At 36.7% G+C, this 130,265-nt stretch overlaps 1 protein-coding gene across 1 annotated transcript; it reads left to right on the forward strand.

Annotated features, from left to right (window-relative positions):
* Positions 1 to 22,823: 22,823 nt before the first annotated feature.
* On the forward strand, positions 22,824 to 108,611 carry LOC148949392 (ras-related protein Rap-2b-like). The gene is made up of 5 exons (XM_089092947.1): positions 22,824 to 22,859; positions 39,768 to 39,945; positions 46,332 to 46,589; positions 79,939 to 80,133; positions 108,381 to 108,611. Exons 2-5 carry the CDS (start codon positions 39,787 to 39,789, stop codon positions 108,552 to 108,554), a joined length of 786 nt encoding a protein of 261 aa, XP_088949073.1. The 5' UTR covers positions 22,824 to 22,859; positions 39,768 to 39,786; the 3' UTR covers positions 108,555 to 108,611.
* The last annotated feature ends 21,654 nt before the right edge of the window (positions 108,612 to 130,265 follow it).

Below are 130,265 nucleotides of genomic sequence, written 5' to 3' on the forward strand. Positions count from 1 at the left end.
AATCTAAGGTAAAACTTAAGACAAGTAGAAATAAAATCCTATACTTATTGAAGCTTAAAACAAATCTAAATTACCATCAATGAATAAAAGACACCCAAATAGATAATGCTACAGATGAATAAATGAATCCTAAAACAAACAGAAATTAAAGATAAAATAAAACTAAAAACAAGCAGAAAATATAAAATCAGGAGCAAGGTAAACGCCCTCAAACCTTACAAAGGCCTATGTGTCATTTGTACCTTTACTTTTCGTTCTAATTGTATATACCTGTCTTAGATTTTCCATGGCTCTTTACTTTTCTTGAAAAATCTAATTAATCAGTTGAAACGATCGGAAATCAATGCAAAAAATGTTTTCTGACATAAGTTTTCAGAGAATAGTAAAGAACTATATTAAAACCTAGAACGAGCTAAAATAAAATGACATAGTAGTACAAACTTGAAACGAACAGAAATTAATATAGATTAATAGGCGAAGCTACAATGAATAGAAATTAAAATGAATAATTTCATCAAGAACAAAACAGCAGATACCAATATGGATGAATAAATATAACCTAAACCGACCAGAAATAAAAAAAGAATCAAGTCAAACGGAGAAGGAACAGAAATTACAACAGCCATGAATGAAGCTTCCGTTCCCCTAAACTTGTTTAAGGCCAGAGCGTCAATGGCACCTTACTATAACATAATATACTTTAAGGAGCAATAATATTGAAAAATACAAAAGTTTTGGGACGTCCAGAAATTAAAATCGGTATATTTTTATCAATTAATCTAGTTTCAGTAGTGAATAAAATTAACCCATTTTTCCCCTTTTCAACGCAATACTTCAAAACATCAACTATTAAATCATTTATAGATTAAACCATATAAAACATTACCTCACCAGACTAAACTGATTGCCTCAAAAATTGCAAAAGTTCATCTTAAATTTTTTATTTAGACATTAATTATCTATAGACCTATATGTTTTAATCAAGTATAGTTAATAAAAAATTCCGACACGTCGTCCTTTAAAACAGTAGAAATAAATTAAAAGTCACAAATGTAATATTTTTTTTCATAAACGTAATAAAAGAGATACTTTTTCTTCCCCGTACTTTCGATTGTTATAATGATTTTCGTCTCATTTTGTTGTTGATACTTTGAAAGGAAATTGCACTGTCCGAAATATATTATTATGTATATTTATATATAATTATCATATATTGGATAATTATTATGTATTATTTCCTTATTATATATATATTATCTCAATAAAGCGTAATACTCTTTTAGAGGATTTTAGGGGGTGGGGTGGTAAATAGCTCCAATGTTATTTCATTGTTTTGTGGTTAATAACGCTGTAAAAAAAAACGCACTACTCGAAACAGAGATTGTTCTCAGTAAAACAACACATTACACTCTGGTCTACGGCCTTTAATCCTATCCTTATTATGATTGAATTCTTAAGCATTTTAATTTTGACTTACTTATTCATTCTTGAGTCCTGTTCACTTTAGGTTAAAATTTTCTGCAATAGCAGTATCTATTATTTGGTGTGTTGGAAGACCAGGAAATTCAAAAATGACAATGTGAAGCCACAGCATTGAAATCCCGCGGAGTTTACCAGTAGCGGGTTTGAATAAAAGAAAATTAAATAGTATATGTCCTAGAGGGGTAATTTGTCAGCTCTGGGAAAAATAAGAAAACATTTAGGGAGGGTAAGAGTGATGGATGCTCCTCATGGGTGTAGGCAGCATATTGTCTAGGGGGGGGGCAGTCGATAGTGTGATGGAGGACCTTTTATTAACTGCTTTTCCAACTATTTGCTTTTTCAGCCATATCTAATGTAAATTTGAAGGTCTAGGGGGGGCAGCTGCCCCCAGCCACCCCTTCCCTACGCCCATGATGCTCCTTACTCATGTTCCATGCTGGAGAAGGTGAGGATCTGCTTCACTTTATGGCCCTTTAACAATAATCTCAGCTTTTTTAAAAATTCGAGAATTCTTTATTTGACTATAAAAAGCCTTCAAATTTTAAAGAATCTTGACAAATTTTTAATTTTCTCACCTCTGTGATTTCTAATTTTCAAATTTCGATAACTAAACCTTTAGCATTTCAGGAATCTCCGCTTTTTTCTTTTTTTTCTGGGTAAATTCTTATTCTTTTCATACTTTTTTAATCCTTTTATCCTCGACATTTTTTTTAAATTTTGTTAAGAAATTCATACTTTTTATATTTTTGTCCAGGAATTCGAATATTCTCCATTTTTGTCGAGCAAATTCACATTTTTCTCAGTTTTTTTTTAAGCTAATTTGCATGTTTTTATCTCCTGTCAAGAGTTTTTGCTTTAATTTTTGTCGAGAAAATTCACGCTTTTTTTTTAAAATATATTAAATAGCCAAAATTTTGCCTTTTCGTTGTCAAGTTTTCACCGCCAGCAGGCTAAGTTTATAAGCATATTAAGTAAAAAAAAAACAAGTTTTTTCAACCGAAAGTTAGGAGCAACATTAAAACTCAAAACAAACAGAAATTATGCCGTATATAAAAGAGTTGCCACCCTCCTCTATACCTTGTTCTTCACACTAAAGTTTTTGCACTTTTAAAAAAGTTTCCTATTCCAATTGAAAGGCACTTGTGTTCCAGGAGTCGTTCTTGAAAAATTGAGACGAATTGTCAAATTTTAGCGTAAAGAGCAAAATTTTGAGAAGGGGGCAGCCCCTTCATATAGGGAATTGTTTTTGTTCTTTTTGAGTTTTAATGTTGCTCCCTACTTTCCCTTGAGAAAACTTGTTTTTTATTTAATTTCTGATCATGTTTCAAATAATGCCAATAAATCTGGCCCATCCTCTATGAAACATTTCCTCCCCTCACGGGAACCTCCTCCGTGAAAAGTTCCTCCCACGTAAGATACATCCCCATGATCATAAAATCCCTCCAGACAATTCCATCCTCACTGAAAATACCCCTCCCCCTGTGAAATTTCTTGAGGATGATTCAGTCTGAAAAATTCTCCTTAGCATAATTTTATTGGAAAAGATTTTATTTTCTAATAGTTTTTCCAATTATTCCGGGAATGCCCCCTTCCGTGTAAATTTTTTTCCGGAAATCCAAACTCGCTGAAAATTTGACGTTTGAAAAAAAAATCAAAAATTTTACTCGCTGAAAAACAATTTTTTTGGTGGGTGCTCTTCCAAAAAGTTGGGTAGTTTGGTAGTTTTGACTAGATTGCGTTGAATGTCGTAACTAGTCTAATCTTTAACTAACTGTTTAATCTAGCAACTAACACTTTCCAAAATAGTTGACTAAAGCTATTGGCTACATTAATCCCTTAATAGCTCTTTTGCAAGGGTTGGTCTCTTTTTTCGGCAGATGACAGAACTATTGAGGTATTCCTCCGGTGAGATCAACCAACTTACTAAGGACACTTGAAAATGACGTTGATAATAAACGCAAGGACTATACGCTAGATCACATCCAGAGTCGTGTTGAAATGCTTTCCATTCCTGGCGCTGAGCTTCTCTCATCTTTTTTTACGAATTTCATATTTTGTCATCTGTGAAAGGCTGCAGTATTGTTGTCTACCACCCACTGTCTTAGGCTATTTATTTCGTTTCTCTGTGTCCTTTTGCTTTCAATGAATTTTCGTCGTGTTTCCGCTGGCCAAATGCTTGTCTTATCAGAAGCGTTTATAAATGATACATTGATTATTTTCCCAAACACATTCTTGTTACTATTCCAAAATTCTCGTTTCATTCTATCCACTTTCTCTTCTTGAAATACATACTTCTTTGTCTTCAACGGTTTTTATACTCTTTTCTTCGACTTTTACACATGTAATAACACAAATTTCCTCTCTTCATGTGAACAATATCTCAGCAACTCCAATGCTTACATTAACCCTGACTTTTCTTTCTACGCAGCCATCATCAAAACCATTCAACTTCTATAATTGCTTCTGAACTATTGTAATACCTACTTCATACAAGCTATCATTTAATACCTTTTGAATCTTTTGTTTATCCTTCATTATCCTGGACTGAATTTTCCAGCATGACTGGACTCTTCGAGCTATCCCCAAGATATTACACATGAAGAGAAGTCTAAACCTGTCCAAAACTCATCTTCTCACAGCTTTACTTTGACTTTCAACCTCAATCGGTTGAAATTTGCTCAGTTTACCTAAAAACTCATCTGTAATATTTTGGGGATAGCATGGAATACAGTCAGGGGTGTTGGGTTATAACAAAGGCATATAGAGGCATATGAAGAAATACTAGTAGATAGCAGGAAAAGTTCTTAGTCTAGCCAAGTCAAAGTATTTGTGTGATAGATGTTGTTTCAGCGAGTACTGGAATGAGTGAAAAGGACTAGGTTTTGAAGTAAGGCTAGTTGCAAAAAATGTAAAAGAGCAGATAGAGCCATAGAACAGCCAATAGAGCAGAAAACTCAAAAGTGGCTGAATCAGAAGTCATCCTTGGTATCCCTGGAGCTATAAAGGCTGGCTAAGGAGCCCTGGAGAGAAGAAGTTTATTTCAAAGCGGGTATAAGTAGGGAGAATGTAAGACAAATAATTTAGATTCCTTGTAATTTTTCGGATATTGGTGAGAGGAGGGAACACATTAAAAATTACAGTAATATAAATAATTCTTATCAGTATCCTATGTATACATAGAGATGAGAAAGACTTTGCCGATTGTATTAGTGCATGTTAAGAGTTTTTGTATTCGAGTAGGGAAGTGTTTTGAAAGTTTTTTGGATCGGTGGATTGGTTAAAAAAAATTTAATACGTACGAATTCTGATTATTTTAATCGGCTGGATAAATTTGTCAGTGGGAATGTGGCACATAACGAAAATTTTTCGATAAATTGTGGGTAGATTGAGGTTAGTGCGGTTCTAATATTATTATGTTTATTGATATGTTTTATCATATATGCGAGACTCTATGTTATTATATGCGCTATTATTTTGGCATTACATGTATTTTATTATGTTTTTTTTCTTAATTTTGTTATTGTTATGTTATTGTATTAGTATGCGTTATTGTTATATGAGTCAGTAGCTCCACTGCTCGATGTGTGTTAAGTTCCGTTCAGGTTAACAGTCCAAATTTACATGGAAGATCAGAGAGAGTACCATCTTACGCCCTCTCATCTCCTTCCCCTAGACACAGAAATTGAAGTTTCCTTGAGCCACCTATCCACAATACTCTGAATGCTTTGAATCAGTCTCCTCAAATTATATTGTCATTTGTGATAGTCATGATAGTCATTTTGTTTAAAATAGTCAAAAGGTCCAAAATATATGTTAGCGGCAACAACGAGACCTCCCAGACCCCCCAGAGCAAGAACCATAAATTATGCAAGTTGAATATTGTTTATACATAGATTTTGTAAAGAGTGATATGGCTTCAGGATATTGCCCCCCCCCCGGGTCACTTCGAATGGAAGGAGTTGCTGCAAAAACTTGGGAAGAGGCTCATTCAATCACCTACTGTAATTTCTCGTGCCTTTTTAAGAGTCAAAAGTTATTGAAATGCGACAAACCCCCCTACCATGTTCTTTTTTAGCTGCCCTCCTTCTAAGAACATCCGATCAAAGTTTAAGATAGCCGTTTTGTTCGAACTAGTCGGAAGCTCCAATAACTATCCCTCTGATAACATGATTACCCGCATCCCGTGGGATAAGGGCTCTATATTACGTAAGATAGAGCCATTAAACAGCTTTCTATCATTTTCCAGTACCGAGCTAGCTGAGGAGGAAAAAAACGGAAAAAAATCACTCTTTACGCCAAAGTTTGAATCTGCCACACAACTTTATTTTTTTAAACAATAAAAACTTTAGCGTACAGAGCGAGGTATTGAGGAGAGGACAGCCCCTTTCAAAAGGAATAATTTCTGTTCGTTTTAAGTTTTAATGTCGTTCCTTACTTTCAGTTAAAAAATCTGTTTTTTTTTATTTAATTGTTTTTCAAGTCGACATATTTTCTTTGATTTTCAAGCCAAAAGATTGCAAGTTTCCTATATATAGTAGGAAAATAGCCTCCTATATAGGAGGCTATTTTATTTCTTACTAGGGGACGTGATCGTCGGTTAGTCGGTTGCTAGCTACCGCTGCAACCCGGATAGTAAAAATGTTGATTTTATTTTAAATATTTTTTTTTGGTAATTACAAAAGCACGAAGATGTGAAACATTCCTGATGTTAATAACATAAGCTACTACAGTTTTATATAAAAATGCAGTTTTTAGTAAATAAAATATTTTATCAAAAAAGGTTTTTAATTACAAAAGCTTTTAACCACATCAATTTCCTTTAAAATGAGACATTAAACAACTCTCTACGATGTTCAAATGCTAAGCCATCTGAGGAGAAAAAGAACGAAAAAAAAAAGAAAAAAAGATCTCATTTATACAGAATATCGTGGTTTCAGCCACTTTTCTTGATTTTCATATTCCCTTGTTGTTCAAGCCAAGAGACGGTAAGTTTCCTATATAGGGATTTCGGACAAGGCAATTCTAATAATGTACGTTTTGTTTTGATCTGACTCTATTCTTACGGGTTTCGGGCTATTATATTTTTTAATAATGGACGTGATCGTCTCTTACTATGTTGCTAGCTACCGTTGTAACCCGGATTGCTAGCTACCGCTGTAACCCTGAAATATGTTTTTTTTTATTGGGAAAGGAAGGGGGGGGGGGTCAAGTTTGATCCCGCGTCTCTAAAAAGACTACACAAATTAATATGGAATTTTCATGGAGTGTTGAGGGGGATGTTGAACTAAATTAAAACACGCTATGGGTATGCAGAATGTCAAAAGGTCATGTCTCAGGAACGGCCTTGGGTATTAAGTCGGAATTTTCATGGAATGACGAGGAGGATGGTCAATTGAATGTCATTGGAAAACGATATGTCTTTTGAACATTAAGTTTTTTCTTTCCCAAAACATCAACAACAACAGAAAAAAAAGAGTCGCTATAATCACCCAGATTACTGCAAAGACCTCCTAAATCAGACTGATTGCTTAATATACAATGATAGTCATTCCTGAAAGTCTCAGCAATTTCGGATTTAATAATGTTGTGAGACAAATATGTTTAAAGCATATTTTGATTCCAATAAAGTGCAAATGACGCTCTGACCTTTTGAAGTCTTAGGGGGAGTTAAAAAAATGCTCCTTTTGCCCCTGCTAGTTGCAATTTCTGATAGTATCGTTTTAATAGTGATTTTGTGCAGTAACATTTGTTCGTTTTAGACTTGAACATCTGTTCGTCTTTGGTTTAGTATGGCTCTCTGTTTTCTCTGATAAATTTCTGTTCTGTCTCTGGTCATGTTCGATAAACAACACATACATTCTGTCCCTACCACTTTTTGGTAATAAATTCACTGCACTCTGAGTCTAATCTTCATGGTAAATTTCACTAAATTTCATGAGGAATACATTTGGTTGTGGTGGTAGCATGGTTTAAAGTTTCAGAAGTCAGGGACTCCCCAGCCTATGAAGACTTTAAGCCTGCTGGTACCTAGACTGTAATAGCCATCAATCTTAAATTTCTTTAGGAAAGTTGTTGTGGATATAGGTACTTTTTTTTTTTTTTTTTTTTACCAAAGTTCAAGTGAAACTCGGCCGTATTTAATTTTTGCAATGTTATGGTGAAGAGAAAAAACTTTCCAAAATTGAATGATAATTTGATTTATTTTTAGTGAAGCATAACAGACACGCTGGCCTTTACAGATATGAGGTAATGGAAATCCCAGTCTTAATCCTGGCAATTCATATAAACTGTAGGTTTAAATTGGCTATATTCGTTTATGATAACTTATTCTTCGCTGTAAGTTTAACTTACTATATGTCTTTATTTCTTCTCATTTAGAATTTCAACTGCTCTTAACCTAGAAGAAAAAAAACAACTTTCGTTTGGAAAAAAAAACTTTTTAAATTCATTATAAACAGGAAATTTGGAGTTTCCTCGTGGCTCTTCATGTGGTTGGTCAATATTTTTATTTGATATACTTTTACAGCCAGTCCACGTACCTCCCCTGAAACTTTGATTTAAAGTAAACACGAAAATACAGCGAATGTGTCGTTCTAAACTTCAAAAGGAACGGATCTTCATGAAACGATCCAGTTCCTTTGGAGATTAAATTTTACTAAATCAGGAACATATCTTGTAAATATGTTTACAAAACACAGACTTTGAGAAGCTCAGCACAGAAGAACATTGATCAAAATAAAATGTGTAAAAATTTCCGACCCGCTTCCTGAAAGATTAAATTAAAAAAACAAGTTTTTTAAACTGAAAGTAAGGAGCGACATTAAAACTTTTAAAACGAACAGAAATTATTCCGTATATGAAAGTGGCTGCCCCCTCCTCAACGCCTCGCTTTTTAAGCTAAAGTATGACTCTGTCTCACAACTTTATTTTTTAAAACAATAAAAAACTTTAGCTTAAAGAGCGAGGCGTGGAGGAGGGGACAGCCCCTTTCATATACGGAATAATTTCTGTTCGTTTTAAGTTTTAATGTCGCTCCTTACTTTCAGTTTAAAAAACTTGTTTTTTTTATTTAATTTTTGATCGTTTTTGAATAAATGAAGTTTTTGATCTTGGCTCACCGTACATGAATAATTAAAACAAAATTTTCATATTAATTTACTTTTATTTAGTTAAATGGCTTTCTCGAAACTTGTGTAATTTTATTTACGAACGTTTTTATTAGTAATAAATATACGTAACCTACGAATTAACTTACGTAACGAACTTCTATATTCATATATTTTTAATTTGTTTATTAGGGGGTTCGCCCTCTAGTCAATACCTTACTCTATAAGCGAAAGTTTGAATTTTGTTCCAATTCTTTCAAAATGACCGCTTAATCACAAAGGCCGTTAATTCGAATAAATAGCTCTTATTAAATTACAAAAAAATCTTTGGCTTAAAGAGCAAGGTATTGACTACGGGGTTAACCCAGTCATATATGTAATATTTTCTGTTCGTTTAAAGTTTCGATGTTGCTGCTATTGCAGTTGAAATACTTTTTTTTTTTATATTAAATTTCTGATCTTTTTTTAAATAATGCTGGAAAGCCCGGCGTCCCCTTCATAGCAATGTCCCTTCCCCCATGAAAACTTCCTTAATGGAAAGATCCTCCCACATAAACCCCGACCCACCCCCTTCCCCCACTACCAGGAAAAATCTCCCCTGAAAACGTCTGTATACTTCCAAATAACCAATGCTATATGTTAACAGTGGGTAAAATTAATAAATTTCAGCCCTCCCCCCCGGAACGTCGGGGGATTAAGTAATCCTAAAAGACATACTTATTATATTTTCGACCATGCTGAACAAAATGGCTATCTCAAAACTTTGATTGGGTGACTTTGAAAAAAATGAGCGTGGGAGGGGGCCTGGTTGCCCTCCATTTTTGGTCACTTAAAAAGGGCACTAGAACTTTTAATTTCCGTTCGAAATAGTCCTCCCACGATATTCTAGGACCACTGGGTCGATACGATCACCCCTGGGGAAAAAAAAACAAAAAAACAAACAAACAAACAAACAAACAAATAAACCTGCATCCATGATCTTTCTTCTGGCAAAAATGGACAATTCCACATTTTTGTAGATAGGAGCTTGACACCTCTACAGAAGGGTTCTCTAAAACTCTGAATATGATGGTGTGAATTTCATTAAGTTTCTATTGATTTTGGAGGGTCTTTCCCCCATTTTTTTAAAATCAGCCAAATTTTCTCAGGCACTTAACTTTTGATGGGTAAGATTAATGTTGATGAAACTTATATATTTGAAATCAGAATTAAAATCTGATTCTTTTGATGTATCTATTGGTATCAAAATCCCGTTTTTTAGAGTTTCGGTTACCATTGAGCCGGGTCGCTCCTTACTTACAGTTCGTTACCACGAACTGTTTGAAATGTTATGAGTATGTTATCGGAGACTGTAACAAAAGTTTGTAACTAAAGGTATGTCTGATTCATTGACAGAGTGTTTTAATTTGTATTTTCTGGTAAAATTGGCTATCAAACGAATACTGACATAAAAGAAAAGCCAGATTTGCGTTGTTTGGGCAAAAGAAGTGTTGAAAGTGTTACATCAACATTTGGTCGGTTTTACCTTAAAGAGTATAGTGTCTCTTTGCCACCGGTTACAAGTAAGTTTTTGACCCTTAAAAACGAATTATATGTCTTGTAAAACGGATACATTTAAATTGGAATATGAAATTATCACACATTCTTTAAAATGGTCTTAAAAGACGTCGTTTCTGCTTGACACGAGCTATTTCTCTATTTCCCTACATTATATCAATGTCGCTATGACTGAAATGAATATGTATGTATATGATGTATTACATCGTCAAAAACATAAAATATAATCCGATCTCTGATATTTTTTTTAGAACAACTGAGTATATCAGAGGGAGCGCAGTAGCGCTGCCTATGCATTGGGCGAAATGTCTTCCCTGTATTATTTCTAATATTTGTTTTTTACCAGTCCACTTCATATGGAAGGTTTGGCCGTAAAAACTGCAGAGGGGGCTCATTACGATCAGAAATTGCTCTTCAGAAGAGTGGAACGGGATGAGAAGGCAACTAACCCCCCTCACAATCCCTTTTTAGCTACCCCCATAGCCCCCAAACATAGGCGATCAAATTGTGAGATAGTCATCCTGAACAATATACTCAAAAGGTTCAAAAATTATGTTACCGTTAATGACGAGCCCCTCCCCCTCTCAGAGCCCCTACAGCAAGGTCTATAAATTATGCAAGTGAATATTGTATATATATTTTAAGAGAATGATATGGTTTCAGGGTATTTTTTCCCCCCTCCTACTTCGAATGGAAGAAATTGTCGCATAAACTTCGGAGGATGCTCATTCAATTTTAAATAGAAATTTTTTATGTCTTTTAAAGAGGCAAAAGTCATTGGAGGGCAACCAGTCCCCCTCCCACGCTATTTGTAAGCTGTCTCCCCCCTTAGGACATCCGATCAGAATTTTAAGAAGCCGTTTTGTACAAACTATTGGGAAGCTCCAATAATTGTGCCTCCTATAACATGACTCCCCACAGCCCTCGGGGCAACTGCTCCAAGTTATACAAGTTGCTCATTGCTTATATATAGGTTTTGTTATTGGGAAAGGGGGATCCTCCGTCTCCGTAAAAGCTAAATTTATTAAGATAAAATTTCCATGGAATGCGGGGGGGGGGGGTGGATGGGAATGAGAATGGGAGAAGGATCTGAATTAAAGCACGCTATGTGCATGCAGGTTGTGATACGAGCATATTTCAGGATCGGCTTAAGGTATCAAGTTGGGACTTTCAGGGGATGACGAGAGGAATATAAAATTATATGCCATTTGTATTTCATTGAAAACGGTATGTATTTCTACCAGTGTGTTTTTTTCTTTCTAAAAACATTAACAATGAAAACAAAAAAAGAAAGAAAAAAAAGTCGCTATAATCACCAAGATTACTGAGACGATTTTACTAAATTATTCTGATTGTTAAATATACCATAATATTCATTTGTCAAAGCAAGTTTATATCTTGAATAATCTTATGAGGGAAAAATATTTGAAACATATTATATCTCTAATAAAGCGCAAATGACGCTCTGATCTTTAGAACTCTTAGGGAGCCGTAAACCTGGTCCTGTTAGTGGTAATTTCTAATGCTTGTCGTTTTAATAACGATTTTTTATAGTGATTTTTGGTTGTATTAGGCTAGAATTTCTGTTTGTCTTCGGTATAAGGTGGCTTTTTACTTTCCCTGATAAACTTCTGTTCTGTCCCTAGTCATTGTCGGTAAACAGTACATAAGTTCTTCTCTAACACTTTGTGGTAAAAAAAAATACTACATTCTAAATTTCATGGTTAATAGGACACACATTTCTTCTTTGATCCAAGTAGTATGGGGTCAATCTATTCCAGAAGGCCCATAGCAGATTCCCATAGGATTTCTAGAAGCCCCTGATTTCTGGAAGGCCGATAGGATGATTTCAGCAACACAGGTGGCAAGATTTCCAAAATACCCATGAATCCTACGACATGCCCTGGTTTCCTGTGACACACACCTATGAATTCTGCAACACCCGTGATTTCCGTGACGCCATGGGAGACAAGCCTCCCAAGATTCCTTTGAAAAGCCCTGGTTTCCTGTGACACACACCCCTAGATTCTGCAACACCCGGGACTTCCATGACCTCATGGAGGACACACCCCTATTTTAAAATGATCAGATGCTATACAGGATGACGCAATCGTGCGTGACTCAACAGGTCTTATATAATAGGGAATTTCAACCTACGTAATTGGAGTTGGGACTCATGATTGACCTAGCGGATTTCACGGAGATGACTTAATGACGGTGCACACGTGGGTATTATGTACTGACGGCGCACACATGGGTCTTACGTAATGACAGCGCCAAGCAGAGGAATTTTATTAAGACAGTATTCTTCACGACGTTTTCTAAGAAACTTCAACTTTTTCTTAAGAAATTTTTCTTCAAGACGTTTCAAATTTTTTTTTTTACTAAGACCTTTTTTTCTTCAAGACATTTCGAGATTTTATTTTTCTTTCAATGCATTTTTTCTCAAAGGATCATTATATTCTAATGATTTTTGTCTTCATTAGGACTCGAAAGACCAATTTCCATTCTATAGAACTGTGCCTTACTCAACTCGTCCATGAAACCCTTTCCAATATTCTATCCCGAGGAATATATTATAGGAAATAACCAATTCTAAACAATAAGAGCCCTATTTTTCGTGCATACTAGAATGATGATAACGTCTTTCCTACGGATACAATAAATGACCCGCAGACGGGGAAAATCAATTACTAGAGATTGCACCTGTTCATTAAATAATGCTTTTTAGGGAGTGACACCTGTTAATATTGCGGGTTGCTCTTAATTTATTTTGTTGTAATAAAGGTGAAAGAGGGGCTAAAAGACGCTTAAATGTTGTAAACGTTCACGTATTGAGCATTTGTCCTGGAACAAGGAATCTAAAAAGACATAGACCATTGTAAGTACAAAATTTATTAATAAATTTTTTTTTACAAGCATCATCAAAACACAGAAAAAAGCAGTTAAAAACACAACAAACAAAAAAACATGCGTGAATTAGAGAAAAAGGGGACTCTTATAAGTCATTTACAGAGGGAGAGGTTGATATTAAAGCTAAATTTAAGCCATATTAAGAGCTATTAACGAAAATACCACGTTTCTTTAAAACAAGACTATGAATATAGTCTTAATATTCACCCACCGCTACAATATGCGCATTTGAATACTATTATCTCATCACATTATACATAATATCGTTAGAAGTGATTATTTTAGGTCTTATTGAGAGCTTTTAATGAAAAACCCCTCATCGGATGCCATTCCTATCATAATAACCTCCAAAACACCTTACACGACCAAGGCATTACGAGCCTGTTCCCTGCCATCAAACAGAATATCCCCCTCATCATCCTCTAGGAAATTTTCCTTCTTTTTCCCTAAAAAAATAAGGTTATAAATTTAAATTAAACACTGTTTTTTGTTTGAACAGGAGAAACTTTCCACTTCATTGCTAGAATCTGATACTTCATGGTAATTCACGCCATAGAGAGTTTAAAACATTTCTTTAAAAAGCCTACTCCTTATTTCTACTGGTTTTACAAAAATTGGCAGCATGATGACTCCCTGCGACTCCCGTCTTCAAAATTCTAAGCGTTTTTCTTACGCTTGAATACCCCCAATGGATATATTTTCTATAGCTATTATTCCCTGACTATTCCCAACCTATGCCACACTATTACTACTCTGCGGCACCCTCTGACCTCACCTCCTCCCCCCCCCCCCCTCCTAGGACATTTTCAGACGTTTCTGGTTAAAAATTACGAGATACAATAATATTCATTCCTGAGAGTCTCAACACTTTCGGATTTAATAATGTTTTAAGGCAAAAATGTTTAAAGCATATTTTGCTTCCAATAAAGTTCTAATGACGCTCTGACCTTTTGAAGTATTAGGGGGACTTAAAAAAATGCTCCTTTGGCCCCTGCTAGTCGCAATTTCTGATAGTGTCGTTTTAATAGCGATTTTTGTAAAGTAATATTTGTTCGTTTTAGACTTGAATCTCTCTTCGTCTTTGGTTTAATATGGCTCTCTGTTTTCTCTGATAAATTTCTGTTCTGTCTCTGGTCATGTTCGGTAAACAGCACATACGTTCTGTCCCTAACACTTTTTGGTAAGAAATTCACTGCACTCTGATTCTAAACATCATGGTAAATTTCACTAAAATTCATGGGGAATACATTTGATTTTGGTGGTAGCAGGGTTTAAAGTTTCAGAAGTCAGGGACTCCCCAGTCTATGAAGACTTTAAGCCTGCTGGATTTAAGCCTCCATAGATTCAAGTTTTCGCAATCTAAGCCTATCACGATTCTCCTCAAAACCCCTAACACCACCATTGCATTACGCGCCTACTTCAGAGCATGATACTTCAAGCAATTCACGGCATAGTGTCACACTATCAATGCTCTTTGACACCCTCTTCAATCCGGTGATTCAAGTTTTCGCAAGACAAACCTATCAAGATGCTCCAAAAAACAAATCACACCACCACACAATTACGTGCCTGCCCCCTTCCATCCGTGTGGAACCCCCCTCATCACCCCTTGGACTTAGCCATTGGAGGACCCTAGCAACAAATTCAACTGGGACCCAAGCTTCCAATTCAACTGGATCCCTAGCGAGCAATTCCTATGGGGTCCCCTAACCACCAGGGGACCCTAGCAGCCACTTTAACCGGAACCTAAGCATCCAATTCAATCGGGTGCTCACGAGAATTTCAAACGAAGCCCCCTCCCCTAACCTAACCGTCGGAAGACCCTAGAAACTAATTCAACCGGGGCCAAAGCATTCAATTCAATCGAGGCCCCCTAGCGAGCAATTTCAACGGAGGGTTCTAATTTAAGCACTGGGTGGCCCCAGCAGCCAATTCAAGCGGGATCCAAGCATCCAATGCAACTGGGGTCCCTAGCGAGAAATTCCAACGAAGGGAGCCCCGAACTAACCATCGGAGGACCCTAGCAAACAATTCAACCAAGGCCCAAGCGTTTTTCATAGAAATTGTAGCATGCTGATTTTTATTAATGGAACTTGTCAGATGTTAATTTTTTGTTCATTAAACTTGTTGCATGCTGATTTTTCTCTTCGTGAATTTTGTACATTGATTTTTTCTCCTCGCAAAACTGATTTTATTCATTGAACTTGTTGCATTCTGACATTTGTTCGTGGAACTTGTTGCATGCTGATTTTTCTCTTCGTGAAACTTTTCTCCTCATGAAACTGATTTTCTTCACTGAACTTATTGTGTTCTGATTTATGTTCGTGGAACTTGTTACCTGCTGATTTTTGCTCGTGGAACATTTTGCATGCTGATTTTTGTCCGTGAAACATGTTACATGTTGTTTTTTTTCTTCGTGAAACTTGTGCATTGATTTTTCTCCTCTCAAAACTAATTTTGTTCATGGAACTTGTAGCGCACTGATTTTTCATTATGAAACTTTTTGTCCGTGAAACTTGTTGAATGTTTTTTTTTACTCTTCGTGAAATTTGTACATTGATTTTTCTCCTCATGAAACTGATTTCGTTCATAGAACTTGTTGCCTGCTGTTTTTTTTCGTGGAACTTTTTGCATGCCGATTGTTGTACGCGATACTTTATGCATATTGTTTTTTTTCTTCGTAAAATTTGCACATTGATTTTGTTTCTCCTCGCGAAACTGATTTTGTTCATGGAACTTGCTGCTTGCTTATTTTTGTTCGTGGAACTTTTTGAGTGCTGATTTTTGTTCGTGAAACTTGTTACATGTGGATTTTTCTCTTCGTGAAACTCGTACATTAATTCTTCGTGAAATTCGTGAAACTGGCTTCGATCACGAAACTTTTTGCTGCTGAATTTTGTTCGTGGAATTTGTTGCGTGCTTATTTTTTATTCGTGAAACTTGTTATATATTGTTTTTTATCTTCGTGAAACATGTACATTAATTTTTCTCATAGTGATACTTATTTTATTCGTACAACTTGTCGCTTGATGAATTTTATTCGTTAAACTAGCTGCGTGCTGATTTTTGTTCGTGCACCTTCATTCATGTTGATTTTTCTCTTCGCGAAACTTGTACATTGATTTTTCTCCTCGTAAAACTGATTTTGTTCAAAGAACTTGTTGCGTGCTGATTTTTGTTCATGGAACATGTTGCATACTGGTTTTTTGTTCGTGAAACTTGTTGCGTGCGGATTTTTCTCTTCGTGAAACTTGTACATTGATTTTTTTTCTCTTCGTGAAACTGATTTGGTTCATGGAGCTTGGTGTGTGCTGATTTTTTGTTCGTGAAACTTGTTGAATTTTGATTTATCTCCTCGAGAAACTGATTTGTTTTCTAGGAACTTGTTGCATACTGATTTTTTAATCCTGGAACTTTCTGCATGCTTATTATTGTCCAATGAAACTTGTTACATGTTTATTTTTCTCTTCGTGAAACTTGTACATTGATTTTTCTACTCCTGAAACTGGTTTTCTTCATGGAGCTTGTCGCGTGCTGTTTTGTTTTCGTTGAACTTGTTGCATGCTAATTTTTGTCCATAAAACATGTTACACGTTGATTTTTCTCTTCGTGGAACTTGTACATTGATTTTTTCCCCTCATAAAACTGATTTTGTTCATGGAACATGTTGCGAGCTATTTTATGTTCGCGGAACTTAATGATTGCTGATTTTTACTCAGAAAACATGTCGCATGTTGAATTTTTCTCTTCGTGAAACTCGTACATTGATTTTTTGCCTCGTGAAACTGATTTTACTCATGGAACTTATTGCTTTCTATTTTTTTTTTCTTTATGGAGGTATTGCGTGCTGATTTTTTTGATCGTAAAACTTGGCGCTTGTTGATTTTTCTCTTGGCAAAACTCATGCATGGATGGGTCTCCTCGTGAAAGTGATTTTAATCATGGAACTTATTGCAGGCATATTTTTCTTCGTGGAACTTTTTGCATGCTGATTTTCGGTCTTGAAACTTGTTGTATATTGATTTTTCCACTAGTGAAACTCGTACATTGATTTTTTTTTCTCCTGATGAAACTGATTTTGTACAAGAAAATTATTGAATGCTGATTTTTGTTCGTGGATTATCTTGAATGCTGATTTTTTGTTCGTGAAACATGTTACAATTGATTTTTCTCTTCGTGAAAAAATGTACATTGATTTTTCTCCTCGTGAAACTGAGTTTCTTCATGAAACTTGTTCCATGCTTATTTTTGTTCATGAAACTTGTCACATGTTCAATTTTTCTTCGTGAAACTTATACATTGATTTTTCTCATCGTAAAAGTTATACAGTTTGCTCGTGGAACTTGTAGCATGATGATTTTTGGCCGTGAGATATTTTGCATGTTGTTTTTTCTCTTTGTGAAACTTGTACATTGATTTTTCTCCTCGCGAAACTGATTTTCTTAATAGAACTTATTGTGTACTGATTTTTGTTCTTGAAACATAATTTATCATGATATGCTAGTTATTTAACTTAACCTTCACAGACTAAGTTAGGTTAGGTTAGATGTCATGTCACCCAATCAGCATACAACAAGTTCCACGAACAAAAATCAGCACGCAACAAATTCCATAGACAAGATTAGTTTCACGATGAGAATAATCAATACACAAGTTTCAAAAAAATCAGCGCGCAACAAGTTCCATGAACAAAATTAGTTTTGAGAGGAGAAAAATCAATGTACGAGTTTCACGAAGAAAAAAAAAATCAACATATAACAAGTTTCACGGACAAAAACCAGAATGCAAAAAGTTCTACGAGCAAAATACAGCAGGCAACACGTACCATGAACAAAATCAGTTTTAAGAGGAGGAAAAATCAATGTACGAGTTTCACGAAGAAAAAATCAACATGCAACGAGTTTCACGAACAAAAATCAGCACTCAACAAGCTCCACGAGCAAAAGTCAGCACACAACAAGTTCCATGAAGGAAATCATTTTCATGAGGGGAAAAAGTTTCACGAAGAGAAAAATCCGCATGCAACAAGTTCCACGAACAAAAATTTAGAATGCAACAAGTTAGATGAATAAAATCAGTTTTGCGAGGAGAAAAAATCAATGTACAAAATTCACGAAGAGAAAAATCAGCATGCGGCAATTTTCACGAACAGAACTCAGCATGCTACAAGTTCCATGAAGAATGCTCGGGCCTCGATTGAATTGCTTACTAGGGTTCTCCGATGGTTAGGTTAGGGTCCCCTCCGTTGGAATTGCTCACTAGGGGGCCCCGGTTGAATTGGATACTTGGGTCCCGGTTGAATTGGTTGCTTGGCTCCTCCAGTGGTGAGGTTAGGGGAGCCTCTTTGGAAAAGCTTGCTAGGGACCCCGGTTGAATTGAATGCTTGGGTCCCGCTTGAATTGGCTGCTAGGGCTCCCCGGTGGTTAGAGTAGGACCCTCCACTGGAATTGCTCACTAGGAGGCCCCCGATTGCATTGGATGCTTGGGTCCCGGTTTAATTAGTTGCTAGGGTCCTTCGGCGGTTAGGTTAGGGGGCCTCGTTGGGAATGCTCACTAGGGCCCGGTTGAATTGAATGGTTTAGCCCTGGCTGAATAGGATGCTTGGGCCCTGGTTAATTTGGTTGCTAGGGTCCTCCGATGACTAGGTTAGGGGTCCAGGGGAAAATGTTAAAAATTTCCTTGGGGTTGATGAGGGAGTGCCACGTTGATGACAGGGGGAAGGCATGTAACGCCGTAGTGCTATAATATGTTTTGTGGAGGATCGTGATAGGCTTGTCTTGCGAAAACTTGAAACACCGGATTGAATGCGTAATTTTTAACAAGAAATCTCTAAAACATGTCTTTTGAGTGATGATTGATGTCAGAGGGTGCCACAGAGCAGTAATAGTGTGGCACTGTGGCGTGAGTTGCTTGGAGTATCACGCTCTAGCAATGAAATGCCGAGTCCTGCTCTTCAAATAAAAAATAACAGTGTTTAATCTAGAATCTTAAGCTTATTTTTGTAGGGAAAAAGATGAAAATTTCCTAGGGGTGATGTGGGGGATGCCACGTTGATGACAGAGAAGCAAGCGGGTAATGCTGTAATGGTGTGAGGTGTTTTGAGGGGTATCATGATAGACTTGGCCTGCGAAAAATTGAATCACCGGATGGAATTTGTAATTTTTAACAAGAAATGTCTGAAAATGCCCAGGGGGTGAGGAGGTGATGCCAGAGGGTACCAAAGAGCCGGAATAGTGTGACACTGTGCCGTAAATTGCTTAGAGTATCACGTTCTAGCAATGAAATGCCGAGTCTCACTGTTCAAATAAACAAAAAAACAGTGTTTAATTTAGATTCACAAGCTTAATCTCGGAAGGAAAAGGTTGAAAATGTCCAAAGGGGGATCATGAGTGGGTGTGCCATCTAGATGACAGAGGGGGCATGCGCGTAATGCCGTGGTGATGCGAGGTGTTTTGAGGAGCATCGTAATCAGGGCTTCCACTTTTCGATTTCAATTCTCCCTATTTTCATACCAATTTTCCCTAAAATTCCTCTTGTTTAGGTCTAATTTCTCCCTATTTTTCTCCCTAGAAAAAAAGGATATTTTGCACTAGATTTCCGACGAATTTACACGAAACAAACAGTGGAGCATCTAATTATTATTTTTTACTTCAGATAATGATAACATATAACATCTTTTACACTTCAAATAGGTGTCATCTCCAGCACTTCATCGCACATAGCGTTTGCCTTGGTCTTGAAGCCAGCGACAGCTTTCGGTATGCTGACAGTTGATGAAGTTTTATCTTCGTTTTTCAACCAGTAATTGACTCGAATAAGTGAGACTAGGGTGACATTATCGAGACTATTTCGGATGTCTGTTTTGATCAATTTCAGGAGGATGAACAAACGTTCAGCTGGAACGTTGCTAAAAGGTAACGAGAAGATCAGCGATATGCACTTCCGCAGTTCCGGGTGCCTGATTTCGCCACTACGAGTCTTCAGACCAAGTATCTTCTTCCAGTACTGCTCACCTGACAGGTCTTCAACTTGGGCATCTCCCAAATGAAGTTCAATGACATCAGTCATTGCTTGTGACCTCCATTCTACGTCCGTATTCTGGAGCGAAGCCTTTTCTGTTAGAATAGGAAATCTTACAAATAGTGGCCTTAGAGATTTTGGCTTCAAATTTCTTGCATTCCTTGGTTCAACTAAAGCCAAAATGTCATAAATTTTGTCTTCAAACTTGAACTGGTCTTTGATCTGCTTGATTAGGACAATATAGTATTTTCGACACGACTGGTAAAAGAGATCAATATTATCACTCGGGTCTTGAGCATCTTCAAGTTCTTGCATGGAATTGGTTGCAGCTATTACCACAGATGTCTGGTTTAAATGCAAGTACTCACTTGAAAGGTAAGGATTAAGTTAGATAAAAGAACCAACACAGCAAATATAGTCCAGTTTCATGAAGTTAGACGCAACATCATTCACAAGTTTGCTGACACTTGCCTTTAGGGAGTGGAGAAGTGGGAGCTCGGATTGAAAAACTGTATTGAATTCGTTGGAGAGGCCAAGAGAGTAGTCCATGAATTCAAGGTATGGCTTAGTCAACTTGCTTTGTAATGTCGACAAGATAAGGTCATTTGTTGCAGTTGGGTCGTCAAACGTGGTTTCCTCGAAATAGTGAATAAAAGCAACCCGTTGCTCAATAAGCCTCTTTACGCAGGCCTGAAGGGATAACCAACGGGTCTGTCCCGGAGCAAGAATTCGGTGTGCTTTGCATCAAAAGAACTCCTGAAATTCGGCATACTTATCTCGCCTGGAAGCGCTTCTGGAAAAGTGGGCATAGATATTTCGCGCCAAGTCTTCTAGTGTCTTGGGAAGTGACAAGCGTGCATAGGATGAACATAAGTGAATAAGATGGCATGAGCATTTCACGTTCAGGATGTGGGGCACAATGGCTTTCATAAGTGTTGAAGCAGATCTGTTGGCTCCAAACATGATGTTAGTTGTATCTGCACAAAATCCAACAATATTTTGCCAGGGAATTGAGTTTTTTTCAATGACTTGTTTGATGCAGTTAGTCAGACCCTCAGCCAATCCATCATTACACTTAACCCTGTCCAATACTTCAACATGAAGTTTTAGATCTTTCTCGCTAAAAAATACTACAATGATAGCTAGCTGCTTATCAACAGTACAATCAGTGGTTTCGTCAATTATCACAGAGAAAAAAGTGGTTTTGAGCAATTTAACTAAATGGTTCTGCAGCACCAACGAAAAATTCTGTCACAAAATATTTGTAGCTTTCTGTTTACCCAAAGTGACCCCTGCCAGAGCCTGGTCTTTTGGAAATAATTTTCTTAGGAGAGGGATCAAGCTGTCTGCAAGACGTAATGGCAGATTATATTCTGCCTAAAATATGCAGATGCGCAGTTCAATTTCTTTGGAATTAATGCCTACAGTCAGAAGTTTTTCAATGCTGCCACTACCAGACTTTGTCTCAATTTCATTGCTTGCTTTTATGTGCTGCTTGGTCAGAGCATGCTTGGTCAACTCTGATTTCCCACAATACACATACTTCAAACAGAACTTACAGTATGGTACATAAGTCTTCTTCTTTGACCTATTTGACACTCTTTTCTCTATCCAATTTTTTAACATTGGTAACTGAAGCCACTTGTGAACAAATTTTTGCTCATATGTTGTTTTTGGAAATTCTGACCTGAACCCTGCTTTTTTTGGGGGGGGGGGGGAGTGGCCCGGTGGTGATCTTCAGGAACAACATAATCTTCACCATCAATTCGTTTTTCAGGACTAGACACAATTTGAAGATTATATTCCTCTGAGTCAGTACACTGGCTTTCAGACGAACTTTGCATGTCTATAATCCCAAGAAAAAAGTATTTTATTAGTGATCAAAACCAGTCTATTTCTATAATTACTTGTACAAGGATAAAAAATAACTAGATCATGCTAAACTATGCTCATGGGCATTAACGTACATATCCTCAATTAACTTAAATTACCTCACGTATAATTTGGGTTTGCAGTATGGAGGACCGAAAATTTGCAATGGGTGCATTGCAAAAGTTTGCAAAATCAAAACGAAGTATGCCTAGCTTGATAAATGATAATCTTCAGATTTGGAATGCCACTTTAAATGGAAAAAGGAATTTGTGACCCAATTCTTCACTAGAAGAGCTTTGCTTTGATGTCCTCTAACCTAGGAGGGACCAACCCAAGTAAAAACAACACAAAAGAAGTTTTTCTCTAAACCTAGCTTAACAAAATACTTTAATTTGGTACTTTCACATTGCTGCAGTCCGAGGCAAAACAGCAGATTTTACATGATTCCAGATGGCAAGTGGCAGGCAGTGGACATGAACAAAAGACTAGACTAAATATTATTGTTTTATTTTTATCAGATTAAAAATAAGGGTACTCAGAGCTAGTTTGAACAGAATGTAGGGTCCTTTATAGACAGTATGGTCTGTAAATTTTGTCTGAAAAAAGCCACAGTTTGCACCAGCACCAGCATCTGTCCCTAACTTTGGGCACAGAAGTCACATGCTGTATAGGAGGGTGACCTTAGGTTAGCGTCGTTCAGGACCGTACTTGTTAGAAACAAGTCTTTCGACTTCCGTAAATGTTTTGTGTACTTGCTTCTGCGATCAGAACATAGCTGGAGTCTAGGTCTATCTATTGGCATGTCATTTCCTGCCTTGGTTTTTGAGCTAAGCAATCGAGAGTTCCATTTTGTGTCAGGACGAAACATCACTGCCTGCCATTTATCAAGTTGAAAATTGTATTTTCATGGTTTGAATCATATTTTCTTATTTCCTAATTAAATTGAAGCCCTTCTGACCTGTTTAAAATTACTGCAGTCACAAAATTAATAAGAATATCCATTTTTTGTAGCATAATTACTTTTTCTTTTTTACTCCTAAAGAGGTCAGATGTTCTCTAACTGGAGTGCACAATCATAGAAGGGAATTTATAACACTGAAAGAAAATTTTAGCATTGAAAAATTACAGTTGTTGCCCTTTCACCCATCGACCTAGGTCACCTCCCTGTATCCTGCCTGTATCAACATCCACTTTGGTGCTAATGTTAATAATCTTTGAGACAGATATCACAGGTAACACATACTGATGTTGGTGTAAACTCTGACTTTTTGCAGACAAAATTCTGTGATCTCCACTGTTTTACAGATTAAGGACCAGATTTATTTCCACAGTTTTAACACAATTATAGCATAGGTCCACTCAGGCCACTCAGGATTCTTTCAATCTGCTGGTGACCTCTTTTTCCCACGGTCATGTGGAAATCCGCAGGGGACCATCCAAATAGAGCAGCAGCTGCCTCTGTAAAAAACAGCTCATCATGGAACATATTTATTGGTGACCCCACTCCGGTCCAGCTCAGGTCAATGCAAGACCCCACTCAGGGTTACCTACATATGACAATATAGAAAAAATTGTCTTTATATCTGAGCAATAGAAAATTGTCATTTACTCTTAGAAAGAATGTAGTATAAAGTCAAACAGAAGACAATATCTTGCTTTCTCCTATTACGTAGAATCATAAAACGTCGTACAGATGACTTGATGCCTCATTCTTTTATAGAGCAAACATAAATAAAGTCATACAAATGACTTTTTATACCTCATGCTATTATAGAGCCAGCAAAAATAAAGCCATACAAATGACTTTTTATATATCTCACTATTATTGAGAAAACATGAATAAAGTCATACAGATGACTTTTTATATCTTACACTATTATAGAGCAAACATGAATAAAGTAATGCAGATGACATTTTATACCTTGTACTATTATATAGCAAACATGAACAAGTCCTACAGACAACTTGGTATTTTTATGTTAAATGCACTCTTTTATATACGTCAAACTGGAGATACAACAGAAAATCCATTTTGTATGGGTTAATTAAAGACACTGTTATGCAGTAATTAATGCGTAGCGTGTTTTCCAGTGTGTTGGCAATATTTAAACTGTTGTTTTGGGGGGTTTAGGGGGAGAAAAAGGTACCTAGGTTAGGTCACATATTTAATATATGCTATGCTTTACAAATGACTTTTTATACTTTGTATGTTTGTAATTATATATTTCTATTTCTAGAGAAATGATAGAAAGTCTTCTGTATGACTTTTTAATCATCAAATTATTGTTAAGAAGTACAAATAAAGTTATACAAAAGACATTTTGGTTTTCTTATTTAATATATGATCCACTAAAATTTCATACAGAAGAAATTATATTACCCCACTGATACATAGAGAAAACAACAAAAAGTCATTTGTAAGACTTTATTTCTGTTTGCTCTATAATAGCAGCAGGTGTAAAAAGTCATCTGTATGACTTTATTATAGTAGAATGATACATTAAAAAGTCCACTCACTCAGGATTCTTTCAATCTGCTGGTGACCTCTTTTTCCCGTGGTCATGTGCAAATCCACAGGGGACCATCCAAATGGAGCACCAGCTGCCTTTGTAAAAAAACAGTGCTAAAATTCTACTTTAGCTACTTTTGACTATCTTGGAAAGGGGTTAGGTTAAGAAAATGAAACTTTCAGGGATGGGTCTACAGGCTAAAGTATGTCCTGGGAAGATACTTTGAAGTATCCACCTCCACTCCTTCTCCCTCTACAGGGTCCTGACCTGTGATGACCTTTCAAAATATGTGAGTTATAAAAGTTAAACCTTGCAAAATAGATTTTCTACTTAAATGAAGCACAACAAAATTGTTTTCAGCTTCACAACTTTGCTCAATCCCAATTTAGCCTATAAGGTTTTAAAGATATGCAAATACATTTCCTAAATTTCAGAAATAAACTATTTATATGTCTTAAAATTCTGCTCAAATGACTGAAATTGCATTTTCAGAGCTAAAACCAGAGAGAAATAAACTGATAACTGAAAATTAAGGTAAAATCTTGTTTTGTCAAAATTTCAATGGGTATAGACCTGTCATGTAGGCAAATTTCATGACCCTTTAGAGGGAGAAGCAGTGGAGGTAGGTACTTGAGAATACCTTCCCTGGACATACTTTAACCTGTAGACCCATCCCTGAAAGTTTGATTTTCCTAATCTAACCCCTTTCCAAAATAGCCAAAAGTAGCTAAAGTAGAATTTTACCAAAACAGCTCATCATAGAACACATTCACTGGTGACCCCACTCCGGTCCAGCTCAGGTCAATGCAAGACCCCACTCAGCTCAAAAGTGAATGAATTACATGAGCTGTTTTTTACAAAGGCAGCTGGTGCTCTATTTGGACAGTCCCCTGCGGATTTTCAGATGAACACAGGAGAAAGAGATCACCACCAGATTGAAAGAATCCCTAATGGTAAGTGCATAGGCATAGGTTGCATGCTCCTATTCTACAATTGCTGCATAGCCTAACCAATACTCCCTTATGTCAGCAGTTAATAACAATCAAAGACAGTGCTTAAAAATAATCTAAATACTATGCTACCTAAACTACTAAATACCTAATGAGTAATGAATGTCATTTCACGCTTTTAGCTTTGATATAGAATGTACGAGCCATCTATGTTATTTCCAGAGTGTATGTGCCTGATTTTGCTTGTTTGCTGTTAATGGGATAAAGCTATTGCACTACTTTGAGGTTGTTTTCATATTGATTTGTACCCTTTAATAGACAAATTTATAGTTAAGTTAAATTGTGTGATATCCTCCAATCCCTAGAATAGGTCTCTCTCTTCGGACATCCTCACCAGCGCCTTCTTTTTTCTTAAGTTGACTGGGGTGTCATCTATAACGGCAATTTCCCCTATATCATTAAGTTGCATCTGATTTTCTACTGGGAACAAGCAGAAGAGGGGAAGGAACCCTCGTAAGCGTCGTATTGTGCCCGCCGGTATTTAGCTACCCGCAAATTGCGGTGAATAGGTGAGGGGTTCTTACACTTCCCTTGTTCCTGGGTGATTTCAGTACCTGGAATTTGATTACTGGATTGCGATTTGCCTGATGACGTGAAGGTGCGATGGCGACGCTTGTACGAAATGCTGTGCTGAACTTTATGTATCGCTCGATGCAAACGGGAATCAAAATAGATCAAATTGTTAAAAGAGCCGTGGAGTTTTTCTCTCATACGGACATATTAAACGCGAAAGAAAAGTTGATCTCTATCGGGAGCGAACTGGGATATGATTACGTATTCCGGAAAATTGCCAACGACAACGATAATATTGTTGAAATGACCAAGAAATTGTCCCAATATGCCAAAGACAAGAAATCATTACCACAATTTGTTATTGTGGATCCCCAGGAAGTTCCCACATGTCCAGACGAAATCAGTGCTTGCATTCGAGTCAAAGTTAATGAACTGTGTCGACGCATCGATTTTGGATTATACTCGATATCCGGAAAAATCAAGCTAGCTACAGATATGTTCTCCGATCAATTAAGTAAAGTGTCTGAACAGTGTGCTGTTATCTCCGACACTATGTCCCTAGCCCCTCCTTCTCTTAAACCACAAGTGACTCAACGGAAGCCTCTTTACTCAGTAGTGGTTTAAAATATGCCACCTGATCTCAACTCGCCGCAGGCTAGGCAAAAGTTCATAAGCAAGCTGTGCCCAAGTGGGATTTATTCGGACACTCTTACTCTAAAGCGTAGCAACAATGACTGGAAAATCCTTGTAAAGTCACGGGATTCAGCAACACAACTAGCCCAGGCCATGAGTAGTAAGCAAATTGACACCCAAGTGAGAGTGCCTCAATTTGTAGGTATTGTAAAGCGGATTCCTAGTTTTCTAGATGAAAACGAGCTAAGCCGAGTAGCTAGAGTCTTCAAATTATACTACCCGAGTCGTGCTGATCCGGACAATGCTATTCCCAATCCCCTTAAAATCTATCTTGAGCTATTCAGGGTTGAGGAGTTCTGTTTCCTGCCCCAGCGCTGCCTTAAATGTCACAGTGTTGGTCATATCGCTGCCAACTGCAACCAACAAGAAAAGTGCTCACACTGTGGCGGCACTGTTCAGATGTCTTCAAGAGTTAGCCCGTGTAAAAAGCCCCAAATGTGTGTAAATTGTAGCTCAAAAAAGCACAATTGCCACCACGCCTCATGCCCATTTAATCAAGCACAGCCGTCTATGCCTCCTGTATCTTAATGGGCTGCAAGGTGTACTTTTGGAATATGAATGGTAAAGTGCTGGAAAAATTGCCATTTCTTAGTGATCTATCCACGAAATATGACCTTATTTGCCTCCAAGAACATTTTCTCACGGAAGCCAGTGTCAACTTTCAGGGTCAACTTGCTAAAATTTTCTTCAGATCATCATTATATTATACAGCCAGCACTCAAATTCAGCAACCACGGACATCCTTCAGGAGGGCTTGCTATAATCTCCAAATCTGTTCCCCTCCCCCCTGCCTGTCTCCTGCAAAGTGAACACTTCCAGCTTATTAAGTGTGGGGATTTCATTGTAGCCAATCTTTACTGCCTACTAATTACAATAATATTGTTTCGGAGCAAAAGTTTGCTATCGCTTGCAAGAAACTCGGAAAGAAAGTACTAAGGGAGGGTTTACCATTAGTGATTTTGGGGGACTTTAACTGTAACGTTGAAGACAGTAGCAACTCTCGTGCCCAAGTGCTTCTAAGTTCACTTCCTAATCGATCCAAGCTAGCCATGAAAAACAAGCAATATTTTTTTATAAGTGTCTCTCAGGTTGTGTCTAACATCGATCACGCTATTAGTTTTAACGTTGAGCTACCTACCGTACAGGTAGGACTTGACAGAATATACTCAGATCATCTGGCCCTGTCTGTCACTATAACATGTACTGTGAATACGTACCCGCCGAAACCTAAACCGAAGCTCGTGAGTGACTGGAAAAAGGTCTCCTGCCCTTTATTCCAACAAAGGTGTGACAAAGTCCTCGGAAAAATGAAGGTCCCTTTTCATCTGCTCCAGTGGAATGCTGACTTACCTGATTGTGAAATAAGACTGCAATTGAACCTAAACTTTGCTGAAATATGCAACGCTTTAAAAACAGCTGAAAGCTCAGCTGTTTCGAGTGTTGAATTGCGCCGTATATCTTGAGTAAAAGGATGGGCCCAAAATTCTAATATGGTGAATGCAAAGGCTGTGGCCAAGTTTTGGCTGCAAATTTGGCATGAATGTGACAGGACTAAAAGTGGTGCAGTCAATCAAATTCATATTTTTACTAGATAGAAATTTTCAAAAGAACTGCGTAGACATAGCAGTGCTTTACAACTTGAAACAGTGTCGAAAATTATGGATAATCCTAATCTGATTTGGAATTTGCGTGCAAAGCCTGCTCAGTATAATAATCCGACTGCCAGTGAGATTGGTGAGAAAGTTTGGGTTGATTATTTTAGTGCGGAATTTGCAGCCCCAGATGAGTCGAAAAACTAAATGTTTTGTGAGCAACTAAGTCCCCTCCTTACAAAAGAGTTAAATTATTTTGTTGTGAATAGTAGTCACATCCGGGAAGTGTGCAAAAAATTAAAGAAGAAATCGTCAAGTGGTGCTGATAAAATACGTGCACATCATCTATTGAATGGTAGTCCCCTTTTATTTGAACATCTTGCAATTGCTTACCAGATTATTATGACGCATGGTGTTGTACAATATTTATTTTGCTTAGGATCCATAACGCCTATACTGAAAAAATGAACACCCGCAACAGAACCTTCTTCGTATAGACCGATAACAATATCCTCTGTTTTTTTCAGGCTTTTTGAAGTGTTAATAATAGGTGACATTAGGAAGTGTTGCAAGGTCCCTCCCCACCAGTTTGGTTTACAATCAGGAATGGGATGTACTCACGCATTACATGTTGCAGCAACTATTCCGTTCGATGTGTACATTTCTAATGAATCACCGGCTATTGGCGAATATGACGCACGCCGCGCTTTTGACTCGGGCATACATGCGCAGATAATGCTAGAATTACGGAAAAATGGTGTCGACCCAGCTATTGTTCGACCTCTTTATGATCTGTATCGCCAATTAAATGTGTGTTTATGCATTCCTAATGCAGAACCCACTAGGAAAATCCATGTAAAAAAAGGTATAAAACAGGGTGCGATTTCTTCACCAGATTTGTTTAATAATAGTATTTAGTCATTAAGTCACTACAAGCTGTATTCTAAAAGGAATAGATATGACCTTAGTTGGTTTTGCGGATGACATCTTGAATTTTTCTCGGCAAATAACTTCCCTAGAAAGTAATTCTAATATCCTGTCATCTCAGTATGGTGATATTGGCCTTAGTTTTAATGTATCAAAATCGGAAGTAATGCTGTTTAATTGGAATAAATCTGTTCTACCTCACATTCAACTAGGATCTCTGTCTATTGAGCCTGTAAAGTCACTAGTATACTTGGGACTGCCCATCGGTGACACACTGTCATCTATCCGTTCGCTAATCATCACACATATAGAGCGTAAAATTAGAACTGTGAATGGGGCCACAATTTCTTCGAAGAGAAATCTTAATAGGTTTTCACTGGCTAGAATTTATAATGGTGCCGTGCAGCCACATATATTATATATAACATCATTTTAGAAACTTCTGCGTAATGAAGATAAATTTAAAATCCGCAGAATTTTCTTCAGATATTTGAAGATTTTACTGCAAGTTCCATTGAGAACGAGTAATCCGTACCTGATCCGGCAATATGAAGTAACTGATCCATTTTCTGCAGTTAATCAGTTGCTTGATAAGTATTGTGCTAAGTTGGAGGGTAGCAGCCATCCTTGGCTACCTCTACTCTCGTCACTTTGATTGATGTGTATGTGTATTTGCTTTGTCTGAACCATTAACTGTATGTTTTTTTTTCTCTCTCTTTTCTGTTGTTGTTTTTCCATCAATTTCTGTATTTATGATGGGTTTAAAAAATAAATTCAAAAATTCAATTTGTTTGAAATTTCACGCTGATTTTCACGACATAAGGCAGAGTTGGGACAAAAGAATTTTCAAGAAGACCGAGCATATGCAATCTGTGAGAATATTTCAGCCTTCACTTTAAAAAACCTAACTTTCCCTGAATATCCCTAAGAACCCTTAATTTACCTCATATTCCCCTTAATCCCTAGATTGAAAATAAGTGTCCCTAAAAGAAGTGATTTTCCCCTAAAATAGGGATTTTCCCCTAGAAGTGGAAGCCCTGATCGTAATGGACTCTACCTACGAAAACTTGAAAAAATGGATTGAATGCGTAATTTTAAACAGATATGTCTGAGGGGGGGAATATCCTAGGAGGGGGGGGGAAGATGATGATGTGATGTCAAGGGGTAACCGCGGAGCATTAATAGTGTAGCATAGGTTGTCAATTGTCTGGTGTCAATTGACGGGTGTCGCAGGGTGTCATCATGCAGCCAATTTTTATAAAACCAGTTAAAATAGGGAGTAGGCTCGTTCAAGAAATGTTTCAAATCCTCTGTGACGTGAATCGCCTTGGAGTATCATGTTCTAGCAATAAAATGGCAAGTTTCCGCTGTTCAAATAAAAAACAGTGTTTAATTTGGATTTATAGCCTTATTTTCGGAGGGAAAAAGGATGAAAACGTCCTAGGGGGTGATGAGGGGAATGCCATGTTGGATGGCAGGGGGCAGGCACGCAAAGCCGTGGTGGTATGGGGTGTTTTGGAGATTTATTATGATAGGGGTGGCTTCCGGTGAGGGAGTTTTTCATTAAAAGCTCTCAATAGAACCTAAAAAATTACCTATACCGATATTATGGGTAATGTGATGAGAAAATATTACTCAAATAAGCATACTATCACGGCGGGTGAATATTCATAGTCATTTCTAAAAGAAGGGGGTATTTTCGTTAATATCTCTTAATATGGCTTAAATTTTGCTTTAACATCTACCCCTCCCTCTATAAATGATTGTTAGGAGTCCCATCTTTATCTAATTCACGCATGTTTTAGTTTTTTTTCGTTTGTCGTGTTTTCAACCTTTTTTTCTGTGTTTTTTCTAATGATTGTAAATTTGTTTTTATTAATAAGTTTTGTATTTACAATGATGTGTGTCTTTTTAGATACCTTGGTCCAGGAATAATGTTCAATATGTGAACGTTTACACTATTTAAGCGTCTTGTATCCTCCCTTTCGTCTTTATTACTAAAAAAAAACATTAAGAGCAACCCGCAATGTTATCTGTTATCACTCCCTAAAAAGCATTACTAAATGAACAGGTGCAATTTCTCGTAAATGATTTTCTCCGTCTGTGTGTCAGTTATTGTACCCGTAGGAACACGCTATCATCATTCTAGTATGCACAAAAATAGGGTTCTTAATGTATAGAATTGGTTATTTCCTATAATGTATTCCTAAGAAAAGAATATTGGAAAGCGTTTCATAGACGAGTTGATTAAGGCACAGTTCTATTGGATGGAAATTGGTCTTTCGAGTCCTAACGAAGACAAAAATCGGCTGATATAATGATCCTTTGAGAAAAAAAAAATGCATTGAAAGAAAAATAAATTCTTGAAACGTCTTGCAGAAAAAATGTCTTAGAAAAAACCTCTTGAAACCTCTTGAAGAAAAATGTCTTAAGAAACGTCTTGAAGTGTCTTAGAAAACGTCTTGAAAAAAAATGTCTTAAAAAATTCCTCTGCTTGGCACTTTCATTGCGTAAGACCTATGTGTAAGCTGTCACTACACAATACCCACGTGTGTGCTATCATTAAGTTATTTCCGACTAATCCACTAAGTCACGCATGAGTCCCAACTACAATTACAAAGGTTAAAATTCCCTATGATGTAAGACCTGTTAGTCATACACGATTGCGTCATCCTGTATTATATCTGACCATTTTAAAACAGGAGTATGTTTTCCATAGCCTCACGGGAATCCCGGGTGTTACAGAATCGGGAGGGGGGGTGTTACAGGAAACCAGGGCATGTCGTATGAATCCTGGGTATTGTAGGAATCTTGCCACCTGTATTGCTGAAACCATCCTATGGACCTTCCAGAAACCAGGGGCTTCTAAAAATCCTATGGGATTCTGCTATGGGCTTCTGGAATACATCGACCCCATACTACTGATCCATTTTGATCAACACAGTGTATGATCCATGTCCACTCCCTCTGGTCAACAGGGCCCAAATTGAGGCACTTGAACCCACTCCTCTCCACTCCATTTTCCAAATCTGTAAAAATTAACGTGTCGTACTCAGCGTTACTAAAACTTTGAGATTAACTATACCGACTTTTTAACCAACATTGGGCAATAAGATTTAATTTGATGCCATCTGAAATGTATTTAAAAAATTCTCATTTGAGTGGCTTTGTGACACTCATGGGAGCTTTGTTTAATTCATTTTACTGAGAGCCAAAAAGAATTTTAGGGAAAAGCCTGAATAAAAAAACTTATAGCAGCAATCCTATAACCTCACAAAAGATGGCATCTTATGCAACTTTCAACTTAGCAGAATAGCAGCCCAAAGCAGGCATCTTTAGATGATAAATTGAGGAAAATTTATGAAACTGTTCCCAAGGGTGGTTGGTGTTGTTATTTTTTTCTTTGGAAAGTCTTAAAAAGTCTGGGTACTCAGGCTAATAGCTGATATAATAGAAAGATCTATCCCAACGCATCAAAAACTCATTATTTCTATTAAAACGAGCCGAAAGCATGTTTCTGAAGCTCCAAAATATCCCTGCGGTCACACAACAAAGTATAAAAAAATAACCAAGGCTACATATTAGCAATTTGTTATGAAAGACCCACATCTCTGCAAAGTAATTTGATTGCCAACTGATGCAGAATTTTATAATTAGACCTTCCACATTTCAAGAACAATAGTTTTTTTTCAAAAATAATAGTTTTTATGTCAATTTTTAACAATGAAACTTTCTACTGCCAAAATATTAAAAAACTATATATTTCCTTCCTTCTAACGGACTTATAGTTTCAAATTTTAGTAAACGAACCATTCACGTTTCAAGATTCTCAGCTTTTTTCTAAGAATTCCAGAATTCTTATTTCAATTTTTCACCGCAAAACACTTGGCGTTCCATAATTTAAAAAAAAATTTGCCTTTTGTTCTTCTAACGATTTTGAATTGTCATATTTTTACAACCAAACCTTTCAGAATTTCAGAATGTTCACTTTTTCCAAAATTCCAATTTTGAACACAAAACACTTGCCAATTCAACAATTTCAGCATATTTTGCATTTTGTCCTTTCTACCCCTGTGAATTTTCATTTTTTTTGAAATAGCTAAACCCTTCAAATTTCAAGTTAATTGTACAAAAATTGGCAAAATACAAAATTCCTTAAATAAAAGTTGAAAAAAAAGAAATTTCTTCAGTAAAAGTTGGAAAACTCGAAGTTACTCAAACAAAACTTAAAAAGGCCAAATTGCTTGAATAAAATTTGAAAATGGGGAAAACTTCAGGACCAAGAATATAAAAACAAGAAATTACATGAAAAAAATAAGAAAAATTAAATTATTCAAAAAAAAGAATTGAAAAAGTAATAAACTCAACAAAATTAAAAACATGTTTATTTGCTAGACAAAAATTTGAAATCTCTGAATTTTCTCGGCAAAAACTAAAATTCATTGAATTTCCTTGGTATAGATTAAAAATAGTAAACATTTTCCCATCTAGAAACAATACAATTCAAAACTTTGCGACCAAAATTATCTGTGATTTCACTCAACAAAATTGAAAATCTGTTTATTTCCTAGGAAAAAATTGTAAATAAGCGAAATCTTTACAATAAAAAACAAAAAAAGCAAAACAAACTCGCAAAAATTGAAAACCTCTGAAATCTTTACGACAAAAAAAAATGAAGATCCGTAAGTGTCCTCGACAAAAATTTAAAATCTTTGCAAGCCCTACAGCAAAAATTGAAAATCTGTGAATTTTTTTCGACAAAAATTGAAAATATTTCGACAGAACTCGAAAAATTGTAAATATTAGAACTTTTCCAACAATAATTGAAAACATGCAAAATAAATTAGCAAAAAAATTAAAGTCTGAGAAGCAGCTCTACAAAAAAAAAAAAAAAAAATAAACTCAACAAAAAATGAAATTTAAGAAAATTCAAAGGTTAATTTAACCAGGGTTAGGGTTAATTTAACCAACATTTTCAATTTTTGAGAGGTAATTCAGATATTTAAGTTTCCGATGTAAAGACTTCAAATACTTTAAACTACTCTAGAGGAATTTCAAGGATATTGAGTTTTTTGTCGTAAAGATCTCAAAGATTTTCTATTTTTTCGAGTTTACTTTTGTTATTGGTTTTCTTCAATTTTTGTTGCAAATATTTGACAGATTTTTTATTTTTGTCTAGGAAATTCAATTTTCGATTTTAATTTTGTTGTAAATATTTCGAACATCTAATTTTTTTTTGTAGAGTACATTCACAAAATTTCAGGTCTTTTCAGCATATTTCATAGATTTCCCAATTTTTCGCAAAATTTTTTTTATTTTTGTCGAAGAAATTCACCGATTTCCGATTTTTGTCGAGCGAAATTACAGATTTTCAATGTTTTTTAAAAAGTTATAAAATAAGTTGTTTTTAGATGGCAAAATCTTTGCCATTTTCGGTTTTTTCGTACAAATTTCGCTGGTATTCAATTTTTGTCGAAAAATACTCAGAAATTTTAATTTTTCGTTGAAGGAAAATACAGATTTTCAATTTTGTAGAGCGCCTTTCGTTTTCCAATTTTTTCTTCCACTAAATTTGTTTTCAATTTTTGATCATGCACTTTCTTCTTTTCTAATTTCTTATCCTAAAGGTTTAACAATTTTCATTTTTTCTTCTAATTTGGTCTTTTCAAATTTTGCCTTAGTAATTTTGACTTTTAAAAATTTTGTTTAAGCAATTTTCGTCTTTTTCAATTTTGTTAAGTAATTTCGTCTTTTCAATTTTGGTCCGAAAATTTTTGCTATTTCTCTTTTTATTTGAGGAATTTGGTCTCTTTAGGATTAAATAATAAGAACGTCACAATTATGTAAATTTGAGAATTCAATTGGTTAGAAGGAAGATAATGTGAAATATCTTAAAATCCTTGAATTGGGAGGTGTTATGCTGTCAAAAATCGACATAGGAATTATGAAAGTTTGAAAAAAGGTGTGGTTCTTGAAATGTTAAAGGCTTAGTTATACAAGCCTGAATATTCATAAGAGTTAGAATGAAGAAAATTAGAAATTCGACGAGATTCTTGAATCAGGAAATGATTTGTCGTCAAAAAACGGCATAAGAATTGTGGAATTAAAAAAAATCTGACTCTTGAAATTTGAAAGGTTTAGTTACACAATTTAAAAATTGAATGTCGCTAGAAGGAAGCTATGTTAAATTTACTGTAATTCACGTATTGAAAAGTGTTTTGTTGTCAAAAATTAATGTAAGAATTGTGAGATTTAAAAAAAAAACCAAAGTTTTTGAAATTTGGCAGTTAAATCATCAAAATATGAATCTTCAAGGTCAGTAGAAGGAAGAAAATTTTTAATTTGTTAATAATTTTGAGATGGGAAGGATTTTATTGTCAAAAATTGACATAGGAAATCTGGAATTCTGAAAAACTGTCATTGTTGATATGTGAAAGCATTAGCTAAAGGAACCTGAAAATTCAAAAGTTTAGAAGGAAAAAAAATGAGAAATTCCCAGAAACTCATGAAATAAGAAAGGTTTTGTCGATAAAAATCGACACAAGAATTGAAGAATTGGGGATTTTCTTGTGATTCTTGGAATGTGAAAGTAACACGATAAAAATTTAAAATTTCTGAAATCTTTACGACAAAAACTGAAAATCCGTAAAAATCTTCGACAAAATTGAATAAAATCTGACTCAGGTTTAGTTATAAAATCTGAAAATTCAAAGTTGTTAGAAGATAGAAATATAAAATTTATTCAAATTCATGTGCTGAGAAGTGTTTTGTTGTCAAAAGTTGATATAAGAATTGTGAGATATAAAAAAACAGAAGTTTTTGAAATTTGAAAGTTAAATAATCAAAATCTGAATCTTTAAGGTCATTAGAAAGAATAAAATTTGAAATTTGTTAATAATTTTGAGATGGGGAGTTTTTTATTGTCAAAAATTGACATAGGAACTCTGGAATTTTGAAAAACTGCCATTCTTGATATGTGAAAGGATTAGCTAAAGAAACCCAAAAATTCAAAAGGTTAGAGGGAAAAAAAATCCGAAAATCACCAAAAATTATGAAATAAGAAGAATTTTGTTGACAAAAATCGACACAAGAATTGGGGAATTTTAAATTGCCAAGAGTAGGGGAATTGGGAATTTTTGTTGTGATCCGTGGAATGTGAGTGTGACACGACAAAAATTTAAAATCTCTGAAATCTTTACGACAAAAACTGGAAATCCGTAAATATATTCGACAAAATTGAATAAAATCTGACTCAGGTTCAATCATAAAATCTGAAAATTCAAAGCTGTTACAAGAAAGAAATGTAAAACTTATTAAAATTCATGTGTTGAGAAGTGTTTTGTTATTAATTGAAAAAAGATTGCCGGATTAAAAAAAGCTGAAATTTTTGTAATTTAAAAGGTTAAACTATAAAAATCTGAAAGTTTAAGCTCATTAGAAGGAGAAAATTTTGAAATTTGTTGAAATTTTTGAGTTGGAAAAGTTTTTATTGTCGAAAATAGACATAGGAGCTCTGGAATTTTGAAAAACTGTGATTCTTGAAACATAGAAAGTTTAACTAAAGAAATCTGAAAATACAGAAGGTTAGAAGGAAGAAAATGCAAAATTCACTAAAATTCATGAATTGGGATGGGTTTTGTTGACAAAAATTGACGTAGGAATTGAAGAATTGTAAACAAAAGCTATGATTCCTGGAATATGAAAGATTTAGTTATTAAAAATATAAAAATGCCAAGGTCTGGAAGAAATAAAATGCAAAACACGGTAGCCATAATATTTTAGAATAGGGGAGTGTTTCTTGTTAAAGTAGACATGATAACTGTTTAATTTAAAAAAAAATCTGATATCCTTTAGATATAAAAAGGTTTAGTTTTTAAAATATGAAAATTCAAAGTCGCTCGATGGAATAATACGCGAAATCTGTTAAAATCATGAATTGGGAAGTGTTTTATTTTCAATAACTGAAAAAAGAATCGTTGAATTTTGAAAAAATCTGAAATTCATGAAAGGGGGAAGTTTAAATACGACAGTATGAAAATTTAAGGTCGTTAGAAAGAAAACACAAAGTTTGTTAACATTCTTTGAAACTAGAAGTGTTTGTTGTCAAAATTGAACTATGAAATCTGAAAGAGTGTCTCAAAGAGTGTCTGCGAAGAATGCAATTATTAAAATCAGGAATCAGATGACATAGCTCTAACTTATTTAATGCTGTTTCGTTTTGGTTTGAGTGAATGAATGTTTTTCTTTTATTTCTCAGTTATTCGATAGTATCCGTCGATGGCGGTTCAATTTTGAATTTCTTTGCAAATCACGGATATTGGTGAATGACTCACTTTTATTGTTGTTAGGTATTTGGTTTTAATTCTAAAAATTTTTTGTCTTTTATTGATTTTTATTCATCTTTTAATTTTTTTTTCACATTTAAATTGACTTTCCGCGTTTTATTTGTTGGTTTGTTCTTCGGCCCTCGCATTGATTATTTTTTTTCGTCTCGCGCTGAAGAACAGATGCGTTCGTCCCGTCGAAATATTCGCTTTGTTGTGTTTTTTCAGTATTTTCAGTTGCCCTTTAAAAGCCCCATTTTTGTTCGTTTTTCTTTCTTTATTAGAAATCTGAAAAAAAAAAAATAAAAACCTGTTCCCCTCCCTCCCGCTCAACACTTCTAAAGGACGTGATTGAAAATGATTAGTATTTTGAACAGTGTGGTTTTTATTTATTAAAACATCAGCAACAACACTAAAAAAGAAAGAATAAAAATCACCAGAATAACTAAGACTACTGAAAAGGACTAATGAAAGTGGATATATTGCTTATAAAAAATGTTATTCAGTCTTAGAAGTCTCGAGAATTTCCAATTTACTAATAAACGATCCGCAATTAAATAAATTGTTTTAAAAAAAAAATAGTTCTTCAAAGAAAAGTAAAGGATTGCATTTAACCAAACTACCAGAGATAAAGGCATACAATAATTCAAAAGATTTTTAGAGACCAGATCATCATTTGCACTTTACCCAAAATAAAGATAAGTTTTATTTTGGGTAAAGTGCAAATGATGATCTGGTCTCTAAAAATCTTAGGGTGCATTATCCCTACTCTTGTTTATGGTAATTTATATTTGAATCAAGTTTGACTCGATTATTCATAACCGTATCTGCTTGTTTTGGGTCTAATTTATTCACTGGTAGTAATTTCTGTTCGTTTTAATTTTGAATTATTGTATGCCTTTATCTCTGGTAGTTTGGTTAAATGCAATCCTTTACTTTTCTTTGAAGAACTATTTTTTTTTTTAAAACAATTTATTTAATTGCGGATCGTTTATTTGACATTGTTTTGATTATTGGATAATAAAAGGAATACAAATAAAAGAATATTTTGGTTTTACTGCTAAAGAATTTATAATTTTGGCTTGCTTTTGGAAGTTTTGACAAAATTTTTAAACAAATATTAGTAATTATTTTACTATAGAAGTTAAGGTGGATAGAGAGGGGGAATACCAGACCTATGTAAGTGGATCAGAAATTTGTGTTTCCTGATCGAGGTTCCCTTGGTTCTAGAATTTTATTGAGGTGGCAAATATTTAAGGGGTTAAGGGGAACCGAGTAGGAAAATAAAGCATGGAAGGGTTTGTCCTCCAATTTCTTTTGACTCTTGAAAAGGGCACTAAAACTTGCAATTCCTAATCGAACGAGCTCTCTCCAAAGTTTTAATAATTGTCCTTTTCATACGAAGTGGTCTGTGGAAGAAATACTCGGAAGCCACTTTACTCTCAACCTAGGTAGCGCAACTAGCTCCACGTGGCTTAAGCTAAAATCTGACAATTAATCTCTGAAGTGAAAACATTAAATATTTTCCTACAGTTACCACCCAGTGAAAGTAAATTCATTAAGACTTAGAGAAACTAAATTTAAAATTTTTCGGTACTCCTATGTTAACCGTACTCTTTTATATACTGCTAGTTTGGTTAATGCTAATGAAATAAAATAAAATAGGATGAATATATAATAGTTTAGAAACAAATTTAGGCTATATATTTGCACAATAGGGGGGGGGGGGTAAAACAAATACATTGTATTACCCAATAGCGGCGTTTTTAATTAACCCGTCAAAAACAGGTTTTTGGTGAATGGTTTCCATTGCAGTATATAAAAGAGTACGTTTAACATAGGAGTACCAATTTTTCTAAAGAAAATTAAAGATGGATATTAAAGTCCGAAAAAAAGCAGAAATAGTCAAATAGCCAGTTTTAACGATCAAAAATCATTATTTATCAATAAATGAAACGTAAATTAAAATCAATCTAAAAAAAAACATAAATTAACATTAAAAGGGATTGGGCTCTCGCTCCCCCGAACCCCTCAAAAGGTTAAAGTATCCTTCGTGCTCTACTGAAAACTAAGAAAGTGTACTTCAAAAATCACCAATTAACGTTTTAAAAGCTTTACTTATCCATTAGTTATCGCTATATTAAAATAAAATTTAAGTTAAAAAAAAAATTAATGAGCATCATATTTAACATACAGGGAAAATAGAAATATGATGAAAAATAAATAATGCATTTGTCCACAATTCCAGGTTCATAGCAGTGAAAAAAATGCCTAAAGGCCGAAGATTCAGCTTGCAGCCATGTTTATTACGGAGTCCAGGAGATGGATGTAATAGTTGCCTAGAAGCAAATCCTTCGCCAAGTACAGCAGATCTTATGGGTTCTATAATCACAGATTCTCAAATCCCACCCAAGAAACATTACAAAGTAAGATAAACACGCTAAACCAACTTTTTAGTGTCAAAATTGATAAATATGCAAATTTTTTTAAGCAATTCACTGCCCTTCACTTATGTTTAAAAAAAATCTTTTAAATTGCATTTATGTTATTCTGTTTTCCACGTAAGTAAGGTCTTTTGGTTTCTCCCATAAATTAGAAAATATATCCTGAATTATGAAGATTAACCCTTACTTTCAACATTTCTGCTTTACTGGAGACAGAAATTGATGTTGATTTTTTTTTTTTGGATATACCCATAGGATTTAATTTCATGCCAAGAAAAAGGTGGTACAGATATGTTTTATTAAATGGTGTAGACATTATAAGAGAAGGATAACCTTAAGGCTGGAAAAATAAATAAAGAGAAAAGACGAAAAAAATGTCCACATCGAGATTTGGAGCTACATCCTCACAAAATCGAGTTTCTGGGAGGCTAGAATGTAACCGACCCGGCTTAAATGGACTAAAGAATGACAATGACTACTACGAATACTAAAAACTCTTTGCAGCACAAATCTACTCTGAGGCCAACACAGCCATGCACAGTCTGCCTCCATCCCAATTTATAGAAAACCTCCCTCTTTACAGAAAATTTTCCAATTTGTATTGAGCCCTTGCTTATGGCTTCCCCCACCCTATTCGGGAACGATTTGCTCTTCGTTTGCCCCTTGACGACTGGCCAAAAAGAACGATCTTTGGCAATCTGTACTCCTTCGTCCCTAGAATGTGCCCTAGCCATCTCAACCTTTCTATCATTATAGACCTAGAATGCGTGATAGAACCACCTTTTCGTACAGCTTACTGTTTGAAATATGGTCAATCAGACGGGTTTCGAAAAGAATCCTTAGACAATTCCAATATACAGCATATAACAAATCCTTTTCCGTCTTTTGGAGCACCCAAGTTCCAGAGCCATAGTTGATCATTGCAAAATCTAATGTTCTTATCTTGATCCTCAGACATAAACTTCCAGCCTTTTTTCAATTTTGAAAAAACTACCCTGGGCCTGGGCTGTTCTACTTTTAAAATCTTCAGTAAATCTACCATCATTAATAATAATGCTTCATAGTCAAATGAAGCTATCCACCCTATTGATCTTCTCTTTATCCGGCATCATCTTTTCATCTTGACTTCATCATTTTCCTTCGACTTTGTTTTCTTAACATTAGTTTTAAAACCTATTCTGACGCACTAAACTTTCAAAATTTCCGAAAATGTGTTAGTTTGATAACATTTCCGTCTAGGATAATTAAATCATCAGCATAACTTAAGTCTAGGATAGTTTTGCTTTCCCATTTGATTTCATCTCTCATAGTATTTTTCGTGCTGCTTAAGACAAAGTTCATCAAAATAGTTCATACAAATTGGACAAAATAAAAAATTTTATTAAAATTTCGTGACCAAAAAAAAAGTTGTATTAGCATTCTGTTAGGACTAAACTAGTTGTTTCAAACCTTCGGGGAACTAAAAAACTTGCTGTATTAAAATTTAGTCAGTAAAAACTAGTTGCGTTAAAACTTAGCGAACAGAAAATGTTTTACTACAGTTTAATGAACAAAGAAAATAAGATGCATTAAAATGGATGAACGCAGCAAAAAAATTATTAAACTTTTGAACAAAATGAAGTTGCATTAAAATTTAGCTAGCACCTGAGCTGGGAAATTTTTGGCCATGAGTATTCTCAAACAAGGAAACATAATCAAAGAGAGTATTAATCAAATAAAGTGAATCCTTCAGGTGACAAAATATGAGAAAAAGCAATTTAACTAGAATAAGGGCGCCGGCAGAAAATTTTTGAGGGGGGGGGGCAGACGCCAAAATAGCAGTGGTGGTTGGAAAATGTTTCTCTATACAGCTAATATGTTACCGTCTCATATCTACCAGCAAAGAGGTGGAAAAGTCAAGGCAGGTCATCATTAGTCATGCCAGGAAATTTCTTTGGGGTGGCAAGTACTGCTAGGAACTTAGTTTTCAGCAATTTTCAATGGTAATATTTTTCTTTTTCTATTTATATGAAGTACTTCAATGTATTTAAAAATTAAATAAAAAAACAAGTTTTTTCAACTGAAAGTAAGAAGCAACGTTAAAACTTAAAACGAACAGAGATTATTACGTATATGAGGGAGTTCGCCCCCTAGTCAATGTCTTGCTCTTTACGCTAAAGTTCGAATTTTGTTCGAATCACAAACCCCTGAATCACAAATGCGGTTTGATTAGAATAGATAGCTCTTTTGATAGTACTAAAAAAAAAACTACCAACATTAAAAAAAAAACAACATTAAAAACCAACAAAAAAAAGAACATTAAAAAACCAACATTGAAAGTACCAACATTACACACACATGTTGATTTACACATTTTAAAAGCAATTGACCTGGGACTTATGGGACCGGTACCTCAAATTATATCTTGGTTAGGCCTGGGTATGATTTGGAAAACAATCAGAAATTAAATAAAAAAAGAGCTTTTAAACTGAAATCGAGGAACAGATTTTAAACTTTCTCCTTACTTTAGTTGAAAAACCTTTTCTATTTGTTTAATTACATTTCATTCAACTGTAAAGTTTTATGAATACAATACTTTTGGTAATACTGTTTGGATTTTGATGGGTAATCAAACAGTTCGTGGTAATGAACTGTAACTTACTTAAAGTGACCTGGCTCAATAGTAACCAAAACTCTATAAAAAATGATTTTGATACCAATAGATATATCAAAAGAATTGGCTGATTATGCTCATTCCCAATATAATAGTTTCATTAAGTTTACTCTTACCCATCAAAAGCCAAGAGTCTAAGAAAATTTTGTCTGATTTTAGGAAAATATGGGAGAGACCCCCTTGAAGTCATATAGTTTTAATGTAAATCACACCATCAGATTCAGCGTATCAAAGAATCCTACTGTAGGTTTTTTAAGCTCACATATGCAAAAATGTGGAATTTTGTAATTTTTACCAGAAGAAAAATCACAGATGCGTGTTTATTTGTTTTTTTTCGTCTAGTTTTTTTTTTCACAGGGTTGATCGTATCGACCAGTGGGCCTAGAAAGTCGGGATAGGGTTCATTCTAATGGTAATGAAAAGTACTTGTGTCCTTTTTCAGTGACCAAAAAATGAACTGCAACTAGGCCCCCTCCCACGTCACTTTTTTCCCAAAATCGTGCAATCAAAATTTTGAGATAGCGTTTTTTTCTTTCAGCATAGTTGAAAGGCCCTATAACTATGTCTTTGGAGATAAAATGACTCCCTACAGGCCCTGGGGAAAGGTATTAAAGTTATAAGACTTGCCTTTTGTTTTATTTGCTATTGGGAAGTATGCATACATTTTTTGGGTGAAGGGGGGAGGAAGAATTTTCTGCTGGGAGAATTTTCAATAAAGAGGATGGTTTCCAGGGGGTAAAATTTTCAGAAGAATTTTTACACTGGGTGAATTTGCGAGAATTCATATACGAACTTTCTTTATATGTCTTGCTTTCTCTTTACCGATTCAATTTTACGCGTGGACATGTTAGCTTAAGGGTAATTGTCCGAGGTAAAGTTTTGCCAAGATTGAATTGTCCAGAGGATATTTCTACAGGGAGAGGGATTTTTCCGTGGAGGTGGAGCCAGGTATCCTGGCGTTATTTAAAGTTTTTTCAACTGAAAGTAAGGAGCAAAATTAAAACTTAAAACGAACAGCAACTATTACGCATATGAGGGGGGTTTCCCCCTCTTCAACCTCTCGCTCTTTGTGCTAAAATTTAAATTTTGTCCCAATTCTTTAAAAACGATTCCTAAAACAAAAGGGTCTTTTAATTAGAACAATAAATAACTTTTTTTAAAGTGCTGAAAAACTGTAGCTTGAAGAGCAAGGTGTTGAGGAGGGGGGACCCCCCCATCATATATGTAATAATTTCTGTTTGTTTTAAGTTTTAATATTGTTCCTTACTTTCAGTTGAAACAACTTGTTTTATTTTCTTTATTTAATGAAGCCTAGAGACAAACAATTTTTGAGACAGGCAAAGAAAAAAGTATATCAATTAAAGTAAAAGTATTTAAAAATGAAAAAAGTAAGTAGCTACAAAAAATACACAAAACAATAGCCTACTTACAAACCTAAGATATAAGCTTGTAACATTAAGTTCTGTTGAGCAATGCCGAAGCGTTGGACGGATATTTCTTAACAATATTGACAGTTTTGAACTTGGTTATCAAACACCAAAATATCCAGGCTAATGCCTTCAGACTCAGTGTTTATAAAAAGTAACGCATTATCAAAGTAATACATTAAAACTAATATTAATAAAAAAAAAAATAATTTTAGTCCAATATTTTAAATTAAATTTTAAATGCCAAAAGCCAGCATATTTGACACCTTTATGCTTCATAACTGTAAAAAAAAAATCCTTTTCAATGTGACAAATAGATAAATTCAATCACACCTAAAAAAAAATGATAATAAAACACAAAAAACGCATTCGTTCAGGGGGAAAATACCGAAGAAAAAATTCTTCATACGTTCAGAGGAAACATTTCTGATTATAGTGGCTTCATACATCAGCTCTTGGGTACTCCTGCGATGCAAGCAAAAGTTGACGGCATATTCTTACCGAAATTGCCTCTTATTAAGTTGTTTTTTATAATTATACGAATTTCCTTGGGTTCTAACAACTTCACTAATTACTAATAAACAAATACATATTTAAGATCACCATAAAAAGCTGATTCTTTGGCTGAATGTTATCAATAGTTAGGCTCTTATATTTTCGTTATTGACAGGAATCGTTATTTACTTACCATTGATTACTATGAAGATTTTTTTTTTGCTCCAACCAAATCATAGAAAAATTGTTTGTGGGAAACTGGTTAGGGGTTACTCAGTCACAAATTAGAACTTATATTTTCCTTATTATGGGTCAAAATCTATTGGCAGGCAGCCAACAATGGGGCAGCAAACATTTTCTCCATGGTTTTTCCCTATTCTGCTCTCAAGACCCCCTGCCCCCCCCCCATTGCCGGCGCCCATGAACTAAAATGTATTATCTAGGTAGTTCGAATTCACTGGAAGCATCCCACGATATTATCTATTCACTGGAATTAATAGTGTAAATTAAAACTATATCCATCAAGCAGTCACTACAAGCGAAATAACGAGTTCTGTAAGTAGTTCCATTAACCATAACTGTCTTATAATAATGTTAATCCGGTTGCATGAGTATTGTAAGTTACATGGATCTGTAAGATCCATGCAACCTATTGATAACACTAATCACTTCGAATAAAGCAGATAAATTACCTAAAGCACAATAAATCACCGGCAAGGTAAGGATATATTTTGGGGGCGACAGATTGCAAAGGATGAACCAAATGATATCATCTGAATAATTAGCAGGACAAATTAGTAAAACTGCTATCTGGACTACTCACCTGTTGATTTGACAGACAACGAATATAGATGAGATGAAAAGAAGAATATTGGTAAGATGAAAAGCTAAAATATAGCCTTTCACTTGTCGCAAATAACAGTATATCCTACATCTTATTTAATTATAACTTTTTCTATAAGTGGCTCAATTAGTCAAAGGTTCCCTATGAAAATAATAAACAAGTAAAATAAATTCTATAAATTATTCAAACTTGTGAGATGTATTCTCTGATTTCATCAATGATCTCGAGTTAAGTAGGTAATTTATATTACAAATAAAAAAAGTATGTGATTGCTTGATCTACTGAAATGCTGGCTTAGAAATGCCTGGAACAGGACAACTAACCTAGGAAGGTATTCATCAAGTATGAAACATATAGTCTTCACAAAAAATTCTTACGGGGATTGAAATGAATCATGGTATATTAGTATGGCAGAAGCAGGTATATTTCCTAAAACAATTTTTCTTGGTCAACCTGAAGCATTCATTTTGTTTTGGTTAAGGGGTAGGTTTGTACTATATTCTTTTGGCATTTCGGCCCCCTTGCTTCGTTTATGAACCTTCATATGCTAGAATTTAGGGGAAATCTGAGAAAATGAATTAATCATATCTTGCATTTACAAGACCTTAGTATGAGCTCTTGTATGTGTGGATAAATTAAAACTATGTGAAAATCTTTTGTTGCAAATTTTACGACAGTCAAACTGTGATCTTAAGAATCTGAATAATATACTAATTTAATTACTTATACTGGTTATAACTGCTTCTCCGTCAGAGGAAACTCAATCTTTGTTCAATTGTTTGCTGATGTACACTGTAAAGTATACGAGTATTCAAAAAGAGAAAGAAAAAAGAAGTTCAACTTTAATATTCACGTATTTGTAAACTATTAATTACAAATAAACTACTTTTACTGCTGGATAAGTATGGAAAAGCTGAAAAGGCCTTTAATCATCGATCAATATTTTCAGGTTGTTATCATGGGAGCAGCTAATGTAGGAAAGACATCTTTAGTATCTCAGTTTTTATATGATACATTCACAACACGTTATAAAAGAACAATAGAAGAGTATCATAGAGCGGATTATGAAATATTTGGTATCCCTTTGACACTGGATATTTTGGATACTTCTGGATCATACGAATTTCCAGCCATGCGGCAACTGTCAATAAGTAATTCTGATGCCTTTGTTCTCACATATTCCTTGGATGACGTGGAATCTTTTAAGGTTTGTATCATTTTATTGAGAAAATTTAACAAAATAAAAGAGTGTTCTCGGTAGTAATAAAAAGGTGTAATTAATAAAGTAAAAATAAGAAAGAAAAAGATTTGAAGACGTGACTCCTTGAAGGGAATTCAATAAATTAAAAGTTAAATCTTTAACTATTTTGTTGAGCCATCTGGAAAGGAATGATTCCTTACTTTTAATTGAGGATACGGAAACAGTTACGTATTCAAATCCAGCTGTGAAAAGGGTGCTTTATAGCTTCACAATTAAGGTTAACAGAGGGAAAAAAAAATACCGTTTGTCTGACAAATAATTGGAGGTCCTACAGCACGCCACATGCCTTCACTAAGATAAATTGCCCCTACCATGTCCTTCTTCGCAAAAACAAAAGCAAAAAAACAACACTGAAAACTTCAAAATTTACGACTCTTCTTTTTCGTCTTACTGGTATTGGGTTCATCTTAGTATCTTCTTCAAGATTTGCAGATTACCGTGGCAACTTGGTAACGGCATCATCTGGTCGAAGATAAACTATTTTCCTTAGTAACTCAAGTAATGGTGCCATTCAAATAAAGTAAATACACAACCACCCCACAGGCATGCCTTTCCAAAAACTAACCTGACAAGTATGTGTCCAATAAGAGATACCATGCATACTCCTGCCATTTACCCGTGCCCCCGCCATTTAAACATTTGCCTCTCACTTACTTGGACTATCTGTCTTGGCTTTTCTCTAGCCATGTCTTGACGCAACCTACTGCAAAACTCTTGATAACTTCAATTAACCTGTCACACTTGAGATTTTTGGAGATGTATTCAGGAGATGCAGTAGATAATAATGATCCCCCTATTGGGTGGAAGGACGGTTGGAAATGGCCCACCGTTTCGAGAAAGGTACCAACGACCCACAAAAGCTCAGGGGAATCAGGTTTAGACTATTTGCCACTTGCTAAAGCCTCTCAGAAATAATGGTCCTCGCGATAGTAGAGGTCTAACTGAATAGAAATCCCTAGTAAAATAAAAATTAATGGGTTTATCAATGGGTACTTAGTCTTTTAATGATATAAACCTTAAAACACAATTGATGAAAAAGCGTCCTCAGCCGCTCAATTTTACATTTGAAAGTAAAGAAGATTGGGGTCCTGATAACTATGATGGCACTAGGCATCGTACAGAATTGGCTTGACTAGCTTCTTAGCCTCCATCGGTGAAAACAATTAAACTTCAAATCTGGATCATAGCCCCTTGAAACATTTATAAGTAGCATTGGCCACTAGTACTTAGCATCGCAGGAATGATGGGGTAAAGGGGTATGGGCATGGGCGTAGGCAGCATATTGTCTAGGGGGGGGGGGCAGTCGATAGTGTGATGGAGGGCTTTTTATCAACTTCTTTGCCAACCATCTCCTTTTTCAACCATATCTAATGTAAATTTGAAGGTCTAGGGGGGCCGCGGGCCCCCCCCCCCTGCCCCCCTCCCTACGCCCATGGGTATGGGAGTAGTATTCTATTACGGAATTCTACAATCCTGTTACTTTTGACTTAATTTTAATGATGGATTACCTGTTAGCACACTGAATTCTAAGGTCTTGTAATTTAGAGCCTTTTTTTCAATATATATTACATCATAAGATTTGGTAAGCATTCTTGCTTAGAGATTCCTGTTCCCTGACTCAAGAATATAAGCAATAATACTTGGTTTAGTTTTTTGCGGTAGAGAAGGCTTCTTATGAGGGGTAAAAGGGCAATTATACTTATTTTATCTTGTTGAAAGTACTTTATTGACAATTGAAATGAATGGTTTTACACTATTGGAGGTTAATGAAATGAACAGTGATGATATGAAGACAAGAGTCCCCAATATGGTAGTGAGAATTTCAAAGGATTGTCGACTAACTTCTGAGTTGGAAAAAATAATTGGTAGATATGTGATATCGTTGAGCAGACTAAAGATTGAGGAACACATATATGTTGCTGCCTAGGTGAAACCAGTGCCTTGAGGGCTTTGAGGGGGTTGTCATCCTCAAAGACCTAATTTACAGAACTTAACACTACGTTGAATAAAATGGCTATCTCAAAATTTTGATTGGATGTGTTTGGGGAAATGGTGGGCGTGAGAGGGGGGTTAGTTACCCTCCAATCACTTTCGACTATTAAAAAGGGCACTAGCCCTTTGAATTTCCAATCGAATGAGCCTTTTTTTTAGTTTCTACGACTACTCCTTCTATAAAAGCCTTATATGTCCCCAGGGCATAATTTACAACCCTTACCCTGAAGGCTGTGGGGGTGTTTCCTTCTCAAACAAATAATTTCTATCTGGAAATCAACTACGCTGAACAAAATGGCTATCTCAAAATTTTGATTAGATGTGTTTTAGGAAATGGTGGGCGTGAAAGGGTTGTTAGTTGCCATCCAATCACTTTCGACTATTAAAAAGGGCACAAGCCACTCCAATTTCCAATTAAATGAGCCCTTTTCAAAGTTTCTACGACAACTTCTTCGATACGAAGTGCCCAGCTCTAAAGAAAAAAAAATACATTGTGCCAACATCGTTCTTATATGCCCTCAGGGCATAACTTAAAAACCTTGCCCCGAGGGTTGTGGGTGATTGTCCTCCTCAAAAAGATAATTTCTATCTGGAAATCAACTACGCTGAACAAAATGGCTATTTCAAAATTTTCATTGGATGTGTTTCGGAAAATAGTGGGCGTGGAAAGGGTGTTAGTTGCCTTCCAATCACTTTCGACTGTTAAAAAGGGCACAAGCCACTCCAATTTCCAATTGAATGAGCTTTTTTCGCAGTTTCTACCACAACTTCTTTGATACGAAGTGCCCTGGTCTAAAGGGGAAAAAAAATGATACATTGTGCCAACATCGTTCTTATATGCCCTCAGGGCATAACTTAAAACCCTTGCCCCGAGGGTAGTTGGGGATTGTCCTCCTCAAAAACATATTTTCTATTTGGAAATCAACTACGCTGAACAAAATGGCTATCTAAAAATTTTGATTATATTTGTTTGGGGGAATGATGGGCGTGGGGGGGGGGGGGCTAGTTGCCTTCCAATCACGTTCGACTATCGAAAAGGGCACTAACCCTTTGAATTTCCAGTTGAATGAGCCTTTCTTGAAGTTTCTACGACAACGCCTTCTATGAAAACCTTATATGCCCCCAGAGTATAACTTACAATCCTTGCCCAAAGGCTTCGGGGGAGTGTCCTCCTCAAAACATATTTTCTATCTGGAAATCAACTATGCTAAACAAAATGGCTATTTCAAAATTTTCATTGGATTTGTTTCGGGAAGTGTTGGGCGTGGAAGTTGCCTTCCAATCACTTTCGACTATTAAAAAGGGCACAAGCCACTCCAATTTCTAATTGAATGAGCTTTTTTCACAGTTTCTATGACAACTTCTTTGATACGAAGTGCCCTGCTCTAAAGGGAAAAACAAAATAATACATTGTGCCAACATCGTTCTTATATGCCCTCAGGGCATAACTTAAAACCCTAGCCCCGGGGGTTGTGGGGGATTATCCTCCTCAAAAAGATATTTTCTATCTGGAAATCAACTACGCTGAAAAAATTAGCTATCTCAAAATTTTGATTGGATGTGTTTGGGGGAATAATGGGCGTTGGGGGGGGGGGGATTGTTTCCCTCCAATCACTTTTGACTATTAAAAACGGCACTATCCCTTTGAATTTCCAATCGAATGAGGTTTTTTTAAGTTTCTACGACAATGTCTTCTATAAAAACTTATATGCCCCCAGGGCATAACCTACAACCCTTGCCCTGAAGGCTGTGGGGGAGTGTCTTCCTCAAAAACATAATTTCTATCTGGAAATCAACTACGCTGAACAAAATGGGTATGTCAAAATTTTGATTGGATGTGTTAGTTGCCTTCCAATCACTTTCGACTATTAAAAAGGCACGAGCCATTCCAATTTCCAATTGCATGAGCTCTTTTCGAAGTTTTTACGACAACTTCTTCGATACGATGTGCCCTGCTCTAAAGGAAGAAAATAATAAATGATACATTGTGCCAACATCGTTCTTATATGCCCTCAGGGCATAACTTGAAACCCTTGCCCCGAGAGATGTGGAAGAGTGTCCTTCTCAAAACATATTTTCTATCTGGAAATTAACTACGCTGTACAAAATGGCTGTCTCAAAATTTTGATTGGATTTGTTTTGGGAATGATGGGCGGGGGGGGGGGCTTGTTGCACTCCAATTACTTTTGACTATTACAAAGGCACTAGCCCTTTGAATTTCCAATCGAATGAGTATTTTCTATCTGGAAATCAACTACGCTGAACAAAATGGCTATCTCAAAATTTTTATTTGATGTGTTTGGGACAATGATGGGCGTTAGGGGGGGGGCTAGTTGCACTCCAATTACTTTTGATTATTAAAAAAGGCGCTAGCCACTCTAATTTCCAATCGAATGAGCCCTTTTCGAAGTTTCTACGACAACTCCTTCGATACCAAGTGCCCGGGTATGGAGAAAAAACAAAACAAAAAACATTGTGCCCACATCGTTCTTTACTTAGGCAGCGCTATCGCGCTGTCTATGATTGCTTGTTCGATTGATTTGAACTGTATCACCGACAGAGAGTTTGCTTTTAATTCCACTTTCATTGCTAAAAGAAGAATATTGTTTGAGAAAAATGTCAAGTGTAATGTCACCATTATGAACTTCAAGAGGAATAAGATTGGAAAGAGAGCGATGAGGACGTTGATTGTACACATTTATTATTTTATCCAAATAATGAATAAATATGGCAGTATGTTTGAGTTTGCAATATCTGGATATGAGAAGGCGAATGTTTCTAATCAATCGTTAAACCAATGCAGCATTGATTGAACCATGACTATGATAAAACTCTGTACCATATTTCAAAAGAGTTTTGTTTACACATGGACTGACAAATTCACTTCCTCGATCTGTCTGAATTTTACTATAGGAATTTTGGCCAAGTATTGTTTCTAGAGCAATTGTAATGTCCTCCCCTCGCTTAGATTTAAATGGAATTGAATAGGAGTAGCGACTCATAATAATAGTCGCAAATATAATGTACTTATAGGGTTTATTGTATTGTCGCTGCGTCTCAGCCAGAGTCATAAGATTAGCTTGCTTGATTTGCAGTGGGTAGAAGGTCTTTGTTTTTTGAAATTGATTACCGCAAAGTCTACCATTTCGATGAAGAGTATAGACCGATTCATGTTGAAGATATTTTTCGCTACACTCTGTTGGACATTAGAGGCATGAGCAAGTGTACTAGGGTCACTAATACTTCTTTTCTCATCATTATTTGCATAGATACGTTTCAGAGTTTTATCCATTTTGCTTCTAAACGTGTACTTCCTCTTCCACTACCCATTTGCATACTAACACTGGCGGCGGTGGAAAGATATTTTCTCCTACCCTTTAAAGTTGAATCATCATCACTGTTGTAGATTGATTTGGGTGTACTTATTGGCATTAGCGTTTTAAAATAATCCTTTACAGTATTGTCATCATCATCATAATCATCATTTACTGGTATAAATTTCTTTAAAATGTTTCTGTTAAACACAAGTGCTTTGGGAAAGTTCGATGTGTTTAAATATTTCATAAGATTTGTGTCAAGGGGTACAGTTTTCTTGTGATTTGAGACAAAATCAGTTATTAGATCAATGAGATTGTAAGTGCTGCTACCTAGTGTGATTTACTTACCTGTTGCATCAATTTGAATATCACTGCTTTCATTCAAATAATTTAAGAATCGTCTACCTCGCTCCCGATAGGAAACTGGTAATAAATCTAATATTTTCTATATGTCCGATAGTAATGGTGCTGCTGCTGACACAGATGAAGTACTTGCCTCTTGTGTCTCATCAACAACACTCACAACACTGATGGGTTTAATTTGATACGGTTTTGGTTTATCAACACGACGAAGCACTATTTGAAAAATCAGATATTTCTGATCATCAGGTATACTATTGTCATTAAGGAAATCTGTGAGATTACCCTCAAAAGTATACAGTGGAGATAGAGCCTCATGAATTATAGTCAATTTACATGGTTTATTCGTATTTTCTTCTTATGATGATGATGATGGAAGAAGAAGACTGCTAACAAGACCGACAATTATTGGAAATAAAACTTCGAATAAGCCTTCCCCCGCCTGAATTAAATGTTTTCTTTTCCAGTTTTGACTGGTTTTTCTTTTGGACAGTGCAGGAACAATGGACTGATGCTCTTCAGTCTGCTTCTTAATAGCATCTGTTAAATTACAATTGCTGCTGTTAAAGTTAAACGCAGTTCGGAATTTAGCTTAATAAATTCTTGATCTACATTGTTCAGTTTGGCCTTCCTAAATCGTGGTTTTGATCTACTCAAAACAGAGAGCAAGTATCTATTGTGATATAACTTCTTCAACGTCATAGTTTCAACTAATATCTTTTCACAGACGGATATACAATTATTTCATGATCAAAAATATAACTAACAACACATAGTTCTTCTGCTGTATTTTGATTAATGTTAATTACAATGTATTCATATGGTTTATTTGATGCCTGATTGTAAGCTGAAAACAGGGATTTGGGTTGACCCGGATAAATTTGTTTGTTGAAAGTTATGAGGGAGTTTGAGTCACGAACAACTTTTTACACAATGTAATGAGTACAGTTCAACGCAAGAGTTTGCATACATTTACTCTGATGAAAGAGGTTGTGTTGGAAAATGGCGACGGAAATATTTTCATGATGAGATCGTACTGTGAACAATTGAATTATTTCCTTAGACCATTGCTCTATCGAAACGGCAAAATCATCAATAATAAACCAAGAATTTGGTTCTAATGAGTTGAATACAGAATGCAATCCTTTGATGAATTGAACTTGAGGTTAAATTGCCTTTATTCGATCATAGAACTCTTGCCAAACACTATAGATGTAGTATGTATTTTTTATTGACGTTTGATGTTGTTTTCCCACACATTGATGGCCCACCGAGAAAATCTCTGAATGGTTTGATGAACTTATACATAATCTAAGAATCTCTGTTTTTTTTGCATGCAGTCCTATTCAATGAACATCAGTAACTGAGTTAAAATCCAATTGTTTATTATATTAAATATATTTATATACAATTTTTTTTAACAACAATAAAAAAAACTTGTGCATACAAAAAAAACTCTTTAAATAAAATATACATTATACAACAACAATAACAACAATTTGTATATATATATATACACACAAAACAAAGTACACATAATACAAAAAAAATCTGCTCTAAGACACTAAAAGATGCCGGCAGCATCTTCGAGCAATAATTCGAACAATAATTCAAGCATATGTTTCGGGATCTGTCACAACATCACAACGACTGCTATGGCGACCACCTTCGCACATTTAACCAAAGGCCAAATTTAAAATGAGTTTATAGATTTCTTTTTCGAACTTTGTTTTCACTTCAGGACATTTCTTGACAAAAGTGTCAACAAGTGTTTTTAAATAAGGCTTTTGACTAAATTGTAGGGCTCTATGAATCTTTGTGACATTGAAACTGTTGTCACACATCCATTTTAACGCACAGGATGTACGACAATATATTTCTTCGGCAGGAGGTTGGCAACAAGTTTTTGTTTTGAAGGTGTCCAATGCATTCGCTGCTCCTCGACCAAACGTCTGTAGCGAGGACTCAAAGAGTCCCTATACACAGGTATATTAATGCTTGGAAAAACAAAATCCTTTACCGAATCGTGAAGCTTCGGTGGTATCTCCCCATCCATTTCAAAAAACCTCCATCTAGCCCATAATCTGAGGCTTGAGGGTCATTGAGCCATTAATAATCACCGCAGAGTAGAGAGCAGTGAGACATAGCCGAGGTGTATAGGGTATTCACAAAAAGGAAGACTGCATCTGACTTTTCCCACGTCTTCACTCCAGTTGGGTCAGTTTCCAAGATACGGTCTCTATGAAAAATGTACCCACCTATCATTGACCTCGATAACTCTCATTGACTCTCAATAAACAAGTTTTGATCAATGTCGGTGATGAGTCCGATGTTTTCCCCTCTAATCTTTAGGATGAGCTCCATTACCAAACAAGGAGAAGAAAAATAACACTATATCAAGACTGAATTCTTCATAAATTTTTTCCTTATTTCACGCAGAATGTCCAACAGAGTGAACAAATCACACGACAAATACAACTTGCAGTAGTCAAACCCATTTTTACACCCTTCCTCTGCCCACACTTTTCTGGCAAAGCTGTATTCATCAGGAGTAAAACTACGATCGTGCAGACTGTCGTAAAATGACTCAATTGAGGGAATAGTCTCCTCGGTGAATCTCGACATGGAAATATAATGATCATAAGGGCACACGCCCTTGACCGTTAACAAATCATACAAATCATTTGGAAATTGTTGCTTGAAAAGGGGGAAAGCGTTTCAGCCATCATCGTATTTCTGCACTTAAATGAATCCAATCATAGATTTGGGAAAAAGGCTGAAGGAATATAAAGGTCGAATTTCATTCGCATACTCAATGTCGTCTTCAACATATTTCCACATAAATTCCAAAACAAGCAACTTTTCCGCTGATTTAGGTATTATTTTGTAGGAAAAACTGTCTACCACCCATGCATTATCTATAGCTCAATTTCTTTGAAGTTGTGCCATTGCTGGTAGAACATACTTTAGATCGTAGTTAAAATTGTGTATATAAACTGGAAGATAGAGCTGCTGTTGAGTTTTTAAATTTCATATATTATTGGCCCACCCCTCCCCAAAAGATATTTTTACCCGTTGAATTGGCATCAATATGGTGATTAAGATCTTGAACAGCTTCTTTCTTGGCAAGAGCACCTTTATAAACCCAACAAACTGTCCCCTTTTCTAGGGCACGTTGGTCCTTATCTGATAATGAAATCGGGTAGTTGACGTTGACGCAATTATGGAATGGATTTACTTGCTTTTTTTCATTAGCGCCCTAGTAATTTCTCTGTGCACCCTTCTCATACATAGTCTCAAAAAACTCTTCCAACTGCATTCTGTTATCGGAATTTCGTCGGACATGGGCATAGGAACAAGCTAAAAGTTTGTATTCCTTGACTATATGTGGCCTTGGTGGTTCAGGGACCTCCAACAGTGTCGCTTCACAATCCAAAGCTACTTAATCAGTCTGTATAAGGGAATTTTGGAAAATTTAAAATTATAAAGTAGCTTTGTCTTCTGCCAGCATTTCTAACCTTTGATTGCCATGAATCTTACAATGTTTCATATGATATTTGAGTGTAATTTCGGTTTAAAATGGGGAAACACACATGGGGCAACAGTAACTTTCCCCTTTTTTACGCCTTGAGATAAGAATTGACTGATTGCAGTAATGGGAAAGAAATAACCGTATGAGTTTCCTGCTTTGGGGGTCCATGGACGATCCAAATCCAATTTTGTCCATTATCTACCAACTGAATGAATATAAGACCCCTTTTTATTTGGTTTCTTCCCCCCATCCTTTTTAATTTTCCTTAAATAAAGGTCTTGATATGGGGGCTGTAAAATGTGTAGGGTAGGCCAAGAGGATCGGAAAATTCTATACAAGGAAATCCGATTGTGCGCCGCAGGATTTGTATTTTGACATACGTGGACCTGTATTAAACACATTGATTATTTGATTGGTATTTATGGTGCCAAGTCCAATAGAACACTGCCGTTGGGGTTGATTACCCAGTAGTTTTCAAACTGACTTAATGAGATTAGCGTATTGCCCTCTGTCCATTGCTCGGCAAAGGTGAACTCTGAAGGTACAGTGACTGTTCGTTCGTATCTTAGGTGCCCAACAACTCCACTGCTGTTGTACCCTGAGTTTTTCAAAACATTGAAACAGTTACTCAATTTTTGAATGGCTGTTCAATTCGATCTAGGGATCGCATTGTCAAGTCATGCAGGATTTCTTTGGATTTACAAAAGGGCAGATTGTAGAGTGAGTTTTGTTCACTTCACACACAAAATGGGAAAGTCCAAATAGTTCAAATTTGTGTGGGGAGGCGATTCATGATCCTCCGGCACTGGTGCTTTTTCCAAAGGCCAATGCAAGTTCTGAAAAAATTTCACAATTCATAAATTAAAATCCAGTGTAGGTGTGTGAACATCTGGCATTATTTCGTTGGATGGTGATTGTATGAGGGGCGAGCAGTTTGATATTGTTTCCACTGACCCTCATTTGTTCAATTGTCGAGGCAACAAAACTCATAACCTGTTGTTTTTGAACGTTGATTTTTGCCGAAGTGAGAGTGACTGATACGTCAGGTGCGTCTGCAAGTACTCTTCGTGAAATGAAATTCAAGTGGGCGAGAATTAATTTTATATTCCCGTAACATTTGGCGGTAACCAGTGGGATATAATTAAGATGTCATAATTTATTTTTCCAACCAATTGAAATAATATTTTTAAAACCAATTGCTAGTTGATGAGGTTTTCAATGCAATCACAGTGGCACTTGATTCTATTTTCATTGTATAATTTTTAAATTGAAGGAGCGAATGGCCATTACTTTCGCCCTAGGGATAAAATTACTCTAAACACAAATACTGTAAATACGCATTTCGAGATTGTTCTTTACATTATGTGTCGACAACCCCTTGCAAATTTTGTTTTGTTTCTTTACCGTGTGTTTTACACAGTACACCTCCGGCCATGCAAGCATATCGTTGGAAATTAAGTCGCTTCTCGTTTCTGATTTGGTGCCTGGTATTTCAGCATCTTAGTATAAACCCTCTTGTCCAAACTCGTATGGTCCTTCCAGGAACTAATGTGTTCAACACTGAACAAATCATGAATTATATTGTCAAATTTCAATTTTAATAATAGGGGTTCTTTCTCCATACAGTAAACTGGAACTTGTCCCTGCCCCAGCTATTCGAGCCTGCATACATTGAAATAACTTCCAACATAATAAAGTTTCCAAAATAGGACTCCCTGTGACAATATTTTTATTTAAGGCAATATTTTTTTTTAAAGGATCATATTCGATTCTATAATGGTAAATAAAGTGAAATTCTGATAAGAAATAATTAGAGCATATTCTTTTAAATTAGTAGCAACGTCACAACAGCTGCAATTACGAACAATTTCGCACATTTTACCAAAGGCAGGGTTCAAAATGAGTTTTAAGATTTCTTTTTCAACCTTTGTTTATGTTTCCAAACTTTTTTGACACAAGTGTTAAAAAACATTTTTAAATAGGGTATTGGGGTAAATTGAATGCTTCTTCGAATTTTTGTAACTTTGAAACCATTCCGAAATATTTCAAAAATAGCTAAAAGGTACCAAGTTGAAAAAAATTAAAATGAATGTGCAGTGTCTGGTTAATATACATATGCTAATATTTATTCCTTAAAATTTTAATAAATTTTTGCTCTCTTAAAGTTATAAGAGTGAAAACATTTAAAAGAATTGTTTCAGTGAAGTACAAATAATATTCTGGCTTTCAGAAAGCACAGGGGTTTTGAACACAACTCATATTAATGTCTGCTCGTTTTGAGTTTGACTCTGTTATTTATTTTAATTTTTGGTCATTTTGGGTTTCATTTATTTATTCATACTGATTTGTGGTAGTTGTATGCTTGATAGATTATTTCATTCTATTTTTTTTCATTTTTGGTTTAATGGAGTTCTTTACTTAAAAAACAATATTTTGTGGAATTTTTTTTTAAATTAATTTCTGTGTGTGTTTTATATTGACATAGTCTTTTTCAGGAAAAAAATTAATTGTTTGAATCTTTCCTGTTTTACTTTAAGAATTTATAATTTGGCGTGCAATTTATATGCTGGAGAAACTTTTTCAGCAATTCTTAACAACATATACTCTTTTGAAAATCATGACACAAATAGTGGTGTTTAATTTAGTCATATACATCCTTTAGGTGACCTGATAAATAAAAGTTAATACCATTACTAAAACATTATATCTATGGTCTTTCAGAGCCTCGATACAATTACACTCTTTTGATTTAGTAAAATTTTAAAAGACGAAGTAGTAATAGAAGTAGCCCCGAAAATTTGAACTTACTACCTTCGGGCGTTCTTGGTATATTGCTGAGATGTCTTATTGTCAACCAGTATACTATCAGTGTGTGTTTTGATTTAATTTTGATGCAACATTTAGTTTTAAGCATAATGGGCAAATTACATAGTTGTGGGGTTTAACCTACCCAATAAACCTAGAGATATAGTTACTAGACCATTCAGCTATGCTGAACAAAATGGCTGTCTTAAAGGTTTGATTGGAAGTGTCTGTATAATTGTTAGCTAAAGAGGAAGGCTGATTGCCCTCCAATCATTTCTGACTCTTAAAAGGGCACAATAAATTCTAATTTTTATCAACTTAGCTTCTTTAAAATATCAATGATATTACTAGTTACGATAGAGCTTCGCTGCCTATGTCCTTATATGACCTTTTAATACCTGCATTCATATAAGTTTTTTGTTTAACTGAAACTCCTCATAAGCGTTCCCTAAAGGTTTCAACTTAATGCCATTAGTATTATTAGTTAAAGTAACCGTAGAAGCAGCATTAAATGAATAAGCACAGCGTCTTCTGGCTAGCTCAAAATCCACAACCTATGAAGGTTTTAAGGTGAAATTTCAGGGAATATTTATGTTTTACGGATGACAACCTGCCATCCGTATGCAGGTTGTCAAAAGGACTTATGAGCAATATCTTAGAACAGTTTTGTGCGTGAAATTAAAACATAAACGCTTGTTATGGGGGATGTTGAACTAACCAAAAGACAATATTTGCATTATAATACTAATGCTTCTAATCCTACAACTACTGCTACTGTTACTATTACTACTATTAACTGTACTCCTACTGCTACTACTATATTTACGGGTGCTACAACTACAACTAATAAACCTAAGTGTATTAAGGCGAAAACTTGGGCAATATTGTAACTGTATTGAAATAAATCAAAACACACTATGCCCATATAGGTTGTCAGGAGGACGTATCAGCAATGATTCAGGACCGGTCGATGGTATTAAGTTAAAAATTTTATCATGTGTAGAAGGCGATGTTGAAAAAAAGGTGCTATATGAATTTTGCTACTAATGCTATTACTGCTACTACAACTATTACTACGCATAATTACTGAACCTTTCAACAATACTGAAAAAATAGATTTCTCAAAACTGTGCTTGGATATTTCTTATGGGAAATTATGGGCGTGGGGGGGGGGTTCTCTCAAATCACGTTGACTCTTAAAAATGGTAGTATAACTTCCAATTTAAAATCAAATGAGACCCATCTGAATTTAATAAGACCACCCATTCCATAAAAACCTTATATGCCCTCAGGGCATAGCTTAAAGCCCTTGCCCTAGGGCTCTGGGGGTTGTGCCAACCCTGGAAGCATTGTTATATGTTCTTTGGTCTATTTTAAACAACATTGCCATCGCAAACTTTCAATCAAATGCGTTTGGTGAAAAGAGGGGGTAGGTGGGTGGGTGGGGGGGGGGCTACTTGACCTCATCCTCTATTGACTCTTAAAAGGGAACTAGAGCTTCCAATTTCAACCAAATGATCCACCTGTAAAGTTTATACAACCATCCCTTCCATAAGAACCTTAAATGCCCCAGGGGCATAACTTGCAACCCTCACTCTCAGGTTCTGGTGGTTTGTATCAACCTCAAAAGCCTTGTTATATGATATTTGGATTATTTTGAATAAAAGGACTGTCTCAAAATATCTATTGGATACATCTCAGGAAAACACGATGTGTTTGTGTGTGGAGGGAGGGTTGGGGTAGCTGTGCTTTGATTACTTTGACTCTTAAAAAGGGCACTAGAACTCATGATTACCAAAACAATGAGTCCCCTCAAAAGTATATTCGACCACCCTTTTTATGAGAACATTACATGCCCCAAGGGAATAACTTACAACCCTTTTCTTGAGAGCTGTAGGGGGGGGGGGGTGTCTTCGTCACATACATAATTTCCGAAACGTTCAACTACGATAAATAAAACTATTATTTCCAAATTTTGATAGGAATTGTTAAGGCAAATGCTGAGCATGGAGGGTGGGGGGCTTCCAATTTCAAATCAAATAAGCCCTATCTGATTTTTATACGACCGTTCATTCAATAAAAACCTTATATGCCCTCATAAAATGGCTTATAACCCTATACCCAAGGTGCTGGGGGGTTGTGTCATCCCTAGAGACATTATTATATGTTCTTTGAACTATTTTCAAAAAATCGCTATCTCGTAATTTCAATCAGATGTTTTTGGTGAAAGGAGGGGTTGTAGATTAGGGGGGGGGAGAGCTAAATGCCGTCCATCAGTGTTGACGCTTAAAAAGGAACTAGAACTTCCAATTTCCAACCAAATGAACCTCTTCTAAAGTAAGACAAGCATCCCTTCCATAGAAACCTTAAATACCCTTGTGCACAACTTACAACCCTTGCGCCTAATCTCTGGAATTTGTTTCAACCCTAAAAGCCTCGTTATATGATATTTAGACTACTTTGAATAGAATGGTTATCTCAAAACTTTTATTAGAGGCATTTCGGGACAATAAGACGTGTGTGTGTGTGGGGGGGGGGGGGGTAACTGCACTCTGATCACTTTGACTCTTAAAAAGTGCACTAGAGAGTGTACTAACCAATCCAAGGAGCCCTTTCCGAAGTTTATATGGCAACACACTCTATTAAAACCTTATATTCCCCCAGGGCGTAACTTACAACCCTTACCCTGAGGGCTAGGGGGATTTTTTATCCTCAGAGGCATAATTTCCATACCTTTCAAACACGTTTCACAAAATGGCTATCTCAAAATTTTTATTGGAAGTGTTTGGGGAAATGATGGGCGTGGGGGGTCATTTTCCCTCTGTTCACTTTTATTAATATAAAAGGTCCTAATCCTCTCAATTTCAAATCGAATGAGCCCTTTTTGAAGCTTCTACTACAAAACTTTCTGTAAAAACCTAACATGCCCCATGGGCATAACCTATGAAACTTGTCCTGAAGGCTATGGGGTTGTCATCCTCAAAGATCATTCAATTACATCGAAAAATATGTTATATCAAAATATTGATCGGAAATGTTTGAGGAAATGATGGGCGTGGCGGGGGGGGGGGGGGGTTGATTATCTCTCCGACCGCTTTTGACTATTAATGAGCGTACTAGCCCTCTCAATTCTCAATTGAATGGGCCATTTTGGAAGTTTCTACAACAACACCTTCTACAAAAGCCTTATATGCCCCCAGGGCATAACTTACAACCTTTGCCTTGGTGGTTATGGGGGGTTTGTTATCCTCAAAGACGTATTTTCCGCCCCTTTGATTGGATGTGTTCGGGGAAATGGTGGACGTCAGAGAAGGTTCACTTTCCCTCCAATACCTTTAGACTATTAAAAAGGAACTATCCCTTTTAGTTTCAAATTGAAAGTGCCCTTTTTGAACTTTTTACGACAACGCTTTCTATAAAAAGCTTACATGCCCCCAGGGCACAACTTCCAACCCTTGCCCTGAGGGCTTTGGGAGAGTGTCATCCTCAAAGACATAATTTCCAGAACTTTAAACTACGTTGAACAAAATGGCTATCTCAAGTTTTAATTGGATGTGTTTGAGGCAATGGTAGGCATGAGAGGGGGGTTAGTTGCCTTCAATCACTATCGACTATTAAAAAGGGCACTATTCCTTTCAATTTCCAATCGAATGAGCCCTTTCTAAGTTTCTACGACAACACTTTCTATAAAAACCTTATATGCCCCAAGTACATGACTTAAAACCATTGCCCTAAGGGCTGTGTGGGGGGGGGAGGTATGTCATCCTTGAAAGCCTAATTTCCAGAACTTTCAATTATGTTGAACAAAATGGATATTTCAAAATGTTAATTGAATGTGTTTGGGAAAATGGTGGGCGTGAGAGGGGGGTCAGTTGCTCTCCAATCACTTTCGACTATTCAAAAGGACACTAGCCCTTTGTATTTCCAATCGAATGAGCCCTTTTTCAATTTTCTACGACAACACTTTCTATAAAACCTTATATGCCTCCAGGGCATAACTTACAACCCTTGCCCTGAGGGGTGTGGGGGGCTGTCATCCTAAAACACATAGTTTCCAGGACTTTCAACTACATTGAACAAAATGACTATCTCAGATTTTGGTTGGATGCGTTTGGGGAAATGGTGGGCGTGAGAGGGGGGTTAGTTGCTCTTCCATCACTTTCGACTATTAAAAAAGGCACTATCTTTTTTAATTTCCAATCAAATGAGCCCTTTTTGAAGTTTCTACGTTAACACTTTCTATAAAAACCTTATATGCGCCCAGGGCATAACTTACAACCTTTGCCCTGAGGACTTTGGGGTGAGTGTCATCTTCAAAGACACAATTTCTGGACCCTTCAACTACGTTAAACAAAATGGGTATCTCAGATTTTGGTTGGATGCGTTTGGAGAAATGGTGGTTGAGAGAGGGAGTTAGTTGCCCTTCAATGACTTTCAACTATTAAAAAGGGCACTAGCCCATTCAGTTTCCAATCGAATGAGCCCTTTTTGAAGTTTCTTCGACAATGCTTTCAATAAAAAACCTTATATGCCCCCAGGGTATAACTGACAACCCTTGCCCTGAGGGCTTTGGGGAGGTGTCATCTTCAAAGACATAATTTATGGACCTTTCAACTACGTTGAACATAATGTCTGTCTCAAAATTTTGATTGGTTGTGTTTGGGGCAATGGTGGGCGTAAGAGGGGGTTTAGTTGCCCTCCAATCAGTTTTGACTATTAAAAAGGGTACTAGCCCTTTCAATTTCCAATCGAATGAGCCCTTTTTGAAGTTTCTACGACAATGCTTTCTATAAACACCTTATATGACCCCAGGGTATTACTTACAACGCTCGCCCTAAGGGCTCAGAGGGGGTTATTATCCTCAAAGACCTAGTTTCCAGAACTTTCAACTACGTTGAACAAAATGGCTATCTAAAAATTTTGATTGAATGTGTTTGGGGAAATGGTGGGCGTGAGCGCGGGGTTAGTTGCCCTCCAATCACTTTCGACTATTAAAAAGAGAATAGCCCTTTCAATTTCTAATTAGTAAGAATGACCTATCGACTCCCATTGCTCACTACTGCTGCCCCTGCAATTGAGGGGGCATGTTTCTAACCATATAGACAATGTATTGATCCACAAAGGGGAACTAAATTTCTGAGAACTTGATTTGCATAATCGAGGGGAATTATTGATTTACGAAAGGGGAATAAAGAAACAAATATGGCTTCTTTGATCTTAGGTCTGAGGGATAAACGCTCTTTAGGTCAGAGAGAAAAATTAATATTCTATTTTTAAATATGGCTTCATTGATCTTTAGTGTCAGGAATTAGAAATGACATCACTTGTTATCTTGGAATTATGCGGGAGTCTAAAGAGATAGAAATTATATTTTTAAACACGGCTTCACTGATCTTTAAGTCAGAGAGATAAATTGATATTCTAACGAAACCTTAATAGTGTAGCTAGGAACATTTTTGAGATGAAGAGATTAACGCGGGAAAGGGTTTCCTAGAAATTTCAAATGTTACAGCTCAGGTATGCCAAAACAAAAGGAACACGCATAAATTACGTTTAGGGATTATTTGGGTGAAACCATTTTGAGTCATTTTAGAAGATGATTTAACCGGAACCGTTTGAGGTATTTTAGAAGATGATTTTAGAAGATGATTTAGAAGATGATTTAAGGGTGTAACTCTGTGGTCGTTATAATACACAAGTTCTATTTCAACAGTGTTGTGATGTCCTTTACCCCAACCCCAAAGGGCCCCCCCTCCAACCCCAATGGCCCCCCGAGCCCCCAAACGGCCCCCAGGACCCCAAATGCCACCCGGCACCCCAAGTGCCCCGGGCCCCCATATTTTTATAAATACTTTTGAATAAATTTTTCTGCATGTCTGGGTTGGTGTTTCCAAGTCCAAGAATTTGTCTTTGTTGGTATGCATATCTAAAGTTCCTGTCTTTGTCTGTTTGCAAGTCTGATTCTATCTGTTTGCATGTCTTGGTTGGTGTTTGCAAGTCTAAGTATTTTTCTTTGTTGCTTTGTATATCTAAAGTGCCTGTCTTTCGCTGTTTACATGTCTGATTCTATTTGTTTGCATGTCTGGGTTGGTGTTTGCACGTCCATGTATTTGTCTTTGTTGCTTTGTATATCTAAAGTGTCTGTCTTTCTCTGTTTGCATGTCTGATTCTATTTTTTTACATGTCTGGGTTGGTGTTTACATGTCCAAGTATTTGTCTTTGTTGCTTTGTATATCTAAAGTGCCTATCTTTCTCTGTTTGCATGTCTGATTCTATTTATTTGCATGTCTGGGTTGGTGTTTGCAAGTCCAAGTATTTGTCTTTGATGCTTTGTATATCTAAAGTGCCTGTCTTTTTCTGTTTGCATATCTGATTCTATTTGTTTACATGTCTGGGTTGGTGTTTACAAGTCCAAGTATTTTTCTTTGTTGCTTTGTATATCTAAAGTGCCTGTCTTTCTCTGTTTGCATGTCCGATTCTATTTGTTTGCATGTCTGGGCTGGTGTTTGCAAGTCCAAGTATTTGTCTTTGTTGCTTTGTATATCTAAAGTGCATGTCTTTCCTGTTTGCACGTCTGATTCTATGTGTTTGCATGTCTGAGTTGGTATTTGCAAGTCCAAATATTTGTCTTTGTTGGTTTGTATATCTAAAGTACCTATCTTTCTCTGTTTGCATGTCTGATTCGATTTGTTTGCATGTTGCATGTCCTTCTCTGTTTGCATGTCTGATTCTATTTGTTTGAATGTCTGGGATTGGTGTTTGCAAGTCCATGTATTTGTCTTTGTTGGTTTGTATATCTAAAGTGCCTGTCTTTCTCTGTTTGCATGTCTGATTCTATTTGTTTGCATGTGTGGGTTGGTGTTTGCAAGTCCAAGTATTTGTCTTTGTTGGTTTGTTTATCTAAAGTTCCTGTCTTTCTCTGTTTGCATGTCTGATTCTTTTTGTTTGCATTTCTGGGCTGGTATTTTGAAAGACCAAGTATTTGTCTTTATTGGTTTGTATATATAAAGTGCCTGGCTTTCTCTTTTTGCATGTATGATTATATTTGTTTTAATGTCTGTGTTGGTGTTTGCAAGTCCAAGTATTTGTCTTTGTTGGTTTGTATATCTAAAGAGCCTGTCTTTCTCTGTTTGCATGTCTGATTCTATTTTTTTGCATGTCAGGGTGAGTGTTTGCAATTACAAGAATTTGTCTTTGTTGGTTTGTATATCTAAAGTGCCAGACTGTCTCTGTTTGCATGTCTGATTCTATTTGTTTGCATGTCTGGGTTGGTGTTTGCAAGTCAAAGTATTTATCTTTGTTGGTTTGTATATCTAAAGTGCATGTCTTTCTCTGTTTGCATGTCTGATTCTTTTTGTTTACAAGTCTGGGTTGGTGTTTGCAAGTCCAATTGTCGGTCTTTGTTGCTTTGTATATCTAAAGTAGCTATCTTTCTCTTTTTGCATTTGTAATTCTTTTTGTTTCCATGTCTGGGTTGATATATGCAAGTCCAATTATTTGTCTTTGTCGGTTTATATATTAAAAGTGCCAGTGTTTTTCTGTTTGCGTGTGTGATTCTATTTGTTTACTGGTCTGGTTTGGTGTTTGAAAGTCCAAGTATTTGTCTCTGATGGTTTGTATATCTAAAGTGCCTGTCTGTCTCTGTTTGCATGTCTGATTCTATTTGTTTCCATGTCTGGGTTGGTGTTTACAAGTCCAAGTATTTGTCTTTGTTGGTTTGTATATCTAGAGTGCATCTCTTTCTCTGTTGGGATGTCCTATTCTATTTGTTTTCTGTTCTGGTTTGTTGTTTGAAAGTCAAAGTATTTGTCTTTGTTGGTTTGTATTTCTAAAGTGCATGTCTTTCTCTGTTTGCATGTCTGATTCTATTTGTTTGCATGTCTGAGTTGGTGTTTGCAAGTCCAAGTATTTGTCTTTGTTGGTTTGTATATCTAAAGTACCTGTCTTTCTCTGTTTGCATGTCTGATTCGATTTGTTTGCATGTTGCCTGTCTTTCTCTGTTTACATGTCTGATTCTATTTGTTTGCGTGTCTGGGTTGGTGTTTGCAAGTCCAAGTGTTTGTCTTTGTTGCTTTGTATAACTAAAGTGCCTGTCTTTCTCTGTTTGCATGTCTTATTCTATTTGTTTGCATGTCTGGGTTGGTGTTTGCAAGTCCAAGAATTTGTCTTTGTTGCTTTGTATATCTAAAGTTCCTATCTTTCTCTGTTTGCGTGTCTGATTCTATTTGTTTGCATGTCTGTGTTGGTGTTTGCAAGTCCAAGTATTTGTCTTTGTTGGTTTGTATATCTAAAGTGACTGTCTTTCTCTGTTTGCATGTCTGATTCTATTTGTTTGCATGTCTGGGTTGGTGAATGCAAGTCAAAGTATTTGTCTTTGTTGTTTTGTATATCTACAGTGCCTGTCTCTCTCTGTTTGCATGTCTGGGTTGGTGTTTGAAAGTCAAAGTATTTGTGTTTGTTGGTTTGTATATCTAAAGTGCCTGTCTTTCTCTGTTTGCGTGTCTGATTCTAATTGTTTGCATGTCTGGGTTGGTGTTTGAAAGTCAAAGTATTTGTCTTTGTTGGTTTGTATATCTAAATTGCCTGTCTTTCTCTGTTTGCATGTCTGATTCTATTTGTTTGCATGTCTGGGTTGATTTTTGCAAGTCCAAGTATTTGTTTTTGTTGGTTTGTATATCTAAAGTGGCTGTCTTTCTCTGTTTGCATGTCTGATTCTGTTTGTTTGCACGTCTGGGTTGGTGTTTGCAAATCCAAATATTTGTCGTTGTTGGTTTGTATATCTAAAGTGCCTGTATTTCTCTGTTTACATGTCTGATTCTATTTGTTTACATTTCTGGGTTGGTGTTTATGAGTCCAAGTATTTGTCTTTGTTGATTTGTATATCTAAAGCACCAGTCTTTCTCTGGTTGCATTTCCGAATCTTTTTTTTTGCATGTCTGTGTCGGTTGTTACAAGTACAAGTATTTGTCTTTGTTGCTTTGTATATCTGAAGTACCTATCTTTCTCTTTTTGCATGACTGATTATATTTGTTTTTATTTCTGGGTTGGTGACTGCAAGTCAAAGTATTTGTCTTTGTTGGTTTGTATATCTAAAGTGCCTGTCTTTCTCTGTTTGCATGTCTGATTCTATTTGTTTGCATGTTTGGGTTGGTTTTTACAAGTCCAAGTATTTGTCTCTGTTGGTTTGTATATCTAAAGTGCCTGTCTTTCTCTGTTTGCATGTCTGATTCTATTTGTTTACATGTCTGGGTTGGTGTTTTTTAAGTCCAAGTATTTGTCTTTGTTGCTTTGTATATCTAAAGTGCATGTTTTTCTCTATTTGCATGTCTGATTCTATTTGTTTGCATGTCTGGGCTGGTGTTTGCAAGTCCAAGTATTTGTCTTTCATGGGTTGTATATCTAAAGTGCCTATCTTTCTCTGTTTGTATGTCTGATTCTATTTGTTTGCATGTCTGGGTTGGTGTTTTGCAAGTACAAGTATTTTTCTTTGTTGGTTTGTATATCTAAAGTGCCTGTCTTTCTCTGTTTGCATGTCTGATTCTATCTCTTTGCATGTCTGGGTTGGTGTTTGCAAGTCCAAGTATCTGTCTTTGGTGGTTTGTATATTTAAAGTGCCTGTCTTTCTCTGTTTGCATGTCTGATTCTATTTGTTTGCATGTCCGGGTTGGTGTTTGCAAGTCCAAGTATTTGTCTTTGTTGGTTTGTATGTCTAAAGTGCCTGTCTTTCTCTGTTTTCATGTCTGATTCTATTTGTTTGCTTGTCTTGATTAGTGTTTGCAAGTCCAAGTGTTTGTCTTTCTTGCTTTTTATATCTAAAGTGTCTGTCTTTCTCTGTTTGCATGTCTGATTCTATTTGTTTACATGTCTGGGTTGGTGTTTGCAAGTCCAAGTATTTGGCTTTGTTGGTTTGTATATCTAGAGTGCCTATCTTTCTCTGTTTGCATGTCTGATTCTATTTGTTTGCATGTCTGGGTTTGTGTTTGCAAGTCCAAATATTTGTCTATGTTGCTTTGTATATCTAAAGTGCCTGTCTTTCTCTGTTTGCATGTCTGATTCTATTTGTTTACATATCAGGGTTGGTGTTTACAAGTCCAAGTATTTGTCTTTGTTGCTTTGTATATCTAAAGTGCCTGTCTTTCTCTGTTTGCATGTCTGATTCTATTTGTTTGCATGTCTGGGCTGGTGTTTGCAAGTCCAATTATTTGTCTTTGTTGCTTTGTATATCTAAAGTGCATGTCTTTCTCTGTTTGCATGTCTGATTCTATTTGTTTGCATGTCTGGGTTGGTGTTTGCAAGTCCAAGTATTTGTCTTTCTTGGTTTGTATATCTAGAGCACATTTCTTTCTCTGTTTGCATTTCTGATTCGATTTGTTTGCATGGTTCCTGTCTTTCTCTGTTTGCATGTCTGATTCTATTTGTTTGCTTTTCAGGGATTGGTGTTTACAAGTCCAAGTATTTGTCTTTGTTGGTTTGTACGTCTAAAGTGTCTGTCTTTCTCTGATTATTCGGCTGATTCTATTTGTTCGCATGTCTTGGTTTGTGTTTGTAAGTCCAAGTATTTGTTTTTGTTGATTTGTATGTCTAAAGTACCTGTCTTTCTCTGTTTGCATGTCTTATTCTATTTGTTTGCATGTCAGGGTTGGTGTTTGCAGATCCAAGTATTTGTGTTTGTTGGTTTGTATATCTAAAGTGCCTGTCTTTCTCTGTTTGCCTATCTTTCTCTGTTTGCATGTCTGATTCTATTTGTTTGCATGTCCAATTCTATTTGTTTACATGTCTGGGTTGGTGTTTGCAAGTCCAAGTATTTGTCTTTGTTGATTTGTATATCTAAAGTGCCTCTCTTTCTCTGTTTGCATGTCTGATTCTATTTGTTTGCATGTCAGGGTTGGTGTTTGCAATTCCAAGTGTTTGTCTTTGTTGCTATGTATATGTAAAGTGCCTGTCTGTCTCTGTTTTCATGTCTGATTCTATTTGTTTTCATTTCTGGGTTGGTGTTTGCAAGTCCAAGAATTTTTCTTTGTTTGTTTGTATATCTAAAGTGCCTGTCTTTCTCTGTTTGCATGTCTGATTCTATTTGTTTGCATGTCTGGTTTGGTGTTTTGCAAGTCCAAGTATTTGTCTTTGTTGGTTTGCATATCAAAAGTGCCTGTCTTTTTCTGTTTGCATGTCTGATTCTATTTGTTTGCATATCTGGGTTGGTATTTGGTTTGTATATCTGATTTGCCTGTCTTTCTCTGTTTGCATGTCTGATTCTATTTGTTCTCATGTCTGAGTTGGTGTTTGCAAGTCCAAGTATTTGTCTTTGTTGGTTTGTATATCTAAAGTACCTGTCTTTCTTTGTTTGCATATCTGATTCTATTTGTTTGCATGTCTGGGTTGGTGTTTGCAAGTCAAAGTATTTGTCTTTGTTGCTTTGTATATCTAAAGTGCATGTCTTTCTCTGTTTGCATGTCTGATTCTATTTGTTTGCATGTCTGGGTTGATGTTTGCAAGTCCAAGTATTTGTCATTGTTGGTTTGTATATCTAAAGTGCCTGTCTTTCTCTGTTTGCATGTCTGATTCTATTTGTTTGCATGTCTGGGTTGGTGTTTCCAAGTCCAAGGCTAGATTAAGTCAGGTTAGATTAGGTTAGGTTAAGTTAGCCTACATACGTGCGCGTACGTTTTGCTACAGCCGCAAGCATGCATTGTGAGAGAGAAATACAAAGTCGACCTGCGGGGATTTTCCGGCGAGTGGGGGAGAGTGGCGTTGGTTCGAACACGGGGTGAGTCTGGACAAGAGCCTCTCTTCCTACAACGCCCTCTAAAATTCACCAAAAAAATACTATAGACGTGCCATCTAGTACCCTACTTGAGTATGTAGTTTGGTTGTCACACGTGCAATCGTTTTTGAAATATCTGAGAAAAACCGAAAAAAGGTTGGTGTGTCGTTCTGTATCTTTCTTTGTTTGTGATTTTATTTGGCCGTTATTACTAGTCATTGAATTTTGCTGACTGTTGCAGCGTTTAACTATGGCATTGCTAAGTTGTTTAAATTTTAGTTTTTGGCGGCATCTATAGTAGGTAAAGTATAGTAGGTACAGCGTCAGTGAGGCTTCAGACTTTTTATCGCGGGTGGGGTTGCTTCGGACATCGGTAGTGGGGTGGATTCGGACATTGTCAGAACCCACCCCAGACACTTTTTTGTGGTCAGTATTTCCAACTTTTCCTCTTTTTTTCACATCGTGTACCTGCTAATATGCATTTTATTAATTGTTACTAAAAACAGTTTCTTTCAGAATGCCTCGATCATACAAAAGGAAGCGACAAGACCCTCCCGTTAACCTAGAAAACATGAAGAAAGCAGTTGGGGCTTATCTGAAAAAGGAAGGAACATTGAGACAAATTGCAGAAAACTTCGGCATAAAGAAGTCCACGCTACTGGACTATGTCAGGCGCTCGAGGCCATAGACAGGAGAAGCGGATAAAACTGTCAACGAAGAGCCTGGGCCACTGCAGATAAACTTCCCGACGAGACAAAAACATAACAGGCAAGTTTTTGAAAGCGAACACGAGCGAAAACTAGCCGACTACTTTCGCACTTGTTCGAGAATGAACCCTGGACTGACAACAACAGAAGCACGAAAATTTGCTTACTCTTACGCCCGTGCGAATAAAATTTCTGTACCAGAAAACTGGTGTTTCAAGGAAGCAGCGTCAAAGGACTGGCTTCTTGCGTTTCTGAAGCGGAATTCAGACATATCGGTGAGGAATCCAGAAGCCACAAGTCAGGCAAGAGCCTCCGGTTTCAACAAAACTGTCGTTCAGACGTTTTTTGACAAGCTACTTGATGTCTATGGAAGTTTTGGAGCCAAACTGACGGCTGATCGCATCTGGAACGTTGACGAGACAGGTATAGTCACCTTGCTTCCACCACCGAAAGTCCTAGCACCAACTGGACAAAAACAGATTGGTCAGACTGTGTCTGCAGAAAGAGGTCAAAACGTGACTGCTGTATGTTTCGCCAGTGCGTCTGGAGCGACTATTCCACCGGTATTCATTTTTCCGCGAGTGAATTTCATACCTAGAATGACAAACGAAGGCCCCTCTGGCTGCCTTGGGCTTGCGCATCCTAGTGGTTGGGTCAACGGCGACTTGTTCTTGGAGGCTATGCGACACTTCACAAAAATAACCAAGCCAGATGAAGAGACTCCCATCCTACTGCTCATGGACAACCATGATAGCCATCTGGATGTACGTGTGATCGAACACTGTAAGCAAAATCACGTGACACTGTTGACATTCCCACCCCACTGCTCCCACAAGCTTCAGCCACTTGACGTAGGAGTGCTTTCTCCTTTCAAGGGTGCACTGAAACAGCGCTTCAATGAATGGCTGCAGTTGCATCCCGGACAGCGCATTTCAATTTATGAAGTAGCCTCACTCAGCAGGGTTCCTTTCCTGTAGAAGTTCAGTGCATCCAACATAGTCTCTGCGTTTCGAACAGCTGGAATCTTTCCATTCAATCGTGATGTATTCCCAGAGGGAGCTTTTGGCCCATCCTTTGTGACGGATAGGCCGCTAGACCAAACAACCAGTTCGCGGAGCCCCTCGTCGCAAGCCAACTCGGAAGCTGGACCACCAATTTCTTATTTCATAAGGTCGCCCGAAGAAGTAAGACCTTTTCCCCGAGTGGGGGCTGTTACTGTTCCGGGACGTGGGAATCGCAACAGAGGGAGGACCCGTATTCTCACTGACACCCCTGAGAAAGAAGAGATCGGAGATAAAAAGGAAAAGAAGGCCAAGCCGACGCCATCTACAAAGAAACGTAAGAACAGCGCGGTCCGCAAGCCTAACGAAGACGACGTAACCGATGAGGCGGAGACTCTTTCTGAACCTGTTGCCCCGAGCGACTCCTCAAGCGACGAGTCTGTTTACTGTGGAGACGTAGAAGAGGACCTTGAGCCTTTGATATTGACCAAGCTCAAACGGATAACTATGTTCTGGTAAAATTCAAATTGGGCAAATCGAAGAAGTCGGATATCTTCTACGTTGGCCAGATAAAAGGAAAAACTGGAAGCAATCTAGAAGTCTTGTTCCTTCGCAGAAATGGAGCACGGTTCATTTTTCCGGATATTGAGGACAAAGCCTTCGTCTCTTCAAACGACATTGTTCTTTCTCTTCCATGACCAACTGCCACTGGAGGGACTGAACGGACAAAGCGAGGACTCACTTTTCAATGTGATCTCAGCAGCTACGACGTGACATAGAGCTCCAGTAACTTTCATTTTACTTGTTATTTTTTATACATATTCAAATTTTCAGTAAATTGCGTTTTTTTCTTTAATCTGTGAGGTTGCTGAACCCATATTACTGCTTTCCGAAGTAACCCCACACCATGTCCGAACCCACCCCATACCGTGGGGTAACTTCGGACATTTTTTTTTTTATTGTTGGATTTTTTTGTCTAAAGACGAAAGATAAAATTCTACCAAAATTCCTGACAAATCTTGGACTTAATCTCTTTCTTTTAAGATGAAAACGGAAGATGGATACTGATTGGGACAGAAGCTGCACCCAACCAAAAATTTTTTTTCCGAACCAACCCCACCCTCCCCTATGGTTAGGTTAGGTTAGGGTAGGCTAGATTAAGTTAGGTTAGGCTAGATTAAGTTAGGCTAGATTAGGTTAGGTTAAGTTAGGTTAGGTTAGGCTAGCCTAAGTACGTGCGCGTACGTAGGCTAACCTAAACTAACCTAACTTAATCTAGCCTAACCTAACCTAACTTAATCTAGCCTAACCTAACCATACTCGCCGGAAAATCCCCGCAGGTCGACTTTGTATTTCTCTCTCACTATGCATGCTTGCGGCTGTAGCAAAACGTACTAGCCTAACACCAACCCAGACATGCAAACAAATAGAATCAGAAATGCAAACAGAGAAAGACAGGCCCTTTAGATATACAAACCAACAATGACAAATACTTGGACTTGCAAACACCAAACCAGACATGCAAACAAATAGAATGAGACATGCAAACATAGAAAGATATGCACTTTAGATATACAAACCATCAAAGACACATACTTGAACTTGCAAACACCGACCAAGACATGCCAACAAATAGAATCAGACCTGCAAAGATAGAAAGACAGGTACTATAGATATACAAAGCAACAAAAGACAGACACTTGGACTTGCAAACACCAACCCAGACATGCAAACAAATAGAATCAGACCTGCAAACAGAGAAAGACAGGCACTTTAAATATACAAACCAACAAAGACAAATACTTGGACTTGCAAACACCAAATCAGACATGTAAACAAATAGAATCAGACATGCAAACAGAGAAAGACAGGCACTTTAGATATACAAACAAACTAAGACAAATACTTGGGTTGAAAACACCAACACAGACATGCAAACAAATAGAATCAGACATGCAAACAGAGAAAGACAGGCACTTTAGATATACAAACGAACAAAAACAAATACTTGGACTTGCAAACACCAGCCCAGACATGCAAAACAATAGAATCAGACACACAAACAGAGAAAGACAGGCACTTTAGATATACAAACCAACAAAGACAAATACTTTGACTTGCAAACACCAATCCCAGACATGCAAACAAATAAAATTAGACATGCAAACAGAGAAAGACAGGCAACATTCAAACAAATCGAATCAGAAATGCAAACAGAGAAAGACAGGTACTTTAGATATACAAGCCAAAAAAGACAACTATTTGGACTTGAAAATACCAACTCAAACATGCAAACAAATAGAATCAAACATGCAAATTGAGAAAGACAGGCACTTTAGATATACAAAGCAACAAAGACAAATACTTGGACTTGTAAACACCAACCCTGATATGTAAACAAATAGAATCAGACATGCAAACAGAGAAAGACAGTCACTTTAGATATACAAAGCAACATAGACAAATACTTGGACTTGCAAACATCAACCCAGACATGCAAACAAATAGAATCAGACATGCCAACAGAGAAAGATAGGCACTATAGATATACAAAGCAACAAAGACAAATACTTGGACTTGTAAACACCAACCCAGACAAGCAAACAAATAGAATCAGAAATGCAAACAGAGAAAGACAGGCAGTTTACATATACAAACCAATAAAGACAAATTCTTGGACTTGCAAACACCAACCCAGACATGCAAAAAAAAATAGAATCAGACAAGCAAACAGAGAAAGACAGGCACTTTAGATATACAAACCAACAAAGACAAATACTTGGACTTGCAAACACCAACCCAGACATGCAAAAAAATAAAATCAGACCTGCAAACAGAGAAAGACAGGCACTTTAAATATACAAACCACCAAAGACAGATACTTGGACTTAAAAAAACACCAACCCAGACATGCAAATAGATAGAATCAGACATACAAACAAAGAAAGACAGGCACTTTAGATATACAAACCAACAAAGACAAATACTTGGACTTGCAAAACACCAACCCAGACATGCAAACAAATAGAATCAGACATGCAAACAGAGAAAGATAGGCACTTTAGATATACAAACCAACAAAGACAAATGCTTGGACTTGCAAACACCAACCCAGACATGCAAACAAATCGAATCAGACATTGAAACAGTGAAACACAGGCACTTTATATATACAAACCAACAAAAACAAATACTCGGACTTGTAAACACTGCCCCAGACATGTAAATAAATAGAATCAGACATTCAAACAGAGAAAGACAGGCACTTTAGATATACAAACCATTAGGGAAAAATACTTGTACTTGTAAACACCAACCCAGACATCAAAAAAAATAGAATCACACATTCAAACAGATAAAGACAACCACTTTAGATATAGTAAACATCAAAGACAAATGCATTGACTTGCAAACACCAACCCACATTTGCAAACAAATAGAATCAGACATGCAAACAGATAAAGACATGCACTTTAGATATACAAACCAAAACAGACAAATACTTGGACTTACAAACACCAACCCAGACATCCAAACAAATAGAATCAGACATGCAAACAGAGAAAGACAGGTACTTTAGATATACAAACCAACAAAGACAAATACTTGGACTTGCAAACACCAACCCAGAAATGCAAACAAATAGAATCAGACATGCAAACAGAGAAATACAGGCACTTTAGATATACAAACCAACAAAGACAAATACTTTGACTTGCAAACACCAACCCATACATGAAAAAAAAGAGAACCGGACACACAAACAGAGAAAGACAGGCACTTTAGATATACATACCAACAAAGACAAATACTTTGACTTGCAAACACCAACCCAGACATGCAAACAAATAGAATCAGACTTGCAAACAGAGAAAGATAGGCACTTTAGATCTACAAAGCAACAAAGAGAGATACTTGGACTTGCGAACACCAACCCAGACATGCAAACAAATAGATTCAGACATGCAAACAGAGAAAGACAGGTACTTTAGATATACAAACCAACAAAGACAAATACTTGGACTCGTAAACACCAACCCAGACATATAAACAAATAGAATCAGACATTTAAACAGAGAAAGACAGGCACTTTAGATATACAAATCAACAAAGACAAATACTTGGACTTGCAAACACCAACCCAGACATGCCAACAAATAGAATCAGACATGCAAACAGAGAAACATAGGCACTTTAGATATACAAAGCAACAAAGAAAGATACCTGGACTTGCAAACACCAACCCAGACATGCAAACAAATAGAATCAGACATGCAAACAGAGAAAGACAGGCACTTTAGATATACAAACCAACAAACACAAATACTTGGACTTGCAAACACCAACCCAGACATACAAACAAATAGAATCGGACATGCAAACTGAGAAAGACAGGCACTTTAGATATACATACCAACAAAGACAAATACTTGGACTTGCAAACACCAAACCAGACATACAAACAAATAAAATCAGACACGCAAACAGAGAAAGATAGGCACTTTAGATTTACAAACCAACAAAGACAAATACATGGACTTGCAAAAACCAACCCAGACATGCAAACAAATAGAATCAGACATGCAAACAGAGAAAGACAGGCACTTTAGATATACAAACCAACAAAGACAAATACTTGGACTTGCAAAACACCATCCCAGACATGCAAACAAAAAGAATCGGACATGCAAACAGAGAAAGACAGGCACTTTAGATAAACAAACCAACAAAGACAAATACTTGGACTTGCAAACACCAACCCGGACATGCAAACAAATAGAATCAGACATGCAAACAGAGAAAGACAGGCACTTTAGATATACAAAGCAACAAAGACAAATACATGGACTTGCAAATACCAACCCAGAAATGGAAACATTTATAATCAGACATTCAAACATAGAAGGACAGTCAATTTAGATATACAACCCAACAAACACAAATACTTGGACTTGCATAATATCATCCAAGAAATCACAACAAATAGAATCAGACAGGCCAAAATAGAAAGACAGGCACTTTATAAATAAAAACAAAAAAAGACAAATAAATAGACTTTCAAAGCACCAACCCCGACATGCAAACAAATAGAATCAGATATGCCAACAGAGAAATATATGTACTTTAAATACAAAAAGTATCAAATACACATAATAGGAGTTTCAAACACAAGCCAACACAAGACAACAAATAGAAACAGACATGCAAACAGATAAAGACAGGCACTTTAGATATACAAACCAACAAAGACAAATACTTGGACTTGCAAACACCTACCCAGACATGCATACAAATAGAATCAGACATGTAAACAGAGAAAGACAGGCACTTTAGATATACAAACGAACAAAAACAAATACTTGGACTTGTAAACACCAACCAAGACATGCAAATAAATAGAATTATCCACACAAACAGAGAAAGACAGGCAATTTAAATATACAAACCCTCACAGACAAACACTTTGACTTGCAAACAACAAACCTTGAAAAGAAAACAAATAGAATTAGAAATTAAAACAAAGAAGTACCTGCAACAGGCAAACACAAATAAACAGAAATTAAAACAGAAATATGCAATTTAGATCTACAAAGCAGCAAAGAGAGCTATTTGGACTTCAAAATACCAACCCAAACATGCAAAGACATAGAATTAGACATACAAAAAGAGAAAGATAGGCACTTTAGATATACAAAGCAACAAAGACAAATACTTGGACTTGCAAACACCAACCAAGATCTGCAAACATATAGAATCAGACCGGCAACCAGAGAACGACAGGCAATTTAGATATTCAAACCAACAAAGAGAATTCCTTGGACTTTGAAATACCAGCCCAGACATGCAGACAAATTGATTCAAAAGTATTTAGAAAAATGTTGGGGCCTTGGGCACTTGGGGGCCGGGGGAATTGGGGGGCCTGGGGGACTTTGGGGGCTCGGGGGGCCATTGGGGTTGGAGGGGGGCCCTTTGGGGTTGGGGTAGAGGACCTCACAACACTTTTCAAATAGAACTTGTGTATTATAACGACCACAGAGTTTCACCCTCAAATCCTCTTCTAAATCATCTTCTAAAATCATATTCTAAAATGCCTCAAACGGTTTCGGTTAAATCATCTTCTAAAATGACTCAAAACGGTTTCGCCCAAATAATCCCTAAACGTAATTTCTGCGTGTTCCTTTTGTTTTGGCATCCCTGCGCTGTAACATTTGAAATTCCTAGGAAACCCTTTCCCGCGTTCATCTCTTCATCACATAAATGTTCCTAGCTAAACTATTATGGTTTCGTTTGAATACCAATTTATTTCTCTGACTTAAAGATCAGTGAAGCCGTATTTAAAAATAGAATTTCTATCTCTTTAGACTCTCGCATAATTCCATAATAACAAGTGATATCATTTGTAATTCCTGACACTAAAGATCATTGAAGCACTATTTAAAAATAGAATATTAATTTTTCTCTCTGACCTAAAGAGCGTTTATCCCTCAGACCTAAGATCAAAGAAGCCATACTTGTTTCTTTATTCCCCTTTCGTAAATCCATAATTCCCCTCGATTATGCAAATCAAGTTCTCAGAAATTCAGTTCCCCTCTTGTAGATCAATACATTGTCTATATGGTTCGGCACATGCGCACTCAATTGTAGGTGGCAGCAGTGGTGAGCAATGGGAGTCGATAGGTCATTCCTACTCTAATTGAATGAGCCCTTTTTGAAATTTCTACGACAACACTTTCTATAAAAACCTTATATGCCGTAGGGCATAACTTACAACCCTTGACCCGAGCGCTGCGGGGGTTGGGGAGAGTGGTCTACCTCAAAGACCTAATTTCCCGACATTTCAACTATGTTAAACGAAATGGGTATCTCGAATTTAGATTGGATGTGTTTGGGAAATGTTTGTTGTGAGAGGGGAGTTACTTGCCCTTCAATCATTTTCGACTATTAAAAAGGGCAATATTCCTTTCAATTTCCAAACGAATTAGCCCTCTTTGAAGTTTCTACGACCACGCCTTCTATAAAAACCTGATATGCCCCGAGAGCACAGCTCACAACCTTTGCCCTGAGGGCTCTGGTGGGTGGATTGTCATCCTCAAAGACATAATTTTTCGACCTTTCAACTACGTAGAACAAAATGGCTGCCTCAAAATTTTGATTAAATGTGTTTCCGGAAATGGTGGGCATGGGAGGGGTATTTGTTGCCCTCCAATCACTTTCGACTATTGAAAAGGGTACATGCTCTTCCAATTTCCAATCGGATGAGCTTTTTTCTAAGTTTCTGCGACAATTCCTTCGATACGAAGTGCCCTGGTCTAAAGAACCAAAAATAATACATTTTACCAACATCATTCTTTACTTAGGCATCTGATAATTTCTATTTGTGTTAAGTTTCAATGTTGCTCCATACTTTCAGTTTAAAAAACTCATTTTTTTTTGTATTTAATTGACGCTCTAAGTCGACATAAAATGACTTCTTAGCACTGGTCATGACGGCTATTTTTTATTTCAAGCTGTTAACATAATTCCGTATGTAATGTTAATATTTTAATATGAAATCAAGATCAAGTTAGATCTTCTTGATGAATTACTTGGCTTAGAACCAGATTTAAAGTTTTTGCTTATCATGTATAAGAATTTTGCTTACAACTTAAAAAAATTCAAGCGTTAAATGTTTTTTAACTTTTAAGGGATTTTGTCATAGCGACAAAATCTTACGAAGAAATTGTCTTAATCCAATGCATCTGAACTTACAATCAAATACTATTTAAATTTATATCCAAAAATCAGCATGGCATAGCTAATTACCGTCTGTTTTGTTCTAGGAGGTCGAGCGTCTTCGTGAGCAAATTATTGATTTAAAAGGAATAGACGTCCCAATAGTAATTGTTGCCAATAAATACGATTTGGTGGATCGTGAAACACTCAGTCTGGCATATCAAACAGAAAAACGAATAACAGAAGACTGGTGTCACGGGTTTGTTATGGCGTCAGCAAAGGAAAATTTGAATGTGGTTGAGGTACTTACCGTGAACAGAGTAGCTAAAAAACCAAAAATAATAATAATACGCAATCGCAGCAAATAAACAAGTTTTGAGAAATATATGGTAAACCTGTAACCATGCCCGTATCTGGGGGGGGGTACCAGGTTGGACTCCCCCCGCTGGATTTTCCCCCCCCCCCCCTCGTACTGAAGTAACAAAAACAAATGTAAATTTTGTTTTGCATACAATAGGCCTACCTTGATAATCAATAACATTTTTCTGTAAGCCCCTTCCCTCATTTTTGTAGAATTCTGGATATAGTCCTTGGCGTAACAAATGCTTAGGGAGAGTTGTTAGCATTTTTTGAATGGAGATAAATAAAGACGAGGATCAAGCGGCCCTACAGACCGTCAACAAAGGACACAGAAGAAGTAATTAGCATATAAATATACTTCACGTAACTAATTTTTGCATTATCTATTTTATTGCAAGGATTGCACAGGAGCACATACGGAAGTTGCATGAGGGTTTTCATACAACTCAAACCTCGTTGAGCTGAAGATCGTACAACTGAGCCCATTTAACTAAACCCTCGTGAAATTCAACGACTACTTGTCTGAACCCCTGTTTAACTCAATCACCGTGCAACTCAACCCCCGATTAACTGAACCCGGTTTAGCTCAATTCCAGCTTAATTCAATTCCAATTCAACTCAACTCCCATGCAACATAACCCTTATTTATTTCAACTCCCGTGCAACAGAACCCCCAATTACCTGAGCCCGTATAACTGAACCTATTTAATTTGAACCTTGTGAAAACTCAACCAATGCATAATTGAACCCTCGTGCAACTCAACCTCTTTTCAGCTGAATTCCCGTTAAAATCACCCCCCATGCAACTCTGTCCCTGTTTAACTCAACCGCCGTTTGAATCAACTCCTGTTTACCTCAACTCTCATTTAACTGAACCTTATTCACTTCAGATCCATATAACTCAACCCCCATGCAACTCTACTCTATTCAACTCAAATCCCATAAAAATCAACCCTTAATTACCTCAAACTCTTTATGCCCTGGGCCCAAAAACACTTGAATCTCATGGTTACAGCAATAGCTGCAACCTAATAGCCTACGGAGGTACCACGGCCCATAGTAGCCGAAAGCTTAAAACACATAAAAAAAGCTCTGTCTCGTAAGAAAAATTCGCTCTTAATGCTGATTTAGGACTGATAGCTATTATTTAGATTCATCATTTGAATAATTTAGATTCATAGTGAAAGCTTATTGCAGAAACAAATGCATGGAAATCAAACAGTTCGTGGTAACGAACTGTAATTAAGGACCGACCCGGTTCAATAGTAACCGAATTTCTAAGAAATTGGATTTTGATACCAATAGATATATCAGAAGAATTATATTTTTATGCTGATTTCAAATATATAAGTTTCATCAAGTTTAATTTTACCCATTAAAAGTTATGCGCCTGAGAAAACTTTACTTATTTTCGAAAAAAGGAGGAAACACCCCCTAAAAGTCATATAACTTAAAAGAAAATCACACCATCGGATTCAGCGTATCAGAGAACCCTATTGTAGAAGTTTCAAGCTAGTATCTGCAAAAATGTTGAATTTTGTATTTTTTGTCAGAAGAAAGATCACGGATACGTGTTTATTTATGTATTTATTATTTTTTTTATTTCCCCAGGGGTGATTGTATCTATCCAGTAGTCCTAGAATATCACAAGAGGGCTCATTTGAACGGAAATTAAAAGTTCTAGTGCCATTTTTAAGTGACCAAAAAAATTGGAGGGCAACTTGGCCCCCTCCCACACTCATTTTTTCCCAAAGTCACCCAATCAAAATTTGAGATAACCATTCTGTTCAGCATAGTCGAAAATCTAGTAAATATGTTTTTGAGGATGACTTAATCCCCCACAGTTCCCAGGGGAAGGGCTGCAAGTTATGAACTTTGCCCATTGTTTACATTTTGTATTGGTTATTGGGAAGTATACAGACATTTTCAGGAAGGATTTTCTTCTGGGGGGGGGGGGCTGGAAGAGGGGTTACTCGGGAGAATCTATGAGTGGAGGATGTTTCCTTGGAGTGAGGGAAATTTCTATGAAGGGGGTGCCGGATTTCTCAGCATTATTAAAAAAACGATCAGAAATTAAATTAAAAAAAAACAAGTTTTTTCAACTGAAAGTAAGAGGCAAGATTAGAACTTAAAAAGAACAGAAATTGTTACGTATATGAGGGGGTTCAAACCCCAAGTCAATACCTCGCTCTTTACGCTAAAGTTTTTTTTAGTGCTTTCAAAAGAGCTATCTATTCTAATTAAACGGCCTTTGCGATTCAGGGGTTTGTGATTTAAACAAAATTTTAACTTTAGCGTAAAGAGCGTGGTATTGACTAAGGGAGAACCCCCTCATATACGTAATAACATATACGTAATAAAAAAATAATACAAAAAACAAGCGATACGTCTCAATAGTAATCGAAACTTTTAAAAACGGAATTTTGATGTCAATAAATGTATCGAAAGAATGGGCTTATAATACTGATTCTGAATATATAAATTTTATTAAGTTTAGTATTACTCATCAAAGGCTACGAGACAGTAGTATTGATATAATGATTACAACGGGGCAGGTAGCCAATGTAGCTATAACAGTTAAGAGCGCACTGTCCCACCATAAAACTATAACAGTTTCAAGCGGACAGTACACCCGCCAATACAAGCAGACAGTGTAATGACCGGAATTCAACTACCGTGAAAATTCGTGCTCTGTTCAAAGTGCGTGATGTTTCCTTTGTTTGAAATTGTGAATTTCTTTTTGTAATTTAATTTGTTTAATTAATTTACATAAATTAATTTATTATTAATTAATTTACATAATTAAATTAATTTACATAATTACATTAATTTTTTTTTTACTTTTTAACTTTTTTTAAAAACTTTTTTTTTTAACTTTTTTTTTAACTTTTTTTTACTTTTTTTTAACTTTTTTTAAACTTTTTTTTTTACTTTTTTTTTTACTTTTTTTTTTAACTTTTTTTAAACTTTTTTTAAACTTTTTTACATTCTAAGTATCTCCCCATTGATTTTTTATGAAATTTGGGTTTGATGTAGGAATCCAACGTGAGACCAGTGATTTCCTAAGGTAAAAGAACAACACGTTAATCGACTGAACCAACAAGTCATTGAACATATTATGATTTTAGAAATACATTCAATGAATTGTTTCTTGGACATTGCCCAACTGATGTTAAGCGTCACAATATCGTAACAGGTTCATTCCATTGAACTGGAACAAGTTCAAGCACATTCGATTTATCAATTGTATTTTTGATAGTTGTTGAAGACGGTTCGTGAAAATCCCAAGGTTTTTTCTGATTTTTTGGACAATTGCCTTAACTTGAGAGTAGTTTGTTAAGAAATGCGTCGTTGATAATTAAAAAATCGGATGCTAAACTCAGACAAACAAAAGGATTGTAACACCTGATTGGCTCGTATATTTTGCATGATATTTCTAAAGTCAATTAAGATGAAGAAATGTCGGATTGTAGGTTTTACATTATCAGACATGTGCAAGGGAAATTTTTTGTTGGTGAGGGGCTTAAAAAGGCAAAAATGGGCGAACTACATGAGTTTATAAGACGGTTCGTGAAAATCCCAAGGTTTTTTCTGATTTTTCGGACAACTGCCTTAACTTGAGAGTAGTTTGTTAGAAATGTGTCGTTGATAATTAAAAAATTGGATGCTAAACTCAGACAAACAAAAGGATTGTAACACCTGATTGGGTCGTATATTTTGTATGATATTTCTAAAGTCAATTAAGATGAAGAAATGTCGGAGTATAGGTTTGACATCACCAATCACGTGCGAGGGAAATTTTTTGTTGGTGGGGAGTTTAAAGAGGCAAAAATGGGTGAACTACATGAGTTTATAAGACGGTTCGTGAAAATCCCAAGTTTTTTTCTGATTTTTTGGACTATTGCTTTAACTGGAGAGTAGTTTGTTAGAAATGGGTCATTGATAATTAAAAAATCGGATGCTAAACTCAGACAAACAAAAGGATTGTAACACCTGATTGGCTCGTATATTTTGCATGATATTTCTAAAGTCAATTAAGATGAAGAAATGTCGGAGTGTAGGTTTGACATCCGCAGGCACGTGCGAGGGAATTTTTTGGTTGATGGGAGGCTTAAATCGGCAATAATGGGTAAACAACACGAGTTTAAAATACGGTTCGTGAAAATCCCAAGGTTTTTTCTGATTTTTTGGACAATTGCCTTAACTTGAGAGTAGTTTGTTAGAAATGGGTCGTTGTTAATTAAAAAATCGGATGCTAAACTCAGACAAACAAAAGGAGTGTATCACCTGAGTGTCTCGTATATTTTTCATAATATTTCTAAAGTCAATTAACATGAAGAAATGTCATAGTGTAGGTTTTACATCACCAGACACGTGGGAGGGAAATTTTTGGTTGGTGGGGGGTTTAAAAAGGCAAAAATGAGTGAACTACATGAGTTTATAAGACGGTTCGTGAAAATCCCAAGGTTTTTTCTGATTTTTTGGACAACTGCCTTAACTTGAGAGTAGTTTGTTAGAAATGTGTCGTTGATAATCAAAAAATCGGATGCTAAACTCAGACAAACAAAAGGATTGTAACACCTGATTGGCTCGTATATTTTGCATGATATTTCTAAAGTCAATTAAGATGAAAAAATGTCGGAGTGTAGGTTTTACATCACCAGGCACGTGCAAGGGAAATTTTTTGTTTTGGAGGGTTTAAAAAGGTAAAAATGGGTGAACTGCATGCGCTTATAAGACGGTTCGTGAAAATCCCAAGGTTGTTTCTGATTTTTTGGACAATTGCCTTAACTTGAGAGTAGTTTGTTAGAAATGTGTCGTTGATAATTAAAAAATCGGATGCTAAACTCAGACAAACAAAAGGATAGTAACACCTGATTGGCTCGTATATTTTGCATTATATTTCTAAAGTCAAATAAGATGAAGAAAAGTCGGAGTGTAGGTTTTACATCACCCGCCTCGTGCGAGTGAAATTTTTTGTTGGAGGGGGGATTAAAAGGGCAAAAATGGATGAACTACCTGAGTTTATAAGACGGTTCGTTAAAATTCTAAGGTTTTTTCTGATCTTTTTTACTATTGCGTTAACTTGAGAATAGTTTTTTAGATATGCTTTGTCTATAATTAAAAAATCTAATTCTAAACTAACACAAACACAAGGATTGTAGCATCTGATTTGCTCGAATATTTTTCATTATATTTATAAAGTCACTTAGTATGAAGTAATTTCAGAGTGTAGGTTTGACATCAGCCGACCCATGCGAGGGAAATTTTTGTTGGTGGGGGGCTTAAAAAGGCAAAAATGGGTGAACTACATGAGTTTTTAAGACGGTTCGTGAAAATCCCAAGGTTTTTTCTGATTTTTTGGACAATTGCCTTAACTTGAGAGTAGTTTTTTAGATATGCGTCATTGATAATTAATGAATCGGATGCTAAAATCAGACAACTAAAAGGATTGTAATACCTGATTGGCTCGTATATATTGCATGATATTTCTAAACTTAATTAATATGAAAAAATGTTGTAGTGTAGGTTTGACATCACCAGGCACGTGCGAGAAAAATTTTTTGTTGGTGGGGGGGGGGGCTTAAAAAGGCAAAAATGGGTGAACTAAATGAGTTTATAAGACGGTTTTTGAAAATCCCACAGTTTTTTCTGATTTTTTTGGACAATTGCCTTAACTTGAGAGCAGTTTGTTAGAAATGCCTCGTTGATAATTGAAAAATTCGATGTTAAACTATGACAAACAAAAGGATTGTAGTATCTGATTGGTTCGTACATTTTGAATGATTTTTCTAAAGTCAATTAAGATGAAGAAATGTCGTAGTGTAGGTTTGACATCATCAGGCACGTGCAAGGGTCATTGTTTGGTGGTGGGGGGCTTAAAAAGACAAAAATGGGTGAACTACATGAGTTTATAAGACGGATCGTGAAAATCCCAAAGTTTTTTCTGATTTTTTGGACAATTGCCTTAACTTGAGAGTAGTTTGTTAGAAATACGTCGTTGATAATTGAAAAATCGGATACTCAACTCAGACAAACAACAGGATTGTAACACCTTATTAGCTTGTTTATTTTGCATTATATTTTTTAAGTCAATTAAGATGAAGAAATGTCGGAGCTTAGGTTTTACATCACGTGTCACGTGCAAGGGAAATTTTTTGTGGGTGAAGGGTTTAAAAAGGCAAAAATGGGTGAAGTACATGAGTTTATAATACAGCTCATCAACATCTCAAGTTTTTTTTGATTTTTTGGACAATTGCCTTAACTTGTGGGTAATTTGTTAGAAATGCTTCGTTGATAATTAAAAATCCGAATGCTAAATTCGGACAAACAAAACGATTGTAATACCTGATTGGCTCGTATATTTTGCATGATATTTCTAAAGTCAATTAAGATGAAGAAATGCCAGAGTGTAGGTTTTACATCACCAGGCACGTGCGAGGGTAATTTTTTGTTGGCGGGGGGCTTAAAAAGGCAAAAATGGGTAAACTACATGAGTTTATAAGACGGTTGGTGAAAATCCCAAAGTTTTTTCTGATTTTTTGGACAATTGCCTTAACTTGAGAGTAGTTTGTTAGGAATGCGTCGTTGATAATTAAAAAATCGGATGCTAAACTCAGACAAACAAAAGGATTGTAACACCTGATTGGCTCGTATATTTTGCATGTTATTTCTGAAGTCAAATAAGATGAAGAAATGTCGGTGTATAGGTTTGATATCACCAGGCACGTGCGAGGGAAATTTTTTGTTGGTGGGGGGCTTAAAAAGGCAAAAATGGGTGAACTACATGAGTTTATAAGACGATTCGTGAAAATCCTGATTTTTTGGACAACGGCCTTAACTTGAGAGTAGTTTGTTAGAAATGTGTCGTTGATAATTAAAAAATCGGATGCTAAACTCAGACAAACAAAAGTATTGTAACACCTGATTGGCTAGTATATTTTGCATGATATTTCTAAAGTCAATTAAAATGAAGAAATGTCGGATTGTAGGTTTTACATCACCAGGCACGTGCAAGGGAAATTTTTTGTTGGTGGAGGGTTTAAAAAGGGTTTAAAAAGGGTTTTGTTGGTGGAGGGTTTTTAAGCCCCCCACCAACAAAAAATTTCCCTCCCACGTGCCTGGTGATGTAAAACCTACACTCCGACATTTCTTCATCTTAATTGACTTTAGAAATATCATGCAAAATATACGAGCCAATCAGGTGTTACAATCCTTTTGTTTGTCTGAGTTTAGCATCCGATGTTTTAATTATCAACGACAGATTTCTAACAAACTACTCTCAAGTTAGGGCAATTGTCCAAAAAATCTGAAAATACTTTGGGATTTTCACGAACCGTCTTATAAACTCATGTAGTTCACCCATTTTTGCCTTTTTAAACCCCCCACCAACAAAAATTTCCCTCGCACGTGCCTGGTGATGTAAAACCTACACTCCGAAATTCATTCATCTTAATTGACTTTAGAAATATCATGCAAAATATACGAGCCAATCAGTTGTTACAATCCTTTTTTTTGTCTGAGTTTAACATCCGATTTTTTAATTATCAACGACGCATATCTAAAAAACTGCTCTCAAGTTAAGGCAGTATTCCAAAAAATCAGAAAAAACCTTGGGATTTTCACGAACCGTCTTATAAACTCATGTAGTTCGCCCATTTTTGCCTTTTTAAACCCCTCACCAACAAAAAATTTCCCTCGCACGTGTCTCGTGATGTAAAACCTACACTCCGACATTTCTTCATCTTAATTGACGTTAGAAATATCATGCAAAATATACGAGCCAATCAGGTATTACAATCGTTTTGTTTGTCTGAGTTTAGCATCCTATATTTTAATTATCAACGACGCAATTCTAACAAACTACCCACAAGTTAGGGTAATTGTCCAAAAAATCTGAAAATAACCTTGGGATCTTCACGAACCGTCTTATAAACTCATGTCCTTCACCCATTTTTGCCTTTTTAAGTCCCCCATCAACAAAAAATTTCCCTTGCACGTGCCTGGTGATGTCAAACCTACACTCTGACATTTCTTCATCTTAATTGACTTTAGAAATATCATGCAAAATATACGAGCCAATCAGGTGTTACAAACCTTTTGTTTGTCTGAGTTTAGCATCGGATTTCTTAATTATCAACGACGCATTTCTAACAAACTACTCTCAAGTTAAGGCAATTGTCCAAAAAATCAGAAAAAAACTTGGGATTTTCACGAACCGTCTTTAACACCTATCAAAAATACAATTGATAAATCGAATGTGCTTGAACTTGTTCCAGTTCAATGGAATGAACCTGTTACGATATTGTGACGCTTAACATCAGTTGGGCATTGTCCCAGAAACAATTCATTGAATGTATTTCTAAAATCATAATGTTCAATGACTTGTTGGTTCAGTCAATTAACGTGTCGTTTTTTTACCTTAGGAAATCACTGGTCTCACGTTCGATACCTACATCAAACCCAAATTTCATAAGAAATCAATGGGGAGATACTTAGAATGTAAAAAATCTAAAAAAAAGTTAAAAAAAAAGTTAAAAAAAAGTTAAGAAAAAGTTGAAGAAAAGTTGAAAAAAAGTTAAAAAAAAGTTGAAAAAAAGTTGAAAAAAAAGTTTAAAAAAAATGTTTAAAAAAAAAGTGAAAAAAAAAGGTTAAAAAAAAAATTAATGTAATTATGTAAATTAATGTAATTATGTAAATTAATTAATAATAAATTAATTTATGTAAATTAATTAAACAAATTAAATTACAAAAAGAATTTCACAATTTCAAACAAAGGAAACATCACGCACTTTGAACAGAGCACGAATTTTCACGGTAGTTGAATTCCGGTCATTACACTGTCTGCTAGTATTGGCGGGTGTACTGTCCGCTTGAAACTGTTATAGTTATATGGTGGGACTGTGCGCTCTTAACTGTTATAGCTACATTGGCTACCTGCCCCGTTGTAATCATTATATCAATACTACTCGAGACTGAGACAATTTACCTGATTTTTGAAAGAGGGGGGAAAAATCCCCTACAAATGAAAGAATTTTAATGAAAATCACACCGTCAGATTCAGCGTATCAGAAAACCCTATTACATAGGTTTCAAGCTCATATCTGCAAAAATCTGCAACTTTGTAATTTTTGCCAGAAGAAAGATCATGGATGCGTGTTTTTTTTCAGGGGTAACCGTACTGACCCAGTGGTCCTAGAGCATCAAGAGAGAGCTCATTCAAACGGAAATTAAAAGTTATAGTGCCCTTTTCAGTGACCAAAGATGCTGGAGGGCAACTTGGCCCCCTTCCACGCCCCTTTTTTCCCAATTTCGTCTTATCAAAATTTTGAGATAGCCATTCTGTTCAGCCAAGTTGAAAAACCCAAAAAATATATCATTGAAGGTAACAAATTCCCCCTAGAGCCCTTATGTAAAGGTCTTAAAGTTATAAATTTTCCATTTGTAGACGTATAGTATTTGTTATTGGGAACTATGCATGCATTTTTTTGGGGGGAGGGGGGAATTTTCTGCTGTTTTTTTCCACGGTAGATTTTATATGGGGAGGTAAGTTTCCAGGGAGAAAACTTTTCACGGGAATTTTTATACTGGGGGAATTTTCCAGAATTCTAATATGAAATTCTATTTATGTGTATTGCTTTTATTTTACTGACTTACTTTTATGCGTGGACATGTTAACGGTAATTGTGTGGGGCGAATTATTACCGAGATTGAAATATTTAGAAAATAGTTCTGTAGGGAGGAGGGATCTTTCTGTGGAGGTGGAGCCAGATTTCCTGGCATTATTTAAAAAAACGATAATAAATTTAATGAAAAAACAAATTTCTTCAACTGAAAGTAAGAAACATTATTAAAACTTAAAACAAAACAGAAATCATTATGTATATGTGGGGGTTCTCCCTCCTCAACACGTTACTCTTTACGCTGAAGGTTGAGTTTTGTCCCAATTCTTTGTGAACGACGCCTGAAACACAAGGGTTGTTTAATTAGAACAATTGCAAGTTTTTTTTAAAATATTATACACTGTAGCGTGAAGAGCGAGGTGTTGAAGATGGGCTTACCCACCTCTCATGCAGGAAACAATAAAAATTAATGCGTTTCAAACAGTTCGTGGTAACGAATCAAACAGTTCGTGGGAACGAACTCTAAGTAAGGAGCGACCCGGCTCAATGGTAACCGAAATTGTAGAAAACGGAATTTTGATACCAATAGATACATCAAAAGAATTAGATTTTAATGCTGATTTCAAATATATAAGTTTCATCAAGTTTAGTCCTGCGTATCAAAAGTTATGCGCCTGAAAAAATTTGCTGATTTTCGAAAAAAAGAGGGAAAGACCCCCTAAAAGCTATAGAACCTTAATGAAAATCACACCATCATATTCAGCGTATCAGAGAACCCTACTGCAGAGGTTCCTTTCCATGAAGGAAGTTTTCATGGGAGAAGGAACATTGCTATGAAGGCGGTGCCGGATTTCCCAGCATTATTTAAAAAAAGATCATAAATTATATATAAAAAAAACAGGTTTTTCAACTGAAAGTAAGGAGCAACATTAAAACTTAAAACGACAGAAAATATTACGTATATGATTGGGTTCACTCCCTAGTCAATACCTCGCTCTTTAAGCTAAAGATTATTTAGTACTTTCATAAGAGCTATTTATTCTAATTAGCGGCATTTGTGATTCAGGGGTCATTCTTAAAAAGTTGGAACGAAATTCGAACTTCAGCATAAAGAGCAAGGTACTGACGAGGGGGCGAACCCTCTCATATACGTCATGAAAATATATGAATAAAGGAGTTTGTTACGTAAGTTAATTCGCAAGTTACATATATTTATTATTAATAAAAACGTTCGTAAATAAAATTAAACAAGTTTCGAGAAAGCCATTTAACCAAATAAAAATAAAATTAATATTCAAATTTTGTTTTAATGCCAAAATCAAAACCTGCATTAATCCAAAAACGTTCAAAAATCAAAAAAAAAAGTTTTTTTTAACTGAAAGTAAGGAACGACATTAAAACTTAAAACGAACAGAAATTATTCCGTATATGAAAGGGGCTTTCCCCTCCTCAACGCCTCACTCTTTACGCTAAATTTTGAATTTTTCATAACTCTATTTTTTAAACAGTGAATAACTTTAGCGTAAAGAGCGAGGCGTTGAGGAGAGGTCAGCCCCCTTCATATACGGAATATGTTCTGTTCGTTTTGAGTTTTAACGTCGTCCCTTCAGTTAAAAAAACTTTTTTTTTTTATTTAATTTTTATAAGAGCTGGAAACGATGATAAGTGCTAATAGGGTATTAGAATACCGTAGAGAGTCATTTAAAAGGTAATACTCATATTTACGCACTTTCAATAATTTCGTAATGTTAAAACCCTCATAAAATGCTTTATGGCGCCAAAATGCTATTTTAATGTTATTTTTGGAGTGTGAAGGCTTGAAACCATGAAAGACCGACTACTGAAATCTGCATGATTGAAAACTCTTAAACTGGTGTTTAAAAAATACAAATGAATGTGCATTGTCAGTTTAATATACATATACTGATATTTAGTCATCAAAATGTTAAAATTATTTGAGTTATTAAAGTTATAAAAGTAAAAACATTTAAAATTTTTTCAGTAAAGTGCAAATTTTGTTCTGGCCTTGGGAAGGCATTGGGGTTTTGCGCCCAACTTATGTTAATTTCAGCTCATTTTGGGTTTGACTCGGGTATTTGTTTTAAGTTCTGTTCGTTTTGGGTTTCATTTATTTATAGATGCTGAGTTATGGTACTCTCGCGATAGGTAGATTATTTGATTTTATTTTTGCTCATTTTTTGTTTAATAGAGTTCTTTACTTTTCTTTGAAAAAATTATTTTGTGGAAAAAGTATTTTAAATTAATTTCTGCTCGTTTTATATTCACATAGTCTTTTCAGGGAAAAAGAAAATCATAGTTTAAATCTTTTCGGTTTTTTTAAGACTTTATATTTTGGTCTGCTATTTGTATGCTGGAGAAAAATTTTCAGCAATTTTTAACAACATACACCCTTTTAAAAATCTAGACACAAATAGTAGTGTTTAATTTAGTTTCATACCTCCTCCAGTTGACCTGAAATGGAAAACTTGATACTATTCGCAAAAAAATCCTTGATAGCTTGGATAAACTTACGCTATTTTGATTTGGTTAAATTTTAAGAGCAGAAATGGGAGGCTTGGCGTGGGAGGGTGGGAGTGGAAAAGGGATTAGTTGCCCTCAAAACATTTTCGACTATTAAAAAGGGCATCAGCCCTTTCTATTTTCAATCGAATGAGCCCTTTTCGAAGTTCCCACGCCAACTCCTTCAATACGAAGTGCCCTGGTCTAAAAAACAACAACAACACAAAATAATATATTATACCCACTTCGATCTTTACTATAATAAAAATTGGATTTGAGGAAGACTAAAATATATTCTATGAATCATATACAACAAATTTCTATATATACCTTATATGCCCCCAGGGCATAACTTACAACCCTTGCACTGAGGGCTCTGAGAGGGTTATTATCCTAAAAAATCTAATTTCCAGAACTTTAAACTACGTTAAACAAAATGGATATCTCAAAATTTTGATTGGATTTGCTTGGGAAAATGGTGGGCGTGAGAAGGCCGTTAGTTGCTCTCCAATCACTTTCAAATATTAAAAAAAGCGCTATCCCTTTCAATTACAAATAAAGTGAGCCCTTTTGAAGTTTCTACGACAAAGCATTATATAAAAACCTTATGTTCCCCCAGGGCCAAACTTACAATCCTTGCCCTGAGGGCTTTGAGGGGGTTGTCATTCTAAAAGACAAAATTTTCAGAACTTTCAACTATGTTAAACAAAATGGATATCTCAAAATTTTAATTCGATGTGTTTGGGAAAATGGTGGGTGTGAGAGGCGCGATAGTCGCTATCCAATCACTTTAAACTATTAAAAAAGGCACTAGCCCTTTTAATTTCCAATTGAATGAGCCCTTATGAAGTTTCTACGACAACACTTTCAATAAAAACTTAATACGCCCCCAGGGCATAACTTAAAACACTTATCCCGAGGGATCTGGGGGAGGGGTTGTCATCCTTAAAAACATAATATCCACAAATTTCAACTACTTTGAATAAAATGGCTATCTAAAAATTTTTATTGGATGTGTTTGGGGAAAAGGTGGGCGTGAGAGGGGGGCTTGTTGCCCTGAAATCACTGTCGACTATTAAAAAGTGTACTAGTCCTTTGAATTTCAAATAAAATGAGCCCTTTTTCAAGTTTCTACGACAAAGATTTCTATAAAAACCTTATATGTCCCCAGGGCATAACTTATAGTCCTTGCCCTGGGGGTTGTGGGGGAATTTTCTCCTCAAAAATATATTTTCTATCTGGAAATCAACTACCCTGAACAAAATACCTATCTCAAAATTTTTATTAGAAGTGTTTGGGGGAATGATGGGTGTGGGGGGAGGGGGGCTAGTTGCCCTCCAATTACTTTTGACAATTAAAAAGGGCACTAGCCCTTTGAATTTCCAGTCGATTGAGCTTTTATTGAAGTTTCTACAACAACGCCTTCTTTAAAAATCTTATATACCCCCAGGGCATAACTTAAAACCCTTGCCCTGAGGGATGTGGGGGAGTATCCTCATAAAAAAAAAATTTTCTATCTGGAAATCAACTCCGCTGAAAAAAATGTCTATCTGAAACTTTTGATTGGATGTGTTTGGGGGACTGAAGGGCGTTGGGGGGAGGGGCTAGTTGCCCTCTAATCACTTTCTACTATTAAAAAGGGTACTAGCCCTTTGAATTTCCAATCAAATGAGCCTGTTTTGAACTTTCTACGACAACACCTTCTATAAAAACCTTATATGCCCCTAGGGCATAACTTAAAACCCTTGCCCTGGGGGTTGTGGGGGAATATTCTCCTCAAAAACATATTTTCTATCTGGAAATCAACTACGCTGAACAAAATGGCTATCTCAAAATTTTGATTGGATGTATTTGGGGGTTTTTTGGGCGTGGGGGGGGCTAGTTTCCCTCCAATCACTTTTGACTATTAAAAAGGGTACGAGCCCTTTGAATTTCCAATCGAATGAGCCTTTTTTGAAGTTTTTACGACTAGACCTTCTATAAAAACCTTATATGCCCACAGGGCATAACTTCAATCCCTTGCCCTGAGGGTTGTGGGGGAGTGTCCTCCTCAAAAACATATTTTCTATATTGAAATTAACTACGCTGAACAAAATAGCTATCTCAAAATTTTGATTGGATGTGCTTGGGGGAACGATGGGCGTAGGAGGAGGGACTAGTTACTTTACACTGACTGTTCACGATTAAAAAGGATCAGTTCCCATTGAATGTCCAATCGAATGAGCCTTTTTTTAAAGTTCCACAATGGCAACTGCACTAAAAACCTTTTATGCCCCCAGTGCAAAATACAAAGCTCTTGACTCGAGTGCTGTGGGGGAGTGTCCATCCCAAAAATATAGATTATATCCGGACCTCTACGACGCTGACTCACCGAGCTATCTCACAATATTAATTGGATGTGTTTGGGGGAATGATGGGTTGGGGGGGGGGGCTTATTGCCCTCCAATCACTTTTGACTATTAAAAAGGGCACTAGTCCTTTGAATTTCCAATCGATTGAGCCTGTTTTGAAGTTTCTACTACAATACCTTCAATAAAAACCTTATATGACCCCAGGGCATAACTTATAATCCTTGCCCTGAGGGTTGTGGGGGAGTGTCCTCCTCAAAAACATATTTTCTATGTGAAAATCAACTACGCTGAACAAAATGGTCGTCTTAAAATTTTTATTGGATATGTTTGGAGGAATGATGGGCGTGGGGGAGGCTAGTTGCCCTCCAATCACTTTTGACTATTAAAAAGGGCACTAGCCCTTTGAATTTCCAATCAAATGAGCTCTTTTGAAGTGTCTGCGACAACGCTTTCATTAAAAAATATATATGCCCCCAGGGCAAAAATTACAACCCTATCCCTGAGGGGTGTGGGGGGAGGGGTTGTCATCCTGGAAGACCTAATTTCCAAAACTATCAACTACGTTGAATAAAATGGCTGTTTAAAAATTTTGATTGGATGTGTTTGGGGAAAAGGTGGGCGTGAGAGGCGGGTTAGTTGCCCTGAAATCACTTTCGACTATTAAAGAGGGTACTAGTCCTTTGAATTTCAAATCGAATCAGCCCTTTTTCATGTTTCTACGACAAAGATTTCTATAAAAACCTTATATGCCCCCAGGGCATAACTTATAGTCCTTGCCCTGAGGGTTGTGGGGAGTGTCCTCCTCAAAAATATGTTTTCTATTTGAAAATCAACTACCCTGAACAAAATAGCTATCTCTAAATTTTTTTTGGAGGTGTTTGGGGGAATGATGGGGGTGGGGGGAGGGGGGCTAGTTGCCCTCCAATCACTTTCGACTATTAAAAAGGGCACTAGCCCTTGTAATTTCCAGTCGAATGAGCTTGTATTGAAGTTTCTACGACAACGCCTTCTTTTAAAACCTTATATGCCCCCAGGGCATAACTTAAAATCCTTGCCCTGAGGGATGTGAGGAAGTGTCCTCCTCAAAAACATATTTTCTATCTGGAAATCATCTACGCTGAACAAAATGGCTATCTCGAAATTTTGATTGGATGTGTTTGGGGGAATGAAGGGTGTAGGTGGGGGGCGGGCTAGTTGCCCTCTAATCACTTTCTACTATTAAAAAGGGTACTAGCCCTTTGAATTTCCAATCAAATGAGCCTGTTTTGAACTTTCTACGACAACACCTTCTATAAAAACCTTATATGCCCCTAGGGCATAACTTAAAACCCTTGCCCTGGGGGTTGTGGGGGAATTTTCTCCTCAAAAACATATTTTCTATCTGGAAATCAACTACCCTGAACAAAATGACTATCTCAAAATTGTTATTGGATTTGTTTGGGGGAATGATGGGTGTTGGGGGAGGGGGGCTAGTTGCCCTCTAATCACTTTCTACTATTAAAAAGGGTACTAGCCCTTTGAATTTCCAATCAAATGAGCCTGTTTTGAACTTTCTACGACAACAACTTCTATAAAAACCTTATATGCCCCGAGGGCATAACTTAAAACCCTTGCCCTGGGGGTTGTGGGGGAATATTCTCCTCAAAAACATATTTTCTATCTGGAAATCAACTACGCTGAACAAAATGGCTATCTCAAAATTTTGATTGGATGTAGTTGGGGGTATTTTGGGCGTGGGGGGGGGGGCTAGTTTCCCTCCAATCACTTTTGACTATTAAAAAGGGTACTAGCCCTTTGAATTTCCAATCGAATGAGCCTTTTTTGAAGTTTTTACGACTAGACCTTCTTTAAAAACCTCAAATATCCCCCGGGCATAACTTAACATCCTTGCCTCAAGGGTTTTGGGGGAGTGTTCTCCTCAAAAACAAATGTTCTATATGGGAATCAACTACTCTGAACTAAAATGCTATCTCTAAATTGTTAATCGACGTGCTGGGGGGAATGATGGGCGTAGGAGGAGGGACTAGTTGCCCTCCAATCACTTTTGACTATTAAAAATGGCACTAGCCCTGTGAATGTCCAATCGAATGAGCCGGTTTTGAAATTTCTACGACAACGCCTTCTATAAAAACCTTATATGCCCTCAGGGCATAACTTAAAACCCTTGCCCTGAGGGTTGTGGGGGAGTGTCCTCCTCAAAAACATATTTTCTCTCTGGAAATCAACTACGCTGAACAAAATGGCCATCTCAAAATTTTGATTGGATGTGTTTTGAGGAATGGTGGGCATGGGGGGGGGCTTTTGGCCCCCCAATCACTGTTTACTATTAAAAAGAGCACTAGCCCTTTCAATTTCGAATCGAGTGAGCCTGTTTTGAAGTTTCTACGACAATACCTTCTATAAAAACCTTATATGATCCTAAGGCATAACTTAAAACCCTTGCCCTGAGGGTTGTGGGGGAGTGTCCTCCTCAAAAACATATTTTCTATCTGGAAATCAACTACGCTGAACAAAATAGCCATCTTAAAATTTTTATTGGATGTGTGTGGGGGAATGATGGGCGTGGGGGGGGGGGCTAGTTGCCCTCCAATCACTTTTGACTATTAAAAAGGGCACTAGCCCTTTCAATTTCCAATTGAATGAGCTCTTTTGAAGTTTTTACGACAACGCTTACAATAAAAAATTTACATGCCCCCAGGGCATAACTTACAAGCCTTACACTGAGGGCTCTGAGGGGGTTATCATCCTAAAAGACAAAATTTCCAGAACTTTCAACGACGTTGAACGAAATGGATATCTAAAAATTTTAATTCGATGTGTTTGGGAAAATGGTGGGCGTGAGAAGGGCGTTAGTGGCTATCCAACCGCTTTCAACTATTAAAAATGGCAGTATTCCTTTCAATTTCCAGTTGAATGATCCCTTTTGAATTTCGTACGCCAACGCTTTCAACGAAAATTTTAGATGGCCCCAGGGTTTCACACTTTGCTTTGATTGCTGCGGGCAGGGGGGTTGTTATCCTGACAAATCTAATGTCTAAAGCTTTCAACCACATTGAATAAAATGGCTATCCAAAAATTTTGATCGTATGTGTTTGGGGAAAAGGTGGGCGTGAGAGGCGGGTTAGTTGCCCTGAAATCACTGTCAACTATTAAAAAGGGTACTAGTCCTTTGAATTTCAAATCGAATCAGCCCTTTTTCATGTTTCTACGACAAAGATTTCTATAAAAACCTTATATGCCCCCAGGGCATAACTTATAGTCCTTGCCCTGAGGGTTGTGGGGAGTGTCCTCCTCAAAAATATGTTTTCTATTTGAAAATCAACTACCCTGAACAAAATAGCTAACTCGAAATTTTTATGGGAGGTGTTGGGGGGAATGAGGGGTGTGGGGGGCGGGGGGCTAGGTGCCCTCCAATCACTTTTGACTATTAAAAAGGGCACTAGCCCTTGTAATTTCCAGTCGAATGAGCTTGTATTGAAGTTTCTACGACAACGCCTTCTTTTAAAACCTTATATACCCCCAGGGCATAACTTAAAACCCTTGCCCTGAGGGATGTGGGGGAGTGTCCTCCTCAAAAATATATTTTCTATCTGGAAATCATCTATGCTGAACAAAATGGCTATCTCGAAATTTTGATTGGATGTGTTTGGGGGAATGAAGGGTGTAGGTGGGGGGGGGGGGCTAGTTGCCCTCTAATCACTTTCTACTATTAAAAAGGGTACTAGCCCTTTGATTTTCCAATCGAATGAGCCTGTTTTGAACTTTCTACGACAACACCTTCTATAAAAACCTTATATGCCCCTAGGGCATAACTTAAAACCCTTGCCCTGGGGGTTGTGGGGGAATTTTCTCCTCAAAAACATATTTTCTATCTGGAAATCAACTACCCTGAACAAAATGACTATATCAAAATTTTTATTGGATGTTTTTGGGGGAATGATGGGTGGGGGGGGCGGGGGGCTAGTTGCCCTCTAATCACTTTCTACTATTAAAAAGGGTACTAGCCCTTTAATTTCCAATCAAATGAGCCTGTTTTGAACTTTCTACGACAACACCTTCTATAAAAACCTTATATAACCCTAGGGCATAACTTAAAACCCTTGCCCTGGGGGTTGTGGGGGAATGTTCTCCTCAAAAACATATTTTCTATCTGGAAATCAACTACGCTGAACAAAATGGCTATCTCAAAATTTTGATTGGATGTATTTGGGGGTATTTTGGGCGTGGGGGGGGGGGCTAGTTGCCCTCCAATCACTTTTGACTATTAAAAAGGGTACTAGCCCTTTGAATTTCCAATCGAATGAGCCTTTTTTGAAGTTTTTACGACTAGACCTTCTATAAAAACCTTATATGCCCCCAGGGCATAACTTAGAACCCTTTCGCTGTGGGTTTTGGGGGAGTGTCCTTCTCAAAAACATATTTTCTCTCTGTAAATCAACTACGCTGAACAAAATGAACATCTCAACATTTTGATTGGATGTGCTTGGGGGAACGATGGGCGTAGGAGGAGGGACTAGTTGCCCTCCAATCACTTTTGACTATTAAAAATGGCACTAGCCCTTTGAATGTCCAATCGAATGAGCCGGTTTTGAAATTTCTACGACAACGCCTTCTATAAAAACCTTATATGCCCTCAGGGCATAACTTAAAACCCTTGCCCTGAGGGTTGGGGGGGAGTATTCTCCTCAAACATATATTTTCTATCTGGAAATCAACTGCGCTGAACAAAATAACCATCTCAAAATTTTGATTGGATGTGCTTTGGGGAATTATTGAATAGGGTGGGGGGGTGGCTTATTGCCCTCCAATCACTTTTGACTATTAAAAAGGGCACTAGCCCTTTTAATTTCCAATCGAATGAGCCTGTTTTGAAGTTTCTACGACAATACCTTCTATAAAAACCTTATATGATCCTAAGGCATAACTTAAAACCCTTGCCCTGAGGGTTGTGGGGGAGTGTCCTCCTCAAAAACATATTTTCTATCTGGAAATCAACTACGCTGAACAAAATGGTCATCTTAAAATTTTTATTGGATGTGTTTGGAGGAATGATGTGCGTTGGGGGGGGGGGGGTGGTAGTTGCCCTCCAATCACTTTTGACGATTAAAAAGAGCACTAGCCCTTTGAATTTCTAATTGAGTGAGCCCATTTTGACGTTTCTACGACGATGCTTTCTATAAAAAATTTATATGCCCCCAGGGCATAACTTAAAACCCTTGCCCTGAGGGATATGGGGGAGTGTCCTCCTCAAAAATATATTTTCTATCTGGAAATCATCTATGCTGAACAAAATGGCTATCTCGAAATTTTGATTGGATGTGTTTGGGGGAATGAAGGGTGTAGGTGGGGGGGGGGGGGGCTAGTTTCCCTCTAATCACTTTCTACTATTAAAAAGGGTACTATCCCTTTGAATTTCCAATCGAATGAGCCTGTTTTGAACTTTCTACGACAACACCTTCTATAAAAACCTTATATGCCCCTAGGGCATAACTTAAAACCCTTGCCCTGGGGGTTGTGGGGGAATTTTCTCCTCAAAACTATTTTCTATCTGGAAATCAACTACCCTGAACAAAATGACTATATCAAGATTTTTATTGGATGTGTTTGGGGGAATGATGGGTGTGGGGGGCGGGGGGCTAGTTGCCCTCCAATTACTTTTGACTATTCAAAAGGGCACTAGCCCTTTGAATTTCCAGTCGATTGAGCTTTTATTGAAGTTTCTACGACAACGCCTTCTTTTAAAACCTTATATACCCCCAGGGCATAACTTAAAACCCTTACCCAGAGGGATGTGGGGGAGTATCCTCATCAAAAATATATTTTCTATCTGGAAAACAGCTCCGCTGAAAAAAATGTCTATCCCCAAATTTTGATTGGATGTGTTGGGGGGACTGAAGGGCGTGGGGAGGGGCTTGTTGCCCTCCAATCACTTTAAACTATTAATAGGGTCACTAACCCTTCGAATTTTCAATTAAATGAGCCTGTTTTGAACTTTCTACGACAACACCTTCTTTAAAAACCTTATATGCCCCTAGGGCATAACTTAAAACCCTTGCCCTGGGTGTTGTGGGGGAATGTTCTCCTCAAAAACATATTTTCTATCTGGAAATCAACTACGCTGAACAAAATGGCTATCTCAAAATTTTGATTGGATGTATTTGGGGGTATTTTGGCCGTGGGGGGGGCTAGTTTCCCTCCAATCACTTTTGACTATTAAAAAGGGTACTAGCCCTTTGAATTTCCAATCGAATGAGCCTTTTTTGAAGTTTTTACGACTAGACCTTCTATAAAAACCTTATATGCCTACAGGGCATGACTAAAAACACTTTCCCAGATGTTTGTGGGGGATTGACCTCCTCAAAAACAAATTTTCTATATTGAAATAAACTCCGTTGAACAAAATGGCTATCTCAAAATTTTGATTGGATGTGTTTGGGGGAACGATGGGCGTAGGAGGGGGGGCTAGTTGCCCTCCAAACACTTTCGACTTTTAAAAAGGGCACTAGCCCTTTGAATTTCCAATCGAATGAGTCTGTTTTGAATTTTTTACAACAGCGCCTTCTATAAAAACCTTATATGCCCCCAGGGCATAACTTAAAAGCCTTGCCCTGAGAGTTGTGGGAGAGCACCCTTCCCAAAAATATACTTTCTACCTGGAAATCAACTGCGCTGAACAAAATGGCCATCTTAAAATTTTGATTGGATGTGTTTGGAGGAATGATGTGCGTGGGGGGGGGGGGCTAGTTGCCCTCCAATCACTTTTGACTATTAAAAAGGGCACTATCCCTTGTAATTTCCATTCTAATGAGCTTTTATTGAAGTTTCTACAACAACGCCTTCTTTTAAAACCTTATATACCCCCAGGGCATACTTAAAATCCTTGCCCTGAGGGATGTGAGGAAGTGTTCTCCTCAAAAACATATTTTCTATCTGGAAATCATATATGCTGAACAAAATGGCTATCTCAAAATTTTGATTGGAAGTGTTTGGGGGAATGAAGGGTGTAGGTGGGGGGGGGCTAGTTGCCCTCTAATCACTTTCTACTATTAAAAACGGTACTAGCCCTTTGAATTTCCAATCGAATGAGCCTTTTTTGAAGTTTCTACGACAACACCTTCTATAAAAACCTTATATGCCCCCTGGGCATAACTTAAAACCCTTGCCCTAGGGGTTGTGGGGGAATGTTCTTCTCAAAACATATTTTCTATCTGGAAATCAACTACGCTGAACAAAATTGCTATCTCAGAATTTTGATTGGATGTGTTTGGGGGTATGATGGGCGTGGGGGGGGGGGCTAGTTTCCCTCCAATCACTTTCGACTATTAAAAAGGGTACTAGCCCTTTTGATTACCAATCGATGAGCCTTTTTTGAAGTTTCTTCGACTACACCTTCTATAAAAACCTTATATGCCCCCAGATCATACCTTAAAACCCTTGCCCCGAGGGTTGTGGGGGAGTGTCTTCCTCAAAAACATATAGTCCATCTCGAAATCAACTACGCTGAACAAAATGGCTATCTAAACATTTTGATTGGATGTGTTTGGGGGAAAGATGAGCGTAGGAGGAGGGGCTAGTTGCCCTCCAATCACTTTTGACTATTAAAAAGGGCACTAGCCCTTTGAATATCCAATCGAATGAGCCTGTTTTGATATTTCTACGACAACCCCTTCTATAGAAACCTTTGATGCTCTCAGGGCATAACTTAAAACCCTTGCCCTGAGGATTGTGGGGGAGTGTCCTCCTCAAAAACATTTTCTATCTAGTAATCAACTACGCTGAAGAAAATGGCCATCTAAAAATTTTGATTGGATGTGTTTGGAGGAATGATGAACTTGGGGGGGGGGGAGTCTTTTGCCCTCCAATCACTTTTGACAATTAAAAAGGGCACTAGCCCTTTGAATTTCCAATCGAATGAGCCTGTTTTGAAATTCCTACGACAACGCCTTCTATAAAAACATTATATGCTCCTAAGGCATAACTTAAAACCCTTGCCCTGAGGGTTGTGGGGGAGTGTCCTCCTCAAAATATATTTTCTATCTGGAAATCAACTACGCTGAACAAAATGGCCATCTCAAAATTTTGATTGGATGTGTTTGGGGGAATCATGTGCCTGGGGGGGGGGGCTAGTTGCCCTCCAATCACTTTCGACTATTAAAAAGGGCACTAGCCACTCCAATTTCCAATCGGATGAGGTCTTTTAGAGGTTTCTACGACGACTCCTTCGATACGAAGGGCCCGGGCATGGAGAAAAAAAACAACAACAAAAAACACATTTTGTCCACATCGTTCTTTACTTAGGCAGCGCTAGCGCGCTGCCTATGATTATCGCCGTTAGAACTAGCACACAGGCTTCAAAACTGTTGACCAATCAAGCTTAATTTTTGGTAGATGTTTAATTGAAAAGTTATTAGTTTTAGTTAGTTAGTTTTCTCAATAATCTTTCACTTTTAATATGACTAGGCGATTTAAGAAACTTACTAAGAGGGTTTGGAGGGGGAGTATATGTGAGGGGACCTTTTAAACTTCCAGTTAAGGAATGTGGACCCTAATTATTGCAATGGTACTGTTTTATGCTTCCAAGCTCTTCCACTTAATAAGTGGTACCAGATGTACCACTTTTAGTGCTATATGGCACTTTTTGATGATAAAATTGATAAAAAGCACTTAGGTATGAGTAATAGGTTTAAAATCTGCCTTCCCGGGATATACCCTAAAAATTAGTGCATCACACTGACAAAAATAGTGGATAATCTGGAAAGTAATCATAAGAAGGGACAAACCATGATTGAAAAAAAATCCAAGCTGGAATCGAACGCATGATAATCTAATTTGAAGTCCAGTGCTGTACTGACAGAAACACGCCTCTAGTACTGCAATTTAATATATTAGTGTTTGTAGGACTTTAATTGTGTAGCTTATTAAGGGGGACTGGAGGAGGAAGTTTCAGGAGGTGTTCTTGCAAACCTCCAGTTAAGGGTTTTGGATCATAGTTACTACAATGATACCGTTTTATGCTACCAAGATTTTCCACTTAAAAAGGGCCACCAAAAATGTTGTTTTCAGTTCTATATCTCACTTACGAATGGTAGAATTGATAAAAAGCACGTAGACACTGGCAAAAGTTTTCAAATGAGCCATTAAACATCACTCTAAAAAGTTCTAGTAGCCCACTTGCCCTAGCTTTTCCACTTGAGACATGACATCAAAAGTGTCGTTTTTAGTGCTATTTGAAACTTGCAGATGGTGGAATTTATAGGAAGAAAGTAAATATGAGCAATATTTTTTTTATATGAGCTATCAAAAACCTATTTAAGATATTCTGGTAGCCCGCTAGCCCCACCCCTCGAGAAACGGCATTAAAAGTGCCTTTTTTGTGCTATATGGCACTTGCAAGCGGCCAAATTTATATAAACCACGTACATATGCTTTTGAATGAGCTCTTAAGCATCTCTCAATTATGTTCTAGTAACCCGCTAGGCCTCGAATAAAGAAGAAAAATGAGCTTTTTAACATTTTTTAACTTTTAGTTACTATGCGCTGTGGTTCGCTCTTTACTAGGTTGCAGCTAATGCTTCAACAATGACAAAGAGTTCACTGCTAATTTTCCTCAGAAACTAGTTAACGTTAAAATCTGTGAAATCTAATAGATGGTAGAATTTTTAAAAACCTAGTAAAAAAAGCAATAGCTTATAATTGAGCCATTAAACATCTATCTACGACGGTGTTTCTAGCCTGCTAATGTTTCAGTAGCTTGCAGATGAGCAAACAATTTATGAAACTTGCAAAGGGGGCTTGGATGGGAGTGTACGGGAGGGGTTCTTGTGAACCTTCAGCTAAGGGTTCTGGAACATAACTATTACAATGGTACCTGTTTTGTACTTTAGAGATTTTCCACTTAAGAAGTGACCCCATAAGTTTTGTTTTCACTGCTATATCGCACTTACGACTGTAAAATTGAAAAAAAAACTCGTATATAAGAGCAATAGCTTTCAAATGAGCCCTTAAACATCACTTTTATAAGTTCTGCTAGCCCAATAGCCCCAGCCCTACTTACGACACGACACCAAAAGTTCCGTTTTTAGTGCCATTTGGAACTTGATGATGGTTGAATTTATATGAAAGACGTAGATATTTGCAATATCTTTTATATGAGCTATAAAAGATCTGTCAACGATGTTCTGGTAGCCCACTAGTACCACCCTTTGAGAAATAGTACAAAAAGAGCCATTTTAGTGCCATATGGCACTTGCAAATGGTAGAATATATAAAAAGCATGTAGATATAAGAAATAGCTCTTGAAGAAGCCATTAAAAATATCTCTATGATGTTCTGGTAGCCCGCTAGGCCTGTTGAAAAAAAAAAAAAAGAAAAAAAAAAAAAAAAAAAAAAAACGAGAGACAGATCATTGCTACCGATGCAAAAAAGTGATTTTCCTTGTTATTTAGGGAAGGGGATTGTATCTTCCCTGTACAAGCTTTACGACCTTTTTGATTCCAATGATACACTTTTAATTTTGATCTGACGCCATTTTCGAGGGATTTGAGGCTTTTTTCGAAATCACCATAAATTTCTTTTTGCAATAAACTTTAACTTTTATAACGAATAGAAATAATAGTTAACCTTCCTGGTCAGTGTCGGATGGGACTTTTTTTTTTACTAGGCAGTTTTTTTTTTCAAAACACTGTTTTTAACTTTTGGTTACTATGAGCCTAGAAAATGACCGAAAAAAACAACAACAACGGATGCCGATACCGATATTCCCGATACGATACATGCGGTACCAATACGGCCGATACCACATACAGCCCTTCCCCAGGGACTATGGAGTGCCATATCATCAAAACCGCATATATTGGATCTTTAAACTATGTTAAACAAAATGGCTATGTCAAACTTTTATAGGACTAGTCTTGGGAAAGTGACCCTAAAATTTAAAAAAATCGTGAAAAATTAAAATTTTTTTCAGAGTATGAGGCTAAGCTTAGGCAACGAATTAATATTAATTGAAAGATGACGGTGGTTTTAAAAGATTGTTCGCCTGTTAATTCTAGCAAAGTTACGATCCGATGTCAATTCTACATTCTTAGGCAATCTAACGGTCTTATGTCAATTTTTGAATTCTTGATCAGTAAACCTAAGACTCTAGGCAGGCATGCCTTTCCAAAACCTAACCTGACAAGTATGTGTCCAATAAGAGAGTCATGCATACTCCTGCCATTTACCCGTGCCCCAGCCATTTAAACATTTGCCTCTCAATTACTTGGACTATCTGTCTTGACTTTTCTCTGTCTACAATTACCCAGCGTCTTGATGAAACCTATGCAACCTATTGCAAAATACTTAATAACTTCAATTCAAGTTATGAATTGAAGTTCTGGCCATCCCCTAGCCCTGCTAGAAAAAGAAAAGAAAGGGAGAAAGATCAGTGCTACCAATGCAAAAAAGTCATTTTTCTTGGTGTTCAAGGTGGGGGACTGTAATTATCCTACAAAAGGTTTTGGACAATTTTGATTCCAATGGTGCAGGTGCAGTTTTTATTTTGATCTGACGCTGTTTTCAAGGGGTTTCAGGCTCTTTTTGGAGATCACCATAAATTTCTTTTCGCAATAAACTTTTACTTCTAAGATTAACCGAAGCAATAGTTACCATTCCTGATTCACTGTCAGATAGCAATTTTTTTCACAAGACAGTTTTTTTGAAAACACGTTTTTATACTTTTGATAACTATGGGCCGTGGTTCGCTCTTTACTATGTTGCAGCTTCTGCTGCAACCATGATTCCTAGTCTAGAGACTACATACTATTGAAATTTAAGCCGAACCAGAGAAAAGGCTAATTGTAATTTTGTAGCTAAGACCGACCCAATTTCAACGACCTTCCCTCCTCTCCATTCACATATTTTAAAACAATTCAATTAAAATATTTGATCAGCGACCAACGCGAGAAGCGAAATTTGAGCTTCTAATAAGGAGTAGTTCAAATTTATTCTTAGACCATGAGTTGAGTCGAGTCAAACAGGGCTTTACTTAATTAGGGGGTTGAGTTACTCGAGGGTTGAGCTAAACCGGGGTTGAGCTAATGGGGATGTGTTAAACGGGGGTTGAGTTGCATGGAGTTTAAGGTAGACTTAGGTTCAGTTGAACGAGGATTCGGTTAAATGCGATTGAGTTCAATTGGGGTTGTGTTGAGGACATGGGGTTTGTTGAGTAGGGTTCCGTTGAATGGGGGTTGAATTAAACGAGAATTTAGTGAAACGGGGCTTCAGTCAAACGAAGGTTCAGTTAAATGATGTTGAGATGCGTTGGGTTCAGTTGAACATGCGTTTAATTAAGACCAACTATTATTCCTGGAATTAACTGTTTTTTATCTTACATTTGGATTGACTATTCATTTTAATTTCTGTTCCTTATAGGTTTCATCTGATTCATTCATAATAATTTCTTTTCGCTTTAACTTCGACATGACTATTGATTTAACGTCTGCTAGTAGAATTTATTTACTCAGTCAAAGTAATTTTGGTCGTTTTCCTTGAGTTATCTTATGATTTTATTTGTACCTTCTTAGATTCAAATGCATATCCTTAGTTTTTATGGAAAACTCGTTTTTATGGAAGAATGAGTTAGTCCATCAAAGCCACCTGTTGATTCTTTCAAGCCAAGATTCAGGACATGCATCAAATTGAGCGATTAAATTGGATAAAGGAATGGCGACGCATCAAGCGCCCGCGATATTCCTGGTGCTAAGGAAAATGTTACATGTGTGCTTGTATACATAAAGGAAAAAAGTTTGACTGACGAGTATCGTATTTTTGAAACAACAAACGATAATAAAATCAAATGAGAAACCCTAATTAGTCATCTTTTGAAAGAGTTTTTGTAAAGAAAAATCCCTGGTTACTTCTGTCACCTCTCCTGTCTCGTATTTTAATTGTTTAACGCCTAGTGTTGTGGTTGACATGGACATTACTAGGCTTTTGACTCACACGACAGCAAAAAGTATCTTTCATACTGCACTTCGAACCTGTGCAAAATAATATGCTTGTAAATTCCTTCCAAATAGAATTAGACATAATCTAGTCGCATGTAAGTAAGAAACTACTCTCGGGGTTGGCAATTGTTTAATTACCCTAAATTAATAAATAAAACAACGAAAAAACATAGGCTACGCGCAAAAAAAAATGAATGCAGTAAAGCACTCAGAAAATTACGCGCGCGTTGCTCTAGGTCATTATTGCCATATGTTCGATGCAAGGTAACGCAAAAAAAAGATGCAGATGCACTGAACGAGCGAAAATGCCACAGATGTACAATTTATCAAACAAATCTTTTTTTGAAAAAAAAGCCTGTTTAAATATTTCAGCTGACAAACTTCTCAAAAAACCGTCCAAATCACGAATTGTGACTCATCTAGATAAACTGCTTTAAATCATGAGGGACTGACAATCCTCAGGGAATCTATACATTGAAATTCATCCATATATGTTCCAGAATTGTCAATTTCACTATGAACTGGCAAAAACAACCTTAACTCGTGCTCTATTATCTTGGAAAAGGGGCACACAAGCTAAAAATTTTTGTTCAACTTGGTCTGAGTTTTCAACTGCCATTAACATTACCAAGGACTACTGGTTTGAAGTCAGTATTAATGCTGTTGACATTTTGCAATAACAAAATTAGAACAATAGTTTTTATTTTAGGTCTTTAAAGTCTTACTAAGAAAAGCAAATGTACGATTTGCCTTAAGCCCCGCAGTTAGAAGACGAAGACAGTCTCTCCCAGGAAATAAAGCAGCACCGCAAAGTACTGGACAACGATTTCTCAAAATTGTTCGGGAAGAGGGAGAAAAAAGAGATCCTTGTATCATATCTTAATCAATGCAGTGTTTCAGGTCTTTTATATTAAAACCCTTTACCAATAAACTTTTTCATATATAAGATATTTGAAAGTTATTTGGAGTTATTTGGAAGTTAAACCGAAAAAGTCCATAAGGAACAAATGGAGAAAATAAAAAAAGAACACACATATCGGTATATTATGTACCTATCACCTGGTGGGTGAAAATATCCAGTTATATATATAAATATATATATATATATATATATATATATATATATATATATATATATATATATATATATATATATATATATATATATATATATATATATATATATATATATATATATATATATATATATATATATATATATATATATATATATATATATATATATATATATATATATATATATATATATATATATATATATATATATATATATATATATATATATATATATATATATATATATATATATATATATATATATATATATATATATATATATATATATATATATATATATATATATATATATATATAAATTTTTTTTTCCACTGCAGTTCATATTCATGTCTGGCTTCATATTCGTGTCTAGACATTATATTCTGGATGGTCATGCATTTGAACGTTTCTTGAAAAAGAACATAAATGTAGATTATATACTATTGTTACTACTCACAACTCACTGCAGTTCCAAGCGACCTTACTTACGACCTCCTCCCATCCCATTCTGGGACGACCTGCTCTGTTTGGCCCTAGATGGTTAGCCGGAAGGGACGATCTGATCTATGCCAATCTGCAATCCTTCATCCGCAGATGGTGTCCTAGCCATTCCAACCCTTCTCTCGTTATAGCACTGGAAAGCGGTATAGAACCATATTTTTCGAATAGCTTACTATTTAAGGTATTGTCCGTCAGATGGGTACCCAAAATATCCGTGAACAATCCCTCTGAAAATCATCTAACAAATCTTCCTCCGTTGTTTGGAACACCTTCGTCTTAGAACCATAATTGACTAGCCTGTATCCTACATCTTCACTAGATAAGGGAAGCAATCCGCTTGATCAATCTTCTCGTTGCCCAGCTCTTCGCCTTCACTCATGCCAGTTTAAGAAACTAATCTTTTTAAGATATTTCCAACCACATATGTTTTCATTTCTTGCACCCTGAACCCACAGAACCTTCAAAAATCATTGATTTTGCTACAAATCATCATCATAATTTAAGTCTAAGAGAGTTTTACTTTCCCATTTGATTCAATGTCGACCCATAGCCTATGTCATGTTCCTCGGGACTATGTCCATCAAAATGATCTATATATAAATGGGGATAGAATATAACCCTACTTAACTCAAGGTTTAATACGAAACCAGCTACTTATCTCATTTCTTACCTTAACCAAAATAATGTTCTGCTCGTACATAACCTCAATTATTTTAATGTATTTATCTGGTATGCTATGTAGGAATAGGACCTTCACTAGCGCTCTTTCGTTGGCTGAACCTAACGCTTGCTCATAATCTATAAAACTGAAGAAAAAAGGAGCCTCATGATTCAAACACTTCTTGATTATTAAATTAAAAGTGAAATTTGGTCAATGCATCCTCTCCGTTTCCTAAAACCTCACTGTTCTTCTCTTAAAACTCTACCTGCAGTATCTATAAGCCTAAAATGTGTCATGCTTCTATGACATAGAAGCTAATGCGTCTATAATTACTAAATTCACTCTTACAAATCTTTGTTATAAATGGGTTCAATTAAAATTTTCCTAAAATTATTAGGTATCCCACTTTTCAAAAACGGTCTTCATAAATTTCATTATTTTATCTCTAACTTCACAGCCACCATATTTAAAAATATCATTTACCAAACCATCAGCACCTAGGCATCATTATTTTTCAGTCCTTTTAGCTCTGACTCTCATTTTTCTTCGCAAAATCAAGCTTCGTTCTCTCCTAAAGTATCACAGGCCTTTTGTTCATTTCCTGTAATATTATCACGACTTGGGACAAGTCCAGGTTGAGCATTCCCTTTCAATTTCTTAACATGTATATAAAATATTTTACTATTATGCCAGTTGGCTACATCTTCCAGATCTTCAGCAATTTTATCCATGGCCTAAACTCACACCTCCTTAATTCATATTTTAATGCTTTCTCTACTTTTCTTTTGTCAAGTTTTAGACTCTCTAGTTTTGACATTCAACTGTTTTAGATAATTTCTCTCAAATTTTCAGCCTGGTTTCTACCACCATCATAACTTCCTGGAAAGTAGTTACAGATGATAAAAATAAAGAACATGTATTATCTTCAAATGGGCTGGATTTTAAATCCGTGAAACTTTGTTCTAACCTTTAGGATTGAATGTCTAGCTAAATCTTGTAAACCAGTTTGTTGATGCTAGAAATATTTTATTACAGTTGAAAAGTTAGGTATCCCAAAAATATGTTGGCATACGCCTGATTTCTATGTCCAGATGTTGCATACTCATATTCTAAAATGGAAAGACCTGCCTAACCCCTAACTCACAGCTATTTACAATAATTCAGAAGACTCGAAATGGAGTGTTTAGTTTATTCTTAGTTGAACTAGAAAAAGCATGTGTAAAAGTTTGGAACATCAAGAAAAATAGATCAGTAGCCAATCCGAAAAGACCAATGCAACACCCTAGAATCAAAGACTTCCTTCAGAATTTCAAACCTAATCACTACATGATAGTTTTTTGCTTAATAATTTTTTTTGCCCATATTGCTACATTAACACTATACGCACAAGGTCCTGACAGATTTGAAATTATTAAAAGATACATCTAAATACAACTAAAACTATTGAAGATACAAGAAACATATTTATCTCTAGAGCAGTTTTATAATCAAATAATAATTTTCCTCAAATTGGATGTCTGGGCAGACACGTGCCTTAGCGTAAATTCGTAGATCAATACTAATGACAAGAACGAACTGATAGTGTTAAAGCTATTGTAAACTCCATTAGAACAATATTAAAAGTTCCTTTAAAAGGAATAGTTTAATTTTGAGGAAGTTCTAGAATTGTAATCTGTGTATTGTTAATCTTTTCTAAAATATTCGACTTGATTAAATGAATGATTTTATATCATGTGTACATGCATGATTTTGGTTTTATACTACAGCTCCGATACCTTTGGGATCTTTTAAAGCCGTGACTCTCATCGTGGGGTACAAGCCCCATCGGTGGGATATGTCAATATTTTGGTGGGTCATAAGCAGGACGTGCACCCTTCGGCTGACTTTAGCTTAAAGCCTTTATTTGTGATTTTTTTTTTCCATGTGAATGGCGTCAAACTCAAATGCACCTAAAGAGCACAAAAAAAACATGAGGGAGTTGCAATGACGATTTACATTGTATAAAAGGAGTGTATATGTAACTGAGCTACCACGCAATTCAACCCCATTTAACTGAAACCTCGTGCAAATGAGCTCCCGTTTAACTGGACGAACGTGTAGCTCAACCCCATTTAACAGAACCGTCGAGCAGCTAGACCCCTTTGCATCTCAACCCACGTGTAACTCAACTCCATTTGATTGAACCCTAGAGCAACTGAGCCCCCGCTTAACTTGATTCCGTGCAACTCAACCCAGGTTTTAACTCCACCCCATTTAACTGAACACTCGTTTGAATAAGCCCCCGTACAACTCAACCCCATTTAACTGAACTGTTGTTCAACTGGGCCTCCGTTTAAATCGAGCCTCTTTTAACTTAACCCTTATGTAAACCACCTATTTTTAAATTAAACGTTGTTTCACTGAACTCAATCCAAGGTGTAAGAGTAAATTTGAAATTGTACTGATTAGAAGCTCAAAACATGTTTCTCGCTTGGTTTGGGGTGTCTAACTTATATTACCCATTTGGGCAAGCTAAACTAATTTGGACCAAAGACAGAGAACCGGCAGATCCGCAATTGCAACTAATTTCTGTCACTAGTAGAAACTAAATCTCTTTCAGGATGCTGCTTGTGTGTACATTTTCTTGCGTGGAAAAGTTGTTTTATCAAGTTTATCAATCAGGATTTTTATCAAGTTGCGTGGAAATTTTTTTAATGTGTGAATGGGGAGGAGGGAGGCATTGAATTTAGGCCTCAGCTCTGAGATTGGATATAGCTTTCACTCTGGTCGGACTTAAATTTTAAACGAATGTAGTCTCTAGTCTAGGAACACACCAAGTCAGGAATAATTTGAAAAAAAAAAGTTCGGAGGTACAAGTTTTTCTTGTGATTAATTAAAAAAACTTTTTCCGCAAAAATAAGTTTTCAAAAAAACTAAAGAACTCTATTAACACAAAAATGAACAAAAATAGAATCCAATAATCTACCAAGCATACAGCTACCACAAATCAGTATCAATAAATAAATGAAACCCAAAACAAACAGAAATTAAAATAAATAACAGTAAAACTCAAAAAGAGCAGAAATTAATATTAGTAGAGATCTAAACCCCATGCTTTCTAAAAGCCAGAATATAATATAGTCAGGGAGCCACACGAGAAAAATGTTGATATTTAAGGTTTTGGGTTATTAGCAAGCAGCAGAAGGTTTGAGAATGCAATCTGAAGTAATCGATCATGCTGAATACGAAAATCAACGTTATATAGTCGACAAGTGGGTTCAACACCCCCATTTCTTCAAATTACCTAAAAATCGATCTCCAACCACAAAAATTCCCTTAAAATGAATAAAAAATTTTAAACCGCTCCAAAATTGCTTAGCTATAGCTCAATTCAAAGGAAATTGAATAATGCTCAACATTCTTTTTTCAAAATTATTTTATCTTTTGCTGTTCAGTTTTAATCCCTAAAAATCGACGAAAAAGATAACATAATTTATAGCATTTTTGGAATAATCTTGATCCATCTTGGAAATTTGCCTACAAATTTGTACATTAGTACATTTTTTATTAATGGATTCTGTAGGAAATTTATTTTTCTACAAAATGAGTGATCTGGAAATTCTCTAACCCTTTTCGTCTTTGAACTATTAGCGAAGAAGCGGAGTGACCCAATTTTTAGCTCGGATAAGCATAGGCATCTATCCATCACGAACGCGCCTGTCCCGGCGGTAGATCTGCGTGACTTAGCTCAATAGAAAAACTCCATCGAAGCGATAGAATCTGACTAGAAACATAAGATAGAAAATACTTATACATATAGAAAAAATACTCGTTCAGAGCTTGCAGCTGTTTCCTTCTCGTACAAAACTTGTTGCTTGTTTTACTCTAAAACAGGGAGTGGTAAAAAACCCTCTCTTAAGCTTATCAATGTTGAAACCTTTTCTCGGAATGAAGCTATTGTCCTGAAAGCAAATCTCCTTCGGAGCACACTGCCAGAAGTATTCAGCAGAGTTAGTGGGATTTGATCTAATGGTAGCTGAGGCAAAGTGCCACAAAAAGTGCATTGACAAATTTATGGCTACAAAGCCAAAATGTGATGATGTGCCTTATTTGAATAAAATACTATTCAACCAGTTCCTAGAGGGGATTGAGTCCAGGTTCAGGGAAGGATGAATCGACCACATTTCAGATTTGAATGAAAAGCTCAGCAAGGTTTTGATTGAAAATGAACTTGTTTGGCAGAAGGATAGACTGCTTTGGCTTAAGAGAAATTTGGACAGACATTTTGGAAACCAGCTTATCAAGTTTGTTGATCCTCATAAAGGCACATTTTACCATCTAAAAGGAACAGTTTCTCCTGGTGCTATGGCTGTACAAGTGAAGGCAATGATTAAAGAATTCGAATACAGTGCTATTCTCATTGATTCAGATGATGCTGATAGTGACTGCTCAGATTCAACTGTGATAAGAGGCGGAGGCGGTTACTAGAAGAGGTGGATACTAGAGTTGTGTTGCACACGTTGGACTGTTTGAAGAGGGGTATCGATATTGTGTATGTCGATGCGAATGACACAGATATTGTTGTCCTATTGCTGTATCATTATAAGCTATTCCTTGGATACCACCCAAATTGTGAAAAGCGGAAAGTTTTTGTGCGATTCCGTGAATATTCAGTGCCTATACACCAACTTTGCAGGAATTTGCCAAACCATCTAGTTTTATCAATCTGCCTTCTTCATACGCTTTTGGGCTGTGATACAGTTGGTTTTATGTTCTCTAAAGGAAAAAGAGTGGTGGCTAAGGCTGTCGAAAAATGGGGACTGCAGGAACAGATTGCTTTGCTTGTGAAACAGATAGAGAGGTCAAAGATCGATCCTTCTGTGCAAGAAAGTTTTCCTTGTATTTGCAAAAAAGTCATCATCGCCGCATACGGTAAAGATCCACACCTCTTTACCTCTCTTGATGACTTGCGAGTACATTTATACCCTCGAAAGCGGGAGCTTAAATTTTTGCCACCATCTGACGCTGCCTTTGAGTGCCATTCTAAGCGCGTTTACCTCCAGTTGGACATTTCTTTACTAGCGAACCGACCAAAGCCGCAGTTTCTAGATTCCCTACAGTTTGGCTGGACATTTCCGGATGGTGAGGTTAGGCCAGTTGTGTCCACCCTTAAGGCATTCCCAGATATTGTAGCCCCTGAGTACTGCTCATGCAAGGGCTGTAAAAAAAATTGTCCATATGCGGGAAATAGACCTTGTGATTTACTTTGTGGCTATGGTGGGAAATGTTTGAATGCTTCTTCTATGTTCTATAATTAATTCTTCTATGTTCTATAATTTTTAAAGTTCCTTCTATCTATAATTCAGACTCAGATGGAAAAATTTGATATGCAGAGCTAGTATCTTTTAAAATTTTCTTGTTAATAAGTAAATTACACGAAATAGTTAGCTGTTGCTATTAGAAGAGCATTCGAGTCTTTTTTGTTCATATTATTAGTAATTTCACTTAGGCATTATCTTCAAGGTCATGTACGTAAATATTTCGTTTACAGGAAATAGACCATGCGACTTACTTTTTGGGTGTGGGGGGGGGGACGTATGAATGTTTCTTCTAGCTATAATTCATGGATAAGACTCAGATGGATAAGTTTCACATGCTGAGCTATTATCTTATAAAGTTTTTTTTCTAAAAAGTGCATTACGCGAAATAGTTAGCAGTTGCTATCAGAAGAGCATACCAGTCTGTTTTGCTCATATCACTCTTAATTTCACTTAGGAATTAAAAGATGTATCTTAAATATAAAATATTGGATTGTGTATTGCCTCAGACACGGCGACTTACTGGTGTGCGGTGAGGGAGGGGGATGTAGGAATGATTCTTCTGTCTTCATTTTGGTTATGGGTATTTTTGGAATGATGAGCTATTATCTTCTAAACTTTGTTTGTTAATGAGTGCATTACACAAAATAGTTAGCAGTTGTTATCAGAAGAGCATGCCAGTCTTTTTTGTTTATGTTATTAGTAATTTCACTTAGGCATGAAAAGATATTTATCTTCAAGGTAATGTGCGTAAATTCCTGAGTTCATGTATTTACTAATGAGTATACTGTGCAGTTTCAAAGTATAACTATCCGTTACTTGCCAAATGCTTGAGCATTAGAGCGTTTTTTTTACGAATGAAAACAATAAAATTGAAAGTTTCAAGGTCATCAGCGACGAACCCAACTGTATAGCGGTGGCACTAATAATCAGTGGCATCAATTACCATAGGCTGCGTGTTCATTGTTGAAAGTCTTTGCGAAGCATATTTTTTAACAGCAAAAAAACAAACATGATTTTTTCGAAGTTCGAAGACTAGCACCACCCGGCCAAATATATAACGCCCATATTCGTAATCAGCGCTATCGATTACCCCATATTCCGTTGTCAAACCTTCTGCTGCTCACTGATCACCCCCCTGTCACATTTTTGGTGAGTGGCTCCCTGACTAATATGTACTTTACTGAAAAGAATTCCAATGAAAAGAATTATTGAAAAAAATATGCATTGTCAGTTTAATATACATATGCTGATATTTATTCCTTAAAGTCTTAATTAATTTTTGATTTCCTAAAGCTATAAAATTGAAAACATTAAAAGAATGATGGGCGTGGGGGGGGGGGTATTCTTTTTCCGATTACTTTTGACTATTAAAATATTAAAAAGGGCAATAGCCCTCTCAATTTCCAATCGAATTAGCCCTTTTTGAGGTGTCTTTACGACAACGCTTTCTATAAAACTATATAAGCCCCCAGGGCATAACCTAGAACATTAACCCTGAGGACTGTGGGGGGGGGGGGTTGTCATGCTCAAAGAAATAATTTCCAGACCCTTCAACTACTTTCAACAAAATGGCTATATTAAAATGTTAATCGGAAGTGTTTGGGAAATGATGGGCGTGGGGGGATTCACCCTCCGATCCCTTTTGACTATTAATAACGGCACTGGCCTTCTCAATTCCCAATTAAATGAATCAGTTTTGAAGTTTCTACGACAACGCTTTCTATCAAAACCTTATATACCCCAGGGCATAACTTACAACCTATACCCTGGGGGCTGTGGGGGGGTTTGTCATACTGAAAGACATAATTTCCGGACCTTTCAACTACGTTGAACAAAATGGCTTTCTCAAAAATTTTGATTGAATATGTTCGGAGAAATGGTAGGCATGAGAGGGGAGCTAGTTGCCCTCCAATCACTTTTGACTATTAAAAAGGGCACCAGCCCTTTCAATTTCCATTCGAATAAGCCCTTTTTGAAGCTCTACGACAACACTTTCTATAAAAACCTTATATGCTACCACGTTATAACTTGTAACCCTTGCCCTGAGGGTTGTTGGGGGGCTCTAATCCTCAAAGATCTAATTTTCGGACCTTTCAACTATGCTGAACAAAATGGCTTTCTCAAAAATTTTGATTGAATATGTTCGGAGAAATGGTAGGCGTTAGAGGGGGGCTAGTTGCCCTCCAATCACTTTTGACTATTAAAAAAGGCACCAGCCCTTTCAATTTCCATTCGAATAAGCCCTTTTTGAAGCTCTACGACAACACTTTCTATAAAAACCTTATATGCTACCAAGTTATAACTTGTAACCCTTGCCCTGAGGGTTGTTGGGGGGGCTGTCATTCTCCCAAAACTACTTCCTAAAACATTCTACTACGTTGAACAAACTGGTTCTCTTAAAATTTTGGTTGAATGTGATTGAGGAAAGCATGGACATAAGAGGAAGGTTTGTTACACCTCAATAACTTTCTACCTTCAAAAAGTTTACTAGCCCTTTCAAGTTCCAATCGAATAAGCCGCTTTTGAAGTTTCTACGACAACACTTTCTATAAATACAGTATATTCCCCCAGGGCATAACTTACAAACCTCATCCTGAGGGCTGTGGGGGGTTGTCATCCTCAACGACCTAATTTTCAGAACTTTCAACTATGTTGAACAAAATGGCTATCTCTAAATTTTGATTGGATGTGTTTGGGGAAATGGTGGGCGTGAAAGGGGGGTTAGTTGCCCTCCAATCACTTTCGACTTTTAAAAGGGCATTAGCCCTTTGAATTTCCAATCGAATGAGCCCCTTTTCAATTCAATAAAAACCTTATACGCCCCCAAGGGCATAACTTACCACCTTTGCCCTAGGGGCCGTGGGGGGTTTGTCCTCCCCAAAGACATAAGTTCCAGAACTTTGAACTACGTTGAACAAAATGGCTATCTCAAAGTTTTGATTGGATGTGTTTGGAGAAATTGTAGGTGTGGTTGGGGTTTTAGTTGCCTTCCAATCACTTTCGAGTATTAAAAAGAGCACAAGCCCTTCCAATTTCCAGTCGAATGAGCCCTTTTCGAAGTTTCTACGACAACTCCTTCGATACGAAGTGCTCTGGTCTAAAGAAAAACAAGAAAAATATATACATTTTGCCAACATCGTTCTGTACTTAGGCAATGCCATTCCGCTGCGAATAATATAAATTTTTTTATGTGTCTTTAAGATTTTGGCCACTATGGTCTTTCTCTGTCCTAAGGTACAGCTATTCCTGCGACCATGACATTCAAGTGTGTTTGGACCTAGAGCATGAAAAGCTCTGCTAATTTTCAAATATATAGGATAAAAAGATAAGTTGTTATTTTTTAGATGAGGGGGATAGTTTTACATGGAAGCGGTATAAAAGAAAAAAGACACACAGGAATTAACCAGCAAATAGAGACTATTTCATTCGAGTCAGCTTTAGTCACCTCCGACAAAACGGGCTGAATTGCATTTTCTAGTATAATACTGATTTGAGGAGGGTTGAACTGGGTTGATTTGAATGGGGGTTGAGTCAGATATTTTTGGGTGAAACGGGGGTCGAATTGAATGAGGACTGAGTTAAATGACGGTTGAAATGCACAGGTGAGCAGAATGGGGGTAGATATAATGGAGGGGGGTCCGAGTTGCACAAGGACTAAATTACACGGAGCTTGAATTGAATATGGATTAGGTGCACAGATAGTGATTTGAGTGAAGGTTGAGTTGAATGGGGGTTGACCTGCACGAGGGTTATGTTCTATGATGTTCAGTCGCACGAGGGATCAATAAACGGGGGTTAAGTTGCACAAGGGTTCAGTTGCAAGAAGGTTTAAACGGGGGGTAGAGCTTGACAAGGGTTCAGTTAAAAAGAGGTTCAGGTGTACGGGGGTTCAGTTGCCTGAGGGTTCAGTTGAACCTGGGGTTAGATGCACGGGGTTCACTTACACGAGGCTTCATTTCCAGTGGAGCCTGTAAGAAGCGCTGCCTAAGTAAAGAACAATGTGGGCACAATGTGTTTTTTTTTTTGTTTCTCCATACCCGGGCACTTCGTATCGAAGGAGTCGTCGTAGAAACTTCGAAAGGGGCTCATTCGATTGGAAATTGGAGTGGCTAGTGCCCTTTTTAATAGTCAAAAGTGTTTGGCGGAAAACTAGCCCCCCCCCCCCCAGCACCCATCATTTCCCCAAATACGTCCAATCAAAATTTTGAGATAACCATTTTGTTCAGCGTAATTGATTTCCAGATAGAAAATATCTTTTTGAGGAGGACAATCCCCCACAACCCACGGGGCAAGTGTTTTAAGTTATGCCCTGTGGGCATATAAGCTTTTTATAGAAGGAGTTGTCGTAGAAACTTCAAAAAAGGCTCATTTGATTGGAAATCCAAAGGACTAGTGCCCTTTTTAATAGTCAAAAGTGATTGGAGGGCAACTAGCCCCCCCCCCCTCACGCCCATCATTCCCCCAAATACATCCAATCAAAATTTTGACATAGCCAGTTTGTTCATCATAGTTGATTTCCAGATAAAAAATATCTTTTTGAGGAGGACACTCCCCCACAACCCTCGGGGAAAGGGTTTTAAGTTATGCCCTGAGGGCATATAAGGTTTTTACAGAAGGCGTTGTCGGAGAAGCTTCCAAAAAGGCTCATTCGATTGGAAATTCAAAGGGCTAGTGCCCTTTTCAATAGTCAAAAGTGGTTGGAGGGCAACCAGCCCCCCCCCCCCACGCCCATCATTCCCCCAAACACATCCAATAAAATTTTGATGTAGCCATTTTGTTCAGCGTAGTTGATTTCCAGATAGAAAATATCTTTTTGAGGAGGATACTCCCCTACAACCCTCAGGGCAAAGGTTGTAAGTTATGCCCTGGGGGCATATATGGTTTTTATAGAAGGCATTGTCGTAGAAATTTCAAAAAAGGCTCATTCGATCAGAAATTCAAAGGGCTAGTACCCTTTTTAATAGTCGAAATTGATTTGAGTACCCATTTTGTTCAGCGTAGTTGATTTCCAGATAGAAATTATATTTTTGAGGAGGACACTCCCCCACAGCCTTCAGGGCCAGGGGTATAAGTTCTGGCCTGGGGGCACATAAGATTTTATAGAAGGTGTAGTAGAAACCTCAAAAAAGGCTCATTCGATTGGAAATTCAAAGGGCTAGTGCCCGTTTTAATAGTCGAAAGTAATTGGAGGGAAACTAGCCCCCCCCGCACCCATCATTCCCCCAAACACATCCAATTAAAAGTTTGAGATAGTCATTTTGACCAGCATACTTGATTTCCTGATATAAAATATGTTTTTGAGCAGGACACTTCCCTATAACCCTCGGGGCAAGGGTTTTAAGTTTTACCCTGAGGGTATATAAGGTTTTCATAGAAGGCGTTGTCATAGAAACTTCAAAACAGGCTCATTCGATTGGAAATTCAAAGGGCTAGTACCCTTTTTAATAGTCGAAAGTGATTGGAGGGAAACTTGCCCCCCCCCACGCCCATCCGTCCCCCAAACACATCCCATCAACATTTTTAGATAGCCATTTCGTTCAGCGTTGTTGATTTCCAGATAGAAAATATATTTTTTAGGAGGACACTCCCCCACAACCCCCCGGGCAAGGATTTTAATTTGTGCCCTTGGGCATATGAGGTTTTTATAGAAGGCGTTGTGGTAGAAAATTCAAAACAGGCTCATTCGATTATAAATTCAAAGCGCTAGTATCCTTTTTAATAGTCGAAAGTGATTGGAGGGCAACTAGCCCCCTCCCCCACGCCCATAATTCCCCCACACACGTCCAATCAAAACTTTGAGATAGCCATTTTGTTCAGCGTAGTTGATTTCCAGATAGAAAATTTGTTTTTGAGAAGGACACTCCCCCACCAACCTTAGGGCAAGGGTTTTAAGTTATGCCCTGGGGGCATATAAGGTTTTTATAGAAGGAGTTGTCGTAGAAACTTCAAAAGAGGCTCATTCGATTGGGAATTCAAAGCGCTAGTACCATTTTTAATAGTCAAAAGTGATTGGAGGGCCAATAGCCCCCTCCCCTACGCCCATCATTCCCCCAAACACATCCAATCAAAATTTTGAGATAGCCATTTTGTTCAGCGTAGTCGATTTCCAAATAGAAAATATATTTTTGAGGAGGACACTCCCCCACATCCCTCAGGGCAAGGGTTTTAAGTTATGCCCTGGAGATATATAAGGTTTATATAGAAGGCTTTGTCGTAGAAACTTCAGTAAAATCTCATTCGATTGGAAATTCAAAGGGTTCGTTCCCTTTTTAATAATCTAAAGTGGTTGGATGGCAACTAGCCCCCCCCCCCCACACACCCATCGTTCCCCCAAACACATCCAATAAAAATTTTGAGATAGCTATTTTGTTCAGGGTAGTTGATTTCCAGATAGGAAACATGTTTTTAAGGAGGACACTCCCCCACAACCCTCAGGGCAAGGATTATAAGTTATGTCCTGGGGGCTTATAAGGTTTTTATTGAAATCTTTGTCGTAGAAACTTGAAAAAAGGCTCATTCGATTTGAAATTCAAAGGACTAGTACCATTTTTAATAGTCAAAAGTTATTTGAGGGCAACTAAACCCTCTCTCACGCCCACCTTTTCCCCAAACACATCCAATCAAAATTTTTAGATAGTCATTTTATTCAAGGTAGTTAAAGGTTTTGGAAATTAGGTCTTTGAGGATGACAACCCCTCCCCCCACAGCCCTCGGGGCAGAGGTTGTAAATTATGCCCTAGGGGCATATAAAGTTTTTATTGAAAGCGTCGTCGTAGAAACTTCAAAAGGGCTCATTCAATTGGAAATTGAAAGGGCTAGTGCTTTTATTAATAGTCAAAAGTGATTGGATAGCGACTAACACCCCTCTCACGCCCACCATTTTCCCAAACACATCCAATCAAAATTTTGAGATATCCATTTTGTTCAACGTAGTTGAAAGTTCTAGAAATTAGGTCTTTTAGGATGATAACCCCCTCAAAATCCTCAGGGCAAGGATTATAAGCTATGCCCTGGGGGCAGATAAGGTTCATATATAAAGTTGTTGCATAAGATTTATAGAATAAATTTTAGTCTTCCTCAAATCCAATTTTTATATGTTTAAAAACTAAATGTTGACTTAATCTTAAATCAAAATGCACTGTGATAATGCTAATTCCCAATAAGGCATCTCAGCAGTATCCCAAGAACGATTAAGGGTATTATGTTCAAACATTCGGGGCTACTTCTGCTCTTAAAATTTATCCAAATCCAAGTAGCGTAAGCGTATCCAAGCTATCAAAGAAAGTAAACAGGTTTTTTTGCGAATGGTATCAAGTTTTCCATTTCAGGTCAACTAGAGGAGTTATGAAACTAACAGTACTATTTGTGTCCAGATTTTTAAAAGGGTGTATGCTGTTAAAAATTACTGAAAAATTTTCCCCGGCATACAAATAGCAGGCCGAACTATAAAGTCTTAGAAAACGAAAAAATTTAAAGTATTATTTTCTTTATCTCTGAAAAGACTATGTCAATATAAAAAGAACCGAAATTAATTAAAAAAAAAATTCCACAAAATAATTTTTTCAAATAAAAGTAAAGAACTCCATTAAACAAAAATGAGCAAAACTAAAATCAAATAATCTACCAAGCGTGAAACTACCACAAATCAGCATTGATAAATAAATGAAACCCAAAACGAACAGAAATTACAATAAATAACCGAGTCAAACTCAAAACGAGCAGAAATTAACATAAGTTGGGCGCAAAACCCCTATGCCTTCCCAAGGCCAGAACAAAATTTGCACTTTACTGATAAAATACAAATGAATGTGCATTGTCAGTCTAATATACTTATTAGACTGACATATTTTGTAATCAAAATGTTTATATTATTTGATTTATTAAAGTTATAAAAGTAAAAACATTTAAATTTTTTCAGTAAAGTGCAAATTTTGTTCTGGCCTTGGGAATGCATAGGGGTTTTGCGCCCAACTTATGTTAATTTCTGCTCGTTTTGAGTTTGACTCGGTTAATTATTGTAATTTCTGTTCGTTTTGGGTTTCATTTATTTATCGATGCTGATTTGTGGTAGTTTCACGCTGGGTAGATTATTTGATTTTATTTTTGCTCATTTTTTTTTTAATGGAGTTCTTTACTTTTCTTTCAAAAACTCATTTTGTGGAAAAAGTTTTTTAATTAATATAAAAAAAAACCTAGAGGACAACTCAAAAATACTTACTTACTTGCGTGTACTTGGAGCAGGACTCAAGCATCTCCGCTCTCCCTGGCGTCCAGTAGCTTCGTCATTGTAGTAAGCCAAGAGTCTCGGTCGTTTGCGAGTGGCTCAATCGATTCGAGCCAGGATTTTTCCCATCTTCGTCCATACTTATTGAAGCCACCGATTGGGTATAGGTCAGCCTTGACACAGGCGAGCTACGTTTTCTTTTGTCCCCCATGTCGCTTTTTCCATACCGAAAGAGGTTTACATCTGAGGGCTTTATTGACAAATATGTGGGGTGGGTGGCGAAGTGTATGGCCGAACCATCGGAGTCTTGTTTGTTTAATTATAGTGGCCAAATCAGAACACTGCTAGCAGATTTTGCGGAGTTCGACATTGCTGACACGATCACGGAGTTTAGTGCCAATTATTCTCCTTAAACATGAATGGTCAAATACGTTGAGGGCTTGAATGTCGGATGCTCTCATAGTCCATGTCTCACAGCCGTATAATAAGACAGACCGAACAACCAGGACAGACCAGGTAAATCCTTATTCTTGTCTTCAGACGAACATTTTTCTGGTTCCATAGAGAGTGATTTAGCTGGGTGAAGACTCCAGTTGCTGAAGCGATTCTTGACTGTATTTCTGATGTGCATCCTCCTATTGGGTCTACCAGAGAGCCTAGGTACTTAAATTCATGTCTCATCTATGGGTGACTGTTCTAGTAAATTGGGGGGTCTTGAGATGATGCACCGGACGCCATGACTTCTGTCTTCAGGGAGCTTATTTTCAGGCCGACCAGAGAGGGTTCTTCAGCTACCTTTGATAGCATAGATTGGGCTTCTGAACGAGATTCAGCAAGCAAACATCGTCGGCATAGTCCAGATCGGTGATCACAAAATTGGGACTTACTTCAACGCCTGAAAAAGTCGTGATTGCTCTGGTCATAATCCAGCGGATCACAAAATTAAATAAGACGGGAGACAATACAAATCCCTGCTAGACAATAATAAAAAGTTGGAACACCGATAAGAGTTTTCCGGCGATCTGAATCTGGACCTACGTATGCCGATAGTATGCTTAAATAAGTATAACTTATCTTTCCTGTTGCTCCATCCTTTGTCATTATCTTCCAGACTCCACCCCTTAGAACAGAATCAAAAGCTGTAATAAAATCTATGAGTAGAGGCACTGTTGGTTTCTGGTGTTTTGCCCTGTATTCAAGGGTTTGTTTTAAAACGAATAGTTGGTCAATTGTTCCCATGCCTGGGCGGAATCCCGCTTCATTGGGCCTTGTCTTTGAGTTGCGCTGGATACGAAAACGATTGTGAAGCACTATGGCAAATGTTTTTGCAGCAATGCATATGAGAGAAATCCCGCGACAATTGCTGCATTTTGTCTTTAGCCCTTTTTTGAAGACTGGAAGGATGATAGAGTCTCCCCAATCCTGAGGAACCATCTCTTCTTCCCATGTACAAGTTAATTTATAAATCCTGCTGACAAGTGATGTCCCTCCATACTTGTAAAGTTCAGCCGGAATGGCAGCAGGACCAGGGGCTTTATTGCTTTTAAGGCAATTGATTGCTTGTTGGACTTCATTTAACGTGGGGGGAGTCAGACTCACGTCATTGTAAATACTATTTGGAGAGTTTGGTTCCTGCAGGTCATCAGGGCTACGACTTGGATTATGGCAGCGCTGATTATCATCTATTGGTGTGGAGAGTTGGTGCTGGATAAGTAGTTTGTCAAAGTGCTTCTTCCAGTGATTTCCTGGTGTCCGATCTGGAGGCAGCGGCTTCCATGTCTTCAGCGATTTTCTCCCAGTACCGGTTCTTATCATTCTTAGCCGACTGGTGGCATTCTCTTCTCAGGCGTTTGAACAACTCCGATTTTCTGTCCGATATCTGTTGCTTGCGCTCAGCCAACTGAATTGTGCTTGTTGACATCCATTTTTTGGATAGTTTTTTGCGGTATCCTATCGTAGCTTCCGCAGCCTCGTGGATTATATTGCGTATTGTCAACCACTCTTCATCCAAACTTTGAGTTTGCTCGTCGTTCACTTGCACTTGGTGAGCTTCAAAGCGGTTAGACAACTCTAAGAAGAATGCCTGTCGTATATTAGGATCATCGAAGTGATTTGTGTAAAATCTTCGTGGAGGTTTCCTCTTGGGGCGTGCTGCAAGTCATAACTTTAGATCTAACTTGACTAGAAGATGATCCAACCCATGTTTCGAGCCAGTATCTGCTCCAATGTACGATCTACTATTCGTAGCCATTGATTTCCAACGGCGGGCCATGAGGATGTAATCAATCTGACTTTTTGCTCTACTATCTTTTGAATGCTCTGTGGCTGGGCTTGTGTTTGAATAAGGTATTGGTAATGACCAAATCATTCCTCATGGCAAAGTGAAGAAGTCTTGATCCCCTGCTACATCTAGCTCCAAGACCGAAGTGGCCAATGGCAGACTCAGCGTTGGATACTTTCCCCCCAATTCTGGCGTTAAAGTCACCTCCAATAAATGAGGTCTCGTTTTGGGACTTTCTTAAGCGTACAAGTTAGAACTTGGTAAAAAAGATCTACTTCGCTCTCCGGTGCGTCTCTGGTTGGAGCATAAACTACAATAAATGATATGTTGAACAGGTGGCCATTGAATCATACTCTTGCTACTATATGTGATACAGGTTCCCGCTCTAAAAGTGATTTCGCTGATAGGGTGCTTAAAATGATGCTTATTCCCCCATACGCAGATTCATCAAGGGTTCCGTAGTTGAAGAAGGAGAAAAGAAGCGTCGTCCTTAGGATTTCTAATCTCTGAGCCTTCCACAATGCCGTTTATTCGAGTTTCTGAAACGCACATTTTGTCTTTGTTTTAACGAAAAAATTCCTCAGCGATAAACGACTGGGTCGTTAGGCATTTCATCGAGCAGACGTTCCAGCACCCTACACTGAGAGGTTGTCTATGTTTCCGAAGTAGTACCTTAGCTTGCCAATTTTTCGGAGAAGGCGCCAATGAAACCTTCAACGCATCGCTTGCCGGGGATGCCGTACTATGGGTTGGACTCTTTATATTGACTTTCACTTGGACGTTTTGTGGAAATATATTTAACCAAGCAGGTCTCCACTCCCTGATGGTACCCTCTGCGGTTTGGCCTAGCAAGAATTGGGATAGGCAATTCCGGCCGTTTCCACCTGACTACCACGATGAGGAAACCGCAGTAAGATTTCTCCTATGTTTAACTAGGGACGGAAGACTAGACTAAACTGATGGTAGGACCACGCCTCCCGAGCCTTCATAACAAAACTTAAATACTAAGAGGGGTGGGGGCATCAACATTTTAGAAATGTCTTGGTGGGGCATGGCCTGAAATCAGTTGGGACCTGCTTTAGAGCCTTTATTTTGAATTTTATTTTTATGTGAATGACGTTATACTGATATGCATTTGAAGAGCAAAAACGATACGTAATAGTATTGTAATAACGTCACACATTGTATAGAAGGTGTTGCATTCAGATAATATTTTTTATTAGCACAAAGTATGCCTAAAGGACGACCCAAAAACCGATGCCAAGTTAAGGACCTATAAAGCCTCCTTAAGGTAAATACACTTGTAACAAAATTTATATCTCACGGGGGGGGGGAGGGTTAGAATTTTAGAAATGTCTAGTTGGGGCATGACCCAAAGTCGATTGGGAACCACTGGTTTAAACGAACTTTTAATTCCTTAGCTTCGTTTAACTACACTTTGAGTGGAAGAACGAATGAGCAGAAATATAGACTGGTACACCTATTCTAATTTATCAATCCTCTTATCTTTCAATCCTATTTTTTTTTTCCTTTCAAACGAATGAAATTTTTGAAATAAAGGATTTCACCAAAAAGTAAATAACTCACCCTAACTATCAAAGTTTTATTTCTAAGTGGGCTATCAAGCCAAAACCCTAGCAAGCACAAAGTTTCCTTTAATAAATAAGGATTTCTACTGGTTTCATCCTTTTTTAGGACAATAAGTGCCATTATATTTAAGATTTACTTTGCGTAGACATTTTTAACAGAAACTATTTCTGAATCATCTTACTACTTTACAAAACTGGACAAAACCTATACCAAAGTTAAGGTAACTTCCGTAAACCGCATCCGAAGTCCCTCAAGTACACTTACAATTTTTTTCCTATGCAGAATAAAAACAATTAAGAGCTGCAAAATTGATGACTCATTACAAAAGCCAGCCATGGAGCCCAAGTTTTAGAATCTCGGTAAATCAGACTACTATTACAACTATGTCTAAGGGTATGAAGGTGAAATTTTCACGGAATATTTAGGGGGGATGGTGAACTAAATCAAAATACAACGTTTGTATGCAGGTTGTCAAAAAGACATATCAGCAATATCTTAGAAACAGTTTGGTGTGCGAAGATGAAATTAACAGGGCTTGTGGAGGGGGATATTGAACTAAACAAAAGACATATTTGTATCCTACTGCTGCTGCTTCTACTCATACTACTGTTACTATTGCTATTATTGCCACTTCTACAACTGCTAGTTCCGCTGATGCTAAGGCTACTACTATTTTTCTACTGCTACTGCTAATTCTACTGCTACTACTATTACTGCTGGTACTACTACTACTGCTACTAAAGGCTAAGGGTCTTAAGGCAAAAAATTGGGAAATATTGAAACTGTGTTGAACTAAATTGAAAAGCACTATGCCCACACAGGTTGTCAAGAGGGCGTATCAGCAATGCTTCGGGAACGGTTGATGGTATTACACTGAAACTTTCAGTGTGTGTTGAAGAAGACGTTGAGAAAACCCAAGGTGCTATGCCCAAAATGCTACTACAACTACTGCTACTACGCAAGCTAAGGGTATTAAGGTAAGGATTTCAAATTATATTTAGGCGGATGTTGAACTAAATCAAAACAAGAGCATGTAGTTTGTCAAAAGGGTGACAAGGAAATTTCTCAAGAACAGATTACATTATTTAGTTTGAACTTTCAGAGCAAGCTGTGGCGGATTTTGAAGTAGCTAGAAGGCACTCTGTGCATACTATTAATACTACCCCTACATTTACTATAACTAATGGCGCTAAGGGTATTAACGTGAAACTTTCAGGGAACGTTTAGGGGGAGTTTCAATGAAACGAAAAAACTATATAACATGCAGGTTTTCAAAAGGAAATTAGCAATATCATAGGCAGCACCGCTCTATAATAGCTAGAAATATCAACGGAACTTTTAAAGGAGCTAATTTGACTGAAAATTAAAAGTTTTAGTGCCCTTCTTAAGAGTCAAAAGTGATTGGAGGGCAGGCAGCGCTCCTCCAAAGTCCATTATTTTTCCAATCACATCCAAGCAAAATTTTGAGACAGCTATTCTGTTCAACATAGTATAACGATCTGGTATCTATGTCTCTAGGGATATTGGGTAGGTCGAATTCCAACAGTCATTTAATTTGCCCATTATGCTTTAAAACTATATCAAAAGGCACTGTGTGTACGGTTGCCAATAAGACACCTATCTCTAGAACGATTGGGGGGTATTAAGTGGAAACTTTCGGGGCTACTACTATTACTTCTTCTGCTTTTACAATACAATTAAATCCTAAGAGTGTAAGTGTATCCAGGTTGTAAAAGAGCATATATAGAATTTTCTGGGAATGATATTAAGTTTTATTTTTCACGTCAACCTGAGGAGGTACAAAACTAAATTAAACAGTACTTTTTTTCTCAGGATTAAAAATTGTTGAAAAATTTTCTCCAACATACAAATAGCAAGCCAAGCTATGGATTGTTATAGAAAAAAACAACAACGAAAAGATATGTAACACTATTTTCTCTTCCCATGAAAAAGACGACGTCAATAAAAATATGAACAGAAATTAATTAAAAAAAAAAAATCCACGAATTAAGTTTTTGAAAGAAAAGTAAAGAGCTCCATTAAACCAAAAATGAGCAGAAATACAGCCAAATAATCTTCCAAGCGTAAAATCACCATAAATAATTAAATGAAACCCAAAACGGCCAGAAATTACAATAAATAACCGAGTCAAAATCAAAACGAGCAAAAATTAACATGAGTAGGGATGCAAACCCCCATGCCTTCTCCAGATCAGAACATGATTTGCATTTTACTGAAAAAAAAATACATTTTAATATTTTCACTTTTTTGAATTTGATAAATAAAACATTACTAAGGATTTAAGGAATAAATATCAGCATATGTATATTAAACTTACAGTCCGCGTTCATTTTTTTTCAGTAAAGTGCAAATTATATTTTGGTCTTGAGAAGTCATGGGAGTTGCCAACCCTACTCATTTTAATTTCTGCTCGTTTTGAGTTTGACTTGGTTATTTGTTGCAATTTCTGTTCATTTTGGGTTTCATTTATTCATATATGGTGATTTTTGTTCATTTTACGCTTGAAAAATCATTTGACCTTATTTCTGCTCATTTTTGTTTTAATGGAGTTCTTTAGTTTTCTTTGAAAAACTTATTTTGTGCGAAAAGCTTTCTAAATTAATATTATAAAAAATTATTCTTTTGAAACAAATAATGTTATCAAACGCTTTTTTTTTAGAATGTCGATTACTAAGAGTATGAGTTGCTCCTTACTTACAGTTCTTTATCACGAACTGTTTGATTGCTTTTAAAAGGAGTGACACAGTCTTTCCATCAGAGAGGATACTGGAGTCAGTATAGGGATGTTGTTAGATTTTTCTGCGGATGGCCGCAGCCAATTTGGGCGACGTGCAACAAACGGACTCGACTTTGTTGAATTTTTTGTTTTTTTTGGAAGGCCAGGGTACCAATCACGACAAATATACTCTAAAGTAGGTCTTATGAAAGAAACACGTAAT

The sequence above is a fragment of the Artemia sp. Qi Xiang Cuo genome, chromosome 8 (assembly GCF_049724085.1).
Source record: "Artemia sp. Qi Xiang Cuo chromosome 8, ASM4972408v1, whole genome shotgun sequence".
In the NCBI taxonomy this organism is placed as follows: Eukaryota; Metazoa; Arthropoda; class Branchiopoda; order Anostraca; family Artemiidae; genus Artemia; species Artemia sp. Qi Xiang Cuo.

Bases quoted from the DNA above. Each gene is read 5' to 3' on its own strand.
- LOC148949392 (XM_089092947.1), top strand. From the start codon at position 39,787: ATGCCTAAAGGCCGAAGATTCAGCTTGCAGCCATGTTTATTACGGAGT. The intron at 39,946-46,331 runs GTAAGATAAACA...CAATATTTTCAG, and splicing joins CACCCAAGAAACATTACAAA to GTTGTTATCATGGGAGCAGC. The intron at 46,590-79,938 runs GTTTGTATCATT...GTTTTGTTCTAG, and splicing joins ATGACGTGGAATCTTTTAAG to GAGGTCGAGCGTCTTCGTGA.